The sequence below is a fragment of the Mesoplodon bidens genome, assembly GCF_964165515.1.
Source record: "Mesoplodon bidens genome assembly, chromosome: 11".
In the NCBI taxonomy this organism is placed as follows: domain Eukaryota; kingdom Metazoa; phylum Chordata; class Mammalia; order Artiodactyla; family Ziphiidae; genus Mesoplodon; species Mesoplodon bidens.
In genome coordinates this window covers 21,765,921-21,887,816 of record NC_138167.1, presented here as the reverse complement: position 1 = coordinate 21,887,816, position 121,896 = coordinate 21,765,921, and the positions used below count along the sequence as shown (strand labels likewise).

The window sequence follows — 121,896 nt, the reverse complement described above, 5'->3', positions numbered from 1 at the left end:
CCTCCCAGACCGGGGCACGAACCCACGTCCCCTGCATCGGCAGGCGGACTCTCAACCACTGCGCCACCAGGGAAGCCCCACAAGATGCTTTTGAAAGAAGGTATATGTGGAGAGGAGTCCAAGTTTGCTCCAGTGTCCAAATTTTGATACTCAATGTTTTCACCATTTTGTCTTAACAACAGCAGTACTGAAATAATGTCAGGGAACAGTTGGGAGCACAACTAGGATGAACAGGATTCTGATTGGCTCCCTCTGAGCTCAGCAGAAAGAGTATCATGATCAATGATCAGTGTCTCCCATGGGTCAGATGTGGTGGTACCTGGATACCTGGGGCACTTATATCACTCATTTCCATACTATTTTCAGGCATTTTCAATTTAAATTTGAGGCATTTTAGATTTCACTTCTGCCTGCCAATTGGTTTTGGCCTAGTAGGTGGGGTAGCTGTATATAAACCTGTACAACTATCTTAATTGTTTAAACACAATTGAAACTTAAAATATTTATTTTGTTTTTGATGTAATCTTTAAGTATAAAAGTTGGATACATTTACAAAATAGTCTTTCTTGAGTTTTGGATAATACCTATCTCAAAACTTGAAAATATAACCAAAAAACCTCACCAGCAGAAATATTATAAACATAGTTTTTATTCTTTTCTTACCTTCAAGGAAAAAGGCCTCATGCCACCAAAACACTTCTTTGAAACTCAGTAACTGAAGACAGAACTCGATAGCCTGGTGGTTATTTTTCCAGACAACTGAATAATTTATATTGCTTTAAAAAAATAACTAAGATCTCTTTTTATTATTTCAGACCTTTTTAAAACAGCAATATCTCCCTCACTTTTTTTCATAAAAATCTAAAATATCTCTAGTAGTCCTAAGTGTCTTGTACTTATATTTGTTCCAAGTGTTTGTTTCATTAAAAGTTTCCAGAAATAAGTGCACTTCTATAGAGAAAATAAAATTTAAATAAAGACAAGAGGAAATAATCCTGGTTGTAGCAAAATGGTTATTTTGAATGTTCTCAGTCTTAGCAATTCAAAGAGAGAGTGTGTTTGGTAGGCAGGGACCTACCTCTCTACTGATTAAAATCTCAATTTGTTTATTTGTAGATCATTGATAGATGGATAGCTGTTTCTCCTACCAGTAGATACTGATGGGTTGATTGTCTAAAGGTTTTCTATGATAAAACACCAAAAATAAATGTACTTAAAAATATTTTGAGATTTACAGATTTACACAAACATAACAGGCATTTAAAAAAACAGAAAAAGTATGTTATTATAGAAATAACTGAAATCCTATCTTGAGCCTTAGCAACCAAAGAAAGTTTTGAATATTCCACACTTGTTATTTTCCATTCAACTAATAGCTTATTAAATCATATATATATTCCATTCAGAAGAGGTTGACTTATAAGAAATTCCCTATTCTCAGATTGCAGTATGTTTCAATAAATTTAAAGATTTAAAGCTATGTTAATAAGAAAAGCATAAAAGAAAAATAACATAACTTGCTTTAATACAAAGGTTTTTTTAATAAAAAAAGTCAAAGTCTACATTAAATCAGGAAATCAATAAATCTGAATTATACAAGCTTTCTATATACTTAGAAAAACCAAGAACACAGTTTATAACAAAACTCTTTAATTCAAAATAGAGTCTAATTTAAAGAAAATGTCATTATGCTCAGTTGATTAGATAGGGTTTTGTCATTTAAATTAAATGGTTCACCTGAAATATGGGAAGTATATAACAGAGAAAATTCAATCTCAAGGGTACTTCGCAAATCATCTAGCTAATTTGCATCATGGATCAAATTCTTAGCTTCCAAAGGGCAGACACAGTCTTTAATTGCTTTTAGGTAGGCACTTAAGAAATGCTTTTGATGAGGAGGAAACCCCAAAAATTATGAGTCACTCTATTAACTCCAGGGGAAAATGAGACTCTAAACAAAGTAAATTTTCCCTAACTGCCCTTCCACTGCCAAGAAACCGTAACTATTCCCAAGTTCTTCCTATTAATACGAATGAAGGAGATGGAAACTAAAATGCTCTATTCTTATTCAATTAAAAGGTAAACTCAGCTCCTTTATATCAATCTCTCTAACTTGAATTAATGAATTTTTTTTATACTAGAAGAGTTACCATATTAGAGCCAGAGAATGTTGCAATTTCCCCATATCTTACGCATTCACTATCACACTCGCAAAACATCCTTTTTTAAAATGGGGGGCGGATTTGAGAAAAATCTCATAAAACTAAACATAAGTTAAAGATTTTTTAAAATTAGAGGCAGTTATAATTAGAAAAACCAGAGTTAGTCAGATTGAGATAACCCCAGGATTTTAATAGTTCTCTCTCCTAGATGAGAGATGATCCAAATAAGAAAAATGGAGATGAACTATTAGATGAACACATAATAAGTATCAAACAAATACTAGGAAAGAGTGGGGTGAGGGAAAGGGAAAGGAAGGAAAGGCAAGGAATGGGGAGGAAGGGAAGGGGAGAACAGGGCAGGAAAAAAGCCTAGAATGACCTTATTAAAACACTGTGGAGTTCCCCAGCAAGCAGCGACATTTATAAAATCTTTTGTAGATTTGCATAATGATCCTATGCAATTCTTTCCCACTAAGAAGAACATCCATACAAATAAATTATCATTTTAGATTCTGATCACAGATCATTTGTAATAGTGATAACTGTTGTATCTAAAAAAATCCCACCAGTTAACAGTTAAGATAAACATTAGGCCATTCTTGGATAAAGTATTACTTCTCCACTACTACTGATGAAACCAAAACCTCAGAAAGTCATTTTAAAATTAAAATGTTGAGCTAGAAAAGACTATTCCATTCTTAGGGAAATACCCAAAGAATTTGCTGCTGACATCATCACCCCTATTCTCTAATCACAACCCACCGGCCTTCATTTACTTCCTTAATTCCATTTACATTAGCCACAGTGATGTAGCTAAACATGAACAATATTGCCCTTGAATGAGCTGGCCTCTATCAAAGATCTGCAGACAGCATTCCCACAGGACAGTGAAATTCTCCTCAGTTGTGAACATCCACTCCGTTCAGGATCTTTGGTACATTTGGAGTATAAGATGATAATGGCACAATAATACAGGTACTATCAAAGGAAAAATGTTCATCAAAAGAAAGAAAAGTTAACCAGCCATGATATGTAACAACTTTCTAGAAAACCAAAGTAAATAGCTCTTTGTTCTCTACAAGTCCATTTACATGATCAGAAGTCTGACGTTTAAAAAAATAGTTTAATAAAAATACACTAGTTCTCTACAAGCAGCCCTCATGGTCATTTCTTAAATTCAACTCACCATAATCAAATTAAAATAATGCCATGTCCTCTTGTTAAAAAAGAAGTCCTCTTGTCACAAGAAAAGCAACTTTACATTTTATATAATACAGTACATCTCCCTATGAGTATACAGACTACGTATATAAAGGTCATCAGTATTTCTGAATGCAAAGTAAATATATTAGTGGAGTGCTTGAGTGAAGGTGTTAAAACTTCCTCCTTATTATAAACTTGTCACTCCCTACTGTGGAGTTTGTGCAATAATATGATGATAAATTCTATTTTTTAAATAACCAGTGTATTTCCTTTTTAAAATGTCTTAAAACCATTACAGAAATTGTCTTCATATATATTCTATACATGTCCAAACCAATAGGGCAAGTGTTCTAATGGCTTTTATTGATTATCTAGACCCATAAGGTCTGCAGTAAAACAACAATACTGCAGTGTTACCTACAGGTTAGCCTATGTTGCTTTAAATGACATATGTTGCTCCTGAATTGATTAGAGGTGTTACAGTACAAAGCCACAGCACACACAGGCAGAATGGACCTTAATACGCATGTAGGCAGTGCAGTTAGAAAGGGATGTACATTTCTTTTATTCCAGTACCTTCATATAATAAAGTTAACAAAAATAATAAAATATTAAAAAAAAAAAAAGCCAGCTGGCACTGCCAACCAATTCCTGTAGTAGTCTCAGAAATCCTAATCCTGTAGAATTTCCTCTTGTAGTCGGAAGCACCACCATCTTCGGGAGTATTTCAGTGTACTGTTATCTACGCCAAGCAAGCCTGGTGATGCAGCTACCTGAGTTCTCTTGGTTGTGAGCGAATGTGATCTTCATTCATAATTTCCCAGCTTTCATGTAGGTGGGGATAGAGCCACGCTGAGTCAACCCTTCAAACCTTTTATAGGTATAATTGAGAAAAACCCAGTCTTTGGATTTGTAGTCCGGTTCTGTGGTGTTTGGCACTAGGAAGATAGAAAAATTAACAAAGAGCAAAGGAATTTCATTAATGAAAATGTCATCATCTTCAGAGACTTTTAATAGTGTTAATTGTGTTGTAGATTGTCCTACCTGGTTGTAAAATATCAGATTCAGGAAAGTCATCAAAATTTGATGTATCATCAATGCTTTTGATTTCTATAGGGATTGCTGCTGGCCTTTCCCTGTAAAAAGGTATTGAGTAACCATGGTAAGTTTTCTTGAACTCAGTTTTCCAAAACATAATCCTGCCTGCAAATTCTGCATGCTGTTCTATAGATATTAGAATAGCCAAGGAAATTTATTATGGATTTGAAAATACCTGTAGATAAGTGGATTTCATAGACAAGTATAATTTTAAAATTAAAATATTATCATTTACTTGGAATTTTTATTTCTTTGTACCAAGACTTTCTCATGCTGTCTTTTTAAAGAGGAAAAATAAGAGTTAATGAAAGGGAAAGCAGAAAAGATTTTATTTAAAGAACTTTATCATTATATAAAGTACCCTAGATATTGTGGGGACTGGATCCTACCTAATTAATTCAGGAATAGAATTCTTCTAGTAGAGGATCCGTAAATCAAGTCATTTAGGAAAATAAGGGGCTCAAAGAGTGAAGGGACTACACATTTGTGATGAAATCTGAATCCAAAAACTTCTCAGTCATGTAAATGTTAAGGGAATCAGGGACATTAGGTTAAAAAAATACTAAGTCATGAAAATGCCTTTTTATCATGCTAAAAATAGTTAAAAATTTATCAATTTTTATTGCTTCTAGTTTTTTAACAAGTACTTATTGGATCTATTAGGTGACAAGTTTACAGAATTATGTAAGAGCATGTATATATTTTCCCCAGAATTTTCTAACCTATTTATACTTAATGTACAAACTTAATAAATTTACATTAGTTTAGTGTAAAGAAGCATAGACCCTGGTGCCCTGAGATCTAATCTCTTGTCATTACTTAGCAGGATGACCTTAGGTACTGCGACTGTTCCCTAATATAAAACCAGGAGGGCTTCCCTGGTGGCGCAGTGGTTGAGAGTCCGCCTGCCGATGCAGGGGACACGGGTTTGTGCCCCAGTCCGGGAGGATCGCACATGCCGCGGGGTGGCTGGGCCCGTGAGCCATGGCCGCTGGGCCTGCGCCTCCGGGGCCTGTGCTCCGCAACGGGAGAGGCCACAGCAGTGAGAGGCCCGCGTACCGCAAAAAAAACAAAAAAAACAAAAAAACAGGAGACTGGACTGGTAGTCTCTAAGCATCCTTCCAACTGTAACAGGGGGGAATCATAGTTCGGCTCAATGAGATGATGTATAGACAGTATAATACAGTGTAGCGGGTAAGAGTCAGGACTCTAGAATCAAACTGCCTGGGTCTAGTTCTAGTTAGCAGTTCTAGCTAGATCATTCACTAGCTGAGGCACTGCAGGCAAATTACTTCTCTGTGACAGGTTTATTATGAGGATAAGATAAGAAATGCACATAAAGCACTTAGAACAGTGCTGGACATACAATAAATGATCCCCCCAAATTGACTATAATCAGGTAGAGTGCCTAGCATATCATAGAAGCTCCAGTGAAGGGACACATAGGCTGTCTTGAAAGTGAAAAGGGGCTGGCTAGGCAGGGCAAGGGCAGGGGCAGGGAGATGAAGAGCATTTTTGTCAGAATGAAGAGCAAATGACAAAACCCTGGGGTGGGAGAAGTGGGAAAGACCATACAAGATGCAGCTTGTACAGATGAGGCAAGAGCCACATCCTACAATCCTAAAAAGCAGTGAAGGATCCTTAGTTTTATTCTAAGTGCAAAGAGAAGGAAGAAAACGGCACGATCAGACTTGTTTCTAAACTGTTGCTGTCTGAGGAATACATCACAGCCACTGAAGGTGGTTTGGCCACAGACTGAATAAAGGCCAATGCTCACAACGAACAACTGTAAGCAAATTCTTAAAAGTTACTTGCATTATTTAACTTTTCCCACAATGTTTAAAAGAGGGACTGTATATTCTTACAAATTAATGAAGGAGACACAGTATGGTATATTAATTAGAGGACAAAAATGAGGGGTTATAGAGTCAAATGTAATTATATCTTTGTTGTGCAAACAGTCTTCGTCATGTAACTCTGAATATCAAAATCTAAACAGGGGCACAATATGTGCTTCTTCCTTAAAGTGGACATTAGATAAAATGAGTCATTTAGCTATAGCCACTATAGTCTCACTCATTTATATAATCCAGAGAACACTGATTTATCACATTATCACAGTGCTACTTCTTGTATTTAATCTAGCAGAATCAAAGAAAAATTAATCACCACATCTAGTAAAAAAGTTTTTACTCAGACCTCTCCCACTCAAAGCCTATAAACATACCTGATGTGCCCCCAATCTACACCTTCAAAAAAAGGATGACTTTTTATTTCTTCTACTCCACTATTCCCAATTCTATTTTCAGAATCAATACAAAACCTGGAAAATGGAGACACAGAAATGATCATATGCAGATTACATCTAAAGTAGTCTATTTGCATGATTTCAAACATTTCATCGTTTTTTCTGTTTACAGAAGTTAACTCTATTGTGGGAGACGGAAAAAAATAGAAATCATCTATAATTGCACTACTCAGACATAACTACTATAAACACTGAAGCCATTTCCTTCTAGTCTTTTAATATAATTTTTAAAATATTGTGTTGATAAGTAGTTACCATTTTAGGACTATTTTTTCCACTTAGAACATTTCTCAAAGTCATTAAATATTTTTCTATAACTTCATTTTCTAAAATTTACACATGGAAACACTACAATTCATTTAGCCAGTTCACTATTGTTGAACATTTAGAAGGTTTTCAATTTTTCATTACTAAAAACAATATCAAGATAACATAGTGTACCTAAATCTTTACACACATCTGATTATCTGCATATGCAAAATTCCTAGAAGTAGAATTGCTGGGTCAAAGGTCATAGACAGTTGAAGGTTTTGTATAATATGCTGCCAACTGGCTGTTCCCATGGGTTGCCCAATTTATATCCCTTCCAGCCATTTACAACAGAGCCTAAACACTTCATCTTAGTTGAGAAACAGAATGGAATCTTGTGCTTAGAAAAGGTTTCATATAGAGACTTTTGTGATATGAACTGCTACTAAGAATTTATTTTCCCTTTCTCTTTAGGGGATAGGGATAAGGTCATTGTATTTTAACAGGAGTGACCTTTGAAATAATACAAGGCCTCTTTCCCCTTCTTAACTCTGACTTTTTTTCCTGCATAATTCCTTTTAAGAGTCTACATTTGTAAAAAACACCTTTTCTTCACTGATGCCTTTGACTGTATAGATCAGTGATAGTCTTTTTCCTCCCACAAAGCTGAAATAGGCAATTTAGTCTTTTAGGTCCCTGTGAAGTTTTAAGATACCACAAACTCTTCTAGGGATTTAACTACTAACCTAAGAATTAAGTCCTTGGCTTTTTCAGATATAGGCACCTCTGGAGGAAATACCAGAGTTTCTTTCCAGTTCATCACTTTCCTATATGTTTCTTGAGGTGTTTCAGAGCAGAAAGGTGGATATCCTACGTATCAGAGAAAACAAGTTTCATGAGCTTTTATGATCAAATATGCTACACCTATTATATGTGTGTCACAAAAAACAAAATAGCCCTGGGTGCTCCTCTTAACGATAAAAAATACCACCATTCAGCCATTTATAATAAAATTGCTAATAAAGTCAATAAAATAAAGGATTTAAAGCATGGCCCCTCTTTTACCTAAAAGGCCATGCAGACACAATTTTGATACATGGGAGTTCCAGTTAAATGCCCCCTTCCTGACAGAGGATCCCTGGAGAGCTCACTGATATTTATCAGTGTGTATTTAACATTGGCGGATGTCAGAAATCAGTTTAAAGAGTTCAGATATTTCAGCCCATAATATCTACAATATGTTCATCAGTGGCATTCAAGGAAATTTATATGGTCTGTACATAAATGAATGATAAAACATACCTATTAGCATTTCATACATAATTACTCCCAAAGACCACCAGTCACACAATTTGTTGTACCCAGTCTGCATGAACACTTCTGGAGCAATGTAATCTGGTGTCCCCACTGTGGAATATGCCTGCAAGGGAACAGCTTGTCAAATCAATGTTCTCAATGTTTTTTTTTTTTTAAAGATCCAAGTATGGCTCACTACTGGAAAAACCAATATATACAGAAGTTAATATTTCATTTAATACTTGTTTTGCATGTTTATCATGTATAAGGCTTGGTGATAGGCACTGAGTCAGATAATTTGTTATTTAAGACATGATTTCTGTCCCGCAAAGAGCTCAACAACGTTATTTATGTATTTAGCCCTAAATCCATTCCAAAAAGAATAAAAAGCTTGTGCCCAGTAGGCCTGGCTTCCCCACTCACTAGTAATGTGCTCTCAGGCAAGTTATTCAACCTTTCTGAGCCTCAGCTTCTGCTCACATAAAATTGGAGTAATAATACCTGCCCTAACAGAGTGGATACGAGGATGAAACAAGCAAAGGAATGTGTTTGTAAACTACAGCCTACTATATAAACGTCAGGTATTTTCATTATAAACTCATTTCCAGGGCACTGCTTATCCATTAGAAAGCAATGCAGTTTTTCATTCTTAATTCATGTAAAATCTTACAAAAACTTTCTTTAAGGCAATGATTTTCAACTACAGGTAGTACTCTAAGGGCCACCTGAAAATGTGGAAAATGTGTGACAGAAGATTTTGACATTTCAATGACCTGGGGGAAGACATGATTGGCATAGAGTGGGCAGGGGATACAGGTTCTAAAGGAATTTCCTGCCCCAAATACCAAGAGTCCCTTCTGTTTCTTCACTGGGAAACACTGATGTAAGTCATGATGATGGTCACGAGAATAATAAAACCTGCACATGAGTAATCAGTGTGAATATTCTGTAATCAGGGGGTACAGAATTCCCACCATAGCTTTAGGCAGTATTCATTTTTCCCTTTATAAGTAGGAAATACTACAATTTTTTTCTCAATTGTAAAATCTGATCTAAAAGTGACACGTTTAAAAGTAGAAGGAAGATTCTGTCATTAATGCATAGGTCAAAACATTTTTAAAAAACTTGTAAAAACACCAAAATGTTTTACAAGCACAAAAAGTTTACTTGGGCTAATGAGAGAATGAGCTCAATAATGCAAAGGTCATTTTATTTGCTTTGAGAGGGTATCAGACTCTTGCCTTTCAGTCTATTTACCTTCCTGAGGGACTCCTGAATGAGTTTCTCTTCATCACTTTGTTGAATTTAACAAATATTTACAGAGTGTCGATATGTACCAGGCGTTGTACAAGAAGTTATGAAATTAAAGTCAAAAGGCACATTCCTAACCTTGACAATGTTCATGGACCTAGTTAAGAGGATAAAGGGAAAGAGGAAAAGGGGCAAATGATTCTAATATTTGCTGAGTAATGGAGGAGAAATAGTGTGGGGTTAAAAATAGACAGTGTTGTTCCACATTAAAGCAGTCAGTTTATGTGCAGTAAAGTCTGCTTTCCAATTTTATTTTATCTATTTTATTGTAACACTGCTAACATGCCAGACTTTCTGTTTACTTTGTCTATGAAGTTCTTAGAAGCACACAATAACCTTACTTATGCTGATTGACATTTGTTGCATCAGGACAGGTAGGGAAAGCGGAAACATGAAAATCATACGGCATTTACTACAATTTACACTCATCTCGGTGAGTTTTATAGAAAATGTCAGTACTCGTAAACAGACAGATTAACTAATTATAGATATGCTTGATAAAATATTCTGAAGTGAAATCATAAAGTAAAAATCAGCATTTTCCTTTACAGGGAGGGAAGTGTTACAGAGAAACTAAGAAAACTCTATGATCCTGGAACAAGCTCTATCATTGCTATGAAGTAAGAACTAATCGTTGTGAAGCTCCGAAGTACCAAGCAAATACCAAATGAGATTTTAGGACCAGGGCACAAAATTCCTTCTTCAACTCACCAGTTGTCTCCTGTTCTTCTTCCATGTTTCTGCTTTCCTCTTTGAGTTCATGTTCTGGAATGCTAATTCAACAAGACAGAATTGTAATTACAAGGGAAAAGCTCTTACCAGAAAAATTCACACATATCCATTGAAAATACATTGGTTTAAGGGGTGAGGAGAAGGAGAGAAGCTTCTGTTCTCAACAGTCCTGGATTAAACCAGCTGTACTACTTTAACCCCCCAAAAATCAAACTTACAGAAGTCACTTGGTGGGTTGTGTGTAAGATTTCTGTAGAATTCAGTCCTATGAGCCTTCTTTAATCCCGTGCACAAACCAAAATCAGATAATTTTACATGACCCTAAGGAAAAAAAGAAAGACAAAACCTAGTAAAATCAATAGATTTTATTAACTTAGAGACAAAAGCCTCATTAAAAACTCTTCTAAATGCAATCATAAAAATTCTTAGCTTAGAATTCATACAGGTGAAATGTAAAATTATCAATATTTGATGATGATGATTTTAAGGAGTAGAAAACGGAAGATGATAAAAAGACAGCCAGTTCTCCCTTGATGTCATTTCACTTCACGGCTCTCTCCTACCGTATCAGTCTATGAAATAATGTAGGTTAGCAATAATATAAATTGCAGTTGCCCATTTCCAATCACAAAATCACCTCTATTACTTCATAAAATAATCAGCAACCTAATAATTCACTTTATTCACATGCCTTGGCATCCAATAAAAGGTTGTCTGGTTTAATATCCCGATGGATGAAACCCAACTGGTGGATCGCATCTATTGCCAGAACAGTCTCTGAAATGTAGAACTGTGTTTCCTCTTCCGTCAAAGTATCTTTCTTCATGAGCAATGTCATCATGTCACCTAATTAAATGAGAGTAAGTACCATGTGTTAGAAATGCCTCAAAAAGGGGAATGCCTTATAAAAGATTTCTTTGTAATATACAACATATGCCTGATTTTTGCACTTTATGATCTACCCAGTGTACCTCCTACCATCTCTAGGGGCCGATAAAAAAAGTGTCACTGCATAAGGAAAAGTTTCATGACATTTAATGGTTTTAAGGTAGAAAGTATGTGAAATCAAATCAGAGCAGAGGTGATAAAGAAGTAATATCTACCACTCAACATCCAGAATAAGTGGCTGAGGAAAATATGTCAAAATGTGAGAAAGAATCAGTGTAAGCACACCTGGAAATGGGATCTATTCTTTCAAATTCAGGTTTCAAAAACACTCAGTACTCTCTGGGCCAACAAAAATAAGTCATCATCCCACCAAAAGGGTCACTTCTAGACATTTTTTTGTTTTCAAGAAATTGTGCTCTTTTACAAGGGGCAAAGAATAAACACTGGTGAATTTACAACTCAGAATTGACAACTGTTGGTATTTTTTCATGATGCTTCAAGTCTTAAAAAAAAAACCACCATGCAGATTCTTTGTCCTCCATTCCCATTCTATTCCACTTTCCCTTTTTGCTGAGTAGCCATTATCACGGATTTGGTTTGGTGTGCATTACTCCAGCTTATTTTTGAAGTATGTTTTCATATACATATATATTAATCTATGAATTTACCGTCTTTTGTATGTTTTTAAAAATTACGTAAGTAATATCAACTGTACATAATTCCACAGCTTGCCTTATTATTCTACTTTGTTTCTGAGATCCTACTGTTGAAATAGATAGAGCTCCTGACTTTTCACTACTGTAAAACATTTCATCACACAATTATGCCACATTTTATTTATCCATTCTTCTACTGATGGACATTCATCTTGTGTCTAGTTTTTCACTACTACGACACTGCTGCAATGAGCATCCTTTTACAGGCCTCTTGCGCACGTGCATTTTCAACTTTACTGGTATCTCTGAACTGCTCTCTGTAAGGGTTAGAGATTCCTTCGAACAGATGAGAGGCCCATTTCCCCCAGCCCCATCAGACTTTCAGTGTTTTTACTAATCAGATGAGTGTGAAATGGAATCTCATTCTTGTTTTAATTTGCATTTCCCTGAATATGGGTGAAGTTGAACATTTTCCTATATATTTGTAGACTAACCAGAGTTTTCTTCTGCACACTGCCTACCATTTGCCCACTGGGTTGTTTGTCTTCTTCTTTAGTGACTTGTTCTTAACTCCAGACTTGTAAAGATCTAAATAATTATATACAGTAAACACAGAATGATAATATTTAAAATGTGCCAACTTTATCATTTCTTCAAAATAATCTGATTTGTGGTCCAAATTAGCATTATTATGGGAGGAACTATTAGAAAGTCATGACTGACTGTGTAAAACCTCAGAGCTAGGGATATAAAAGTAAACCTACTCAATAAAATTATAAGTACATATAACAATGTGCTTGTGTCAGTCTGTCATTGCTATTGTTTGCTTTTACCTCCAGGGAGAAATTCCATGATTAGATAAAGGTTCCTCTTATCTTGAAAACTGTAAAACATCTTCACCACCCAGGCACCATCTGCTTCTACTAAAATATCTCTTTCTGCTCGGATATGGGCCACCTGGAAGAATGTATTTTGAAAAAATAATTGTAACACATTATACATCTTCCAAGCTTACTTCTTAACAATGATCATATTCTCAGTAAATTTGGAGAAGCTCAGGAAATAGTTTATTTATTTATTTATTTATTGCAGTACGCAGGCCTCTCACTGTCGTGGCCTCTCCCATTGCGGAGCACAGGCTCCGGATGCGCAGGCTCAGCGGCCATGGCTCACGGGCCTAGCCGCTCCACAGCATGTGGGATCTTCCCAGACCGGGGCACGAACCCACATCCCCTGCATCGGCAGGCGGACTGTCAACCACTGCGCCACCAGGGAAGCCCGGAAAGTTTATTTTAGCTGATATCTTTAGGCCTGAAAAGGTGGGATCACAAGGGGAAGCTGAAGTAGAAAAATGATTAGTCTAAAATTTTTCTAACCAGAATCTCCACCTAGCCAAGGATCTTGGCTTTGTCATGTAAATTTAGGGTCTGACTTTTAAAAGTTAAAAGTAGTAAGCAATGCCCTATAGATGGGTATGACAAAGTCTGGGTCCTTAGCAAACTATTTTTAACTCTTACTAGTCCAAAAAGGGGACTGACTTGGTCTTTAACCATTAGGTTGTTTTTTTAAGAAGGAGAAACATTTATAATAATTTTATATCATTTTGTTATAATGAACTTTTATAATATTTATAAACATCTACAGCAAATTATTATATAACTTTTTGGGATTTTGCTACTTACTTTTGTCACATAATTTTGACACATAATTACTAGAGCTACTATTACATGAACAATAGACTGAAAAATTTTATAAACTGAGTGATTTGTGGGGTTGGTATAATCAACTTTCAGATGCTTTTCCACTGATACAGTTATACATTCTTCAAAGATTAATTAACGATAGGATTTGATTTTATGCGTTTGCTATTTTCATTGTGCATCATTATGAACTCTGACCTAAAGCACACAAGAACACAGATTTTGTAAACCTTTTCATGACAACAAAATATGATCTGCTTAAATTATCTGGGATTATTGTATTATGATCTGATACAGTAAATGCTCTGAGATCAAAATCAAAGCACACGAATAAACGTTAAAAACTAAAAACTTGTTTTCTGGCATCAAAAACCTTAAAATCTCTCTGGACCTGTTTCATAAAGTGAAAAATGATACCAAAATTCTTACCTATTACCTTTTACAAAGCATTTTAAGATGGTAAAGGAAAAACAAACTTTTGGTGTTGCCTCTGTGGTTGTCAGGATAAACTTGGCTTGATTATTTTTAAGTATCTTAAAGCCAGATTACAGGCTATGTTTTCAAAAACGAGCCTATGTTTCTAAAGTATAGCAAGTATCATGCACAGTAATCCAGTACCACAATAGTGGGGAGACAAGTTGCTACTTAACTTTGCAGAGTGGTTAGCATTCAAGTAAATGTGATAAAAACTTAAAATAATGACATATTAGAATTGAGTGGGGAAAAGGTTTTCTAAAATGAAATTCAATGATGACAAAAGCAGATTAATTTATATAGGGGAAAAAACAGCCCCAAAGTGCAAAACAGACTTGATGTTGGACTCCAGCGAGATTCTCCTGCAAAATATTCTAGACCAGGGCCGTCCAATAGAAATAAATGTAAGCCACGTACATCATTTTAAGTTTTCTAGTAGCCACACAAAAAATAAAAAGAAATGGGTGAAATTATTTTTAACAATATAGTTTCTGTAACACCCATATATCCAAAATGTTGTAATTTCAGTATATAATCAATATAAACATTGAGATATTTTATACTTTTTTTTTTTTTTTGCACCAAATCTTCAAAATTTGCTGAGCATTTTCCATTCACAGCACATCTCAATTCAGACTAGTACACTGAAGTGCCCAGTAGCCACACGTGGCCAGTAACTAAAGACTAGAGCTGGAACTAACTGCTGCCTTTTGTTCTTCCTCTAAAACCCGACCCAGGACTAATCCCATATGGCTTGGTTGGAAGATTCCTGTTTATGTCCTCATCTCTGAGGATCAACATCTTGACACAGACATGTATTCCCATGATGGTCTGCAACTCTCTAACACAGCTCAGTATCTCGACCTTCCTTGGCTTCTGAACCGCTTCCCCCTGGAATCAGCCTGTGTTCAGCAGAACCCCTGGCACCTCATCTCTGGATGGCTCCCGTCACCTTCTCATCCTAACTGAAATCGGGCTGTCCACGGAGAGGCCCGTCTTCCTGCACAGTGAGTTGTCAGGAATGCCCTGCTTTCTCTCTCGTGGTTCTTGGTTTCCTGCTCATCCTCAGCTGCTTCTGAACCACTGTGACACCTTCCTCATCCCCAGCTCCTCTGAGGGCATGCTGTCAGGCGCCGTCAGCGGTCATCCTTCCTCCTGGTCAACCCCCCCAAGTCATTCATGACTTCAGCTCATGGCTCACCAGCTTCCTTTCCATCCTTTCGAGTCATGCGTGAATTTCAAGATCCGTAACGACGAACCACCAAATACCCCGTCGGCACAGCTCCTGCATTCTTCCTCACCTCCAGTGATCTTTTCCTCCACTGCGCCTCAGCCAGCCATGGTAATCTTCTTGTCCTTCTCATAACCAATAACTGCCCTCCCTCTAAAATCTCCATTTGAAGGACCTCTGTTTCTGATCCCCACCTTTTATCCTCCCAGGTGTCTTATTCTTGTACTTCAATCTCCACTCCATGGACCCTACACCATTTTTTCTCTGTTACTCTCCTCAGAACCTCATTTCTTTCTCTACCCGGCCTTGGTTCCATCATTACAATCACTCTTTTGCAAACAGCTTCAACTCCCTTGTCCTCTCCCTCTGTTGTATTTGCCTGGCAAAATACCAACCCTAGTTAGGCCTGTACCAGAGCAACTAAGTATTACCAGAGAAAAATCACCCAACCATACCAAGTGGTTTCACTTTACGTTCATGATTGAAAATCTCAAGGGACATTCAACTGCAAGTCTGCTTTCCCACACTTCAAGTCAATAGTTGTGACTGTTCCACAACTTCTCTCTGCTTACACCTCCAGCAAGCTACCTACCCCTCCTTTCCTCCTGATGGCCTTCCTTATTTGCACTCAGGAGGAACCTGGCACTTTACACGCCAGATCACCCACCCTGCGTTTGTTCCTACTTTCTCTGCTTTTCCTCCCTGTCCGAATGTCCCAGCTCCTATCAAAGATCAACTTCTCTGTCTCCTGTGTACTCCTGTAATTATCTGCCTTCTCTCTCCTGCATCTTCAATTTTTCTCTCTCTAATGGACTCTTCCAATCAGCAGTGCCTTAACAACAACAACAAAAAAAACAACATTCTTTACCAAACTGTTCTTTATTCTGCTTTACGTGAAAGACTTATCTATACTCACGTTCTCCACTTCTTGCTTCCCATTTTCTTTCCCACTGTTCCACTTAGGCACTCCAATCCACTGGAGCTGTCCTTCCCAAGTTATTCAGAATCTCCAACAGTGACACCCAGTGGCCTGTCTTCCTCCTGCCCCCTCTCTTAGCAGCATTCAACATACTTGACCATTCACCTTCTCCTTTGAATGCTTTCTTCTGCTGGCTCCCGTAACACCATGTTTTCCTAGCGGTCTCCCTTAGCTGAGCAGATGTTCCCTCTTGGTCTCCTTTCCTGGATTCTCCTCTGCCTAGTGTTCCCTAAGGGCTTGGATCCAGGCCCTCTATTCTTCGCTATATTTGTTCCCTAGGCAATTTTATCTGTCCCATTACTTTAAATACTGTCAATCTATTGATTACTTCTAAATTATATTTCTTTTTTAAAATTTTATTTATTTATTTATTTATTTATTTTTGGCTGTGTTGGGTCTTTGTTGCTGCGCGCGGGCTTTCTCTAGTTGCGGTGAGCGGGGGCTACTCTTCGTTGCAGTGCGCGAGCTTCTCGCTGCGGTGGCTTCTCTTGTTGCGGAGCATGGACTCTAGGTGCACGGGCTTCAGTAGTTGTGGCTCATGGGCTCTAGAGCACAGGCTCAGTAGTTGTGGCGCTCGGGCTTAGTTGCTCCATGGCATGTGGGATTTTCCTGGACCAGGGCTCAAACCCACGTCCCCTGCATTGGCAGGTGGATTCTTAACCACTGTGCCACCGGGGAAGTCCCTAAATTATATTTCTAGTCAAACTTCTCCCCATATTCTAGCCAACTGTCAACATAATTATCTCTACTTGTATATCCAACAGGGAGCTCAAACTTAGTAAGCCACAAAGAGAACACTTCATTCCCGGTGTCACCAAACCTGTTCCTTCCTCAGTCTTTCCTACATTAGAAACTGACACCATCAGGCATCCCACAGTAAAACTCTAGGTATTATCCTTGATTCTTCCCTCCCTTTTCACTACCCTTACCTCTCCTCTCACCCCCCCAACATAGAGTACGTCACAGAAAATCCTGCTGGCTCTTCCATGGAAACATATACTTAATCTGTTTGACTTTTTTCCTCTTTGCTGTTGTGTAAGCCACAGTCACATCCTGGCTGGAATCGCTACACAGTCTCTCAAGTGTTCTCCCTGCTTCAACTCTTGTTTGTCCTTCCAGCAAGCAAAGGGACTGATTCATCTTTGTAAAACGTCCATCAGACATGACGCTTCTCTGTTTAAGCAAAACATGTCTTCCCACTGCATTTGGAGTAAGACCCACACGGCCTGCAAAGCTCTGTGGGATCTGGTCCCTGCCGCCCTCTCCCCCTTCACCTCCAACCACTCTTCCCCTCACTGAATTCAGCCACCGTGGCTTCTTGCCGTCTCTGAGCAGGCCAAGATTATTCCTGCCTCAGGGCCTCTGCATTTGCTCCCTGGATCTTTGTTCTACCAGATCGTTAGATCTCATACTTTTTTTTTTTTTTTTTTTTCTGTACGCGGGCCTCTCACTGTTGTGGCTTCTCCCACTGCGGAGAACAGGCTCCGGACACACAGGCTCAGCGGCCATGGCTCATGGGCCCAGCCGCTCCACGGCATGTGGGATCTTCCCGGACCAGGGCACGAACCCGTGTCCCCTGCATCGGCAGGCAGACTCTCAACCACTGCGCCACCAGGGAAGCCCTTAGATCTCATACTTTCTAATTATTCAGTCTCTCATCAATATTCCCTTCTCAGAGAACCTCCCCTCATCTCATTCTTCCTCCTAAAGCCAGGTCACCTGCATCACTTTATCCTTTTGTAAAATCTGTCTTCATACTACTCATCAGAAATGACTATTTCAAATAGCTGTCTGCCCATTTTCCCCACGACTGTCAGCGAACAAGAATCAGGTTTCTCCTGTTAATCACTGTACTCCCAGAACATAGAATAGTATTTGACACATCATAGGCACGTAATAAATACTTGTTGAATAAATGGAATAGAAATAAAGTGAAACAGTGCAGTAAAAATTAAAGTGGGCCATATTTAAATAAAAATCAACATCATACGGCTATAATAACAAAGTAAGCTTTAGGTGGGACTAAAGACTGAAATCAAGCATTAGGTATAGAGGGGTGCCATCTCCCTCTGCACCCTTGTTGAGCCCTTCACTAGCATATATATTCACTTAGGGTTCTACCCAGACTGGAGATACACGTGAATGCATAAAATAATACTATTGATGTTTTCAGATTTATGGCCGCCCCATAAACTGCATCAAGTCACAGGAAACATGGAGAGAGCCCAGGAGTACAAAACTGGAGTGGCTACAGATTTTGGAAATATGTAAAATCAGCAAATTCTCAGGAGACTGGTTTGCTTATTTGATAGGTGACAGGGACTGAGAGAGCTGAGAACTGTCCTTTATTTTCACTGAATTCAGAGAAGAAGGTATTCTGTTATAGACGGAATGTTTTTGTTCCTCCTGAAAATTCCTACGGTGATGTGCTAACTCCCAGTGTGCCTGGGTTTGGAGACGGGCCTCTAAGAAGGTACTGAAAGTTAGTGAGGTCGTAAGGGGCAGGGCTAGTGTTCTCGTATGAAGAGAGCCCAGGGAGTCACTCTCCCCTCTCTGTGCACACACCAAGGAGAGGCTACGTGGGGACCTGGTGAGAAGGTGGCCGTCTGCAAGCCAGGAAGAGCGCTCTCACCGGCAACCAAACCCTGCCTGCTCTTGGGCTTCCAGCCTCCAGAACTGTGAGAAAAGAAACTTCTGTTGTTTAAGCCACCCAGTCCGTGGTATCTTGTTAGACATGTAAATCAGATTATGAATTTGGAAGAAATCTGAACTATAAGAATTGAGAAACAACGAAGCAGGCTACCAAAAGTCTACAGATTATATAGTAAGATGTGTAGGTTTCTTTCTACAAGTCCCAGTTTTAGCACTTGCTCTAACACCTAGTCAGTGGACACCCCTTTGGCTACGTGTGTTAAAGAGCTCATACCTGCTCTTTTTCAAGCATGTCAGCTTTTCTCAGTATCTTCATTGCATAGATATGGCCTGTATCTTTCTTCTGGACCAGCCGCACCTAGAATGTAAAAATTCATATCACAAATGTCAAACAATCACTACTATTTGTTTAGGAGTGAAAGGTAGGTTCCTTTAAAGAAAGCAGTGTTGTAGTTTGCTGTTGCTGGTGTTTTAGAAATTCTATTAAAATTAAGCTATTTTAATATACATTTCAATATATTACACTACTTTAATACATATTAAGCTATTTTAATATATATTCTGAACTATCTTAAGATACATATGTTCAACAGCAGTGACTTAAAAAAGAAGCACACCTCTCCGAATGCTCCTCTTCCTATAACTTTCAGAGACTCAAAGTCATCTAAGCCAAGTCTGGTCCGCTTGAGCCGTAAGAACTCTGTTTCCTTGCGAGCATGTTGTGATCGGCGTAACTTTTTCTATTAAAAAAGGACAGTTTAAAAGGATGATTTTAAAATCAGATTATTTCAAAGGAAGCCTATGGTATTAAAAGATGAGATACATTATAATAAAGGTAATGTATCTAGATATTATATACTGGTACTATAACTTATTTACCAAAGTTGAATATTTATTAAGCATGGAAAAAATAAAGTCATCTGAAAAAAACATTTAAAAAATTTTAACAATTGATAAATCTTTATTCTTGAGGCAGACTCCATTAAATGTTTCATCTTAACTAGTTCACATATGCTTTCATTTTTATGCTAAATTAATTCAAAAACAAAAATTATACTTTAGGAAATGCTAATAGTATTCTGATATTGATTTTTTACTGTCAAGAACTCTACTTTGCTTCGATTCCCTAATTTCCAAGGTTGCTCTGTCACAACTCCTGAGACTTCTGACACCGAAATAACACAACAGCAGTATTTCCATACAGATTTATTTATGGTAGAATTTATTCTTGGGCAGATTTTTAATAAAGTGCTTGAGACTTGTCACACAACTTCTTGAAAATATGAAATTGCAACAACAACAAAAATTACGCAACGTATCCTTTAAAATATCCGAGTCAAGAATTTCATAATTCATTCTCCAAAGATTACAAAAAATACTATTAATAAGAAACATTATGAAATACCTGAAGGTTACACTTGGAATGGGCATTTATTTAACTGTTCTAAACCTCATTTTTCCCCTCACCAAACAAAATTCTCTTTTTTTGACATAGAATTATGTCAAATTACCTCTCCTAGTAGAGGTCACATAGAATGGGTAACGAACAAAATCAGGGAAAAAATTAAACCCTGGTTCATCTTCAACTGAACCCTATCAAGCTTTCAGTGGTTCAGGTCTGAGGAGAAAATAAGTCAAAATGACTGAAACTGTTTGGAAACATTGCTCCTAAATGCAGTGCAAGATAAAACCACTGAGTAGTCCCTTCCTACCCCTGTGTACATCTGTTTCCAAAAGGGTAAGGTGAACTATTAATTAGAAATATGCAAGCATGGGCTTCCCTGATGGCACAGTGGTTAAGAATCCGCCTTACAATGCAGGGGACGCGGGTTCGAGCCCTGGTTCGGGAAGATCCCACATGCCGCGGAGCAGCTAAGCCCGTGCGCCACAACTACTGAGCCTAAGCTCTAGAGCCCGTGAGGCACAACCACTGAGCCCACGTGCCACAACTACTGGAGCCCGCGCGCCTAGAGCCCGTGCTCCGCAACAAGAGAAGCCATTGCAATGAGAAGCCTGCGCACCACAACAAAGAGTAGCTCCCGCTTGCTGCAACTAGAGAAAGTCCGTGCACAGCAACGAAGACCCAACGCAGCCAAAAATAAATTAATTTATTAACAAAAGAAGAAAGAAATATGCAAGTATGTATCATTAATGCAACGGAATTCTGATACTTCTAACAAAGTTAATCTAAGAGGATAAAATTAGGAAATATGTCTTCCATCTAAATATCTTTAAACAGCTAAGTAAAGTCACATCAATGGTGGGAACAGTGAAGACCTTCTTTGTTTAAAAATGCCTTTTGAATAATAATGTTGAAAAATGAATTATTAGTAAAACAAAAGAACTCAAAAGTAGCTTTTCAACTATGTAGCTAATTAAAAAAAGGCCACATGGTGGCACTATACCACCATCTTTCAAAACAGCAAAGACCTTTTTAAAATTACATAAATGAACAAATATAAGAATTTTGAAAAGGCATTCTGGATTTATGACTTTATGGATTATAAAACAGTGTGTAGTTGGATGTAGTTCAGAAACTTGTCTAATCTGAACGGAAAAGATGACCTCATCACACAGTTTCATAAATTATGCTCAAAATCGACAGACAAGAGAGACAGCCAAAGAAAATAATGCTTATTAGTATTTGATAGGTTGTGTAGTGCAGTAAGTAAATGATGTTTATGTAGTTTTGAGGACAGCTATTAAATGGCAAAAAGGGAGATCACAGTGTATGGAATATATAATCCTACAAAAAAGGGAAATCACCTACAACATTGTTATAGTACTTTAAAAAAAAAAACTATCCATGATATTAGAGTCAGTGTTGTAGTCCAGAGAGAGCTGAAACAAGTTCACATTAAACTACAAAAAAAAAAAAAAAATCGATGAAAAATCATTGATACATCTGCTCACAACCTGTGTAGATTAAGTCACCTTGAAAAACAAATAACATTTTTGTGGTAATCACATTCTTTCCTCTCCAAAGACAACAACAAAAATCTGTGGACAAACTTAATATCTCATGGCTCTCTTGCAGCTTAAACTTGCCCAGTTTGGTTTTCCATTAGAGTAAATAATATTCCATGTTCGATGGGATTTTAAGTGAGATGAAACTAGAAATACGCCATTTTCTTTTTTTTCTCCATTCCTTTTCAAATTGGCATTCTCCAAACTCTCAATCTGTAGGGTGCTCAGTTTTTGTAGAAGACAGTGTACACAGAAGTTTTAAGATAAGAAAGGGGTCAGCTAACAACTTCATCTCAGTATAAATGCTTTTTAAGGCCACGTTATATATGGTTGAGTTTTCACAAATAACTTTCACAAATTATTTCACAAATAACTTTCTATTACAGAATGAATTAAGGATGAATTTATTTTTATAAAACAATTTTACTTTGAAAAGACCCATCCCACACAAAGAGAGTTCAAAAATACTGTACATTAGATTGAGAGACCATGTCTATTTTATAGAATGTGACAGCCTGGGACCTAGTATGGGGCCTAACAAGAAGCATTTGTGGAATTCAAATACCTTTACCAAAAATTTTAGATGTTTTATAAATGGTTATAATGGGCCAATGAGCATTTTTAGGGGTAAAATCACCTCACATTTTCTACAAGTTATTTAAGGAGAAACAAAGAAAACAGCTCTAGATGTACTTAGTACTTCCTGGTGTGAACCAGAGATTATAAGCCAGAAGCTACAAGCTGTACTCAACTCACAGATGCATTTGATTTGGGCCCCCAAGTTCTTTTTAAATCACTCTAATGACTTGCCAATATTTTAAAAAGCGAGTGTTTTCATGAAAGTCCAGATTTCCAGCTTCTATTGAAAAATAGGAACTTGGCCTCACTGGGCCAACGGTACAGCCCCCTTGGGTGGGCAGCAAGCAGCTCTGGGACCGGTCAGTCCCTACCTATCAAGGCGCCAGTCACCAGGTGACAGGTATAATCGGGCTGGTGCTCTTGTTCTTTCAGTAAAGTGAAAAGTGGTATGTCTTTATCAAAAGATAAACTGTGAGGAGGGAATCTTTTAGAACAAGGCAAAAAAAGAATCTATTTCTTTGTGTAAATGAAAAAAAAAAAAGAGTTGAATATGCAAAGTCTGTTAGATCAAAAGAATATAACCTAAGACGTCACTATGAAACAAGCGTGGCCAGCTTTTCTCATTTATGTTTACCTGCTTGGCCCTTGGACATCTGCTTTCATACAGTTCATTATTAAAGTTCAATAGTCTTCAGATATTCATTATTTTGTACAGACCTCTTAACGATCATGTAAATTCTACCTATTTCTTTAAGATTCAAATCAATTGTTACTTCTTCCATGAAACATTTTCTGATCTCCTGAATTAGGGGGAAAAAATCTCCATATTTTCCAAGTTTGCCACATTCTATCATGTGTACATATTTTTACACACACACGTAATCTTTCCTTCCCATCTGTAAACTCTTCAGGGAGAGATCCATTGTCCATTTGTTCATTTATTCACCAAACATTTGTTCATTTATTCACCAAATATTTATTCTCGCCCTCTGACAGCCCTGGAGATGTAAGAAGTTTCTACTCTGGGCAGATGGTATTTTAAGGCTGCCACAGGGACAGGAACAGAGTTCTGTCCCAGTGGACATGATGCCTAAAGTGGGATGGAAGGAGTCTTGAAGAATAATGAGACTCAGGCAGGAGGAAGGAAGAGTTCCAAGCAGCAAAAAAAAAGCACGGGAAAAGGTCCACGGGCAAGAGCGTGGAAATGAAAGTAATCTGACGTTGTTGGTCAGCCTGGCGGTAGAGTGACAAGAGATGAGGCTAGAGAGAGGGAAGCAGAGGCCAAATCATAAAGGGCCTTGTACACCCATGTTAAAGAGTTAGCCTTGGGGCTTCCCTGGTGGCGCAGTGGTTGAGAGTTCGCCTGCCGATGCAGGGGACACGGGTTCGTGCCCCGGTCCGGGAGGATCCCACATGCCACGGAGCAGCTGGGCCCGTGAGCCATGGCCGCTGAGCCTGCGCGTCCGGAGCCTGTGCTCTGCAACGGGAGAGGCCACAACAGTGAGAGGCCCGCGTATGGCAAAAAAAAAGTTAGCTTTATCCCAAGAGTACTTGGGAGCCAGTGAAGGGTATTAAGCAAAAGAGTGACATGGTCAGATCTGGTTTTTGACAGATAACGCTGGTTGAAGTGTGTAGAAAAACTGGGAGTGGGAATGTGGCTGAGAATGGAGGAAGAGAGACCAGTTGGAGGCAGTGATTCTTCAGGTGAAATACATGGTAGTTTAAACCACCGGGTTCATGGCACCAGACTAGTGAACTAGGTGGTTTTAAGAAATACTTAGGAAAAATTTAAGGAAATTTGGCAACCAATCAATTATTCTTGAAGCCCTCTTTTCTTATTCCTCACACTAGATACTATTCACTGAATATATATATGTTCTTGGAATTAAAAAAAAAAAAGCTACCCCCCCCTTTCAAAGATTTCCATCACAGCAGCAAAGTAAGAAGCCCACGTGCAAATAGGAAACGCACATTATCTAAGTTATAAAATCATCTGATATCATTACAAGAAGAAGTCACTGGGGTTGCTTTCATACAGTAGTTTTTCCCCCTTTTATTGAGATATAATTGTCATGTAACATTGTGTAAGTTTAAGATATACAATGTGATGATTTTGTTTTTTTCTTTTTTGGCCATGCCACTCGGCTTGGGCTTGCGGGATTTAAGTTTCCCCTGACCAGGGATCGAACAAGACCCCCTGCAGTGGAAGCGTGGTGTCCTAACCACTGGACCACCAGGGAAGTCCCTACAATGTGATGATTTGATACAGGTAAATACTGTACATTGTGAAATGATGACCACAATAAAGTTAGTTAACACATCCATTACCTCACATAACTATTTTTTTTTTTGTAGTGAGAGCATTTAAGATTTAGCAACTTGCAATTATATGACAGTATTGTTAACTAGAGAGAGGGAAGCAGAGGCCAAATCATAAAGGGCCTTGTACACCCATGTTAAAGAGTTAGCCTTGGGGCTTCCCTGGTGGCGCAGTGGTTGAGAGTCCGCCTGCCGATGCAGGGGACATGGGTTCGTGCCCCGGTCCTTTTTTTTGTAGTGAGAGCATTTAAGATTTAGCAACTTGCAATTATATGACAATATAATTATATGACAGTATCGTTAACTAGAGTCATAGTAATTACAGCTTACATTACCTCTTCATCTGCTAATCCTTCTTCTTCCATAGCCACTTCTAATTTCTTCTGCCTTTTCAAAAAAAATTATTTAAATTTTAATATGTACCTAAGTATTCCCATTTAAGAAATGTACATTTATTTTTTCAAGTTTACACTCAGTTTGCCATGCTAAAAAAATCTTTCAAGTTGAATCAAAATAATCACTAAGAATAGCGACTAATATATATAAATATATATGCACATATAAATATTTCTTTCTCAAAATATAAATACAGTCCAGAATTAGCTGCCTCATACTAGCCAAATGAATAATTTACTTCTAAAGCTGCCTAAATGAATCGTTAGCAAAGGTGACTCATGTTCTGATACAGAAAACTCTGTTATCTAATGTTCAAATCTCCAAAATCATTAACATTTATCAGAGTTTATACTAGATGTATAAAAAGGTAACTACAGTGACTAAAAGTAAAAATTTTTAAGGTGGATATCCCTGTGCTCGAACCTTGGTTTTAACGCTTATTAGCTAAAGGAGCTTGTCTAAGTGCTTCACTTAAACACTAAACTTGATTTTCCTAATTAATCACAGAAAGATGTTCAGTGCAATTAAGTATATTTTATTCTAATTCTTGGAAAATTGGAAAGTCATATACGTACATTAAAAAATAACCCATTAACTACCAGAACATTTGCTTTTCTAGGTATAGCCAAGTTCAGTTCTTCAATATTTTAAAATGCACTCTTAAAGTTACTTAAGCTACGGGTGAGGGGGGTGATAGATGAAATAACTAGTAACCAGAGAGATAGCTGTGGTACACATTTTGCAACTCATTTCCAAGTGACTATTAGTATTTTATTTCTATGGTATTGCTCTTTTTCCTAAAGATAAACCTGGGAGAGCTCGTCCTAATTAGTTTTGGAGCGTCCCAGATAAAGACTAACTTTCAAGGATTTATCCAAATGGGTATAAGGGCTGAGGATTGAAACCATCATACAAATCTTTTGGCATTTGTTGTTTATGACAATATGCCCAAAGATAAGCTCTTTCCTAAACCACTGTTAAGATCCTTTTTATTTCTTATGGAAAATTCATAACAAAAATACCTGAAGCCTGTTCATAAATCAGCACCTAAAAGTATATCTTCCACTGACTTTCTCAATTCTAGTAATAAGCACCTAGGCTGATGCTAATCACACTGATTTTTATCTTTTTTACACATTATTCACCCAAGCCCAACCCTTCCAATGGACTAAGTTCCTAATGCTGGATTCTGTGCCTGCCATCAGGCACCTCCGGGCGCCACAGAGCTGCTTGTTGACTGATTTGAGTTTTCTTCTCTGCAGGAAGAATCCAAAGAGTAAGAGGACCATTAACCCAGGAGGACTATCAATATACGAGCAACTTTATTCTTCTGGCAAATTCCTACTGTTCCCTTTCCTCAATCCTTGCTAAAGCTAATATTTCAGTAAAGTATCCCTCCTTCTAGGGAGACATGCAATAACTTTTATCCATTTCCATACCTAAACGAGAAGATCCATGGACTTCTCTTGTACCTTTCTAAAAAACAGCTTTCCTTCTAAAATGATCTTATGCTTTGTTCTGATTGGTACTTTTTTTGTCTTATGCATTTATCCAGTTAATTAAGCCTTAAAAATTCATCACATGTTTCTTAAAGTATAAGCTTCTAGAAAACAGCTGACTATTTAATTTGACTTCCATGGCACCATCATGCTTTTTTTTTTTTTTTTAAAATAACAGTAGATACTTTTATTCTTATTTTCCTTTGTTTGGGAACAGAGGGCAAAACTGAATTATTTTAAGGTTTCAGCAATAAAAGACAATGAACCTTTAAAATTCTGATGAATAACTTGAGTACTGTCAAAAAAATATAGGTCTTTCCTTCCTTGGTTCTCTTTTACTTTATTCAGTCTCCCTTGATGATCTGCTCACTTCCAGAGACTTCCATTACATTTACAATTAGTATAATTTCTTACATGTTTGGATTTATTTCTAATTTATGGTGTGGTTTCTACTTGTGCCTGCCTTCTGGTATTTCCGTTTTTCTTTTTCCCTTGGCTTCTTCTGAACTTATTTTTCCCCTATTCGTTTTTTTTCCTTCTGTTAGTTTGAAAGTTACAAACTCTATTTTTACTCTTTTAGTGGTTACCCTAGAAATTAAATGTACACTTAATTTGTCAAAGCCTTAAATTAACCAATCTTTACCCCCTTCTGTGTTATATCCCTATCCTTAGAGACACATCGATCTCTAAGAACAATTTAATTCCACTTACTTCCCTCTTGACTGACAGTCTACTGCAGGAAAATATATTTTTTAAATACATATGACATTATCATTATTGTTGATTTTTCTTACACAGTCAATTTTGGCTGACATTTAGCCACATATTTACATTTAGATCTTCTGAATGCGATCACTTTCCTTCTGCCTAAGTTGAATCTTTTGGAATTTCTGCTGATGGCAAACTCTTAGTTCTCTTTCCTCTCTTCCTTTGGGAACTTTGATCAAAGATACGTTTGCTCTCCTCACTATTCTCCACGTTTCTTAGCTCTCTTTTATATTTCCTTACTCTAAGTTGACTTCCGAATAGTTACTTACGTTTCATTTTCTAGTTCTAATTCTCTCCCCAGTCACGTCTAATCTGTAGTTGGACCTGCCCAAAATTATGTTCAAAACCAGATTCTTCCCCTCGAGTTCTGTTTCACTAAGTTGTACCACCTTTCCAGTTGCCCAGGTGTGAAATTTCAGAGCCAGCGTGGACTACTTTCTCTCACGTTCCATATCTGGGTAGTTGCCGTGTTTTTTCTGTCTTTCTCACTCAGTTCTTCCCTGTCGTTGTTGTCATAATCCTAAAGCAAGCCTCCTTTCCACTGGCCTGGACTACAGCGCTAGCCTTTCCGGTTTCTAATCCCTCCTCCCACAAGCCACTCTGTACATCACAACTAAAGTAATCTTCCAGAGAAACACCTGTGATCATTTAAATCTTCTGTTCAAAAGTTTTCAAGGCTGTTTACTACCATGAAAATAGCTCTGTTACAAAGCATCCAAGGCTCTCAGGAAACGGTAAGAACCCAGCTTGAGTTAAACTGGACAGTGCCTGACCTGGCAGTAAAGGTGCTTTCTTGTGTCTCTGATAGCCCTCCTCCTGCTCTTTAACCTCTTTCTTCTCCCTTTTATGTATATATAAATAATAGTCTTCCTTAGGAGCTCTGTTTAAATGCCACCACCATTTATGAAGCCTTCCCAGTTGCCTTAGTCAAAAACAACCTCCCCCTTCTTTGCCCTTCTCAAAGGGCATACTTTTCACCCTTTCATGTAATATTCATGTGCATTATCTCCCTTACTATAAGTTTCCTGAAGGCAAAATAACGTCATTCATTCTTTTTATAATTCTCCCATTTCCACGGATATACACACAACACTACAAATGTTTCTGGATTAAAGGCAGTCATTAAGTAGCCCTCTAAAAGAAAGTATAAAAAAAAGAAAGTATAAAGATATACCATAATTTCATGGTTAGAAACGTTTTGTTTAAAACATCAATTGACATGTGATATAAGTATATGGGTGCCCAGGACAGGACACTATTCTGTGAAAATAAAACAAGGAACCAGGTATACTGTCAGCAGACAGGGACCCACAATATTTATATTATTCATGGACAACATGCTTACATCCCACTTGCAGTATAACAGCTTATTTAACTACACAGAAAATTTTGACCAGCCTTTACTATACCTGGTTTCTCTCTCTTCATGCTGTAAAATTAGGTTGCTGTAAAAATTCTCCAGCGTGAGCTTGGCCACAGTCACTCTTTCCCGGGTATGGTTGCTCATAGGAAAGGTGGTTGTGGTCCCTGCCGTCATTGCCATAGTAACAGAAACTAGAACAACACAGAGACACAAATTACTCAATAGAAAGAAAACTTTCTATCCCTTTTAACAAACTCTAGAAATGGTTTAATTTCTACTAGGCAACAACATTTTACCCTAACAGTTAAGACATTCAAATGAAACTCAAATGCCTGTAGGAACCAGGCAGGAAACAAAAATGTATGAATCAAGCCAGGTGACAGCATGGAAGTTTTATGGCTTTTCCTGAACAATGTTTGTCTACTTAAAGCCAACTTTTAAAAACCACTGAGCCAGCCAAACAAAGTGCTGGTTTAAAGAAGATAATGTGGGGACTTCCCTGGCAGTCCAGTGGTTAAGACTCCGCACTTCCACTGTAGGGGGCACGGGTTCGATCCCTGGTCGGGGAACTAAGATCCCACATGCCACGCGGTGTGGCCAAAAAATGAAAAAAAGAAGATAATGTGGACAATTAGACAAAATAAGGAATGTAAGACTGAACTCTGGTGGCTGCTATAGGTGGGCACTGACCCTAAGAGACTTGCCTACCATAGTCCACATCTAGACCAAAAAAAAAAAAAAAAAAAACCCCACAAAACACAAACAAACAAAAAACCTAGAATGGTTCCATACATTAAAGAAGTTTTTGCTTATCTGGATGGGAATCATAACAGACTATCCTAGAGGAGATCTAGATTGCCAGGGTGACCACCCAACGTTGCCTTCTTAGCTGAAAAGTATTCTTCCAAATTTGCCACCTATTCCCCAACACCTACCTCTCCTTAACTACATAAAGACACAGAGTCCTGGATATCGGCCTCAACTGGGCTATACTCCAGGGATAATGGAATGAACCAAAGACCTTCCTTGTTCTTCATGTGAAACAAGTCAAATACAGGTTGAAAGTAAACCATTTAACTCTGGCAAACTCCCAGTTCCACTGTTGTCTTAGTGGGTTTATACCTCAATTTACTGCTTGGGCCTCATTATGTCTAAAATGGTATCTATTATTTCAACATCATAAACTTGTTCCTCTGCTGACACTATAAATCTTTTTATAACAAGAAGCTGATGGATGACACTACTTGTTTAAATTGTTCATGGCATGTACAGCAAGTCAAATTAGCTTAGCAAGATAAACAAAGACAACTCACAAACGCGGAGTGCTGGTGTCTAACAGAAACTTGATAAGACTTTATTCATTAATTTCCCCCTTTTCTTGCCTGAGGATTTAAGGCAGTGGCACTCCTAGGCATGACTGCATTTCTTCCTCACAGCAGCCTGGTAAAGAAAGGAAGTGAAGCTTGGACAAGTCACACAGCTGGTGAGCTGCAGAGTCCAACCCCACCCAAGTGCTATCTCCAACTTGCCTTTCTGGCCTTACCTGCTGTCCTTCCTCACCACTCACTCTTCTCCCAACATACTTGGCCCTTTCATGCCTCCAAGCCCTCACATGACCTATTCCTGAACCAGTTACGTCCTACACGCTATTTGCAGGCATCCTGCTGATCCTTTACAGCCCAGTTTGTCTGAAGCCTTATTGCGGTGACTTCTCTAAGGTTCCCTGCCAGAAGAGACATCGATGGACCAGAAGGGGCCAAATGGCATTCTTTCAAGTGTGCTCTCTACCATTTGTAACAAATACTCCCAGGACTGGTGCTGGTCACTTCACCTGCCTATCCCCCTAAACTAGGAACACCTCTGGGCAAGAACTTTTTCTGCATCATTTTTGAGCGTTCACCTTGACAGCACCGTATTGGACACACAGTAGGCATTAATGAGTGAAGGAGTCCACCTATCAAATGGCGGGGGGAGGGGGCGGTGTGGGAGAAGAGTTGAAAAAATGAGCAAAAACTGCCTATAAAGGTGGGCAACTGTGGAAAACGAAACTTACTGAACCTTGGAGTCAGATATTTAGAGATCTAATCCAGGTCCTGCTGCTAACTGATCACATGGTCTTATTCAAATCACCAGAACGCTCTGAACTCACGTCACTTTCCGGGCCAGACAGGAATGACGGTGCTTGCTCTGCCTTGTTCACAGGCCTGCTCTAAGGCCATCTGAGAGAATATAACATAGACATTATACAAATGTAAGACATTAGTTTAGGCATCTAGTTTAATCTTTTAATGTGTTTTAATAATAGTGAGCATTATTTTTTAAACAGTAATAAAAATAAGCTCAAGAATTATTCTGGCCAAGTGATTTTCAAGCACTAAGCTTGGAATGCTACCTAAGGCAATGCTGCCATACCATCTTCGGAAATCTCAACTGGGTTCGTGTTTTACGTTTCAGGATCAGATGCAGAAAAGTCAAAGAAAGGAAAAGAGGGAATGGGACTGTATATAGCAAACATCCCAAATCATGTTTGCTAATTGGTATTTGCGGATTTGGTGAGGAGGGGGGAGCTGGGAGGATGGACTAGAAGTGGAGGAATTCAAATAAATTTAGGAAATCCAGATTATACAAAGTTTCTTACTGCGAGACTTCCCGGCATCGTTAATATGTTAATACGTATCCTGAATCCTCAAAAGAAGGTTAGGTATACATTTGCAATAGTATTCTAGGGAGCCTCTTTAGGCATATAAAATTTAAATTTATAGATAGTTATCTTTAAACACTGGTAAAAAAGTGCCTGCTACTCTTTTTCAATATCTGGGGGAGGGGGACTTAGAAACTCCAACAAAGAGTAATTAATACCTAGAAATTTTAGAGTGCTTTCTGATTTGTCCAGAGTATCTATAGCTGATAGAGAATTTTTAGATTGGTTTGCCAATTTGCAGGAGGAAAAAAGGTCAAGACCCAACTATAGTTGTCTATAGTTTCCTTTCAAAAAGTGAATGGTGAAAAGAATAACAAACAAAACCAAGCCCCTTGGAAAAGAGCACAAAGAAATAACACATCAGTAATATTTGTAGAAGTTGGAAAGAAAGATGTATGATGAACTCAGGGTGTGGCCTTGGAAGGCAGCTGACACGCTACTCTGCTCTGTCTGGCAAGAAGCAAGGTCTGGCCTTCAGCTGCCAGCGTCCCAGGACAAGGGAATTCTAGAAGCTCCTTTATCCTCGCAAAGTTCACAAGAGACTGATACACAAGACATAATGGCAATCTGCTGATTCACACAATAAGAAACTGAGGAACACGAAACAGATACTTGTATCTCTGGGCAAATGTGCTCCGTCCTTGTAGACAAGCCAGATGTACAGACTGAAGAAGACTGCTTGGTAAGCATGGCATCAAAACAGAGAACTGTTATGCAATTTAACTGCTTAATGGCATAAGGATAAGGTGGAATCTTAAAAAAAAAAAAAAAAAAAGATCGACTGCTATCCTGCCCAGGACACCTCTGCCCACTTAAAAGTGGCTAGAGGAGATGGCCAATATTAAGCCCTGCTACTGACTGGGCTTTCCCAGATGATGCAAAACTTGGGGGGGGGGCGGGTGCGGTGGCTAGCAGTGGGCAGAAATACTACTGAGAAAAACTTTGGGGGAAATTTTTGTGAAACATAAAAAAAAAGTTAGGAAATTGAAAACAATTCCAAACTACAGAAATTGTTTGCCTTAACAGTACAGAAATAAATATGAAATTGTTTTAGATAAAGATTTTTGAACCTGAGGTCTTTATAAAAGAGGGGTAAAGAGAAGATCAGGTTTCTCCCATATAAAGACGTAATGAGTTTATAACTCCAAGATTCAGAAGTGGATATCGAGTAATGAAAAACAACTTCCAAACACTATATAATTTAACCATCATCGTTATGGTCTTTCCATTCTAGTTATACATACACGCAAGTGTGCAAGCCTTGTTTAAAAACCAAATCAGAGCAAAACCTATGTCTATTCATCTTTGTAACCAAAGTATTACAGCACCTGGCAAAGTGCTGAGCACACAGTCGGCATTCTGTAAATGACGGTGAGTAACTGAACTCAAATTTAATGGATATTAAATTATATATGTCCCATATCTAATAATTTCCTTTGGATTAAAAACTACAGAATCACTTACTGTTATGTTAACCTTCATAGAGACAAATCCTACTTGAGAGATACAACTACAGAAAAAGCCAAAAATCCCACCCTTAGTCTTGACTGAATAACATCTTTTAGAGATTAGCTTAAAAAAACAAGAAAAAACTATTACTCTCTAACCAGACACAAATAGGCTTTATAAAATTCAAATTGAACATAACTAAGAACAGAAGTGACGAAATTATTAAAAAGAATGATTTGGATGACTGGCACTTATTATACTGCAGATTTATTCCTCTAATGGATTTCACACTGTTCTTTGTCTTTTACTAAAGCCCTTTCTTTAGCCAGAAAAAGAACAGGATACAATTTGCAAGTCTAGAATTCCTGGACTGATAAAAACAACACTAGGTGCCCCTGGATTTCCTGTTCATGTGTTTTCTCCAGACTCCCCTATTCATTAATGGAGACTCTACCAATCGTTGAGTCCAGCATTCTTTCGTGTTTATCAAGCCTGGGGAAAGGAGATAACAAATCTGGCACTCAGGCCATCTATAAATACATGTAGTGTCTCTGAGCATTTGCCATCACACTTCTAAAATAGGAAAACAGAGCTGCTTTACCTGACTGGTAAAACACTATTTCACCGATGATTTCACCTTAGTTTCCTCATACTGTATTTCAGAGTATCATTAATGCCTTAGAGTATAAAAATTTTCCTAGATTCATCATTAGTTGCCACCATAGTGGCAACTAGGCTGCAACAGGTCCTCAGGTTGGACACTGTGTCCGCTGGGTCCCTAATGGTAACAGAGCAGCCACAGCTTCTTTCCTCTATGAGGTACAATCTGAAGAGCAAGAAATTCACAGTCAGGTGAGAGAGAGTTCAAGTCCCAGCACTAACTTGTACTAGTTGTATTATTTCCAACCAACATTTATTGCAGATATACACTACCTTCCAGCACTGCACAAAGTACTAAGACTGATAAAATACAGTCCTTGCCCTTAGGGAGTTCACAATCCTACAGGGACACAAGGGAAACTCTAGGAAAAGAGTAGTCAGAGGTTTAAGAGAGGAGGAGACGCCTGAATTGAATTTTGTTGGTGGGTTGGGAAGGATAAGAGTTCACAAGTCAGATGGCCAGGGCAGAAGAGGAAGAGGTGAAAGGGCAAGAAATCAACGGACACACTTGAGTGTAGAGAAGGGCTTGAGTATACATTTGGTGAAACAGCCAAAGATGAATGAAGGTGGAAAGTCAGTTAGGAATCATGATAAAATACCTTTTATGCCATGTTAAAAAATTATCCTGAGTATAAATGGGAGTCATTTAAGGCTTTTAATTAAGTGAAGAACTAACAGCCAATAAAGAACATTCATTGAGTGCGTACCCCAGTACAAGAACTTATCTAAAAATGTTACATGTTTTAATACTTTTAATCCGCCTAACCACCCCTAAAATTCTATCTGATTGGCACTTCGGATAGATTACGCCAGCACAGGGAAGATGGCAAGAAGGCTGGGAGGAGACTAGACTGGAGGAGTGTAAGTCAGGTGAGAGGACTCTGTAGTAAACACTCAGGGGTTACAAACTGGTGGTCTGCAGCCATATTTCGTGTGACTTGCACTAAGATTCAGAAATTAGAAGATTTCACGTAAAAATCCAGATTTCCGGTTCCTCTCCAAAAATCAAGTCTGTCAAATTTGAACCCATATTCCTGCCTGCACATAGGCAGCAAAGACAGAAGCAGCAGGCCCCTTGCAAGCCCGCCTCCTGCCAGAGTCCACCAACCTCCGTCCCTCAGGCCCAGCCTCCTTCGCTCCTTGCGTTACCTGCCTGCTTCCGTAAGCATGTGAGATTCCAATCCTGGTTTAGTGCAGAATAATAAGGGCCCAATTTCACATAGTAGCAGAAGAGATTAAAAGAAGGGCTCAGATACTCAACTGAAAACACTGAAATCTATCATTCAATTTCAGATCTGGATGACTGGGTAAATGTTGATATCATTAGTAAGAATAGGAAGTATAAGAAGAGCTAACGGTGGGGAAAGAACATAAGTTCAAGGCTGATCCTGAGTTATCTCACCAGACACAGGATCCATGTCCCTAAAATGGACATAAACCACGCCAGCCTTAGAGAGTTGATGTGATGCTCCAATGATGGCAGAGCCCAGTGATGAAGGCCCAGATTGCTAGGTCTGAAGTTTGGCTCAGACACTCACTGGCTGTGTCAGTTTAGGCAAACTACTTAAACGTTCTGTGCTTCAGTTTCCTGTTGACTAAAATAAAGAGAATGATGGCCAACTTGTGTACATGCTTATTATGTTAATGCAAGACTTACAAGAATTATGGAAGTTAATATTTATAAAGGACTTAGAACGGTGCCTAGCACAGAGAAATGTCATGTGTTTGATAAATCAATATATAAATGAGAAAATATTTTCAACACATCTGGCTCATATTAAATGCACAAAAATGATGAATTTTCTTCCCTTCCTTACCCAATCCTCCTGCACATTCTTCCTTCCTTGAGCTGCTATCCTAGTAAGTTAGTTTGTAAATTTATTCTCTAGTGGATATTCTCTATCTTTTCTAGTCTTAAAACTTACTTGATTTGAAAATTTAGAGTGCTTTTAGTGGAGAAAGAAATGTACCAAAAAGTACTTATCAGTTTTCTAAATAGAAAGACTTGAAGTACAAAAAAACAAAAAACAACAACAAAAGCTTTCAGTAGAAGTCTTACTAGAAGTTAGTAGTGATTTGGGGCTATGACTAGGACAGCAGAAGGTGCTCCAGAGAAAAACTAATCACTCCTCTTACAAGATGGAGTAATTCTCCTGAGACAACAGACATCCACTCTACTTATAATCTATTTACTGTGTTTAGTGCCAAGAGCTTTTGTTTTTGTTTTTCATTAGTTAATGTGACTCTCTCCATTTGCTGTGTGTCCTGTTCACTAGTCCAGAGGAGCGATTATACAGACGGTTGTCCTTGCCTTCTATGTGTCATAAGCCTGGTGGTGATGGCACAGTGGTGCTGAAATCAACATTATCATTTTTATTTTCAAACCTGTTTTACAAAGAGGCATTTTTCCCTGCTGACCAAAATACAGTTCAAAGGTTGAGCTCCCAAAAGCTTAGCTACAGTAATACTGCTAATAGTAGACTATTTAAGTATGTTAATACGAATAATTACTAAAAATCCCTCTGCACATTGTTTTTTTTTAACTTGAGAAGGGAAAGTGTTTATGAAATGTAAACAATTAAGCTAAATTAAACTGAATTAAATTTGCCAAACAAAGTAGTAGTAATTTTATCTAAAAACTGGCCTGTTTACAGATCTTAATGTTTAGGTAAGGTAGTACCCCATTTTTCTCAAAAATATTCAGAAAGAAGCCATCTATTCTTAAATATATTTACAAAATTAAATTTTCTATCGCTCTAGCTGTCTAGTAATGCATTAGATCTTGCCTGCAGAAGATGCTCAGCTCAATCTACCAAGTCATAGTGAACTTAAAAAAATAAACTGGGGCTTCCCTGGTGGCGCAGTGGCTGAGAATCTGCCTGCCAATGCAGGGGACATGGGTTCGAGCCCTGGTCCAGGAAGATCCCACATGCCGCGGAGCAAGTAAGCCCGTGCACCACAACTACTGAGCCTGCGCTCTAGAGCCCAGGAGCCACAGCTACTGAAGCCCGTGTGCCTAGAGCCCGTGCTCCGCAACAAGAGAAGCCACCGCAATGAGAAGCCCGTGCAGTGCAACGAAGAGTAGCCCCCACTCGCCGCAACTAGAGAAAGATCGTGCACAGCAACGAAGACCCAACACAGCCCAAAATAAATAAATAAATAAATTTATTTATTTAAAAAAAATTTTTAATAAATAAATAAAAACTAAACTACCTCAGCTGAGATGCCGAACAACTTAGATGCTGATAATTTAGCACCAGAATGGCAAAACAAACAAACAAAACTTTTAGATAATAGAGGCATCCCTAAAAGAATTTTAGATCAAGTTCTATTAATTGGTACCCTCATAAACACACACAGGAACATACTTGCCTTCTTTAGACTAAAAGAGGGAAAAAAAATCACAATTTGCAAGGCAAGAAGTGGGGGGCATGGGGGGAAGGGGGGAGGGGGAGAGTAAGGGAGGACCAGAGTGAGGACTTCAAAGCTATTTGTAATGGAGAATTATGCAGAAGCAAAACAACAAAAATAACATGGGAAGAAAACAAGGATTAATAGATTATAACTATAAAAATATATCCTTATTTATTAGTATTTTATTTACATATAGAATTCATATAGGTAGAAATTATAGAATTTACAAACATGAAGTTAGTAGCCTAGAGAAGTTCTTGGAGAGCGAGAGAGCGTGAGAGGGAGTGAGGGGTTACGAGTGATCTGGAGCCTTCTGGGCTCCCAGACTTAAGCTGTGGCTCTCAGTTGGGAGGTGGAGGAGTAAGATGAACAAAGACATTGAATGCGCCAAGAGAACTACCCCTCCCTGCGCCTTGTCAGATGGTCATGCTCCCATCTACTTCCAATACCCAACAACATGAGTTTTCTGTTTTTCGCCTCTGTTATAAAGAATATGGGTCACTGAAAGTAAGACAATGATTTTCTAAATAAAGTGTTCAATTTGAAGGTTAAAATTTATGCTTTAAAAGGTTAGTTTTAAAGACAGACATTTAGAACTGGAAAAATAATCCTGTTCACAGAAGTAGCAACGAGGAGGAGACGGAGAACAACATTCATAAAATCCCTGGAATAACCTCGATCCAAAACAAAACAAAACAAAACAAACAAACAAAAAAAACTGGTGGCCTTTTAATGAAGAAATCTCATCATAGATCGTGGAAGGAAGGGAAGAATTATTCAATTAATGTGTTGGGACAACTGGTTATCTATTTGGGAAAAAAAGCAAGTCAGATGTTCATGTCACTCCAAAGATCAAAATAAATTTCAAGTGGTTCAAAAGGGTGAACATAAAAACTAAAGGAAAAAACAGAAAGGAAGGAAAAAGAAAGGGAAGGGAAAGAAAAGGATGGAAAAGAAAGGCAAATAAAAGTAAAAGGAAAAATTAAACTTCAAGAAAATAAGATGAATAACTGATCTTTTAAAGGAAAAGAACTGTCTTAAAAGGAAATCATCACAATGAAAATACTGCTAGGAATCATTACAGAAAAATTTGGAATATACATATATGTATGTCAAACAAGATTAAAGGATAGTATTTTAAGCGAAATTGCAAAGTAACAGTATATATTAAACGCTTATGTTAAAAATACCTTATACCCATGTTAAAATAACAAAGTATATTTCTTAAAACATAAAGTTTGTAACAGCTTTTATAACATTCAAGTTGTAAAGAGACAATAAAAACCTTACTAGTAAGTGGCTAATACTGATTGACAAATATATATAAGTAAAAGTAGCTAACAAACATGTGAAAAATATTCAATTTTACCAATAAATCACAGACATGGAAACTTTAAAATAATGCAATATATTCTCTACCTGAAAGTAGCCACAATTTTGGGGAAAACCTTCTTGGTGGGGTCCAGTCTATCATCAGACATCTTTCTACACATCATCTGTGTTCAAGTATATGTTTTTCTAGCTTTATTGAGATATAATTTATATATAAGATTGTGTAACTTTGAGATGTACAATGTAATGATTTCATATGTGTATATATTCAGAAGCAATTATCATAATAAGGTTAGTTAACACATCCATCACCTCATATAGTTACAATTTTTTGTGTCTAGTGAGAACTTTTAAAATCCACTCTCCTAGCAACTTTCAAATATACAATACTTACAAATACTTTCAACTTTCAAGTAACAGTATAATATTGTTAACTATAGCCACCATGTTGTACATTATATCTCCAGAACTTATTCATCTTAAAACTGGAAGTTTGTAAGTGAAGTCAGACAGAGAAAGAGAAATATCATATGATATCGCTTATATGCAGAATCTTAATGTGGAATCTTAAAAAAATGATATAAATGAACTTACAAAACAGAAACAGACTCACAGACTTAGAGAAGTACTTATGGTTACCGGGGGGGGGGGTAAGGGGGAGGGGGAGGGATAGATTGGGAGTTTGGGATTGACATGTACACACTGCTATAATTAAAATAAAATGCCTTTCCATGAAGAAAAAACAAAACAAAACTGGAAGTTTGTACACTTTGACCACCTTCACCTACTCCCCCTCTCCACCCCATCCTCACCTCTGGCACACTGCAACCACCAAGCTGCTCTCTGTTTCTATGAGTTTCATTTTTTTATATTCCACATCTAAGTGAGATCATACAGTATTTGTCTTTCTCTGTTTGACTTATTTCACTTAGCATAATGCCCCCAAGGTCCATGCGTGTTGTCACAAATGGCTAGATTTCCATTTTCATGGTTGAATAATATTCCAGTGAGGAGTGTGTGTGTGCGTGCGTGTGTGTGTGTGTACCATTTTCTTTATCCATTCATCCGTTAATGGGCAGTTAGATTGTTTCCATGTCTTGGCTATTGTAACATGAGGGTGCAGCAGTGTCTCTGAAAGTAACTTTATTTCCTTTGGATAGATATCAGAAGTAGAATTGCCAGACAATATGGTAGTTGTATTTTTAATTTTTTAAAGAACCTCCATACTGTTTTCCATAGTGGCTGTACCAATTTACATTCCCACCAGTAGTGTACAAGAGTTCCCATTTGTCCACATCCTCAATAACACTTATCTCTTGTCTTTTTGATAATACCCTTTATAACCAGTATAGAGTGATATCTCATTTTGATTTGCATTTCTCTGATGATTTGTGATGTTGAGCACCTTTTCATGTAACTGTTGGCCATCTGAATATCTTCTTTGGAAAAATGTTTTTTCAGATCTTTTGCCCATTTTTTTTATTGGATTGTTAAATTTGCTACTGAGTTGTATGAGTCCCTTGTGTATTTTGGATATTAATTTGGGAGATTTTTGATTACTGATTCAATCTCCTTGCTCATTACTGGTTTGTTCAGATTTTCTGTTTCTTCAGGATTCATTCTTGGTAGGTTGTATGTTTCTAGGAATTGATTTCTTCTAGGTTGCCTAATTTGTTGGCATGTAATTGTTCATAGTAGTCTCTTATGATCCTTTGTATTTCTGTGGTATCAGGGTAATATCTCCTCTTTCATTTATAATTTTATTTATTTGGGTCCTCTTTTTTTCTCGGTTAGTCTAGCTAAAGGTTTCTCAATTTTGTTTTTTCAAAGAATCAATTCTTAGTTTTATTCATCTTTTCTATTGTTTTCCTATTCTCTATTTCACTCATTTCTGCTTTGATCTTTATTATTTGCTTCCTTCTACTAACTTTGGGCTTAGCTTGTTCTTTTTCTAGTTCCTTGAGGTGTAAAGTTACGTTGCTTATTTGAGAGCTTTCCTTTTTCTTAATGTATGCTTTACATTTATCACTATAAACTTCCCTCTTAGAAGCTTTTGCTACATCCTACAAGTTTTGGTTTGCTGTGTTTTCATTTTCAATTGTTTCACATTTTTAAAATTTCTCTTTTGATTTCTTCTTTGATTCATTAGTTGTTCATGGCTGTGTTATTTAATTTCATGTATTTGTAAATTTTCCAGCTTTCCTCCTGTTATTATTTCTAGTTTCATACTGTTGTGGTCAGAAAAGATACTTGATGTAATCTTTATCTTCTTGAATTTGTTGAGACTTGTCTTGTAGCCTAACACATGATCTCTCCTAGAAAATGTTCCATGTTCACTTAAGAAAAATATATGCATTCTGCCGCAATGGGATGGAATGTTCTGATTTTGCCTGTTAGATCTATTTGGTCTAATTCAAATCTGCTGTTTCCTTATTGATTCTCTGTCTGAATGATCTATCCATTATTGAGGGGGGTATTCAAGTTCTCAATTATTATTGTATGGCTGTCTATTTCCCCTTTTCATTGTTAGTATTTGCTTTATATATTTTGGTGCTCTGATGTTGGATGCACAATTATTTACAGTTGTTCTATCTTCTTGATGAATTGACCCCTTTATCATTATATAATGACCTTCTTGTCTCTCTTGACCATTTTAAGCTTAAAGTCTATTTTGTCTGATATAACTATAGCTCCCCCTGCTTTCTTTTCGTTACCATTTGCTTGAAATAACTTTTTCCATCCCTTCACTCTCAGTCTATGTGTGTTCTTAAAGTGAGTGCCTTGTAGGCAGCACATTATTGGATCTTCTTTTTTTATCCATTCAGCCTTTCTATGCCTTCTGATTAAGAATTTAATCCAGTTATACTTAAAGTAATTATTGATACGTTAAGACTTACTATTGCCTTTTTGTTTTCTGACCGTTTTGTAGATCCTTTGTTCTTTGCTTCCTTGTTTTGTGAATGATGACTTTTCGTGGCAGTATGCTTTGACTCCTTTAGTCTTTCGTGAACCTACCACAGAAAGTTTTTCCTTTGTGGTTACCATAAGGCTTACATAAAACATCTTATTTTGAGCTGATAACAACTTAACTTCAATGGCATATAGAAACTTTATACATTTAATCCTCTGCCCCTCACATTTTAGGTTATTGCTGTTACAATTTACATCTTTTCAATAGTGTGTATCCAAGAACAAACTATTGTAGTTATGGCTATATTTAATACGTCTGTTTTTTAACTTTTAAACTAAGTTTTAAACTTTTAAACTATGGTCACAATTTCAAAGAACCAGATTTTGACCATATATTTACCATTACCAGTAAGTTTTACACATTCAGATGTTTTTATTTAACATTTAATTAACATCTTTCAATTTCTGCTTGAAAAACACCCTTTAGCATTTCTTGTAAGTTAGGTCTAGGGGTGATGAAATCCCTCACCTTTTGTTTGTTCAGGAAATCTTTTTCTTTCCTTCATTTGTGAAAAACAGCTTTACTGGGTATAGTATTCTTGGCTGACAACTTTTTTCTTTCAATATTTTGAAAATCATCCTTCTACTCTATCCTGAACTGCAAAGTTTCTATTAAGAAATCGACTTACAATCCTCTGAGGGCTCCCTTGTATGCAGGCTAACACAGATGCTAGCTGAGGCCACTGCCCATATTCTGCGGTATGTGGCGGTGCTGCTGGCTGGGCTCTGTGGTTGGGTGAGACTGCTGACTGGACTCTACATCCAAGCAGAGCTGCTGGGAGGGCCCCCTCACACGGTGGGACTGCTGGCTGTACCCGTGGTCAGATGGGGCCCCCAGCTGGATTCCACAACCACCTCTGGCGGGGTGAGGTGGCAGGCTGTGTCCCCTGGCAACACGGTGCTGCAGGTTGGACTCCATGAATGGGAAGGGCTGTGGCCTGGGCTCTGTGGTTGCTCCTGGTTGGGTGGGGTCTCAGGTTGTGCCTCCTAACCAGATGGTGCTCCTGGCTGGACTCCATGTTAAGGGGGGCGGGGGCAGGCTGGGCTTCGCAATTGGGCAGGTTATTGGCTGTGCCCTACTGTTGGACAAGGTCACCGGCCAGGTTCACTGGTTGGGAGAGGCTGTATCCTGCAGCTGGATGAGCTACAGACTGTGCTTTTCAGATGGTCAGGGTCACTATCCGGGCTCCCTTAACAGGTGGGGCTGCAGGCTATGCTCTGAAACTGGGCAGGGTCAGTAGTTGGACTCCCTGCCTAGGCAATGCCACAGGTTGTGTTCAACAGTTGGGCAGGGCCCTAGGCTGGGCTCTGCTGCAGACCAGAGCAGTAGGGTGGCTCCACAGCTGTCACCATGGTTTCCTGGTCAGACAGGACTAGAGGCTATGCTCAGCAGTTAGGCAGGACTGTGAACGTGCTTCTCTGACTGGGTAGGACTGTGGAATAGGCTCCACGCCCAGTTTGCTCATTGGCTGGAGACCTAAATCAGGCCGAGTTGCTAACTGAGCTCCCTGGCCAGACAGGGCCACCAAACTGCCTCTGCAGATGGACAGAGCCACTGACTGGGATCTCTGCTCAGGCATCACTGTAAGCAGGAATGTGGCCCACCAAGATCTGAGCACTGGTTGCTGTGAACCCCACCTACCTTCTCTGTCTCTAGTGTCTCCCAGTGGTTGAGTCCTACAGATTTCCCCAGTGATTCCTGTGAGGTGAAACCCAAGTGGGCTTCCCAGGAAGTGTCCCGCATCACTGGGGGAGCTGGATGTCCAGCTTGGGCTCTTTTTCTCACTGGAAAAACCACAGTCTCAGGGGGACCCTCTTGGTGTGGCACTGTGCTGGCCCGGGGGAGCAGCAATGCGTTCAGAGGGTGGCTGCTCCTTTCCCCCTTTTAATGTGGTTGTTCTCAGTCTCTGCAGTCCCGAGGGGTACGTCAACCTCACCCCTGGGTTCTGGGATTTTTACAATGGTGTCTGGTCCATAGATAATCAATAACTGGTCCTCTTGTGAGGGGGACTGAAGTTGGCAATGACTTATGTCACCATCTTGATGATAACATTCCCTCTGCTTATGTTAACTGGTAGGGATTAATCCTTTCTGGCAGGGAATGTGGCAATTTATACCAAGAACCTTAAAGTTGTTTCTTTATCTTTTGACATAAATAATTTCACCTTCAGGAATCTATGCTAAGAAAAGAATCAAAATTGCAGCAAAGATTCGAAGTTTTTTTTTTTTAATCAAAGCATTATTTAAAACAGCAAATAAAACAAATGTTTAAAAGTAAGTGAAATGACTGATGGAATGGTGATAGCATGAAATATCATAGAAATAATACTGAAGAAAACTTTCCCAAAAAATTTAACAACATGAAAAATAATGTTAAGTAAACAGGATACAATGTTCTATCTTCAGGTAAAATGTGAACTCAACTATATGGGGGGAAAGGAGGGTAAATTAGGGTGAAATATGTGAAATTATGGATGATTTAAATTTTGTCCTTTATCTTTTTTTGAATTTTTTAATTTTTCCATAATGGGAAAACAACCATTTTTATAAGAAAAAAATATTTAAGAGTGTGTGAGGGTGCAGGTAGGAACAGTAAAAGGGAATCAACTTGCACTTTTCAGCCCACAGAGGTGGTTTTCCAGGTACCACTGTACTTGAATTTTTTCTCTATGAACCAAATTCTTAGTTTTGGTTTAGTGGAGGATTGTGAAGAATAGTAAAAAGAGTCTGAGGTCACAGAATAAAACTAAAGGCAAATAAGAAGACTAATGGGAATTCTGCAAAGTTTTTCAGTCATATCTTACACTTCTTTTTAGGGAAACATTTTTTTTAGTGGCTTATACCTGTGCATATTTACAAGGGCTCAAACTGTCACTCTCTTCTCAGATAGCTTTCCTACTGGTGACTCAAAAGGCCCATACCGAAATCAAAAAGCAAGGCAGCACAAATCTCAGCTAAATTAACTTCAAGTCTTACTTAAGGTAAGGGAATTACTTCTCCAAAATCATAGAGACAAAATGATTGCTCTAGCTTTAAAGAAGATCCCCAGTCCCCTTTACTCCTTCTTCGCCTGTTTTAAAGGAGATAATAATGCCTGTTCAAAGCACCAGTACAACCAAAATTGCCTATTTTGTGCTAAAAGGTGAAGGTTTGGTGTGACAGAGAACAACCAATGAATGGGCAAGGCAGGAAAATGGTGAGTTGTGAGAGGTGGTGTGACTTGCTGGTAAAGGAACGGGGAGGAGCTTTGGGAAGCAGCCTGAACGCACAAATCCCTCAGCAGCCCAGTTATAAAAAGTTTGGTCACCTCTGCACTATTGCCTTTCACTTTCCTAAAAGTAAGCTTCTAAGAGGAGAGACAGAGAGAAAGAGAGAGAAACAGACCAACATTCACACACACAATTAAACTTGAAAACAGACCTGAGTTTAAGTGAGGCTGTAAAATATAAATTTCATTAAGTGACTTTAATTAAAAATATAAACTCCTATTTTAATTTCCCCATTCACTCAAAATATTCAAAGCTTCTACATCACTAAATAGCTTCAGGAGAGACTTAGGTAGATTCCTCCATTATATCAATTTCTTTTATATTTCTTAGTTTTAAAATTACTGGGTTGCTTTTTGTTTGTTGTTTCTTTTTAAATGAAAACCAGTCACTGAAAGAGATCAGACTAATTTAACAACATAAGAGCCAGAAGCAGAAGTCCTTTTTGAGGGCAAAGATTGGATTAGACTAAAATTAAAACATGATATCACCACACTTAAAATTTTAAGATATAAGTAGCTATGAGTTACCTTTAGTTATTGTGAGTGATTTAAACTCTCCCAAGAGACTTTTGACCATTACAACTGACCAACGAAAACTTCTCCCAGATAAAAGCAGACACACCATATGACTCATCAGACTCAGATATTGTGTTTAACCCACAGATTACTTGACTTCTGCAATCATGAGAAAATCCAGGAGGTATCCACCTCAGTCAGACACCAGAGAACAGAAAACTTTAAGGCAGAAAAAAATATTTTTAGTGCTAGTGACCTTTATAATTAATACCTGAACAGCTTATTATCTAAGTATCAAACAGGGCCATACCACTTTATTGAACACAATTCTGGTTTATTTGGAAAACAAATATAGGAGAAAAAATGCCTAAAATGGAATAAAAAGTAACTAATACAGTTTTTTGTCATCAGGGATAGCCTCCAATTCAAGTAAACATTCTGGCAAACCCTTCCATAAATCACTTTATGAGCTCAATTTTGTTCAGCATTTTTCTAGACTCCACTAAAGGTCTCGGGTCACAAATTTAGCTCGCCACCAGGCAAGACTGTTAGAATCACAGAACTCGAAAACAGAAACTCTATTATCTAGTCCATCTCCCTCATCTTACAGACATGAGGCCCACAGTCACTTGGCTATCTGGGGCAAAAGCCTGGACTAGAACAGGCCACTCAACCTTTAGGGGGAGCCCCCAGTCCAGCTGGAGAGTCCACCGTGCACTGACAGCTAGGTCAGCCCTGGACCACAAGGGTGCCTACCAGCTCTGTCATTGATGTCCCTGTCTGACACTGACACTGCTTCCTATCTTAGGATTACGGGTCTGTGGATCAAATAACTGGTTTCTGCCTGCTTTTCAGATGACCGAAGAATGACATTTTTACCCCAAACTTCCTGGAAACCAAAGCATTGTGACTAAAGTCTTCTTAAAGGCTATTAGTACCACGATTACAGAAGTTAGTCACCATTAAGCGATCTAGATTTAGCTTGGGACTCTACCTCTATCTATAATTATTTCCTTATAAAAGTATGCCCCAAAGTGAGGTTCTCAAAATCGTATATACTGTAACAGGGTCCTGTGTACTCCTTGTCTAAGACACATGGGCACAAGGGCAAACCTAAATGTACAAATATTCAGGTCTCTGGAATTTGCCATAGGTATTCTATAACAGATGAAATAAGGTTTCTAAAATATAAAAATACATTTTTTTCCAAACTGGAAATATCTTCTTTTCTGTTTATGAAAGTAAAATATCTGTCATATAAAAATGTGAAAATATCCAGAAGTATATAAACTGCCAAGTGAAAGTGACTTCACCATCCTACCACCCATAATATCCAGTTTTAACTGTTGGGTGACAGACTGGAGTTAGACCGCCTGGATTAAATTCTGGGCCTGCCACTTATGAACTGTAAGACCTCTCAGGGTGTCAGTGTCCTTATCTACAAAACAGAGATAACGACAGCATGTGAGAATTATTAACTAGTGTTGATTAAGTACTTTACAAAGTGTAGGTATTGTTCTAAGCACTGAAAACATATTAACCAATTTTAATAAGGTAGTTGATTGATCCAATTAACTTTAAATGGTTAAAGCACTTAGAATAGTGCCTGAGATTTAGTCGAGGGCTCATTAAGTGCTAACTGTTGTTATATCCTTCCAAAACTTTAATGCCCATATAAACACACACACATATAGTTTTAACATAAATGAGTTTATATAAACTGTTCTGTATCTTGCTTTTTCCCTTAGTATCTCGCAGACATCCTTCAATGTTAATACCAACAGATCCACTTTATCCTTGGTAAGCAACACACAGTAATAATATTTTCTAACGTATAATGAATTGTTTTGTGTTAGACCCTGTACTTCGTGTATCATCTCAATTAATCCTCATAAGACCCCTAAAAAGGGCACGTGCCATTATTATTCCTCTTAGAGAAGAGGGAGGTGAGACTTAGCTGGATTAAGTAATTTGCCCAAGATCATACAGCTAAACATGGTGGAACCAAGATGTGAACCTGGGTTCCTCTGCAACTGAGGGACCGTGCGCACTCCATTTTCTACAGTGCTGTACTTTGTAACTAATGTCCCCTGACAGATGTTTGGATGGTTTCCATTGTGTGGGGGTGTGTGTGAGATTTTTAGCAATGTTGCTGTGAACATATTAGATCACAGGTTGTGAATTCTTTCTCCTATTTCCTTACTATATTCTTCCAGATGTGCAATTGCTGAGTCAAAAAAAAAATTCACATTTAAAATTCTGATACACACTGCAAGATTGCTTTCCAGAGATACAGAACCAATTGATCCATCACAGTTAAATGAGAGAGACAACACTGGTCACTGTCCATCTTTTTTTTTTTTTTTGCGGTACATGGGCCTCTCACTGTTGTGGCCTCTCCCGTAGCGGAGCACAGGCTCCGGACGTGCAGGCTCAGCGGCCATGGCTCACGGGCCCAGCCGCTCTGCGGCATGTGGGATCTTCCCGGACCGGGGCACGAACCCGTGTCCCCTGCATCGGCAGGCGGACTCTCAACCACTGCGCCACCAGGGAAGCCCACTGTCCATCTTTTTAATCTTTGCCAGTCCAATAGGTTAAACAGGACATCTTAGTTTTGCTTATGCATTTCTTTGACTGTAATGAGTTAAGCATATTTTCATATATTTTAAATAATTATTTCTTCTTCTATAAGCTGCCTGATTGAAGTCCTTTGCCCAGCTTAAATCATACCATAATGCCAATATTTAAATAATTTCCATTTATACAATTTAAGAGAAGAATCAGAGCATGCTTTAGTTCCTGCGGGAACTCTAGTTATGACACTAGCAGCCGGGCACTTTCCTGTAAATCAATAGGATCAAGTCAAAACTCCTGTCACAAAATGCACTGGTTAAGTATATATGTAGACTACGACTTTCCAAACTAAGGACAATTTTCTGTGATACAGATGTGACATTAAGACCCTGTTGCTTAGACCCTATTTATTTGGACTAGCATATACAAATTTTTTTAATAATGCCAATTTATTCTTCAGCAGAAAACTTCCCAGCTTAGACCACAAATCTGTGGAAAGCAACTAATCAATGTCCTTACCATTATCATGATCATCACTGCCATCGTCACAGCCATCGTGACGGGCCAGACAGTACTGTGTGCCTCATCTCACTTAATCTGCCCAGTGGCCACGTGAGGTACTATTTACGCATTTTCCAAATGAGAAACTGAGGCTCAGAGAGGTTAAGTGACTTACCAGAGGCCTCTTAACTAGAAAGTAGCAGAGCTGGGATTTCAACCCTGTAGGACTCCAGACCCTGTTCTATTGTTCGAGTAAGGTGCCTACCCTTTATGACCAGACCCAAGCAGTTAAAGCTAAAGCCAAAAATAAATCTGTAAGTTCCAAAAAGCAACTCCAAAGAATGACTGGTCTTTTCTTACATGATCACCTTACTTATTCTTGACAAATCTTAAGTTGCTGTATAATTCCTAGTTTTAAAGAAACTTAAAAGGATGGACTTGCCCATCCTTCTACCAGAAACAAGGCTGTGCTAACCTTCCCACTCAACCTGCCTTCTCACCCAAGCAGCTCTATAAGCTGTTTAAAAGAGATTTATAATCTTTGTCGTCCTCATTTACTTGTCTAAATAGGGAAAAAGTATCAGAATGCTTTGCTGTATGAGCACGAGGATTAACCAACATTGAGAGGCAGCCAGAATCTTGGCAAAGATACCATCATTCAGGTTGAAGTCCAGGTTTAAGCTGTATCTAGATGGGTTTGCAGGAGCCCTGAAATAACCTCAGGGGACAGAAAGGTCTCCTGTGGTGACAAAGGAGTCCTTCTTATTTGCTTGGCAGCCTTACAGTCAGAGAGTTCTTACATCTAACCTAAATCTCTCCCACTGAAATTCAAACCTATTTCTTTTTCTCAAATTCTCCATAAAAAGAAAGAACTTTACTGCAGCAATTAACTTGCTCAAATTCTCACAGCAAATTTTAAAAAAAGGTAGCTTGAATCAGCATTGATTTTCTTTGATTCTCTTCATTGCATAATCAAAAGTTCTTAATTTTCAGTCCTTTTTGCTAAGGGAAGAATGGCTTGTCTCTCTCAAGAAAACTGTGAAATTGGTTTGAAAATAAAAGTTGCTTTATTTATAAATCTTCATGACTACTACCTAACTGAGAATTTCAAAAACAAAAGCCCTTCACAGCGCTTTTACAGTCTTTACTAACAAAAATCAAACCACAGGTAACTTTTATCAAAGGCTTCTGTGTCAAGTACAGCGCTAAACACTTAACATGTATGACGTTCTTTCATCTTCACAGTAATTCCATGAAGTAGATGTTTCCCACGTTTAAAAATAAGGAAACTGAGGCTTAGTTAAGTCGCCATCCCAAAGACATACAACTAGTAAATGGAACCGGGTCTGCCTCATACCAGAGGCTAAGCTTATAACCCATTCGGCTGCATCGTCTCTCACCTGACCTTTACTTTTAAATGGGTAAAAGCCTCTGTTTATAGAGCACTTTGTTCCTAAGAGCACCAAGTTCTTTGTAAGTAATTTTATTTTCCTCATCTCTTTCCAACACAAAATTTGTGCAATATAACAACCCCAAGGTTTGACAAAACTAAAGAGAGTCATACTTAAGAATGCAGCAAATATCTTAAAAAACTAAGAAAAAAAATACGTGTGCCAAGATTTAGGAGCCTGAGTTTCAGCAAGCATAGAACTTTTGCACTAGATAACCATCTGGTAACAGTCCACTTTGAAATTCTACTCTGTTCCATCCATCTACTTATTTATTTATTCTCATACTTAAACTAAGCTATTTCCAGAGCTGTAAAATACATTTTGACATCTGGTTGGATAAGCCTCTCCCCTTTTTGCTTTGTTTTCCCCCACCCCCAGATTTTTACACTCTTTCACCTGAACATCAGACTCTGCTTGTAAAGTTCAATTAAAAATACTGATCGTGTATCAGTTTTTTAAAAGAGGGAAAAAAGCATGGTTCAAGCAAATCCAGCCTCAGCCCCAGGATTAAAATTACCAATTTGACTTTGGTTCCTTTGCCAAGGTATTTCTGCCACCTGGGAGACAAACATCCAAACTGAAGGTTAAGGTTTTAAAATCCCTTTTAAAAAGCTGCATCCAAATTTACAGTGTCTGTTACTGATTATAGAAAAAAAATTAAATATTCAATAAACCTATCAGGTGGTGTTTGCAAGGCAGGCCTTCAGGATGCCTAAAAATGGAGAAATAGAAGCAAGCAGCTGATCAAATAATTGGCATCAAAAGCACCCATTACAGAACAGACACTTTGCTAGCAGGAAGAGACCCAAACAGTAAGAGAGATGACACGAACACTTAAAATCCCGTAATCTGTTGAAAGAAGCAAGACTAACCCACAAAAACAGTCAATGCATATGACATATATGCCTGCGTGGGCCTTTCTGATATAAGCAGGGTTTCAGAACAGGGAAAGATCAGTGTGGGCTGCAGTGCCCAATAAAGACTAATAAATTGGGTACACTCAGCCTAGCTTACCCAAATGTGGTAACCAAAAGTTAATGACAGCTATTTAGAAGCCCATGTGAAGAAAAACAGTGATGAGCTCAACTTGGTTTATAAATCATGACTGAGCCAAACTTCCAGCACCCTGATAAAAGGGCAGAGAGCCTATAAGCAAGCATGTCTCATTGTTCTTGCAGCAGCTACTCCAGATGACATGCAGAAACTGTGGCCAGAACGGGATTAACACAATGGGAAATCCCCAAATACTCTGTGGCCTGAGGGCATTCAATACCAGAACCTGATCCTACTCCCCTATACTCAACCTGAAAAGTCCCTGTTCCAGAGGACTTGCATCCACAAAAACTCCACCCAGTTTCCTGACATCATGGAAATTCACTAGTTCACTCAGAAGACCTAGTATGTGGGCTCATCTATTCGTGGAAAGAGGTAGCTCTTTCCAAAAGTACTGAGTCAGAAATTTTTACCAGCACTAGATTAGTTCAAAAAAAAAAAAAAAAAAGGAAAAAAGAATTTTTTGAGTTGAATAAACAGGATGAGCACTGTATCTCCTTCCAAGGAACAAAAAAATAGTGCTAAACATAGCTGGGAAAACTGGATGGGAGGAATTGGGGTGGAACTTCTCAAAACCTGAAATCATATGAAAACTCTATAGTTATTACTTTTAAAACATTAATAGATAATGCAAAGCAAGACGTCTCAGTGACTTCTTTACCAACCTGACATGTCAGTAAGCATTACTTAGGGAGGGTATTTGCTTTGAAAATGAGTAGAAAACTTACCTGTGAGTTAGTTTTAAGACAGGTTCACTAAAATGAGGAAGTTAAGACTATTTAATCTTCTGAGGTTCCTTCCCAATCCCATGACACTGTTTATACTTTTTAAAGGTAATCATTAGTACTTTAAGCAGAGAACCTAGCAGGCTGTGAAGAGCTTTCACACACAAGCCTCAGAACTCAATTTCTAATGAGATACACTGTAAATCATAAAACATCGCCTCATATCCTATAGCTTTTATTAAGTGAAACTGGGTTAATTTGGTGGGTTGTACATTTTTAGAAGTGAAATAAACAATCTATATAGTTCCATACATACTTCAGGAGTTGTGAAAATCAAGTGGGAGAGGTAAAATTGCTTTCCAAAGGGCAAAACACTACTCAACGTATGGTTATACACGCACTAGACAATAAAACTTTTGCATCAGGATAATGGTTATTTTCAAGGAGAGAAGGAAGGGAAGGACTGCAAAGGCATCTCAAACTCTATCTGTAATGTTTTGCTACTTCAGTAAAATTCGAGACAAACAGAGCAAAAAGTTAAGCTTTGTGCAGCAGGTACACGAATGTTCCTTACATTTTTCTCTATAACTTTATAATAATTCATAATAAAAAGTCAACTCTAAGTTTCTAATGTAATCTTGAGAAAATAAAAATGACAAACATTCCAAGGACTTTTCAAAGGTTTCTTGCAGATAAACCTTTTTAAAGCTATTTAACCTTATACTGTATATAAATAGAGTAGCTTGTTTCCTACTAACAACTATCTATTTTCCTTATTAATATCTTCACCATTTCTATTCTTCCTGACACCTCCATCTAACAGAGTCTGAATAAAAAAAGCACAACTCTCTCTAGGGCATGTGGACAAAGGAAGCTCAGGGAGATGGGCTCAGTGGGGGTGATAGTCCTGGAACAGCTGGGGAGGGGGAGGGGAGAGCACAGGGACAAAGACCACCACCCAGTGGGAGAGGCCGCAGATTTCTGAAGCCGTGTCTTCAGTGAGGCTGCATTATTTTGTCTGAAGTATCATGACTTCCCAGAACACCAGAGGGATCTATATTTAAAAGATTAAAAACGTATCCCATACATACTAAAATATTCCCAGATGAAATAATGTAACATCATCAAGAATCTGCTGCAAAATAATATGGAAGGAATGGGTGTGGGTATAGATGAAATAAGACTTATCATGATTTGGTAACTGTGGAAGCTGGTGATGGTACATGGGAATATATTACACTCTCCTGTGTACTTCTGTGTATATTAAAATTATCCCGCAATAAAGTGTTCAAAAAATATCCCCAAGCTAAAATAAACTGTTTAACTATTATCACATTAAAAGCCTTGCCCCCTTCCCATTTATTAGACCTATTCATGACAAGGAGATCAGCAGTCAGACCAGAGTTAATTCTGACGCTATCGCTCCTCAGCTGGGCGCTCTGGCCTTAGATACTCAGTCTTTTTGGTTTTGAGTTGATCCATCTGAAAAAATGAAAAGGGCTGGATGAGATGATGTCTTAAGTTCCCTTTTAGCTATACATGATTACTGGATTTATAAAACTGACTTAGTTACTGCATAATACAGTTAAGAACTGCACATGTTATTAATAATATACTATGGTCACACAGGAGCATCTTTAATCCCTCACTTATTTATTTATGTGACCAACATTTAGGGAATGTGCACTATGTGCCTGGCAGTATCACATGTGGGTAGAATACAAAGTTAAATGATGCAGAATCTCTGCCTTCAAGATCCAATCTAAAGGTGGAAGACAGATGTATAAACAATACGATATAAGTATATGGTAATAGCGGTGATGGACGTGAAAATACTAGAAGGCCTTCCTAGCGTGAGAAAGCAAGGAACTGTAAATAATTTCATATGCAGAGGGAAAGAGAAAGAAAGTGGCAGAAGATGAGACTGGACAAGAAAGTAGGGACCAGACTGAGAAGAGCCCTGTACGTTATGCCAAAGGATTTGGACAGTATGTTGAAAAGCGATAAAGAAGGTATTATAAAGATTTCTAAGCCAGAAATGATGTGGTCCAATTTACATTTTAGATGAATTGCTGGAACAGGAATATAGATCTGGTGGTGACTGGTGGTGTTTGAGGAACAGAGGAGAGTAAAAGGAAGGAAGTTAAACCTAGTATTTAAGAGATAACTAAAATGGTCCAGCAGGATATGATGAGGCCTTGAATTGAGGTAGTATTACTGGAGATTACTGAGATACTGTTCTAGCAGCATCTTGAGACTTGGAGTAGGGAATAGAAAGCATACTAAATTATATAAGGAGTTGTTAATGCACAGTAAAGGTAATCAGTTCCTTCTCCAAAGTAAAGGTAAGCAAAGATCTTAGGAATGCACATTTTAGGTACTCTGCTATATTTCTACCCCCGTCTTTCAAGATACCAGAGAAACTACAGCATGAGACAACAGTTATCTCTTCACCATCAGTGGGGGACCAGCTTCAAGCACAGTGCCACACATAGTAGGCGCTTAATAAATATGGGTTAGGTGTTGAACGTGACGAGTTTTAATAACTAGTGAAACAGTGCCACGTGGTACCAGTGGTTAACTCCCTGCTCACCGGCCATATTAGCAATGATTTGATCAAGAGCACAAGTAAGGAAAGATGAAAATTCTTTTTCAGGTGACTTTTACGCCCCTCTGAAACCCTTCCCATAACCCCTCATCCCCTTCAGATTTTTAGACCATATCAGCAATAATCCTCACACAATGGAGTGGACAGCTAAGTTCTTGTTATTTGAGTTAGACTACACCCCACATGTAGAGCATTATAGAAGATATTTTTTTCCTTATAAATTACATTGTACCTTTTACCTGAGCCCCCAAAGGGGCACTTCTGAGAGAAGAATCAGAAGTGCTCTGTTTCAACTTTTATAAAACAAAAGCAATATTTTTTCCCTCAAAAGCCATTATCTTTATTTGAATAAAGATAAAAAGTAAAGCACAGGAAGGTAGGTCATCTAGACAATGTCTTGCTGTTAATGGCTATTAGTCTGAAATTAGAAAATTCTGCCCATCTGTTAAGTACTACTTTCTTATACTTTAAGATTTTCTCAGCAGTAAGTCTGTGGTACCAAACAATGAAACTTAGAAATCTGATCACTCTATTCCAAACTCATAACTTTATAAAATGTTAATATCACCCCAAATGTTATTGACGTAATTGTCAATATGTTGATGTTGTTGACATGTTGACAATAATGACAATATATAATTAATAATAATTAACTGAACATTAATTATGCGCCAGGTAATAAAGCTTAACACTTTATATACACTGTCTCATTTGATTTTGATCCTCACATTAACCCTAAGAAGTAGTATATAAAGTTACTGCCGTTTTGCAATAGGAAAAAATGGGGCCCGGAGATCTGTATCATATCTGATTTTAAATAACCAAAACAAGCCTGTCAGACTCAGTAGCCCAGAACTCTTCATCACTCTGCAGTACTGTCTCTCCCAAACCATGTCAGGTAGGGCAGGTAATATCCCTATTTAAGGATAAAAAACCTGAGGCTCAGGAAGTTGGCAAGACTTGTTGAAGGTCACACATTTAGAAATCGAGCCAGCGTTAGGCTCCTGGTTCAGGGTCTCTACCACTCTACCTCTAATACTGGATCTGTTCCATGAAAAAATCATAACCACCCCACAGGAATCAGCAAAGTATAAAATCCCCACCCTGTTTCAAAAAAAGAAAATCAAACACAAATGGCTTTGTCAACATAGCATAAAGGTCATGAGGTTCTTAAAAAAAAAAAAAAGCCAGTAAGATTTATTTTTGATGCATCAAAGTCCCTTTTAACTCAGATCATAAAAGGAGCTAATTTAGAAAATAATGCTTTTCAGATTTCTTACTGGGCATTTATTTTTGCTTTCCCAATATTTATTTATGTGTTTCTTTTACAGTCCACATTCAATTGTCAAAAAGTTTTCAGTACTTATCAAGGACTTGGGAAAAGGTTAAAGAGCAATTTTCCATCCCCAGCCCACAGCGAAAACAATGTATACAATTAATGCTCATAGAACCTACTGCCAAGTAACAAGCAGGTGCAATATTTCTCCAATGCACTGGGCGGGGCATGGGGCAGGGGGAGCAGAAGGACAGGAGGGGTGAAAGAGGGCAGAGAGAAACACTGAAAACAAACCACACTTGGTGGGGTTCATTTCTTTTAAGTGACTTCCATCTCATAAGGCATTTGGCTGTTGACAAGATGATCCCGCCCTTGAATACAAGGAAGTTGCACCCAGTCTCACAAAGCACAGATTGAATCACCCCAAACAGAAGTCTGGACTTCCCTCCAAGACAAATATGGAATTCAATCTGTGTGATGCTTTGAACGCAGCTAATTAATTTGCAATCCTTCATTATGACCATACAAGGGAGGGAAACGAGCTACCTTCCTAGTCCTTCCGTGAGGGGGAAGCAATAGAGGAAAAAGCATAATATTTAAATCCCACAGCAAAGTTTTAGAAGTTTTCCATGAAGATACACACCCTAGCTGAGTCATCAGCATAATACCCTCCAGTGGCTCACCTCAGTGCTAACTACCCTTCCTATACATGGTTCTTCCAACTCTGCTAACTGACTCAAAACAGAATGGGTAAGAAGCTGTAACTTGTTTCATTCTTTTCACTTAGTCATTTAACCCTATAATTTTTAGAGTAAATGTACTGACCTTAATCCACTTAAGTACTTAATCTATAGCTAAGTGAATAAAGAAACCACAACTCAGTGAAAATTATATCTGAAAATGGCCAATAGCCAAAGCAGTAATAGCAAAATAAAAAAATTGCCTCATGAACCAATGAGAATGTTTTAAATCCAAAACAAAGACTATGAGGGGGGGAATTCTCTTAACCTGAGGTTAATGAGCGGACCCTTTTCAAATATGTTTACTCCCAAATAGTTGTATAAGATTCCCCTACTAAATCTTTTAGAAGGCTTCCAACCAAGCTCTAAAATCAGTGGGAGACCTCTGGGGTATTTCTAAAGCCATTTTCCCACTTTTCCCTTTCCATATAGTTGAAAATGGCATATGGGGAACTGAATTAAAGGTTATGGATTTCCTGACATCTTTCACAGGCCATCGTCCACTCACATAGATCCAAAGTGTTCATAATGGAAGCCTGACACATCAGGCAACTCCAGCTCCAAGCTTTGCCCCTACCTTAAAAGTACTTGATCCCATCTACCATGCTGAAAATGTGTTTTTCACTCTTTCACCATCACATTAAAAAAAAATACAGAATTTTAAGTAAATTCTTCTTTTAAAACTAAATCAAGTAATACTTCGTCAGATACCAAGTTGATAACTATCTTAGGAATCTACTTCTGAGACTGCAACTAGACTCCCCAGATTTGAATCCCTGATTCCACTCTTGCTAGTTTTGTGATTTTAGAGAAGTTAATTCACCTGTCTGAGCCTTGGTTTTCTCACTGATCAAAGAAATTCTTGCCAGTTACTACATGTAATGCCTTTAGGACAGTACCTAGCACATGGTAAGTGGTCTGAAGAAACTATCAATACTGTCTATCATCACTGTTGTTAACTTGACAATCTGTTAACATGTCCCTTTTACCACCCTTCCAGTAAATGGAAGAATCTATCAAGAGATAATTAGATCTCTGAACTACCACTAAGCTAAAGAAAATAATACATTAACAGCTTGGTCAGCAAGTTACATATTCCAAAGAACTTAAGTCTGTGATTTAACACCATAAGGACTCAACGACTCAACTATAATAATCGTTTAGGATTCATCTGAATCTCTTATGGGCAACTGTTAGACTTCAGGCAGGCCCTAAGTTATGAGTATTTTCAACTTTTGAAATCATGAAGCCAAAAATGTTTCGTCTTCAGAACAATCACAATACATTTGGAGAGATGGATGTATCTATAAGTAGGCTACAATATAGAGAATTAAACTACAGTAATTTGAACAGGAAATTAAATAGGTTAAATTTTCCTGGGGTTAGGAAAAAAACAGCAGCAGCAGCAACAAAAAAAATGGTACTGCAGATTGAAAAGTTATAGGTTATGAACTATAACATTTGCACCATGAATTTGCCATGGTGATAAATATGTAATTCAAGATTTTATATAAAACTTAGTTTATACATATGAAAATACTATGGTAGAAAAAACACATTAGCATCACAGAATGAAAAATAAGCCATAAACTAGCATAAGATATTTGCAACACATAAAAACAAAGAACTAAATACAATGGTAATACAGTATTAATAGCTATTCTTATATAGTTCTTACTATGTATCAGGCACTGTTCTAAACAATATACGTGTATCTTAAATACATGAAGAATTCCTATGAATCAATAAGAAAAACACAAACAACAAAAGTTTTAAATGAGCAAAAATCCCAAATAGGAATTTCACAGAAGAGAAAACACAAATGGCCCATACACATAATGAAAGATGCTCAACTACAATTCTAATCAGGGAAATGAAAATTAAAGCCCTGATGAGGTATCAGTTCATACCCTAGATTTGCAAACACTGAAAAAGCTGTCAGCATCTAGTCCTACTGAGGAAGTAGAACAATGAGAACTCTTATCCACTGCTGGTAAAGGTCTAAATTGGTATAACCGCTGTGGAGAAGAGTTGGATATTACTCAGTAAAAAAGAACAGCCAATGACCAAGCAATCCCATTCCTAGGTATACACAGTAAAGATACTCCTGCACATGGGCAGTACCTAACAACGTTCACTGGACATTGTTACCACGGACAAAAAAAAGTACAAAACAAATGACCATCAACAGAAGTGGAATTATGAAAAACAGTCTGGTATATTCATCTAACTGAAAACTACACAGCAGTGAAAATGAACAAAGGACCACTACATGGATAAATCTCAGATTCATGAAGTTCAAAAAAAGGAAGTGAGTGATAGAATATGCACTGTATGTTTCCATTTATATAACGTTCAAAAAGAAGCAAACCTAAAAAATTATACTGACTCAGTGGGATGTATTCCTAGGTGATGAAACTATAAGTAAAAGCAAGGAAGTGCTTACCATAAAATTAAAGACAGCAGTTACCACCAGGAGGAGGAAGGGCATATGGGGAGCTTCGGGGACACTGGTAACGTTCTATTTCTTAAGCTCCCTGGAAGATTCTTTGTTGTCTGTTTCATTATTTTTTCTTACTCTGTACAGATACATTTTATATTCTAATATGTGACACACTTCAAAAATCTTAAAAAACAATTTAACATGTATTCATTCCTTTGTAGGCAAGTCTACATAAAGAATCCATCATTGAAACAATGTATACACTGCAGAGTAGAAAAGTAACTATTTTAAGATAAAGAAAACCTTAAAATCTGCAACAGAAACAAAATCCTAAAACTTTAAGATTGAACCAAACTAATTCGCAAGCAGAAAAACAACACAGTAATGACCCAAAGCATCATTTGTCCAAGCGTGTTCTACAAAACACTTTTTTCTTAGATGTCTGAGGGAAAATGGGTACCAGGAGTGAAATAAATTTGATGACGAATGGGTTAAACAAGTAAATCTCCTAAGGAGGAAACAGAATTTCCCAAACTCCTTAACGCTGGAATCTTTTAACATGGTGAATTACATAGTGATTCTTTTAGGCTTCATGTTTCCTATAACACAAATTGGGGAACATTTTATGACACAGAGGCCATACTGGAAAGAGAGCAGGAGATACTCTGATAAAAGGTACTCAGATATCTAAGTCTTCAGTAGCTGATCAGTCCAAGCCAAACCCTGGCAGTTGGGATCAAAAGCCATAACCAAATACAATACTTTAGTAACTAAGGGAACAGTCATTTGAGGTGTTGCATGAACATGGAGACAGCTTTATGTGCCTCCCTTGGGGGCAAAACATGATATAAGCAGAAGGTGCAACAGAAAAGATCTGGATAAACATTACTACAGCTTTTAGGGTCATGGTAGACTAACAGAGTGTCTTATTTGGCTTAGGTAGAGTTCAACAGAAGCCTCCAGCACAAAAATCTGTTTCAAATTATATCTCTCAGTTAAAAGGTTTTTCCACTAGGCTTCTCCTAATACAATTAGAAATTCCCTAGTTTTCTACTGAAGTTTTCCCTAGGTACAAAGAATCTGTGAACTGGATCTGCCAATTCTTCCTAATGTGCTTTTATTACCATAGGAAAATAAGATGATAATGCTCTTCAAAAGAAAATATAAACTCTGCACATTTATTTTTAAAACTTCTTTATGATTAGACCACTAACATATACTTTTGCAAACACTTATTTCCCTTGGAAACTAACTTCGGTATTTTTAAGGAAAAAGTTGTCAGACACAATGTCTTTGTATCTCAAATATGTTAAAATATTATTTGAAGAGAATCAAGCATCTGTCTTTCCAGAGTAGCAAAGGGATTCAAACTGGAAAATGTGGTCCTGCCACAGGTTTCTGTAAAGATGGCAGACGGGCTTCTTCAGAGGGCTCTTGACAGATGGCATCGTTACATGACGATTTACTGCAACCCAGGCCCAATCTACAGCCTCACAAATTCAGAAATTTGTTTTTACCAGCATCAGGTATCTCGCATTCTTAGGAGTAAACAAAAATTAATCAAGCTTCAACAGGAATCAGAATACAAACCTATTAACATAGAATGACAGATATGACTGTGACAGAAGGAAGAATGCCTGTTTGTGGCCGTACGTGGCCAATTATTTCACTACAGCCAGATTGATACTGACAGCCAAATCACAATCAGAGGGTTCCTGAGTACGCATGGAATCAGAATTAAGAAAATAAGAGGAATTGAGTATTTAATGGTCTTCTGTCATCCTGGCAATAACTGTTGTTGTTTTTTTTATTGTTGAGGTTGTTCTGTTTTGTTTTTAATCAAGCAACTTCTATGTCCAGGCATTCTTCCAGGTCCTAGGGATACAGAGGTCTCTGCTTTCAGAGAGCTCAAATTTAAGTAACAGCTGAAGAGTATATATTTCACCAAAGTTTACTGTAATATTATTAATAAGAGCAAAAAAACCATGGAAGCAATCTAAACGTTCAACAATAAAGTTGCAATTGAATAATGGTAAATCTAAATGATGAAAAAAAAGCAGTTTTTAAAGAATAGTACTTTTAAGCAGTAATTCATGACATGGAAAAATGATCATGGTGCAACATTACATGAAAAAAGCAAGCTATGAGAGTATAGGTACAGGAAACCTGCACAACCCTCTTAGATACCCTCATCCACCAGAGGACAGACAGCAGAAGCAAGAAGAACTACAATCCTGCAGACTGTGGAACAAAAACCACATTCACAGAAAGATAGACAACATGAAAGGCAGAGGGCTATGTACCAGATGAAGGAACAAGATAAAACTGCAGAAAAACAACTAAATGAAGTGGAGATAGGCAAACTTCCAGAAAAAGAATTCAGAATAATGATAGTGACGATGATCCAGGACCTCGGAAAAACAATGGAGGCAAAGATCGAGAAGATGCAACAAATGTTTAATAAAGACCTATAAGAATTAAACAACAAACAAACAGAGATGAACAATACAATAACTGAAAGTGACCTGGAAGATAGAATGGTAGAATTCACTGCTGAGGAAAAGAATAAAGAAAAAAGAATAAAAAGAAATGAAGCCAGCCTAAGAGACCACTGGGACAACATTAAACGCAACAACATTCGCATTATAGGGGTCCCAGAAGGAGAAGAAGGAGACAAAGGACCCAAGAAAATATTTGAGGAGATTACAGTTGAAAACTTCCCTAACATGGGAAAGGAAATAGCCACCCAAGTCCAAGAAGTGCAGCGAGTCCCAGGCAGGATAAACCAAAGGAGAAACACACCGAGACACAAAGTAATCAAATTGGCAAAAATTAAAGACAAAGAAAAATTATTGAAAGCAGCAAGGGAAAAACGACAAATAACCAAAGGAGAAACACACCGAGACACACAGTAATCAAATTGGCAAAAATTAAAGACAAAGAAAAATTACTGAAAGCAGCATGGGAAAAACGACAAATAACATACAAGGGAACTCCCATAAGGTTAACAGCTGATTTCTCAGCAGAAACTCTACAAGCCAGAAGGGAGTGGCATGATATACTTAAAGTGATGAAAGGGAAGAACCTACAACCAAGATTACTCTACCTGGCAAGGATCTCATTCAGATTCGCTGTAGAAATCAAAAGCTTTACAGACAAGCAAAAGCTAAGAGAATTCAGCACCACCAAACCAGCTCTACAGCAAATGCTAAAGGAACTTCTCTAAGTGGGAAACACAAGAGAAGAAAAGGACCTACAAAAACAAACCCAAAACAATTAAGAAAATGCTCATAGGAACATACATATCAATAATTACCTTAAATGTGAGTGGATTAAATGCTCCAACCAAAAGACACACGCTTGCTGAATGGATACAAAAACAAGACCCATATATATGCTGTCCACAACAGATCCACTTCAGACCTATGGACACATACAGACTGAAAGTGAGGGGATGGAAAAAGATATTCCATGCAAATGGAAATCAAAAGAAAGCTGGAGTAGCAATACTCATATCAGATAAAATAGACTTTAAAATAAAGAATGTTACAAGAGACAAGGAAGGACACGACATAATGATCAAGGGATCAATCCAAGAAGAAGATATAACAATTATAAATATATATGCACCCAACATAGGAGCACCTCAATACATAAAGCAACTGCTAACATCTGTAAAAGAGGAAATCGACAGTAACACAATGATAGTGGGAGACTTTAATACCTCACTTACACCAATGGACAAATCATCCAAAATGAAAATAAATAAGGAAACAGAAGCTTTAAATGACACAATAGACCATATAGATTTAATTGATATTTATAGGACATTCCATCCCAAAACAGCACATTACACTTTCCTCTCAAGTGTGCACAGAACATTCTCCAGGATAGACTGCACCTTGCGTCACAAATCAAGCCTCAGTAAATTTAAGAAAACTGAAATCATATCAAGCATCTTTTCTGACCACAACGCTATGAAATTAGAAATGAATTACAGGGGAAACAACGCAAAAAACACAAACATATGGAGGTTAAACACTACGTTACTAAATAACCAAGAGATCACTGAAGACATCAAAGAGGAAATCAAAAAATACCTAGAGACAAATGACAATGAAAACACGACAATCCAAAACCTATGGGATGCAGCAAAAGCAGTTCTAAGAGTAAAATTTATAGCTATACAAGCCTACCTCAAGAAACAAGAAAAATCTGAAATAAATAATCTAACCTTGCACCTAAAGGAACTACAGAAAGAAGAGCAAACAAAACCCAAAGTTAGCAGAAGGAAAGAAATCATAAAGATCAGAGCAGAAATAAATGAAATAGAAACAAAGAAAACAATAGCAAAGATCAATAAAACTAAAAGCTGGTTGTTTGAGAAGATAAACAAAATTGATTAACAATTAGCCAGACTCATCAAGAAAAAGAGGGGGAGGACTCATCAATAAAATTAGAAATGAAAAAGGAGAAGTTACAACAGACACCGCAGAAATACAAAGCATCCTAAGAGACTACTACAAGCAACTCTATGGCAATAAAATGGACAACCTGGAAGAAATGGACAAATTCTTAGAAAGGTATAACCATCCAAGACTGAACCAGGAAGAAATAGAAAATATGAACAGACCAATCACAAGTAATGAAATTGAAACTGTGATTAAAAACTTCCAAGAAACAAAAGTTCAGGACCAGATGGCTTCACAGGTGAAGTCTATCAAACATTTAGAGAAGAGCTAACACCCATACTTCTCAAACTCTTCCAAAAAATCGCAGAGGAAAGAACACTCCCAAACTCATTGTATGAGGCCACCATCACCCTGATACCAAAACCAAAGATACTACAAAAAAAGAAAATTACAGACTAATATCACTGATGAATATAGACGCAAAAATCCTCAACAAAATAATAGCAAACAGAATCCAACAACACATTAAAAGGATCATACACCATGATCAAATGGGATTTATCCCACGGATGCAAGGATTCTTCAATATATGCAAATCAATCAATGTGATACATCATATTAACAAACTGAAGAGTAAAAACCATATGATCATCTCAATAGATGCAGAAAAAGCTTCTGACAAACTTCAACACCCATTTATGATAAAAACTCTCCAGAAAGTGGGCACAGAGGGAACCTACCGCAACATAATAAAGGCCATATATGACAAACCCACAGCAAACATCATTCTCAATGATGAAAAACTGAAAGCATTTCCTCTAAGATCAGGAACAAGACAAGGATGTCCACTCTCACCGCTGTTATTCAAGATAGTTTTGGAAGTCCTAGCTTCCGCAACCAAAGAAGAAAAAGAAATAAAAGGAATACAAATTGGAAGAGAAGTAAAACTCTCACTGTTTGCAGATGACATGATACTATACATAGAGAATCCTAAAGATGCCACCAGAAAACTACTAGAGCTAATCAATGAATTTGATAAAGTTGCAGAATACAAAATTAATGCACAGAAATCTCTTGCATTCCTACACACTAATGATGAAAAATCTGAAAGTGAAATTAAGGAAACACTCCCATTTACCATTGCAACAAAAAGAATAAAATATCTAGGAATAAACCTACCTAAGGAGACAAAAGACCTGTATGCAGAAAATTATAAGACACTGATGAAAGAAATTAAAGATGATACCAACAGATGGAGAGATATACCATGTTCTTTGATTGGAAGAATCAATATTGTGAAAATGACTATACTACCCAAAGCAATCTACAGATTCAATGCAATCCCTATCAAATTACCAATGGCAGTTTTTATGGAACTAGAACAAAAAATCTTAAAATTTGTATGGAGACACAGAAGACCCCGAATAGCCAAAGCAGTCTTGAGGGAAAAAAACGGAGCTGGAGGAATCAGCCTCCCAGACTTCAGACCATACTACAAAGCTACAGTAATCGAGACAATATGGTACTGGCACAAAAACAGAAACATAGATCAATGGAACAAGGTAGAAAGCCCACAGATAAACCCACGCACCTATGGTCAACTAATCTATGACAAAGGAGGCAAGGATATACAATGGAGAAAAGACAGTCTCTTCAATAAGTGGTGCTAGGAAAACTGGACAGCTACATATAAAAGAATGAAATTAGAATACTCCACAATACCATACACAAAAATAAACTCAAAATGGATTCGAGACCTAAATATAACACCGGACACTATAAAACTCTTAGAGCAAAACATAGGAAGAACACTCTTTGACATAAATCACAGCAAGATCTTTTTTGATCCACCTGCTAGAGTAATGGAAATAAAAACAAAAATAAACAAATGGGACCTAATGAAACTTCAAAGCTTTTGCACAGCAAAGGAAACCATACACAAGACGAGAAGACAACCCTCAGAATGGGAGAAAATATCTGTAAACGAATCAACGGACAAAGGATTAATCTCTGAAATACATAAACAGCTCATGCAGCTCAATATTAGAAAAACAAACAACCCAGTCGAAAAATGGGCAGAAGACCTAAACAGACATTTCTCCAAAGAAGACATACAGATGGCCAAGAAGCACATGAAAGGCTGCTCAACACCACTAATTATTAGAGAAATGCAAATCAAAACTACAATGAGGTATCACCTCACACCGGTTAGAATGGGCATCATCAGAAAATCTACGAACAACAAATGCTAGAGAGGGTGTGGAGGAAAGGGAACCCTCTTGCGCTGTTGGTGGGAATGTAAACTGATACAGCCACTATGGAGAACAGTATGGAGGTTCCTTAAAAAACTAAAAGTAGAATTACCATATGATCCAGCAATCCCACTACTGGGCATATACTCAGAGAAAACCACAATTCAAAAAGACACATGCACCCCAATGTTCACTGCAGCACTATTTACAATAGCCAGGTCATGGAAGCAACCTAAATGCCCATCGACAAATAAACGGATAAAGAAGATGCGGTACATATATATAATGGAATATTACTCAGCCATAAAAAGGAACTAAACTGGGTCATTTGTTGAGACGTGGATGGATCCAGAGACTGTCATACAGAGTGAAGTAAGTCAGAAAGAGAAAAACAAATATTGTATATTAACGCATATATGGGGAATCTAGAAAAATGGTACAGATGAACCAGTTTTCAGGGCAGAAATTGAGACACGGATGTAGAGAACGAACATATGGACACCAAGAGGGGAAAGCCGTGGGGAGGGGTGATGGTGGTGGTGTGATGAATTGGGAGATTGGGGTTGACATGTATGCACTGATGTGTATAAAATTAATGACTAGTAAGAACCTGCTGTTTAAAAAAAAATAAAAACTGAGCCTAGGGGGTTAGGGGAGGGATGGAGTGGGAGGTTGGGGTTAGCAGATGTAGCTTTTATATATAGAATGGATAAACCACAAAGTCCTACTGTATAGCACACGGAACTATATTCAGTATCCTATGATAAGCCATAATGGTAAAGAATATTACAAAAAGAATGTATAAAAAAAGTTTTTAATAAAAAATAATAAAAATTTAAAAAGAAAGTATATGTAGTGTATGATATGTACATATATGTATCACATGTATACATACATAGATGTATATATTTCCTATTCCTTTATATGCATAAGAAAAAGACCAGAAAGAAAGTCACCAAAGTACTGTTAACAATTATATTTTTTTCCTTGATACCTTTTCTAATTTCCTGAAGTATCACTACATGCCTTTCATCACCAAGGGGAAAAAAATTACTTTTCAAGTAATTTCAATCAATACAAATACTAGAATCTCTTCAGATTTATCTGTAAGAAGCTATCCATGAATGCCAGCCCTTGACTTTGTCTTTGAACTCTCAGGGAGAGGAGTCACCCTTCCCCATGCCTTTAAGCCATACTCTACAAGGATGAGCAATACACCTGAGTAACACACCCTCTTATGTCTTCATCCTACTGGCAGTCTCATATTTCTTGCTGTCATTTCAATGTAAACACCTTACAGATAACTCATATTTAATTATGTCTGAAAGTAAATACATAACTCTTCCCCCACAGCCCATCTTCTAACAACACCATTTCTAGCCATGGCACTAACCTTTCTCCCAGTCAGACAGCTTAGAAAGCAGCCTTAATTCATCTCTCCCTTTCCCATTTCAGGTTCATTAATAAAACCTGTCAAAATCTCTCTCCCATCCCATCTTACTCGTCATTTTTACTTCCATCACCATGCAGTCTAGGCCCTGACTGCACTCACTGTCACTATTGTGACTGTACCAGTATTCAAGTGGGTCTTCCTGATGCCATTCTCTCCCTTTGCTAAATCACAGCTCCTTATACAGAATTTGGATGATGTCATTCCTAGGCTCAAAAACTTTTAAAGCCACCCCCTTTTTTCCATGCCAATCTAAACTTCTTTGCCTGGCTTTTATTAAACCCCATAATTTGGCTCCACCCTTACTACTTAACTTTATTTTCCATTACTTTCCGGTCTCATCCCTCATCAACCAACAGACATGCCATAATCAATCTGACCACCAAGCCCTGATATATCTAAACATAAAAATGGCCCTTCCTTTCCCCTCTGCTTACATTTAAAGAACCTAATGAATATTCCCTCTTCTACAAAGCTTTTCTTGATTTCTCCAACCTCATTTATGTTTCACTTTTCAGAACTTGTCTAGTGTGTGGTGTGTGTGTGTGTGTGTGTGTGTGTGTGTGTGTATAAGTTCTTCACCTATTCATCCACTGATGGACACTTAGGTCATATCCACATCTTGGCTAGTGTATATAATGCCGCTTGAACATGGAGGTGCAGATATCTTTTCCAGTTAGTGTTTTTGTTTCATTTGAATATATTCCCAGAAGTTACTATGTAATTTTGACTCACTGATCAAGTGGACTTTAAGCTTAAAATGGAAGCAGCGGTAGAAAAAGTCCAGATATTACCGTAACTACGAAAGAAGCTGGTCATGCTCTTAAGAAAAAATGACAATAATGAGTAGGATCTAACAAATTATTTACTGCAGAAAAAGAAATGGGAAGGGTGTGAGCAACAGTGTGGTCTTAGGTCCCTGCAAACCTATGTCAAGAATATGGTATTAAATAAAGAAAAAAAACGGACATTTTAAAAACAAGTTAATATAATACCACTAAGCATCGCTGAGATTTGATGGTATGGGACTCTGAACTGGAATAAAGCGATGGTGGAAAAGTAGAAGCATAAAGAACTGCTGGTTTGCTCTTGCACTGTAGGTGGGAATGTAAACTGATATAGCCACTTTGGAGAACAGTATGGAGGTTCCTTAAAAAACTAAAAGTAAAACCACCATATGACCCAGCAATCCCACTACTGGGCATATACCCTGAGAAAACCATAATTCAAAAAGAGTCATGTACCACAATGTTCATTGCAGCTCTATTTACAATAGCCGGGACATGGAAGCAACCTAAGTGTCCATCGACAGAGGAATGGATAAAGAAGATGTGGTACATATATACAGTGGAATATTACTCAGCCATAAAAAGAAATGAAATTGAGTTATTTGTAGTGAGGTGGATGGACCCAGAGTCTGTCATACAGAGTGAAGTAAGTCAGAAAGAGAAAAACAAATACCATATGCTAACACATATACATGAAATCTTAAAAAAAAAAAAGTGGTTATTAAGAACCTAGGGGCAGGAAGGGAATAAAGATGCAGACCTACTAGAGAATGGACTTGAGGACACGGGGAGGGGGAAGGGTAAGCTGGGACAAAGAGACAGAGTGACATGGACATATATACACTACCAAACGTAAAATAGATAGCTAGTGGGAAGCAGCCACATCACACAGGGAGATCAGCTCGGTGCTTTGTGACCACCTAGAGGGGTGGGATAGGGAGGGTGGGAGGGAGGGAGACGCAAGAGGGAAGAGATATGGGAACATATGTATATGTATAACTGATTCACTTTGTAATAAAGCAGAAACTAACAGACCATTGTAAAGCAATTTTACTCCAATAAAGATGTTAAAAAAAAAAAAAGAACTGCTGGTTTGGAATATGTTAGAGACTGAAGCTGACATAGAGATAAACTGAGCTGTAACGGGGACTTCAACATTTGGGATATCTGCTAGAATTCTCCCACAGCTAAAAATCAAGGCATCTGATAAATGCCTCGCTTAGCCTTCCATCTCTCACATAGGGAAAGAAACATTCTGGATATGCATGCAACCACTGGGCAGGAATTAGCCGATTAAATGGCAACGATTAATTGGCAAACCTCAGAGTAATTCTGAAGTTGGTTACAATGGCTGGGGATGGGAATGTGGGACATAACTAGGGAACAAAAATTACAAAAAGTTCAGAGAAAAGTAAATCCTGCTTGAGACTATAAAAGGTAAGATGTGTCATATGTTTCAGCAAGTTCTCAAGAACAGAATTCTAGTTAAACTAGACTTGATTAATTTTTTTAACATCTCTATTGGAGTATAATTGCTTTACAATGTTGTGTTAGTTTCTAAAGTGAATCAGCTATAGGTATACATATATCCCCATATCCCCTCCCTCTGGAGCCTCCCTCCCACTCGCCCTATCCCACCCCTCTAGGTGGTCACACAGCACAGACAAAAGTGGGTGATCACTAAAAATCAGCACGGACTCAGGAGGAACAAGTCTTGCCCAGTAACTTTATTTCTTTTCTTGGCAAATCTACAAGGCAAACAATCTATGTGACTCTCTGAAAGGTACTTAACAAGCTCCACTCTCCAATTCTTTTTAGGGGGGTAAGGGAGAAAGATGAAGAAAAATGGGCTGAGTAATAGATGTGTTGATAACTGATTAAGCAACAAAACCCAGAATGCTCATAAGAAAGTTCTGCAAGACTCACTGGGCTTAGACAGTTATATTACCAATGAACCAGATAAAGCTTTTGACGGCATCCTTATCAAAACATGAGGATGAATAGATCCTAGAGAATAATCAAAAGTGGGACAGCAGAGTCAGAATCCAAACTAATTTTTATAGAAGGTTAACTTTAACAAATGAAATTTAAGAGAGAGAAGGTAAAAATTATATTTGGATTCAAAAGCAATCAAATGCTAAGTATAAATTGTGATAAACTGTTATATACATAAAGAACAGCTAAAGTTTTTGTTGAATAAAGCTTGCCACAAATTAAAAGTGTGGAATGACTGCCCCCAAAACTTACATGATCTTAATCTTAGGCTGAGTTAATAGACATAGGTTAGGAAGAAGCAAGGTGAATGCCATACTCTTTGCTGTATTGTTGGGCTCATACCTGGAGAAGCTTTCAATAGTCGGCAATGCCCTATAGACAGTATGAAGGGACAAAGTAAAATGTTCTCGAAATTTGAAAATTAAGTCACCCTCTGGGAGTAGTAACAGCATGAAACAAATGAATTAGATAGTAATTCCAAGAAAATGTGTAATTGAAAATATCTGAGAATATCCCAATGCAATCAAAAGTGATCAGGGTGTACTTTCTGGGAGGCAGGATTAGAATGTGAATTAAGAAAGCTGAAACCTTGTCAATTGCTTTTCTTCTGGCTAAAGGAAAGACTGTGTTAATAGAAGAGTTACATTAATTAAGAGTTACATTAAGAGTTACATTAATCTAGGGGGGAAAAAGCAGGAGTTTAACAAGCAAGGTTTTGCCTGCATTCCCCTAACATTGTCAGAGGTGGAGATGGCTGACCATATCCAGAGCAGTGCTGGGCAGGTGCATCCTTATAAAAAAGAGGCTCCATCAGCTATTCTGACTTAGTGACACTCCTCATGAGGATGACCCATTTTGATTAGAATGACCACTTCCTATGTAGATTGTTCTACTGAGGTGACATGTGCTGACCAAATGATGCAAGTTTCCATTCTACTCACAGTGATATTAACAAATTCATTAGTTGACATTTTTGTTTCTATGTCAGTCTCCTGGTCACTTGCTAAATGTAAGTAAATTCTACAATCCTGAGTATTTCTGGACACACACACACACACGAACACACAAATTCACATCTATGCACCTGGAAAAGTGAGATCTGTATCTTAAATATGACAATCTATATCCAGATACTACACACCTGTGAAGTTCTGCTTCTCTTTATGACAACTGTAATTTATCTAAAACTGAACCACACATTTTAAGAGAGAAAACTAACGAAATATAACACATATGGAGGAGAGTGGCCAGGAAGGTAAAAAGTCTGGAATCCATGTTATCTGAACAAATTAAATGAGCACGCTTAGCCTGAAACACAGAAGACATAAGATAGCTGTCCTCAAACATCACTCTTACAGTGATACAAAATTATCTCTAATTCTGTGATGACAACCAGTTGAAAGCTGCATAAGGAAGAAATTTCCAATTTACACTGTTCCGTGCCTGGCACGTAGAAAAAGCTCAGTAAGTTTTGGCACACGATAAATGTTCACAATGTTAGCTATGACTGGGTTTTAAGATATAAAAAGTATCATGAGAGAGATATGCACAAGATGCTGTGGGAAAGCAAAGGAGGAGCACCTAACCCTGAACAAGAGGTGAGAGGTCAAGGCAGGCATCCCTGAAAGTGGAGATGCCTAAGCAGAGTACTAAAGAAAGCACAGGAGTTACCCAGAGGAGTATGGGAGAGGGCATTCCAGAAAGTAGCTTGTAAGACCCAAGGTCAGAGAAAGCGAGAGGTTCAGTACAGCTGCAGAGGTGTGTAGAGGGAGTAATGAAAGATAAGGCTAGAAAAGCACAAGGGCACCACTTCTTAAAGGGACTCAGGCTCGCATGCCATGTTAAGGAATCTGGAGGAGGCGGTGGGGAATCATTGGAAATTTTAACTGTTGGAGTTATATAATCAGATTTACATTTTAGGAGAACCCTTTTGGCAGCCACATAGAAAACGGAAGACAGCAAGACTGGTAGCAGAGAGATGGCTATTTTAGTAATTTGGAGTCCACTGTGACGATACTGACACTGAAAAAGAGCCGAGATGGATAGAATTCAAGAGGTAGTAAGGAGGACTTAATAAGTAACTGGATGTGAGGGATAAACAAGAAGAGGAGTCAAGGGTGATTTCCAGGTTTATGGCTGGGGCAACCAAAGAGAGAATAACATCATGCATTGGAGGAGGTAAGAAGCATGAGACAGATTCTGGGAAAGGAGAAGATAACATTGACTCTTGCAGAAAACACCCAGGTGGTGATACCTAGGAAAGAGATGGACCATGGAGTCTCAAGCTCAGAAAAGGGTCTGATTGGGAAGTCGTCATCACAGAGTTGTCACTGAAGAAGATATCGGAGCATATGAGATCATCCAGACCCCAGAGTGTGTGGAGTGAGAAGAGGATTGGAGACAGAAGGCTGGAGAACACCAACCACTGAAGAGAATGAAAGTCAGCGATCTTGTCATCTGTTAAGTTTCTTATCTTTAGGCGAGGAACTGAAATCTTTAGGCAAAGACTAAACACCCACTTACCAGGGATCAGAGGGAATTCACAGGAGAGAATTGGACTATTTGACCTCTACAGCATCTTTCAACTCTGAAAATGAGTCAGAGACTTTAATTCAATCCAGTATTTCTTACAATCTGAGAAAACTTTTCATCACTGTTACAGAAAAACTAAAATCATACCTATTTTTATGCTTTGGCTTCGTTTGTCCAATGATGAGAAAACATTTTGAAGAACAAGTTTCTTATTTGATAATGTTTTCATAAAGGGAAGGAGGACCTGTGTTGACCTAGAAAGGAAAACACAGGCTCTAGAGCTAATTTCTTATCCTGCTTCCCCCTCTATACGTCCAGTTATGTGGCTGCTATCAGGATGCAGTTTTACCCAAACACACGTGCCGACTTACTCTTCCTTTCCCTTTCTGTCACCTTGTACCTGACTGGGACTATACATAATCTATGGTTTTAAGTCTTAACATTTCAGACAGGTAGCTGTAACTCTCACTAATATTTAAAGTGTGTTGGTTTCTGTTTCCATTTCTGCTCAATTCTAAAAACAGAGAGACACAGGTACATGAACAAGTTTTTAAACTTAAATCCAGAAATGTTTGATGAAAACAAACGGTCATTTTCGGCACAATACACCCAGGGTATTTTTAGACAGGACCACTTGCGGCTCAACGTAACCTTAAAATATGGCACTGGCCCCACCGAGTGGCACCTGGAACAGGTGTTAGAGGTGCTTGACCTTCTTCAACCATAGGCCCCTTTTCTCCCACCCCCGGCCGATGCCTCTCCGGCCCCTCGGCAAGCCTTCGTTTTCTTCCCCTGTCCTGCCTTTCGCTTTCCTCCTGGTAGTGGCCATAGATTTTATGACCACTAATGGCACTAAAGCTAACACAGCTGTCAACACCGCCGCCCCCCGCCCCCGCCAGAAACGCAACTGATATACACCTAACTGGGGTCTACAATGAACTTTTCAGTTGTCCTTAGAAAACAATTTAACTATATTCTGTGTCAGTGGCCCAAATCACAGGACAGAAAAAACAAATGGCTGCAGAAAGTAAACCTTTGGGAAGAGAAACCTTGAGTGCTTTTTAGCTCTGGCAGTCTAACGTCGAGGCTCAGAATCATGACTTGCAGATGCAGGTTTCTAAATGACCAAAAAAGGTGGAAGCAGGGCCAACTAGAGACAATGGCTGATACCATTTGAAGTTTAGAGTCATGCTGAGTAATCACAATATAATAAGCGCTAGCATAATGAAGATGAAAAAAAAAAGCTATATCCAGAATAAAAGGACTTTAGCACTAGAGTTTACAATTCTGGGAAACTTTTAGGGCGCCATAAAACTTGATGGGAAAGGTAAATAATTATGTTCCTACCACAGTCCCCTCCCCCTCAAGTCAAGTGCTCCTGAAGCCATGCTCTGATGCCGCATTCTCCTTATACGCCCTCCTTGCTCCGGGCACTCATCAAAGAAAAAGGTTTTAGTGGATTTCTTCTCCTCTATGTCTCTGGCTAATGGTGTCATTACCTTTTCTATTTAATTTCACAAAATGGAAGCAAGAGACATTTATCCCTGGCAGCAGGCTGAGTGCGAAACACAGCAGAGGTGCCGCCACGAGGCTGTGAGAGGCAACAGAAACACTTCCTTGCAAAAGCTCAGAGTGTTAAAGCTGAATAAAATAAATATGGAAAAACACGGCAAAAATAAAGTTATTTTATTAGGACAAGTTCGTTTATCTTAACCAGCCTCTTGCCCCAACGCTAAAATAATCCCTCAACAGCCTCTTACATTCTATGCTATAATGTTTTCCTGCTGCTTTTTGGCCTGAAAAACTCCCACTCACCCTTCAAGTCTAAGCTCAAACACTACCACCTCCCTGGAAACCTCCTTTGATTCTCCCAGGTAGGTGCTCCCTTTCCTTAGGTGCTCCCCTGAGTGCTCCTTCATTACAGCAGCTACATGACATTGCAATTATTTCTTAACCTCTAAGCAGCCCTGCAGGTGCCTGCCTGCTTTCTGAGTGCGCACCATGTCTTTTCATCACTGCATTTCCTGGTACTCGACACGTACCTCATAGGTAATTCACAGAGTCAAAGAACTCCCTAGGTCTCAACATGAAGGGGCATCACTCATCCATCCAAGTCTCTCCTTTCCAATCCCACATGGTTTAGGACTTCATTATCTATCTCCTAGATTATTTAAATTAGTCTCTGCATTGGTCTTCCCATTTCCGGTCCCTCTTCCCTTGAATCCGTTCTGTATACTCTTGCCTCTGTAACATTACTAAAGTATTGATAATACTTTAATTAAATATACCAGGTTAAGCTGTTGATGCAGAGAATGCAAAGCTGAAAAACACCTGTTCCCTAAACTGAATGGGCTCAAGTCCAATAGGGCAGAGAAGTAAATAATTAACATATAATTTATCAGGTGTTATAGAGATGTTACCAACTCATGCTAATCCCCCTGCCTAGCATGTCCTTCACTCATAAATGGTCAATTCCTATTTCACTTTATATAAGAAGCCTTCCTAATCTCTCCAGCCAGAAGCAATCTCTCCTTCCTCTGCTCCCACAGTGCCCTGTTACTTGCTTATCACTTTCTGCTTGAATTAACAGTTGTTTGTACCCATACATTTTGTCTCTTACTGGATTGAAGCTTTCTAAATAGAAGGGCAATACATTTTACTTGTCTCTATTTTGCCATGGTACCTAATACAGTGCCCAGAAAATAGCTGATAAATGTTGAACCGTGATGATTAACCTCACTAAAATATTATGTGTCTGTGATTCCTTTAGGATTTGCCAGTATTAAAACTATCAGTGGGTCAAATACGTACAATTCAAGACTGAAATTTTTCCACTCTAGCCACAAAAATAGAAAGTCTATTCTGTTTGGCGAGATAATAGTGGACATATGGAGAATATTCTCAAACAGATTTGAAAGATGTGTCCAAATGAAATGGATCTCTATTGTAAAAAGACAACAAAAGGCAACTCCCTAGTCTTAAAAACGAGACAACTAGCCCCTGCTGACAAATACAGAAAAATTAAGAAGGACAAACATGGTGTGGTATTTCCATAATGGGGGCAAGTCAATGCACAAATGCTCAGCTAAGTAAAAATGTCCACAGCTCAATAAAAACTAAATTTAATAAAACAAGATACTGGCACAAGATAATATTTCAAAAATGGTTCATTAAATAAGCTCTCTGATCTCTCAAATAGCACAACTTTCCAGAGGTGAATACTTGCAGCTTATCCATTCTTTAAAATTTATAACCAATTTCTTACAACAGTGCTACTGTAAGATACCTCATCAAGCCCTTGTTAGGATCCCCAATTCTTTAATTTCATTTTTTTAAGCTAACATTTTATTGTATTGTATTGTATTGTACTGTATTGTACTGTATTGTATTGTATTTTTTGGCTGCCTTGGGTTTCGTTGCTGCACGTGGGCTTTCTCTAGTTGCGGTGAGCGGGGTCTACTCTTCGTTGCGGTGCGCGGGCCTCATTGTGGTGGCTTCTCTTTGCAGTGGCTTCTCTTGTTGCGGAGCACAGGCACTAGGCACAAGGGCCTCAGTAGTTGCAGCTTGCGGGCTCCAGTAGCTGTGGCTTGCGGGCTCTAGAGCGGAAGCTCAGTAGTTGTGGCACACGGGCTTAGCTGCTCCGCAGCATGTGGGATCTTCCCGGACCAGGGCTCGAACCCCTGTGCCCTGCATTGGCAGGCGGATTCTTAACCACTGCGCCACCAGGGAAGTCCTAATTTCACTTTTGAAAAAATATCTGTCCTCCCTCCACCCCATTCCTTCATCATAATTATTCTAGTTAAGTCCAACAGTTGTGTGCAGGATGAGGTAGACAGCAATTTAACTATCATTCACCTGAATCACAAGAATTGAGAACTTAAAACATTTTCTGATTTAAAATGCAGAACTAAAGCTCCAACTTCTCAATTTTGACCAAAAAAGAAGTTCAAGGCTCAAAACTATAAGACCTTTTAAGAAAACGCTGAGCTACAATGATATATATCTGCTCCCGTTTGGCTTGAATGGAGTCAGAACATTTGATCATATCATTTGTTTCAACATTAAAACTGCTTAGGGCAAGAACTGTCCCATCAACTAACTTTATAGAAGCCTTAGCAAACTACCTGTAGCAGCTTTTAATCTAAAGACCCGAATTTAAGTTTGCTTTGAGGATTAAGCGAGAAAATGTGCAAAAATGCTTTATAAAACTCTAAAGAACAATACAAATGTAAGGTGTTACTAGTATTATTCTTACAATAAGCTCTCTCCAAGAGCAAATCCCCCTCTATAGGAAATCAGAATAGAGCTGAAATATTTCTGTATACTCTGCGCAAGAGAATTTATGCTCTATATCAAAAATGTAAATAACTCCTAAAAAAGGAGGGAGGACAGGGAAGAAAGAAAATTCAGGTGGGACTAGAAGAAGGAGGTAAATTAAATAGCAAAGGGGAAGTTTTTGTAATAAAATAAAGCAATATAAGAGAAAGCAAACCTGGATCTTAGGAATCAGTTTCTAACTCTGCCACTTAACTATCTACTCACCTACTCAGGAGGCCCTGGTCCCTTCACCCCACTAGGCTCCAGTTTCCTTGTTTGTAAGTAGAGATAATAACTCAGAGGGTTGCTGTGGGGATTAAATGGGATAATATTCATATAGAGTATTTAGCACTATATCTGGTGCATAGTAAGTGTTAAGTAAATGATTACCGTTGTTGATAAAATTATTACTAGGGGCTTCCCTGGTGGTGCAGTGGTTGGGAGTCCACCTGCTGATGCAGGGGACACGGGTTCGTGCCCCGGTGCGGGAAGATCCCACATGCCGCGGAGCGGCTGGGCCCGTGAGCCATGGCCGCTGAGCCTGAGCGTCCAGAGCCTGTGCTCCATGACGGGAGAGGCCACAACACTGAGAGGCCCGCGTACCCAAAAAAAAAAAAAATTATTACTAGACCTGCACCCCAACTGGTGACATTCAGAAAGAAAAAGGAGCCAAGAACATATCAATGGGGAAGATGATATACAGAGAGCTAAATCTACATACCACTGTTAGGAGACAGTGTTCAAGAAATACAGATTACACAGAGCATTTTTCATATTAAATGCACAAATTACTTCCTGTGCCTCCAGGACGGCAGAAGGATCTAGAGAAGTATAGCCAAAATCTCCAAGTCATAAAAGCTGAAGAGTAATGACTGTACAGAAGAACAAGACCAAGAAAAAACAAAGGTGCTTATTGATGTGTACAGAGGCGTCTGTGATTCTGAACTTTCGATTTTCTATATATTCATAGACAGAATGAAAGCGAAGCTCCATAGCAAAGACACAGCAACTCTGCTTACCCAAAATAGATGGTATTAGCATCATGCAGAGTCATTTAAGTTTCTGCCATCTTGTTCTTTATTCTGGGGAAGTGGTTGTATCTGCAGTTGATTTTGAGGTGTTAACCATTATTAACTCCATCATATTCGGTAATTGCAAAAGCAGTAAAAAGTGCCCCAAAATTAGGAAGAAGAGGAATAGAATCCCCTCCTGAGGCAGATGTAGAGATAGCAAATAACTGTAAAAAGTGAAAGAGCAATGGATGCTGCCTTTGCACATGGGCTCAGTGACTTACACACCCGTGGAATCAATAAGAATCAGCAAAAGACAAGGAAAACAGGAAACCTTCCATATGTGTGCCCAGAGAATCAGCACCAATTTGGGTTGTCAGCTGGTCTGGTGTTAATTCAGGGGAAGACAAGGAGCTTGTTTAAGAATTTAAAAGCTGAGCACAGTACAAGTACTACTATCATAAGCCACAGACAAATTGCCAAAGTTCGAGGCCTTTCTGAATTTACACAACATCAACCTGAATGGTCACCTCACTATCTGACCTATAACTGCTAAGGTCTTAGGGAGGCTACCTGTCTCAGTGGACTTTCAATGGAGGCAAAACTAGCCTATGGGGCTTCCCTGGTGGCGCAGTGGTTGAGAGTCCAACTGCCGATGCACGGTACACGGGTTCGTGCCCCGGTCCGGGAAGATCCCACATGCCGCGGAGCGGCTGGGCCCGTGAGCCATGGCCGCTGAGCCTGCGCATCCGGAGCCTGTGCTCTGCAACGGGAGAGGCCACAACAGTGAGAGGCCGCGTACTGTGTACCGCGTACCGTGTACCACAAAAAAAAAAAAAAAAAAAAAAAAACTAGCCTATGATGGGATAAGATGCCCCCAAAATTTCTATCAACAAGGAAGTGAGAGTATGTCTGATTTCTCTTTGAGTTTGCCCAACTCACACCCCTTTTTACTGAGAATAACCTTTCAAAACAAAACCCGTACTTAAAGGAACGTAGAACTTTTTACAACAAAGCATAGTGGACTTAAAAGCATCTCCCTGAAATTATGGGCTGAAGATCCTGGAAACATTATCAATCAGGGGGTGGTAAATGGAAATAATAGGCCAGCACTGCTAATTCAAGCTGTGTGGAAAAAACTTCTTAAATTTGTTTTGCCATTTTCCTCTTATTGTAATAATATAAATACATGCGCTTTAAATCCTGGCTATTGTTCTGCCACTTTTCCCATTAGGTTTTACGGTCATCAGGGTTTTCTAGAATCTACCACACTCACACAAGGAGAGAACACTTATATTAATTCACAGAGACTGTGCCTCTGGAGCTCTACTTAAAACTATGAGTATGGTCGATCAGTGCACTGACAAAGGTCTCCATCTTGCTAGACGGGTAAGGACAGGTAAGTACCCCTACCACTGCCTAGACATACTTTTTTTCCCTAACCTTTAAATCCAATTGAGTTTATTGTGATTTCAATACCTAGATAACCAATAACAAATGCGAACCATTCCTGAAACTTCATAAATAAAATCAGTTGGACCATTCATTCAACAAAGAAGCATTTACCGTGTAGGCCTAAACTGGGCCCAGTGCAATTCTATAGCATCTTTTATTTCACAATCCCAGAGAGCTTTCAAAGTTGCCCTAACATAAAGTATCAGTGATTGAACTTCCCTCATTTTAAGCATGTACAACACTCTATTCAAAACAGATTCAGGCAGTATAAATTTAGCTGTTTGTGGAAATAAAAACTGAAAGGGCTGAGAATGACATTCAATCATTAACTAAATTCCAACTTCACAATTCAATCCAAAAAATACCCAGTACCAAGTGGTTTAAAAAAATCACAAGCCAAATATACAATGATTCAAACGTTCCACTAGGCAAAGCTAATATAGTTATAACTTCTCACTTCTAAATCCTTATGGGTATTGCTTCTAGGTAATAAGTCAAATTTATCAAAAGTCCCACTCAATGATTACATTTAATCTGCACCAAGAGCAACTTCTAAAAAGAGATTAAATATCTAACATGCCAAAAATAAGTTATTTACCTCGGTTTTTGCTGTCTTGGAGCTCTTTCTAGAAAATAGATCCCTAAATTTAGGTGCCAGAGGAATGTATTTTTCCAAATCAAGTCTTTGAAACTACAGACCTGAGAAAGGCCATCAAAAGCGGGAGATAAAATAAGGAGAGTGGTTAAGCACAGGGATGCAAGTATAAGCCAGAATGCCTGGGTTGGAATCCTTGTTTTACCATTTTCTAGGTACCTCAGTTACCCTGTCTGCAAAATGGGAATAAAAACACCTACTCCATACAGTTGCTGTAAGGATTAAACCCAGGTAGATTAGTACTGTAAGGGTTTAGAGGCAAGCAGCATTATATAAAGTGTTTGCTTATGACTATCATATGACTAGCTCATCCAAATCATCTACACAAATGCCTTTCTCTACTGAAAGCCTTCCTTAATTGGTCTAGTAGAATTTAACCCCTCCCTCCTTGGCTTCTCCACAAAATGCATTGTGTACTATAGTTATTGGGTATATTTCCCTCCCATGAGGTTGGAGACAGAGACCACAGTTCATGTGAGTGTACAGGACAGCAAATACTGTTCATTGTTGCCCTTCAGTTTCCTCTCTCTAAAGGTTCTGAACAACAATATCCTGTCAATTAGCAAACCTTTACCTGGAGAAAGGAGCTTTTTGTAATCAGCACACTTAAGTACTGGGCATACCTTGCTAAATGTTCTCTTAAGACTTAAACAAACATTTGAGGGGTTGGAGTGGGGAGAAAGAAGGATTCACTTAATATTTTTATAACTAATGACCATGGTTATCTTTTTAAATTAATTTTTTAAAATTTCTTATGCTTTAAAAGCTTATTCTCATTTTTTCATTCAAAAAGTCTGTGGTGCTTTTAATATAAAAATACAGTAGCATAATTTCTGCATATGTCAAGTCTACCTAATCATAACTTGACCATCTGCTGATTTTAACATTACTTTGAGATGCCAATCTTTCTGGCTTTGATTTGCCCTCTTTTCTCTCACAAAAAAGTTCCACGCACATACAAAAAAGCTTCCAACTTATGCCAGATCGCTGGGAAAACACTTTCTAAGTGTTATCCTACTTCGCTAACATAATGATGTTGCCCTTACTTCGAGAGGACAGAACTTTCCTGAAAACAAATGGCTGAATTGAGTCCATTGGTTTGTTACCGCTTTCTACAAAGTACAGTTCTTCCTTTGTTTTTATAGCATCTTACCTATTGAAATTAATTTTTTTCTGGCATAAAAACTGCTGAGGACATCTTCTTAGTTGCACAAATATTCCTGGCCTCTACTCTTTGATTTATTTTAAAACAAACTCAAAAACAAAAGGCTAAAGAAGAATTGCACTCATTTAATGTGGTTTTTCTAAGTCTAATTTTTTCATTCCCCAGTGGCACGGCCTTTCAAAGGATTACACAAACTACACCGAATTTGTTTCTCATTCTAAACATAACCCAACCAAATGGGGAATGTTATCAGCCATCTTAACAAGGAAAACACCACAAAGCTAAAACCAAACCAAAAAAAAATATTTTTATCCATTGTACCTCCTTTGAGATCAGGACTTTTTTACATCAAGGTACTTTGACGTACCTATGCAATGAACAAATGTCATCATAATTTAACATCCTATTTTGGACTAATTTCTCTCCCCTCAAATAGTCACAAGAATGGCCAATTCACATACAATACCTCTCAGCTACTGGGTAGAGAGTATAATAAACTTAATTGTTTTATATATCCTGAGGCATACAAAGAAAGACCAAACAAACCCAAAGAGGTTTCCAGTATCTTATATACATTTATGATCGAAACAAAGAACTTTCAAAAACCTGCCCTCAGTAAGCAAAACTGGGCTTAAACCACAATAAACCCTGCCTTTAAGTAGGGAGACCTGACAAGTTTAAACCCCCAACCCACTCACACACCCTCAAAAGACTAAGTCTCACTCCCTTCTTACAGCTAGGAGGCATAATTAAAACACTTAAAGTTGTTTCCTCAGACTTTAGTAGTAATAAAGCTAATACTCAGGCCACCTTCTCCGAGCAATCGGCTTCTATCAAAACTTATCACAAGCTGCAGGAAATAGACAGGAGCGTTGGTTTTGCATTTTATCAAGCGAAGAACAACAGCATCACACTTTTTGGAGAAGCCACTACTCCCAGCACCACCAGCTCTCCCCGCCCCCCTCCCCATTTTTTTTTTTTCTTTTCTTGTTTTATGTCTTTCCTCCAAATTTAGTCTGAAAAGCGGTCCCACGAAACAAAAGTAGTATCAGTAACGGGAGTCCACTGGTTTTGAAAATAAAGTTTGTTCTTTTGCTATCAACCTGACAACTTTTTAAAGGTGAAATGTCTCCTCCTCAATCGGGCACAACCTCCCCTATTCCCATACCAAACAACCACTCATTTGCCCCCGACAGTAAATGTGAAAAAAGGGAGTGGGAGAAAATGATGTTGAAAAGAAGGGTCTAGGGTTCCAGTGGTAGGTACGGATTTTGAGACCGGTTTCTAACACTCCGTGTCTTCTGGGAGCTGGGCAGCTTTACTGTGTCTATCTGAGAAATGTTTAGCAATCTGACGCATCAGTTTTTAGGAATGGTACACAAACAGCCCCCACAATCTAAGAGCCATGCCCAGAATCCTTCCCCTCGGTGGCATCGGCTGAGGGCAAGGGACGGGAGAGCGGGGGATACAGAAGAGGATCCGCGACATTTGTTATTGTTTATAAAGCCCAGGCAGGGACCGGGAGCGTGGTGCTCGGGGGCCGAGGAGTGGAAGGCGAAAGGAGCAGGGAAGGACAAAGATGCCTCCCGGGGCTCGAGGCCACCTCTCCGGGCACCCGGTGCCAGTACCACCCCGGGAAACAAGAGGGCCAAGGCCGTCGGCGGAGCTTCACCGGAGACATTTCCAGCCCCGAAATTAGCCCGGCTTTCCCTGGACACCCAAAGACACCTAATATCGTCTCCCGCTCCCGCTCTCAGAGTTGGGGCCGGCGCGGCGAGCCGAGCGCCCCAGCCCCCTCCGCCGCGGAGCGCCGCATCCGCGCACTCACCTGCCTCCGGTCGCTCCCGCGGCCGGCTCAGCCTCCACACGGGCCGCAACCGACCGGCGCCAGTCCGCTCCCTTCTGCCCGCTCCGCCCTCGCCCCGCCCCCGGGAGGTGGGACCCGCCGCCGCGCCGGAATCTCGGGGCGGCCTCCCTGAACTCTCGCGAGGCCTCCCTGCTCCGCTTCTAGGTGGCTGGGCCGGTCTGACTCGCCCTGACGTCATACGCACCACAGCCGGAAGTAGCCTTCTGTCGTCAACGCAGCCAGCACCCCTACCGCCCCACCCTCCTGCACCTAGTGAATTCGTGACTCACCCTGGAGGGGTTGTTTGAAGAGTCACCGTCTCCCTCCCTCATCAACCTCACCTCACTTCCCTCTTCTCTGCTCAAAGCTAGTTCAGGCCACTCTTGAGAGTGGCCCAGTGTGTTGCCACATTAGTCACGTGTCCTAAATGTCGCCAGAGTTTTTCTTGATGCTTCACAATGCCATGTGAATGTTAGAGGAGGAAAGGGGCTTAGAGATCATTTCAATTATTTTTTTGGAACATAACTGTAGAGCAGAGTAGGAAAATGTGATCAACAAAAATGGATTGACTGACCTAGTTCCCTAGGTAGTATCTGTGGAGTCTAGAAGCCACCCAGCTTCCTTGATCCTTTTCCTTTTCATCATGACTCAACTGTAGAGATTTGAAAGGGATTCACATTTGGAAAAGCTACCAAAATAACTCTGCGGTATTCATGAAAAACTTGCTTGGGTTATCTTGGAAAATCTAAAATAACTGACAATACCGGGCTGCTTATTTAGGATCAGAGAACGATGAGGAAAATCACCTGCCTGTAGCATGACTCAGAAAGGATGGTTTTGGGAAAATGATGCGTTTGAGTTTTTATTGGGCAAGCCAAACGAGAATCGTTCCCAATTATTGTTGACAAATTATCTTCTATCTAAAATAGTGGAGATTTTATAAAATACCATTTACTTTTAGTCTTTTAAGACAGTATACAAAGCTAGTACTGTGCTTGCAGAAAATATAATTCAGAGATGCCAATCATTATCTTTAAGTTTCACCAAGAGCAGGTGACACATATGAAAGACTTAGGGAAGAATCTTAACATCACTTCTATTTTTTTTACACTCTGTGCTTTTTCATGCATAGCTTGATAGCAGAAAAAGCACTATGTAGTCTGGTAATTAGTGTATTCTTGGGGAAATCAGTTCATTCTATATCATATGGTCGTTTTGAGGCTCAAATGACAATTGCCATATGCGAGCATAAGAGGTTTAATTGTGATCAAACATGCTCGACAGAGGCCTGTACACCTCTCTCCCTCCACCACGCACATACTACTTCAAGTGGGTAGGATTAAGAACAGCTTATGGAGTATTATACAGCAAATTTATGTTTTCAAATGTGCCATGCTATTTTCATGGAGCTAGAGTAATAGGGACTTGTCTAGGGTGTCAGACTAGGATAACATGAGGCAGGCTAAAGCTTCGACTTTTAGTTTCTTAATTGAGGCCATTCCAAATAAATTCCCCCTGTTTGTTGAAGGTACCTGACCTGAATCAAATTAGAGCCAACTGCTCTTTTGGAAGTTTGGTGAAATCTATGGACCCTTTTTCAGAACAGTGTTTTTAAAGGCATAAAATAAACTACCTAGGGCTATAAAGGAAATTGATTATATTAATATACAATTATTAAAATAGTAAAAAATGAGGTTTTGATATAGTTCTGTAGTAGGCAGCTTCTAAGATGATTCCCAATAATCCTCACCTTCTGGTATTTCTGTCTTGCACAATCCTCTCCTCGAGTGTGGGCTGAACCTAGTGACTTGGTTTGGGTTTTTTTGTTTGTTTGTTTTTAAGTTTTTTTGTTGTGGACCATTTTTAAAGTCTTTATTGAATTTGTTACAATATTGCTTCTGTTTTATGTTTTGGTTTTTTGGCTGCGAGGCATGTGGGATCTTTGCTGCCCAACCAGGGATCGAACCTGCATCCCCTGCAATGGAAGGCGAAGTGTTCACCACTGGACCACCAGGGAAGTCCCTGTGACTTGGTTTTGAAAAAGAGAATCTGGCAAAAATGATGGGGTGTTACTTCCATGATGAAGTTACAAAAGACTCTGGCTTCCATCTTGTTCATCTTCTCTTGCTCCACTTCTTACTCACTCTGATGAAAGCCAGCTGTCAGGCTGTGCCCTGTCTTATGGAGAGGCCCATGTGGTACAGAACAGAGCAAGGTCTCCAGTCAACCGCCACTGAGGAATTGAGGCACCCAGTCCAGCAACCCATGAGGAACTGAATCCTGCCCACAACTACATGAGTGAGCCTGGAAGCAGACTCCGTCTCAGTGGAACCTCGAGATGACTGCAGCCCCAGCTGACACCTTGACTGAGCCTGGTGAAGGACCCTGAGCCAACAGACCCAGCTAAGCCTTGCCAGATTCCTGGCCCCCAGACACTGTGAAATAATACGTATTTATTTTTTAAGCCACGAATTTGGGGGGACAGTTAATTTATTACATAGCCATAGATAACTAATAGTTATATATTTGCTTCTTTATTAATGCATTAAACTACAAGATCAGTACCTACAGTAATTTTGCAGTAATGATGCACATAAACAATATTTTGAGAAGTCTGCACCAACTTTAATGTGGTAGAAAATATGTGTGAGTTCTATTGGGAGCAAAGTCACAGGTTGCTAATATTACTGTGGTTTGCTGACTACCTTCATAATGGAAGAAATGCTAATTTTCAATTAGGTAGGGCTTAGTAAAAATACATTTATGCATATATATTATTATTTATGCCTAAGTTATATATATATATATATATATATATATATATATATATAATGTGTATATTTATTTTTTCCTCAAAGTTCACAGACCCAGATTAAGAACACTTAGTCTAAATAATAGATTTTTTGGTAGGGCTTTCCAAAACTCTTATTATCAACTCTCTTATTATCAGTTGGAATTAAATAAACCCAGGTAACCATGGCCATTGCAAACTGTATTAACCTACAGTTGAATATGAATTTTTATCCCCTTTCCCTTGTTCCCTCTTCTCCAAATCTATGCTAAGTGTAGGTAGACAAGCTAAAATTGTAGGCCAGAGAGAGAGAAAAATCATGATGAAAATCTTTTCAGCACCCAGAATTCATCTGATTTTTGTTTTCAGTGTGTGCAATTTAGTATTACTTTTACTCCCCTAGACGTACCACATAGTAAATAACCAAAGAATGCCAAATGATGGTAGTAAATGATAACAGAAGGAAACTATCAATAAAACTCTTCCATATAGAAAACACAGAAACATAGAAAAGTTGCTTTCCTATATATGCAGCTTTGCAACTGTGGGATATGGTCAAAGCAGCTTTTAGAGAACAACTTACTGCTTTAAATGCATTTAACAGAAAACACAAAAATGTAAAAACAAATGAACCAAGCTCTCAATTCAGGAAACCTGAAAAAGAAACAAAATAAATCCAAAGAAAATAGAAGGATGTAAAGATTAGAGCAGGATCCCTTCCAGATGTCCTGGCCCTTATGTGTACCAAGTATTATAGATCAAATACATAATCACTCCCATATATAACTCTATTTTTCAAATGGACCTAAATTATGTTATGATTAACAAGTTCAAATACAGTTCTGAAATATAAAGGCAGAAATTAATGTAACAGGGAGTTAAAATCAAGTCTGAAATTGACAAATAAGATGATTCTTTGAAAAGTCAAGGAAATAGGAAAAACTTTGGCAAGACTAATTGGGGGTGAGTGGTGGCCGGGGGGAAGGGGGCAGGGGGAGACACAACTAGCAAGAATGATAATAGAGATGTAACTGCAGATATGGAGTTTCTTTAAGCCTTACAAAATTATGATTAAAAAGAGAGGCTATCAAGACAAACTGGCTGAACACTCCCCTCGGTGTGAGTATGAGCAATGCTAATTCCTGATTAGCTCCATGGGTAGACCAAGAAGAGGAGCTAATATTTACTGAGTTCTTTCTGTGTGCCAAGCATTGTGCTCTTCGCTTGTACTGTCTCATTTAATCTTTACAATAAGCCAGTGAGTTAGGTATTATTGTCACCAGTTTATAGATGATGAAACGGAGGCTCAAAGAGCTGTAGTGACTCACCTAAGATTACCCAATAGCAAGTGGCAAAGCCTAACAGTAGATAAAAGCAGTACTACTGAGCAAAAGTAAAAAACGGAATTTGGAGACAGGGAAACTAGTTTGAAGTGCTTACCTGTTTACAATATGCTCCATGAATGTTAGCCTCGAGTACTATTATTATGATAATCCCCATCCTTTAAATGGGATTAAGAAGACTACAACTGCAAACATGCAGAGATATGGACAGAAAGTCACATTCAAAGATGTTTATCTCAGCATTATTTATCCATAACTGTAAAAAGTTGGAACTAATCTAAATATCTAAAGATAGGGATTGGTGTAATAAATTATAGTGGATCCATACAGTGTAATAGCATATGTGTGTTAAAAATCATATGTAGAAAAATGGTTAATGACATAGAAAGATGTTCAGAATATACTGTTAGGTTTGGGAGTTCTTCTAAAGCACGTTACCAACAGTGTAATAGCTTTGGTATAAAAATTATTTGAAAAATAATATATCTATGCACTCATAATATACACATTCCACATCTATATTTAAAGACTAAAAAGAAAAGCAGTAAAATAAAAACGTTCAATGTTGTGATTATGGAAAAAAAGTTAATGATCTATGATGTTATGCCAGTTAATTTTTTTTTGAGGAGAGAGAGAATAGGTGCTTTTCAGTTCTCTTGGAAGACTGTCCAATGGAAAACCATTAATTTTTTTATTGTGGACAAATAGAAAGTTGATGGGATACAAAGAAAGTTGAATGGACCTTTCCAGTTTGACGTAAAGAGAGCTTGACCCCTGGCTCCTTTTCTCATAGCCAAGACTTTCAAAGGGGCTCTTGCCCAGACAGGCTAAATGCAATTGAGTTTGTTTGTTTGAAAATAAAGGCTCTTTTCTACAAGCTTCAGGGGACTTTCATTGGACCATTTAATCAAACACATGACAATCCATTCAGAACTCTCACCAGACTGCCTTCTGCAGAGCATTTTATAAGCCTGGAAACAATGACTTCTAATTGATTCATGTTTTAATTTTTAACTGGCTTGACTAAAGTGCAAACTATTTATCACCTAGGGTGTAAAGCATTCCAGATTTAGGCTATTAATCCTCCAAAGTTAAAAGCACCTTTGTAAACCAGAAACCTGAAGAAAAGCATGAAGGAAAGGTGAAAATATATTATGTCTAACTATCTCTTTGCATTATATTTATTGCTCTGCAAAGTGTAACAAAGAACCACACGGGATTTGTATTCCAAAGACCTGGTTCTTTTACTACTGTACGACCTTGCACAGATCAAAAAAGTTCTGTGGAGTCTTATTTCCTCATTTGTAAGATGGGAGAATATCAACATGATAGTTGCTGCAAAGATGAAATATTTTTTGATGAAAGCACTTTGTGAACCATACAACATCACTGCCATAATGGAAAGAACGCTGAAGATAGAGAGATCTCAGTTTGAAAAATAGCTACCTCTTAGGATTAAATGAAATTAAATGAGATAATATAAATAAACACCTAGTATAGGACTCAGGATATATTCACACTCAATTCAAGGTAGCTATTATTATTATTATCATCACTAATACTAATAATTAGTGATATAACAAAAACGCATGTTTCAAAATGAAACCCTTTTACTTTTGCCAGCTGCAAATAAAATGGATTCTCTGCATCTGCAGATGTTTGGTGCTGTTTACATCCATGAAGAGAGAAAGTCCCTGTCAGACCTTTCTTGCTTTGATTCTTGTCTACTCTATTAATTTTTACAGATTCCTGATACTAACAGAGATACAGTGGATTTTCTATCTGTGAAATAGGAAATACAGTGCATAAGTAAGATGAGGATAAGTGATGCTGTGGTAACAATCACAGAATTTTAGTGGCTTAAAATGTTGAGGGGCTTCCCTTGTGTCGCGGTGGTTGAGAGTCCACCTGCCGATGCAGGGGACACGGGCTCGTGCCCCGGTCCGGGAGGATCCCACATGCCGCGGAGCAGCGGGGCCCGTGAGCCACGGCCGCTGAGCCTGCGCATCCGGAGCCTGTACTCCACGGTGGGAGAGGCCACAGCAGTGAGAGGTCCACGTACAGGAAAAAAAAAAAAAATGTTGAGGACTTATTTATTGCTAGTGTTTTATGTCCTTTGCAGGTCAGCAATAATGCTTGCTCATCAGGGTCACTCAGGGTCCCAGACCAACGGAGCAGCTATCATCTTGCACACTGCTGATCTTCATGCCAGAAGGCAAAGACAAGATTGGAGGGTCTCAAGTAGAGACTTTTGCTCACAACCCATTGATTGGCCAGAAGTAGTTGGATGGCCCCATACAAATAAAAGAAAGCCAGGAGGTACAATCTTTTAATATTCCAGGAAGGAGCAAAAACCAGGAATATTTGGCAATAGTACTAATGACCACCACATGTTGTATATGTGAAAAACACTGTCCAAATGCTAGATGTTACATTATTCCCTTTCTCCACTTCTTAAAGAAAAACTGATAGTTAAGCTCTTTACAAAAGAAAAATGCAAGACACTATATAATATTTTGTGATAATATATGCTATATTTGAATGGTTTAAAATTTTAGAATAGCAAATTAAAACAGAAAAAAATAAATTTCTGCTTGGTGTTTTTAGTCTCCTAAAAGTGACGTTCATTGACATTAGAAATTCACTAACATTGCATAATATTAAGTTTTAAAAAGACTTCCTTTTTAAAACTAAAAGGTGGGTTTTTTTCCCTTAAATCTCACTGCCTTTCTCATTCCTTATTTTAGGATTGAGTCCTAAAAATTTTATTTTCTCAAGTAAGAAAAAGAATACCCCACCCCAAAGACTGTTTTTCATCACAATAGTAGAATTCAACTTATTAAAAAAATTCACGTTTAATGTAGGCAGCTGAAGAAAGCTAAAATAATTTGAAAACATTCTAGGAAATTATTATAGTCACTTTGTTGTAGAGTGTCTATTCATATTCTGTGATTCTAGTACTTAAAATTATTATACCTTTAAGAAGCAACTACTCTCCAGTTTTGTATTCATTTATTTTAAATATTATTATTTAATTATCATGAAAATATTTATTATAAATAAATAAATAACCTATTTGGGTTTTGAATCTGCACCAGAGTTCCTATACTTTATTTGGTTCTTCTTCTATAACTTAGTAGCTCATTTATATAGAATATATTTTTTTAAGTTGATCTCTTTAGAAGTGATTATGACTCTGCTTCAAAATCTATTTAAGCTGTTATAATGAACTCTTTAGAGATGATGTCAGGTCTCAGAAAATCTATAAAAAAGAGGGTTTAGAGGGGGTTTCTTTTTTACGACTCCCATCTGCTGGGGTGGGGACTCTTTCCTTTTCTTACAGCTACATTATTCAGTGACTCTAAGTGCAGGTGCTACTCCTCAACTACTACATTCTACTTTCAATCTACTTTCTTTATTTTTTATTTTTATTTTCTAGATGTTGAAATTCCTGGGAATGCAGGAACAGGCCAGATGGAGAATGTCTCTAACTCATACCTCCATAGTTGCCCGAGTGCTAGTAGATGTTTCTATAGTTCTATAGTCTGAGCCTGGAGGGACAGTCGGACATAGGGGCAACAATCAGATCTATTTTCCTCGGTTTGAAGTAAATGGCCTGTGCTCAGAGATGGAGGACAGGACTGATCAAATAGTCAAGCAGGACAGAGGGTCCCAAATGTGTCACACTGTGCAATGGAAGGAGGACCACATCTGAGGACCACATTTGGACTAAGGGCTGAGTCCTTAGTCTTTGTGGTCTTGGGCACTTAAACTCTCTAAACCTCAATCTACTCATCCATAATATGGAAAATGTAGGATGTTCTGATTATCAGAGGATAATTGTTGCCAGCAAAAAAAAAAATAAAAAGTAAATATCAGAGGGAGGGCCAGTATTTTTTTTTTTTCTTTTGGTTGCATTGGGTCTTCGTTGCTGTGCGCGGGCTTTCTCTAGTTGCATCGAGTGGGGAGCTACTCTTCGTTGCGGTGCACGGGCTTCTCATTGCGGTGGCTTCTCTTGTTGCGGAGCATGGGCTCTAGGCACGCGGGCTTCTGTAGTTGTGGCACGCGGGCTCAGCAGTTGTGGTTGGCGGGCTCTAGAGCACAGGCTCAGTAGTTGTGGCACACAGGCTTAGTTGCTCCATGGCATGTGGCATCTTCCCGGACCAGGGATCGAACCGGTGTCCCCTGCATTGGCAGGCGGATTCCCAACCACTGTGCCACCAGGGAAGTCCGATGGCCAGTATTTTATAGAAACTATGGAAGAAAATTTATGTTATATGTATTTTACCAAAATAAAAATAATTGGAAAGAAATTTCAGGTTGCAGTTGTAGCCATGCAGTACTTAGACTGAACAAAGGCTGAATCACGTCAGGGATTTTTTTTTTAACGAAATTTTTCAGACATTGGATGATATTATTGATTGACATTCCTCAGTTTGCGTCTGACATAACGTCACAATCATATAGTGGACTGCTCTTAAAAAAATGTTTTCTGAGATCTTTTGATGTTCACATTTTTCTATTTTAAACCATTGTTTGTAACAGTTTCCACTTTGTGAAAACAGTTAAAACAATTGAACTTCCTTCTCAGTTATCTCTTCCTACTAGAGAGTGTCGACTTTAGGGTGAATTCCTAGAAGTGGGTCAAAGAGAATGCACATTTTATTTTTCCCACACCGATTGCCAAACTACCATGCAGAGGTTGCACTAATTTCCACCGTTACTGGCAAGCAGTACAAGAAAATTCCTGTTTCCCCACATGCTGTTCACAGTAGGCTTTGTCCAGACTTTTCATCTTAACAGAGAAAGAGAGACTTACAGTCATAGAAAACAAACTTATGGTTACCAAAGGGGATAGCGGGGGGAGGGAAGAGGTAAATTAGGAGTTTAGGATTAGCAGATACACACTACTATACATAAACTAGATAAACAACAAGGACCTACTGTATAGCACAGGGAACTATATTCAATATCTTGTAATAACCTATTATGGAAAATAATCTGAAAAAGAATATATACATATATATGAATATATACATATATATTATATATCTCTCTCTCTGAATCACTTCACTGTACACCTGAAACTAACACAACATGTAAATTAACTATACTTCAATTTTTTTAAATGGTTAAAAAAAAAAGAGAGAGACTAAGACCTTGGCATGATATTAGAGATAAACCTTAGTGTTAAGCAGAAGGGAAATTTGTATGGAGACTCATTTTGTAATTGGTGAGTTGGTTAGTAATTATTTTCATGTTTTGATGATTCCCTCAAACAATTTTATAACAGTGGAGACTCAGAGAATGACTAAGGGGGACCCCCTCCCTCCATCTAATAGAACTGTGAAAACTAAGTTAGATAAGGTACATATACTGACCACCACCACACAGGAACTCCATCAGAGTACCTCTTCTTCCTTTCAGCTCTGAAGCTAAGGTTGGGAACAAGACAGTGTAAGGAAGTAAGTGACAAAACCTGTGGCTTGTGTAAACAAAGAGGATTCAAGTACGGTCTGGGGTAGTGTTGGTTGTTGCTGTGTTGATAATTTCTCTTTGCCAGATAATTTTATAAATCTGAAGACAGGGATTGTAGGGGAGAAGTTACTGGACCTGCCTCTCATTCTGCTATGCTTTCCAACCCTTCTGTGAGTCAGGTTTTCAGAGGGTTGGCCTCATGCATTTTATGCTGATTTGGTTTCCTGGAGGAAGTAACGCAAATAGGGCTTTCAAAAAATTGATCTTTTTTCTCATTAGGCCACACAGAGCCTTGTGGACAAGGTTAAGGAGATTTATCTTCACTTAATAGCAACTGGAAGCTATTCAAGGGTTTTAGGCAGAGGGGTGATGTGTCAAATAGGCATTTGAAAAGTACTCTGATGCTCGTATAGAGAACTGGTCTCATAAGTATCAATATTAAATTGTATATTGTAAACTGTTTGGGGCAAGAATGCCACGGTAAGCAGAAATAAATGGCTGGTCTAGTTGTAGGTGTGTCCCACTAGGGCTGAAGAGTGCAAATATGATCAGATATGATAAATCAGATAAATGAACATCAGATAAATCATCTTAGTCATCACGTAAATTCCTGACTTGGCTTCTCATTTAGATTTTCTTATAAATTAAGGGTGTGCCAATTAACCAATAGAAGTTTTTGGTTTGCTAGGCAATTACATTTCTCATTATAAATTGCTACATGTTCTTTTCTGAGCTAGATTACCATTACTCTGCATTAGTTTCTCTGAGTTTTATCGCCTCTGACAAAGTTAAATTTCTGGCCATGCAAAGCTAAGGATCAAGCTCTATCCTGAGCAACAGAGTCTCTTGTTGACTTCTTGGCGAGCATGTTCTCTGACTACAACAGTCTATGGTAGGATATCACTGGAGTAAAATTCTTGTTAAGAGGATTAATATGCAGACTATTTTAATGGTTTTAATATGTTTAAAATGAGCCTGTTTTAATGTTTGAAATGATTATGAAAAGACTCACTCACATATGTAAAATGGCCCAGACGTAGGTCAGGTTTCCTGGGGAAAAGACCCTAAAACTCTCAGATTAACATGCAAGAGATTTGCTGGGGAGTGATCTCTGGAACAACTCAGGTGAGTGAGAGAAGACAGTAGGATGAGGCAGAGGAAGAAGTTGAACTCAGATGCAGGTGAAAAGGAGGCCTCAGCCTAACCTGCAGGGAGCTCTGGAGTGGTGATGACGTTTCCGAGTTGTCCCAGTTGAGACAAGTAGCCAGGCCTCTGTATCCCAACTGCAGCCAGCTGTTGAATGTGGGAGAGGCAGCCTCTTGGCTGAGGGAATAACTGAAGAGGGACATGTCTCTGGGCTGTCAGAAGCCAAGGTTCCCAGCAGCTGTGGGTTTGATGGTACCCCACAGCATCCACTACCAGCCCCCTGAAGTCCTGGCCTTCATCCTTGGTCCTAGGCCTGTTTCCTGCATGTACCAGTAAAATACTGCTCTTTAAAAATGCTCTACTTTGCCTTCTGATATGATTTACTTAGGTCACATCACTTCTGTCTTACCCTGCTTACCCTCAAATTAATCATGAAGAACATCAAACAAACAAAAAGTCAGAGATATTATACAAAATAAATGGCCTATGCTCTTCAAAGTATAAATGTCATACAAAAAGGCAGCCTGAATTGTTCCAGATTTTTAAAAACTAAAGAAATAAGACAGCTAAATGCAACATTTAATCCCCAATTAGATCCTTGACCAGAATTGCATTATTTGCTGTAAAGGACATTATTGGGACAGCTGACGAAAATATGATTAAGATCGGTAAATTAGGTAAAGTCAATGTAAATTTCTGATTTTGATAATCATTCTGTAGTTATATAAGAGAATATCTTTCTCCTAAGAAATACACACAGGAATATTTAAGCATAAAATGGTAAAATGTTCCATTTGAACAGTACCATTTATTTTTATCCCAAATAGTCCCAATTTTGCCCTGGGAAAAACTACAGTATCTGTCAATGGAGAACATGACATTTTCACTAGGACTAATTACATCTCACAGAAATACATTTACCTAGAATGCATATAAGAAGAATAGATCCTATTTTCTAAAAGGGCCCTTTCTTATGTTTTTTTTTTACAAAAGCCCGGTGGCTTTATTTATTTTAGATTTGTGCAACTACCTCCTTCCTGCCTATGTTCCTTAGGTCCAAAGGCCCTGTATCATTTACCTTCCTTCTTTGATATTTTTTAAAAGAACAATTTGTTGTGAACTAGTTCCATATTATGTAAATATTGTTAGTGAACCTCCACGGGAATTATAGTATCTAAATAATGGTAAAAGAATCCCTCTCAGCTCAACCAGTAAGGAGCTTTGAATCCTGCTGAGTCTCTCTGAATAAAATAAGAATAATATTGTTACAAAGCTTTACAGTTACTTAGTGCTTTCATCAAAGGATCCCAAAGCAATTTACAGGTATTACTTAAGCAATCAAACACTCCTGTGAGCACACTGCATATTATTCTCCTCACTTCAAAGCTTATTCAACTAAAGAAAAATTAAAAGGTGGTAGAGAGATAGGTGCATATATACATATAAATGTATATGTATATATATTTAAGTGCCTATATGGGATATAAAATTAATGGAAAACAATGTTTATCACATAGACCTAATGCCCTTTATTTTATATCTATATAAATATGATAACCAACTCATCCCAGTTTGCCAGGGACTTTCTTGGTTCCAGCAGTGAAAATGTTGTGTCCGAGGAACTCCCTCAATATTAGGCAAAGCAGAACCATTGGTCACTCTAAGTAAAACTTTTGCTTTTTTTCAAGGTAAATGAATGAAAATTGACTATAAAAGTCAGAGACCCCACTAGTTAATAAATTATGGACTGGCCTTGTGGTCCCATAAATTTAAACTCTCATTTTTTTCTATTAAAGAAGTGAGACCTGGGTCAACTTACATGGGTTTTTGCATTCTCCACCAAATATTTTATATTGACATTTTTTTGAGGAACTGACTATATAAATAGTGGTATAAAACAGAATTGCATATTGCTTCTTGCCTCTTGTGAGCCCAATCTTAAAATTCATAGCACTGAGAAACAGAAGTTATTAAAGTTTTAAGGGGCTTGAAGTTTCATAATAGGAAGGTTGACTAGGAAAAACATAAAATCAAAAAACGCATCAATAGAACTCTCAGAGATGTTGTGAGGAATAACAGACTTTGGCAAAATAGAACCAAGAAGTATGTTAATGAATGGCTTCCTACAGTAACACTGGATCTTGACCCTAGCTAGCATCATCATCATCATCATCAATACCATCATCATCATCATTGTCATCATCATCAACATCATCCCACTATAAATTGGTACTGTATAGACTTTCAAATTATTCATATTTTATATATAAGGAAAGATGAGGTTAAAAAGGTGACTAAAATGAGTAAAACAGCCATTGTGTATAGCCATGTGTATGGCTACTGTGTATAGCAATTAAATTACCTGTAATTAATTCGTGTAACTATCCCTTAAAAATGAAAAATAAATGGAACAAAAAGAAAGCATACTAAGAAGAAAACATTCCCTCATTTACACTGTTTGTATCCTGTGCACATTTTACCACAGCATTTGCAACATTCCAAGCATCTACAGTGATTATTGATATATAATGAATATTCAATAAATATTTCTTGAAGAAAAGACTTGGAGAAAGAAAAGCATTCAGGCAAGGGTAAAATAGTCTACTGAAAATTGGTTCTTCTAAACACACAGGTGCTAACTAGACAATGGGTAAGACATTGTTCTTAACTGGGAGGAAGGGTATGAGGACAAAGACATGTAAGATTAGCCTTCTGTCATTAAGAAGATTGACCTTATATTAGGGAGCTATGATTAAAAGTTTAAAAATGCCTTGTGTTCAGTACGATAGTACAAAGCTCCACATAAATAAAAGTCATATGAATGATAAGGACAGTAAACTTGGAGAAGACTGCACAATCACTGTGACCTAGACTAGAGTAGGTGAGGTCTTAGCTTCACCTTCTCCAGGAACCCTGGCCTGATGACCTAAGATTGGGTTATATGTTCCTTTTATGGTATCACTCTCATAGTATGGAGGTTTTGAAATTGCCTTTTCTTCTCTTTTTCTGCCACTAGGCAACAATGTCCTTAAAGGTAGAAACTCTATTTCATTCACCATCACATCTCCACTAGCTGTCATGATGCTTGGTAAATAAAAGGCCAAAAAGAAATGGTTTTTGAAAGGCTGACTGAGTACGTCAGTGAATAAAAAAATCTTCTGGCTGAATCTTAAAGGATTTGGAGAAAGTAAAGGATTTGACATTCAGAGACAGGGAAGACAATGTGGACAAAGGTGCGGAAGCAGGAACAATGTGTTTACAGAATAGTGACTGGACTAGAAGTTCCAGGAAGAAGAATTTAGAATATAAACCTAGAAAAGTAAGTTTTAAGGGTCTGAACATCACAGTAAGGATTTTTAACTAGGTGTTCTAGGCAAAAGGAAGGCAATAAAGGTTTGAATTGGGAGATGATAAAAATCAAAGAAATTCTTCTGGGAGATTAGTCTAGTGGCAAGGAATGGATGCATTAGTTGAATGAGGGAAGGGAAGACACAGAGATTAGTTAAAAGGCCAGGGCACTGGTCCAAGTCAAAAAGGCAAGAACATGAGGGTGGCCTTGAAAAAAGAAAAGCAAGGACAGACAAGAGAGATATTTTATTTGTTTGTGATCCTACCATAAAACAGATATATTCAGGAGAGATTTTGAAGAAAAGATCTTTATAGTAGACTGGCTATGGGCAAGGTCAGGGAAAGAAGTAAAGAATTAAGCTCTTGCACCTGGATGAATTAGTGAATGACAGTTTTAGCTATGTATACTTAAAAACCAAACAAACAAACAGAATAGGGGGATGAATTTGGTTTTGGAATGTTGCTGTGGTAGCTGGTCTGAAGATGCTTCCAAACAATTGCACCATTCCCTATATACTCAAGCTGCTTCTCCCATCAAGAGGTAGAGCTTCTGACCTCTTCCCTTGAATCTGACTGGGCCTAGACTGCTTTCATCAATAGAATGCAGAGGAAGTGATGTTCTGGGACTTCTGAATTCAGGCTTTAGGAAGGCTCAGCAACTTCTGCTTCCTGCCTCTTGGAGCTCTGAGCCCTCAGGGAAGAGGTCTAGGATACCCTGCTGAAGAGAGTAGGCCATGGGGATCAGATGACACATGGAAAATCATCAAGCCACCAGACATCCAGCCCCAGCTGCAGCCCTAGATGCAATCTGACTGCAACTGCATACGAGAATTCAAGTGAGAAACACGCAACTACCCAGCTAAGCCATCCAGGTCAAACTATTTTTTGTTTTTGTTAAATCTGGCAATCTTACCATTAGCCACAATATGGAGGATTCTTTCCTAAAAGAAAACCACGTGCAGCCAGTGTGGGCATTAGGCTTCCCCAGTGTCTCCCTTTGCATTCAGGAATTTGAGGGATCCGTGTAAAGTCTGGCTCCTGAGGTGAAGTCAGCCCGCCAGCAAGTCCCACCCAGATGCACAGTTCAACTTTCTGTTGTCTCATTCTTACATCTGAAGAGATAACTAAGCATTTGATGAAAGCCTACAACATTAAAGGGAAAGATCAAGACAAGTAAATAGAAAGAGTGGCCCTGGACAAAACAGCAAATGCAGGGAGTAGGATAGAACTTTTAAAAAATGCAGATAGAATCCTCAGAGAAATAGAAGTGACGTATTCCTAAAATATGAACAAGATGCCATAGAAAAGGAAAAGTAAGAGAACAAACCTCATTCTTGGGATTTGAAAATACAACTGCCAAAAACATTTAAAAACTTGGAAGATAAAACAAGGAAATTTGGCAAATACATTTAGAATATAGAATAAAAAAGACATTAAGGTAAAAAATAGAGAGAAAGTTAAGAAATGAGAGATCATTCCAGAAAGTCTCAACTGACTACAAAGCATTTCAGAAGGAAAGAACCACGACATAATAGAAAAGCTAAAGGGAGAAACAAAATGTCTTCACATTGCAAAAGCCCATTGATTGCAGAGCAGGATGAGTAGGAAAAAAACAAAAAGAAAAAGTAAAAACCCAGATACATCACTGGGAATGTATAAAGATAAAATCTTAAAAGCTTCTAGAAAGAAATTTCACACACACACACACACACACACACACACACACCTGTCATCAAAGGCATGCCTCAGACTTCTCAACAGAGGTAGTGCTGTCAAAGTTCTAAGAGAAAATGAGTTTCCACCTAGAATTCTATGTCCAGCCTAACTATCAGTTAGGTTGAAGACCAAATACAGACTTTACAAATATGTAAGAGTTTGGAAATTTTACTCCCAATGCATCCTTTCTTAGGAAGTATTTGAATACTGTCTCCAGCAAAATGGAAACAGAGATCCATAGGACCAATCAAGGAAAGTGATGAAGGCAAGTACCAGCATGGCATCTATTTAGCAGGTTTAAGAGAGAAAATCCTTCATTTATCCAGTCAATACTGACTATGCACCTACTATCTCCTAGGCACTCTTCTAGGTGCTGGGAATTCATCTGTGATCAACAAAGTCATCATAATGCTTCCATTCTGACACGGGAGACAAAAAAGGTAAACAAAAATGTATATAAGCTAATTGTAGGAAGTGATCAATGCTATGATGAAAAAGAAAGCAGGGAAAGAAGAGGTATTGCTCATTCAGGCAAGGCGGACAAGGAAAACCCCTCTGAGGAGTGGCACTTAAGGGGAGGCTTGAAAGAAATGAAGAAATGGGTCATAGGAAAAGCTGGGGGAAAATTACTTCCGGAAGAAGAAACAGGAAGTGCAAGGCCCCAGAGGTAGAAATGAGCTTTGTGTGTTTGAAGAGTGGTAAGAAGGTAACTGTAGCCAGAATGGTGGGAGTGACACAAGGTGTGGTAGATGATGTGAGAGAGATAAGCAGGGGTCAGATCACAAGGACCTTCTCTGCCCTGTTAACTGTGCCCATAAGTCACTGAAGGGTTTAGAGCAAGAGAATGAACTGAGCAGGACAACGGAGGAATATAGGAAAAGGAGGATTTCATGGGCTTGATGGTGTGATTGAAATAATGGAAAATGTTAAGGATCAAGCCAAAAAATGAGAGAAAAAAAATGGAAGGTAATTTGAAACTATAGGGGGAAAAGGTGGTAGAAGAAAATAAAGGTACTCATAGCACATTATGTGCCTTTTCACTGAAAGATATTTAACTCAACACAAAAATAGAAATAGGGCTTCCCTGGTGGCGCAGTGGTTGAGAGTCCGCCTGCTGATGCAGGGGACACGGGTTCATGCCCCCGTCTGGGAAGGTCCCACATGCCGTGGAGCGGCTGCGCCCTTGAGCCATGGCTGCTGAGCCTGCACGTCCGGAGCCTATGCTCCGCAATGGGAGAGGCCACAACAGTGAGAGGCCCACGTACAGGAAAAAAAAAAAAAAAAAAAGAAAGAATTTTCATTGACTTTCAGATTTTAGGATGGATTGGGGGAAGTGTGAAACAGAGGAAGCAGAATAGCACAGTAGTTATAAGCATGGCTTCTAGAAGCAGACTGCCTGAATTTGAATCCCAGCTTTGCCATTTATCAACTGTGTGACCTTTGGAAAATTATATTACCTGTGTTCCTCAGTTTCCTTACCAAGAAAATGGGGATAATAAAAGTACCTACCTCATATGGCTGTAAGGAGTAACTGAGTTGACATTTGTAATGTAGATAGAACAGTATCTGCACATAGTTGGCATTAAATTAGTGTTTCCTTAAATTATAAACAGAGTATGTTTAGAGGGCAATAGAAAAGTGCTCCACCCAAATTTCTCCCTCCTACAGGTATGAAATTCCATTATCAGAAATCTTGTCCAAGGCTTTACCATCTTTTAGAGTCCCCTGTTCAGTAAAATTTCTCTTGAGAGGAATGACATCTTAAATTCTCATTTGCTGCAAACGTGTTTGAATCAATCAAATCCTTTCCAACCTTGGTTGCTGTCTGAGCACAAAGGCAGTATGGTGGGTTGCTAAGATGGCCAGAGGGCTCCACCTGCCAGGAGAGTAAAGAGCTTCAGAAAGGGAGGTGAGGGGATAGTTTAAAAGGCAACTAACGTGGAGAACTCCAAGACAAACAACCTCCCCATGTGGCCAAGAGCCAGACTTCAACCAACAGAGTCCTGGCTCCTGTTTCCCCATGGCCAGTCCTGGCTGTGTCACATTGACATGTTAGAACCAAGATAGACCTGGGCATGAGTTCCAGGTTTGGCACGAGTTCCAGGTTTGGCACAGGTACAGGTTATTTATCAACAGACTGAAAAACCACATTATTTCTGGGTCTGCCATGGAGTCAAACCCAGGGACCACTTTCTTCACACTTACTTTTGCCCAAGGCCCACTGGCTGCTATAGTGGACTTGATCCCAAATGGTAGTCCCTGAACCAGCTCAGCCTCAAGGGCTTGGGAGGGGCTGTTTGTTCAGGCAGGAAACGGTTCCCAGAAACTCAAATTGCCTTTGGGAGTGGTTGCCTCGGGAGACCTTTCAATCCCCGTGGACTGGGGCCTCTGGCTGGCCAAATTTCCCTACTGTTTCCACAAAAACAGTGTCTGCATTTGAGTGGAAAGAACATGTGGACAAGTTAGGACCTTCCCCTTTTCAAGATGAGAACTTCTGATCCATAGACAATTTACTTTGGGAGTTGATGAATTCTGAAATGTGGCCATTTACAGGAAACTTTTTCAGTCTTTTAGGTTTCACTTGGAGAGAAATATGATACAGGAGAAAACCGTGCTGGCTTAAACTGTCACCATCTGTATTTGTATTTAAAGTACAGAAATCATAAAATTTTAAAGCTGGAAGAGACTTGACATCATCTAGTCCCCCTCCTTTCTTTTCATATACGAGGAAGCTAAGGTATGAAGTAACTGAGAGTGACTGAGATTAAACTCAAGTGTGTTGACTTCCAGGCTAGGAATTCAACTCATCAGACACCATCCGTAAACTGGAGGGGATTGGAAATATACTGTATGAGGCTTGGTGAAAACACTATATTTTCTTTGTCTGATACTATTATTATCTACAAAAATGCAAAAATAATTTCAAATGCTGTAAAATTTTTAATACTTAAATGGTTTAAAAATTTTAAAGACTATAAAAATTTAAAACCACCAACATCTCACAGACACCTGTAACCTGTGGCATGTCCACTGGGAAACTCTACAGATCAGCTCATCTAAGGAGTCAGTAAAGCCCTCTGAAGTGCAAGTAGTTAGTGGGAAAAAAAAAGTATTAGATATCTCCCTTGCAGCCCCACTCCTACCCAAATGGCCAAGCTTAGATGTCTGGGTGTTTGTGAAAGCAAAAGAAACTCAGAAGCTGGAGGCTGGCAATGGCCAGACCAGGCCAGTCTAGACCAGCATGTCTGCTGTACTGTGGGCCCAAGGGGTCTGGGTCCAGAGCACCAGGGAGCTAGAGATAGAAGCAAGGATGGGAGGGAACAGGAAAGTTTGGGAACAAACAGGTAGGAATCAGACACATAGGACTGTGCTCAGGTAAGGATGAGCCCATCATTCTGAGACTTAGCAAAGTCTATCTATGGCCTAGGCTGTAAAGTGTATCCACCCTGAAATATAGAAATACTAATATTCGATCAGGCTGATAAAATGGGCACATGGAGGAAAGACAAAGTGACTGAATCCTTAAAAGGGTGAAGGTAGGGATGGAGTGGGGAATACAGGATGTCAGGGAAGAGAGCAAACTCTCCTCAGCAGTGTCAGAGAAAACTAGCCTCTGCTACTCAACACTTTTATCCCTCTCTCACTGACTCATCACTTATACTCTTTCAAAAATGAACTTTATTTTTTAGAGCAGTTTTAGGGTCACAGCAAAACTGAGTGGAGATACAAAGAGTTCCCCTCACAGACACAACCCCCATCACTTTCAACATCCAGCATCAGAGTGGTACATTTGTTACAACTGATGAACTTAATTGACACATCATTATTACCCAGGTCTCTAGTTTACACTAGAGTTCGCTCTTGGTATTGTATATTCTTTGGGTTTTAAAACAGTGAATGATGAACGTAATCCACCATTACACTATCACACAAAGTAGTTTCACGGCCCTAAAATTCGTCTATACTCTGCCTATTCATCTATCCTTACCCTGTAACCCCTGGCAACCACTGATCTTTGTATATGTCCAGAATGTCATATTGTAGGAATCATACAGTTTGTAGTCTTTTCAGATTGGCTTCTTAGTAATATGCATTTGAGGTTTCTCCACATCTTTTTTGGCTTAATAGATCATTTCTTTTTAGCAACAAATAACATTCATTGTCTGGATGTACCACAGTTTATTTATCTATTCACTGACTGAAGAACATCTTGGTTGCTTCCTTTCTTAATGACATATGATGTTGAGCATTCTTTCATATGCTTATTTGCCATCTGTATATCTTCTTTGGTAAAGTGTCTGTTCAAGTCTTTCACTGATTTTTTTTTTTTTTTTTTTGCGGTACGTGGGCCTCACTGTTGTGGCCTCTCCCGTTGCGGAGCACAGGCTCCAGATGCGCAGGCTCAGCGGCCATGGCTCATGGGTCCAGCCACTCCGCGGCATGTGGGATCTTCCCGGACCGGGGCACAAACACGTGTCCCCTGCATCGGCAGGCAGACTCTCAACCACTGCGCCACCAGGGAAGCCCTTTTCACTGATTTTTTAATTCAGATTGTTTATTTTTTACTGTTGAGTTTTTCTTATTGTTGAGTTCTTTGTATATTTTGTACAAGTCCTTTCTCAGATATGTCTTTTGCAAATATTTTCTCCCATCTTATGTCTTCTCATTATCTTAAAAAAATTTTTTTAACACCATGTATTTCCTTTTTTAAAAAATTTATTTTATTTTATTTATTTTTGGCTGTGTTGGGTCTTCATTGCGGTGCATGGGCTTCTCATTGCGGTGGCTTCTCTTGTTGCAGAGCGCGGGCTCTAGGTGTGTGGGCTTCAGTAGTTGTGGCGTGCAGGCTCAGTAGTTGTGGCTCGTGGGCTCTAGAGCGCAGGCTCAGTTGTTGTGGTGCACAGACTTAGTTGCTCTGTGGCATGTGGGATCTTCCCGGACCAGGGCTCGAACCTGTGTTCCCTGCATTGGCAGGCAGATTCTTAACCACTGCGCCACCAGGAAAGCCCTGTCTTCTCACTATCTTGACAGTGTCTTTCACAGAGCAGAGGTTTTTAATTTTAATGAAGTCTAGCTTATCAATTATTTCTTTCATGGATAATGCCTTTGGTATTGTATTTAAAAAGTCATTTCCATACCCAAGGTCATCTCAATTTCTCCTCCTACGTTATCTTCTAGGAGTTTTATAGTTTTGCATTTTACAATTATCTGTGAACCACTTTGAGTTAATTTTTGAGGGTGTAAGGTCTGTGTCTAGATTCATTGTTTGCATCTGAATGTCCAGTTGTTCCAGTACCATCTCTTGAAAAAGCTATCTTTTCTCCATCACACTGCCTTTGCTTTTTTGTCAAAGTAACTTGCTGGGATTTTTATTGAGATTGCCTTGAATATATAGATCAAGTTGGGAAGAACTGACATCTTGACCAGATTTGGTCTTCCTATCCATGAACATAGAATACCTCCCCCTTTATTTATTTCTTCTTTGATTTATTTCATCAGAGTTTTGTAGTTTTCCTCAAATAGATATTATATATATGTTGTTAGATTTATACCCAAGAATTTCTTTAGTATTTCTTTTGGGGAGTACTAATGGAAATAGTATTGTGTATTTTATTTCAATTTTTACTTGTTCATTCCTGGGATAGGAAATTGACTGACTTTTTTATATTAACCTTATATCCAACAACCTTGCTATAATAGCTTATTAGTTCCAGAAGATTTTTTCTCTATTCTTTTAGACTTTCTACATAGACCACTTATGCTCTTTTAAGTTTTGTTACACCTGTGTTTTGTTTCAGTTACTTCCAGTGGAGCAGCAGAGTTGGGGGAAAGGGTTTGTGGGCAGACACAGTTTTCCCTGATTCCCCAGACTGGACTGAGCAGAGCTGCAATTCAGATGAAGCTTGTGTTTAGGTCAAGTCACTCGGAAGGATAGTGAAGGGATGAGATAGTGGGTGAATAAGATACTTCCTTCACCAATTTTTCAGATATTTTCTCTGATTTTTGGCTATTGTTTCCCCTAAGTGCTTTCTTTGCCCAAACAGCCATGGATGGCTGGAGATACCATCTTGTTCTCAGGACCTTGTACAATGCTTCTAAAATTTCTAATGTGGAACTGTCTGGTCCTCAGCTTTGCTCTTTTGCAAACCTGGATACCCAGCTAGTCTCCAGAGAGACAGCTCCTTGTGGAGCAACCTCAGAACTTAAAAAATATATATATATACCTTTGCTGTTTTATCTTACTCCTCTCTCCCAACCTCCTGGAAGTCCTGGTCCAAGTCAAGTAGCCCCTACAAGCAAATATTTACAAACATTTGTTCAACATTGATTTGGTCAGGATATGGATAAACTTTTTTTAATCAGTAAAAAAAATGTATTTAGAAACGTATTTACTACTAATTCACTTCCACTTCCTGAAGAACAGGAAAAGTTCTAAAAAAAATTTTAACAGTCACTTCCCATTCTTCTGAAGCTCTCTTCTCTCTTGAGTTTTGTTTGTTTGTAATTCTATGAACCAGAAAACATTTTGAGAGGCATATGAAAGGATTAGTAAAACAAACCACTCACTTTCAAGAAATAGCCCTAGGTCGTACATTAACTGATTCAGGAATTTCAGCTGACCACTAGTGCACACATGCATCTCAAAAATATCCAAATTGGATGGACTGCTACCAATAAAGAGTGCTGTTTTCATCTCCTTTTGAGGGGAGTGTCTACCTCAGTGAGACTGGAACCAATTTTCATTTTCTTAGCTATATAAGGAGTTGATAGATAAACCAGCATTAAAGGATACTGCTTTCCAGTTCATTCCAGTGAAATGTTGGAGTTGATTTGTTTTTGCCAATGTTATTTTAACATCCTTTTTTTTTTTTTTTTTTGGTGGTACGCGGGCCTCTCACTGTTGTGGCCTCTCCCATTGTGGAGCACAGGCTCCGGACGTGCAGGCTCAGCGGCCATGGCTCACGGGCCCAGCCGCTCCGCGGCATGTGGGATCTTCCCGGACTGGGGCACAAATCCGTGTCCCCTGCATCGGCAGGCAGACTCTCAACCATTGCGCCACCAGGGAAGCCCTTAACATCCTTTTAAAATCACCCTTCCCCACCCACCTCCTTCCACAGCTGCCCACTGGCCTACCTCTTTAATCTGGCTCTGAAACTCTGTGACCTAGTCCAGTCACATAGTTGCTCCTTAAAATACTCTTCCTTGACTTGCTGACTTGAAGTTGAGCTTCTGAATAATTTAACTCCTTTCTTGGAACGGCCACATTTTAAGACCTCTCTTCACTTTCACTTCTGAGGGTGGAAAGAAAGTTAAAGTGTTAGAGACTCACTATGTACTTGGCTAAGGAGTACATGGACCTGACAGTAAGAATTTTTACTCAGTCTGATGTATGGGCATCATATAACCCTAGCTTGATCTGTATTCACCACAGTGCCCACCTTTACTCATACAAGTGTGATGGTTTGACTGGTATGCTCTCCTTTAGTCAGGAGGGGGTGGGGGTATGAAAAGAAGAGACAAGACTGTTTCATACTATAATTCTACCCTGACCCACTGTAGCAATATCAACTAGAATTCAATTCAAAATTCCACATACTCCACAAGTATATTTGGCAATACCGTTCTGGGAGGTATTTTGGAAACATGCACCGAAACCTTAGACTGTCTATATTAGGCAAAAGTCTTGGTTGCCTAAAGACAGAAAGCTCAAACTATTTTAAGAAAAAAGAGGAAGTTATTAGGTCAAGTAATTGGAAAAGTCTCAGGCAGCATCTTGCTTCTGGCATGGCTGGAACCAGGAACTCAAATGATATCATCAGGAATCTCCCTTCTCTCTCTACCTCTCAGCTCTGCTTTCTTCTGTGCTGACATCATTGTGGCAAAGTTGACTTTTGTCAGTTCCAATCTTAAACAGTCCTTGGTGCCCATAATTTCAGAAGAAAAGAGATGTTTTTATCCAAGTATCATTAGCAGGCTTAGAAAAATTCCCCCTAATTGACCCCGCTTAGATCTTTTATACCACTCCTGGACCAGTCACTGTGTCTGGAGTGGTCGGAAACAGGACACTCTGATTAATCCCAGCCATGTGACAGAAAGTTCCACCAGGTCGGGCAGAAGCAACTCCTGAAAGGCAGTTCATAAGTAGAGTGTGAGATCAGTTCTATCATCTGAAAAAGGGAAAGAATTCTGGACAGGCAGAAATAAGGGACATCTATACCCAAAGTTCTTATTCTTCTATGTATTTACCCTTAGGAAATAATCAGGGGTGTGAGAGAGTTACAAGGTTATTCATGACAGAATTATTTATAATAATGTGAAACCGGAAAGAATGGAAATATTCAATAATAAGGGATTAGTTGAATAAATTATGATACATGTATCCAAAGGAACACTATGCAGCCTTTGAAAAGTGTGTTGTTGAAGAAAATGACATGACAAAGTGTTCATGGTGTGTTGTTAAGCATAACAACAGTGCACAGTGTCCCAATTTATACACATTTTTACACATGTACACATTTTATCTAAAAAAAACATATTGTGTAAATGTTTTGAAAGATTGAAAAAAATAGATAATGTTGATTACTTCTAGTTGGTGATATTAGGAGTAATTTTAATCATTCCCATACTTTTCTCTATTTTCTACAGTCAACATGCATTTTTTAAATTAAAAGCATTATTGAAAAACTTTTAATTCCTCACTACCAATTTAAAACTGATCATGCTATTTCTCTCTGGGAAAGAAGGAGATGAAATGGAGATTCTAATTACTGGTAAATAGCAAACTATATGGAAAGGAAACTAATTAGGAGAATAAATTCTTCACAAGTTTTCTAAGATTAGCTAAGACCCAAATGTATTCTCCATTATGTCACATTTCCACGTTTTGAGGCTTTATTTGTATGCACACCACGAAGTCTTTCAGAATTAATCAACCAGCCAGCTCCATACTCAAAGCACAGGCCCAGATATCTACACAGAGAGAGACTCAGGGTTCCTTTCTAAACTTTACAATTACTCCTGAATGTATCTGAAGAAAGTGAGATGTATTTCCTACTGCTAGAGACCAGGACTTTTTCTTGATCGTATTAGAAATATTCAGATAAGAGGAAACTACTTCAGTAAAACAGAGAGCAATAAACATCCTAAATGAACAAACCTTAGCTCCTGAAACTCACTTACACACTTGTATCAGTTTCTCCTGGAGAACTCCCTTTATGAATGAGACTTGGCATCATCCAAAGAGCCTCTACATTACCCAACCCCTGGAGAGAGGATCAAGGAATTGGTCTCTCCCCAGTTTACTAACGAAATATCAATGAGCCAAATTTTTATAAGCCTAAAGGGAAAATTTTAATTATGCCAGTGACTTTTAGAAAAGCACAAAATTAGGAGTAAGGACAAAAAGCAACGCTCATGTTCGCTGATTTCTACCATTACCCGAGTCCATTATTTCACCTGGAAGCTAATCCCATTTCCTTTTGAATTACCAAGCCAGAGGCAGCTTGATGCCATTGGAAGATGGCCTACAGGGTGCTCCCTATTAAGATGACATTTCTGTTCCTTGGTACCTTCCACTATGGAATACACTTACTCGTAGAAGTTTGTTCAACATAGAGTCCGCTTTATCTGGCAAAGTTGTTCTTGTCACTCGAGAAGGAAACTTAACAAAGTATATCTGATACAACAATGGCCTATAAAATATCCTTTCTTCTTTCTTATTAACAGAACTCCAAATTTCTTTGGGAGGGCAACATGTCCAGCTGGAAACCTCCATTTTCCAGAGTGGCATACGTGGGGATGTACCCGTCAAATCCCCTTGCTTCTGGAAAGGATTTGCTACCCATGTCAGAGTGTGGTTAGCTGACTGTCTCCAGTTATTAGCTCCTGTCAACTTTCAAGCTGAGATCCTGCTCTCCTCAAGGCAGCCCCCAGCCAATGACTAAGCAAGCTGGTAATACAAAGACCTAGCCATTTCCACCCAACACAGGATTCCCCTAGAGGGCAATCCTTACTCTCACTGGGCTGGCAGAGACTGTCAGGTTTGCATCAGTGAATGCTGGCTCCCCCTGCCCAGTTTGGCTTCCTGCTTCTTTCACAGTGTCACTCCCCATTAAACCTTTCTCACTCCTCACTATCTCAGCATCTATTGATACTTCCTGAAGAACATAACTGGTGACCGCCAGCTTCCTTTGTGGCTTTGGGCAGACACATGACACAGTTCTGACCAGTGAGAGGTAAGTGGAAGTGGCTAGGTGGGAGTCTAGAAAAGTACTGTCATCAGAAGCAGTTTCAACTGACACACACCTTTTGCTCTTTGCTTTTTCTCTTTGCCTGGGTTACAGATGCGTTTTAAAGGGTGGAGCAGTGATCTTGTGACAATGAGGTAACAAGTCCAAGGTCTAAAACCACATACTAAGGATGGCAGAGTAGAAACCTGGAAAGAGCCTGGGTCTTAGAAGGCATTGTGAAGGAATCATACCAGCCTTGGACTGTGTATCTCTAGGTTTCTTTTCTTTCTTTTTTTTTTTTTTTTTTTGAGGTACATGGGCCTCTCACTGTTGTGGCCTCTCCCGTTGCGGAGCACAGGCTCTGGACGCACAGGCTCAGTGGCCATGGCTCACGGGCCCAGCCGCTCCACGGCATGTGGGATCTTCCCGCACCGGGGCACGAACCCGCGTCCCCTGCATCGGCAGGCGGACTCTCAACCACTGCACCACCAGGGAAGCCCTCTAGGTTTCTTATTTTGTGTAACAAATAAGCCCCATTACTTTTTTAAGACTTGATATGCAGGCTTTACAGTGGAATGCAAATCTAGCTAATTCACAGGACATAGGAAATGGTCCTGATATTAAGCATGTTGTTAAGCAACACCAGTAGGCTACAGAGCATGTATGGAGCGTGGTCCTCATTATCTGTGTGTGTGTACATACATGCAAATGTGCAGATATCCTTTATATACACATTTTTTTTTTTTTTTTTGCAGTACGCAGGCCTCTCACTGTTGTGGCCTCTCCCATTGCGGAGCACAGGCTCCGGATGCGCAGGCTCAGCGGCCATGGCTCACGGGCCCAGCCGCTCCGCCGCATGTGGGATCCTCCCGGACCGGGGCACGAACCCACATCCCCTGCATCGGCAGGCGGACTCTCAAGCACTGCGCCACCAGGGAAGCCCTATATACACATTTTTAACATGCACACATGCAGATATCTTTTATACACACATTTTACACATATTACACACATTTTATCTATATAAATCTAAAATATGTGCTTAAGAAGAGGAGGGGCATGGTGATACCCACCTATCCAGCCAAATGAGCTAAATCAGCCTCCTTCAGTGAGGGGATCAGGAGTGACATAGGTTTACCCTCACCTTCTCCTGTAACAGTTTAAGTCATGAGGAATAAAACAATCAGCAGGGCTTCCCTGGTGGCACAGTGCTTAAGAGTCTGCCTGCCGATGCAGGGGACACGGGTTCGTGCCCTGGTCTGGGAAGATCCCACATGCCGCGGAGCGGCTGGGCCCGTGAGCCATGGCCGCTGAGTCTGCACGTCCGGAGCCTGTGCTCCGCAGCGGGAGAGGCCACAACAGTGGGAGGCCCTCGTACCGCAAAAATAAACCCCCCCAAAAACAATCAGCATATGAAATATTTTGTGTGCAAGACTGAAAGCAAATGTTTATCAATTGTGTAATACCCGTATTGATTTACCCAGGAAACTGCAAAGCCAAATGCTGCACATAATTTGAGCCAAACAACTCTTTTCCTAGTGGAGTAGGAGAATTCCAAAGTTCTACCTTGTCATCATCTGACAGTTCCCAATGACAAGGCAAGATATGCAACCTTTAAATTTCTGAATAAGGAAAACCAGGCAGCCACCTGTGCTTTGGTAGTAGAAAATCTGAATTGCAGACCTCGTGTACTGAATAACTTCATCGGCAAAGGTGGTAATATGGCTTGTCTTAACCTTTTTCACAGGGTGTTGTGAAAATCACATGAGATAATGACTGTAATATGATATAAAACATAAATTAGTAGTAATAATAATAACAACAACTACTGCTGTCTCTATGTCAGGCACTGTTTACAAACTTTATACATTTTAACTCATTCAATCCTTGTACCAACCCAACGGTATTTTGTGATGTGACTATGGGACCCAGAAAACCGAGACCCAGAATACGCTGAGGGCCATGCACCCATTTTGTGGGTGGCCACATTTATGTACTTATTATGAAGGAAACATGCTTCACTGGTATTTTCACATTTCAGGAAATGTGTTTAATTATGATCGAATTGAACACTGAGACACTTGTAGATCTTAGTGCTTCTAATTATTTCTAAGAATAGAAGACACACAGGTAAGGAAAACTGTTGAAGAGGGAGGGACCTCCTTTCACCTCCTGTGTTTGCCTTATCCCAGAGGAGAAGAAAACTCACTACATTTCTGTCCTCTCTCGCTTCACTCTTTTCTTTGTTTCTCCTCATGGGAGGGACTGAGATGATTGGTCAGAGTTGGGAACATTCGTTGGGCTAGTTTCACTGGTGGGGGGCCTGTTTTCAAGGCTAAGGGTCCGTGCTCATGACTGTCCTGTCCTTTCATTTGCTTCTGAGCCCAGATCTGACTTGACTTCCTGTCGGAGTGGCAAGCCCACGTGGGCAGGGCCTGGAGCCTACCTCTTAAAAAGGAACCTGTGGTCCTTGCTGTTTGCCTGCCATTTGGGTAAGTGACCTTACCAAGGTCACTTACCTGTTCTGAAGGCCCTGCCTGTGTTTCCCAGCCACGTGCCTGAATACTCAGGTAGCAAGTCTGCTAGTCAGTGTGCAAAGGAGGAAACCCCAGTACAGCTTCAGCCAGACTCAAAATTCAGTCTCTGACACTGCAGTTTATCACAGCCTTGCATCTGGGGGCATGTGTGGCTACTGCCTGGATTAAGAGAATGGTCTATCCTTTTCATTTGCCTAGTGGTCTTTTCACTTGTGTTCCTAGAAGAGAAGAGGGTTAGTGGCACCCTAATCCCCTAAAAGAAATCCAAACCCAAAAGAGTATATATATATAGACATATATATATCTGAATCACTTTGCTGTATACCAGAAACTAATGCAACATTGTAAATCAACTATATTTCAATAAAAAAAGAAATAAAGAAATCCCAACTGCAACTTAAGAAACTTCATCTCTTCTGCTAGATGGAACCAGATACCCTTCTTCTATGTCTCCAGGTTGTAGCATAAGATTGGACCTATAGTAGGGGCTTTAAAAGTGCTTCCTGGATGAATTAATAAATTATGTCTTTTTTAAAGTAGAGTTTGAAAAAAAAATTGAATAGAACAGGTTTCCAGAAAGATGAGAAGGTAAACTTAGCTTTGACAGAGCAAAGAAGTATATAGTCTTTCACAGAACCAAGGCAACGTACTCAGAACTGAAGAAATACTGGACTTTGGAGCTAACAGAAGTATCCAAACTGAAAGGCTAGAGTCAGAACACAAGGGCAAACATCCTCAGGCAGTTGCAGAAATTAAACTTAGCTCTCGACGGGTGGGCTTCTCTACTGCAGAGCCCTCCACAGGTAGGTCTTGAAATATTTACTATCTGACTCCCCACAGCTGAAACATCTTTAGATGTTCAATCAAGGTATCTGTCAATATCATGTATTTTACATGTCAAAGGGGAGCAAACCAGTATAGGATAGCTGTAACTTCTCAAAACGTAAATAAAAGATGTAGAAGAAATAGTATGGGCAGTCCTCTAAAAAAATCTGTTTAATGAATTAATTAAATCTTATCAAAACAACACAGGTGCAGTTAAAACAAATAGTGAAAAAAAGGCTTACAATGAAAACAGCAGTTCCTGCTTCACCATTCACCAGTCCCCAGTACCTGTCATAACAGGCCACTCTTCACTTTTTATCTATTTCTTTCGGTGTGTTTCTAAATAATATGCTTATATTATAATATTATTATTATATTTCTTGACTAATTTCAGAAATCTACTAACTTCTTTTGATGGAGGATAAAACTTTAACTCAACTTTCCCTACTCTCATTCACTCTATAGAGTTAGGTCACAATTTCAGGATAACTCGATAGTATTATAACTATGTAATTGCTGACTATTGAAATAAGCAATGTACTTTTGCGGGGGGTTCTATCTTTTTATTTTTCCTACAGTTAACCACTGCCTCATTTGTTCATATGCTTAATTTCCAATATTTATAATCCTTAATTTTTTCTATCAATCTGTTGTACTTGTAGCAATGATAATTTTCCAGATGCCAGACACATCAGTTTATTCAGTCAAATCCATTTTTCCCTAAAGCCCTCCCCTAATCTCAGCTCCAATTCTGACTGGTTTTTGGGCACAGGATGACATCCATGAGCTTTATTTTGTTATTTCCTTATGTTAGATCTCTATTTCCTAGATCTCATTTCTCAATTATATTAAGTTGATGGCTTTATACTTTTTACAAGTTATCAGCACTAATTTTTCTGCTTTCTACTCACTGTTATCAAATGTTAAGGACAAGATGCCATTAAACTATCCTAAAAATTACACACACTACTGTTTAACAGAAATAACAATGCCATCAAACTCAGTACCACCAATAAAATCCTCGACGTATTTAGTGCACAACTGTTACAGAGAAATGTACAAGAAGTACTGCCTGGGTTGTATTAAGGTTTCTGTGGGCTCAAGAGAAGCTTCTCATTTGGTGTCTCTTCAAACCAATCTCTTAAAAATATTTCCTTAACTTCTGTGTGTGTGTGATTAAAAGGATAAGCTGATTTTCGGCAAACTGAAATTGTATGCTTTTTCTTCACGTCTCTAAGCCTTATGCCAACAGTATACTCATCCTCTTCTTTGTTTCCCCTAAACAAGACTCCATTTAACAATAATGTTAATGACTCAATTTTTTCTGAAAATTCCACTGCGGAATAGTGCACAGCTTTTCACAAAAAGAAAAACAAAAGGAAGGAAAGAAGGAAGAAAGGGAGGGAGGGAGGGAGGGAGAGAGTCCACTAGCTATATCTCTTCTTCCAAATCTCTGTATTTGGCTTGAAACCACTTTCTCCCTCTAGCGTTAAGCTGGAGCTATCCCTGGGGTCTTGGATCTTCCCCGACCCCCAAACTCTCTCTTTCGCCAAACACTTAAGCTCTGCCCAGCCTCTTGTTCCAAACTTGCACAACAACCATTTGTTACTACTACTCCCGCCTTCTAGTATGTCAGAAGCTCTTAGATTGATCCTCTAGTTAATGCGGATCCATTTTCATTAGGAGTCAGTGAAGGATTATTAAAAATAAATTTTCCTCTTACATGTTCAAAATCAGACTAATGGATTATTTTATGCATTAAAATAAGAGTTGGACTGGGGCTTCCCTAGTGGTCCAGTGGCTAAGACTCTGTGCTCCCAATGCAGGGGACCCAGGTTCAATCCCTGGTCAGGGAACTAGATCCCACATGCCGCACCTAAGAGTTCACATGTCACAAATAAAGATCCCTCATACCGCAGCTAAAAAGATTCCTCATGCTGCAATGAAGATCCCACATGCCACAACTAAGACCCAGCACAGCCAAATAAATAAATTTTAAAAAAACAAGAAAAAAGAGTTGGACTAACTTCAATTTCTCCACTTATATAGGGAGATGCATGTAAAAATCTAGGTTTACCAGCACCAAATTTCCAGGTGGGGTAGCGGGGGTTCATGTTTTGTTCCACTTGCAGATTCTTACCTGGGTAGCTGGCTGACTGACACTGAGAGTGGGTTAGTTGAAAGTGGAATAACTGAAATCAAGGACCACCATGGAGTTTTCCAGAGAAAGGTAAGTCAAAAAGAGCACCTGGGGCAGGGGGGATTTGGGGGTATAAGGCAGCATAGTATCCAGTGTTTGGTTCTCTGAACTGTGATGGAACACTGTTGGACTTTCAGTTATAAATGAATTCTTACAATTAAAGTGCTTTCTTCATAGCACTGTTATGACAGCTACGTAATCCAAGACACAAAAGACATTTAGAACACTGCCTGTCATATCATAAGCCCTCATTAGCTAATAGAAACATTGGCTGCAACAAAATTACTGAGAGTCCTATGTTTTTAATTTCTTAGGCTGGCAAACTTAACGTTTTTACTTGACAGGACACATTGTCATACCCAACAACATGGGCACCTAATAGGAAGCAGAGCAGTCTATTAGCAGTCGCTGCCATGTTGAGCCTTCTGTTGCTTAATCCTCCAGTTTTTAACCCATGTTTCCTCTCCCTGTTCCCTAGAGTAATTAGCCAGTTTTAGTTTGCCTAGGGTTCCTCATCTACTACAATTCTAATATTAACATGATTTTATTTTTAGCAGTACAATAAATTCCATTGTGTATTTGAAGTTTCCCTTGAGAGGTGAATAGAAAGAGAGGCATTTAGCTCAAACTGGATGTTAACGATAAATGAATGCTAATATAATTTGTCACATTACTTTTATAGCCTAAATCTTTGGGTCCACCTCCCTATGTAAAATGTCTTCTACCTCACCGCTTTTATAGTACATAACTCTGGGGTTTAATAATTAATATTAAGGTAACAAGTATAGGAACAAAAATGGTGATGTAATTATATTAAAAGGAAAGCAGAGCGGAAATAGAGGAAGGTATGGGGAAGTGAGCTGTTTCATCATCCATTGTAATAGGATTTCAACCTACCATGTTTAACATTGATAAATTATAAATAGTTAAATATATGTATATATTATTTTAAAAGGTTCCTTTTGGGTTTTGGTGGAGTGGGGCAGGGAGCTATTGCCTTTCAATATAAACCATTATTATTTGTTTTTTTTAATCCTGTGATTGAATTATTTCACTGAAAATTGAAATGTGAAGAGGAGATTGCTCACTGATTACACATGGGATTTTATCTTCTTGGAATAAACAAGATGGCTTAGCAAGAGAGCCGTTACAATTAATCAGCAACAGTGACCAACAGAGTGGGCCCTAGTAATCAATGAACTAGGCAAAGGTTATGTTTGTTGCCCACCAACTGCCACATTTTTCTTTTTACAGACTTCCTTCCTTTCTGTCCACCTGAAAGCTAATATTTTCATTCTTTAGAAACGTCTCACCTGCAAGGATCAGAAATCCATCTACTCCACTATAAACTACCAAGAAGCTTAAAGAGTTACTTTCTTCGTGGCTATTTTGATTAAAAAGATAGGAAGTGAGAGAGTGGCATGGACATATATATACACTACCAAACATAAAATAGATAGCTAGTGGGAAGCAGCTGATAGCACAGGGAGATCAGCTCAGTGCTTTGTGACCACCTAGAGGGGTGGGATAGGGAGGGTGGGAGGGAGGGAGACGCAAGAGGGAAGGGATATGGGGATATATGTATATGTATAACTGATTCACTTTGTTACAAAGCAGAAACTAACATGCCATTGTAAAGCAATTATACTCCAATAAAGATGTTAAAAAAAAAGATAGGAAGCTTTTAAGGTCAAGGAACAAAACTGGGCAGAACTCTGGGTCCAAGTTGTTAGAGAAAAACTCTCTGGAGCAGCAGGTTTCCCTAGAATGCCTGAAATCAGGCAAAGGAAGTGATTAGATAAGGTTTGCTTTTTGGCGAGGCTGTCACACTAGGAACCATTTATTTGCTTTAGAATTTTGAGTGATATGATTATTCTAAGGAATTAAATCATTTCTCCAACTTAACTTTGCAGTTAAAAAACTAAAAACTAAAACAGTCTCGAGCAGAGTAAATAAGCCCCTAATTCAGAGCCATATTTTAAATTAAGCCATTGTAACACAAATGTAACTTTAATAAGGGCTGCTTTGAAATAGATCACTTTATAATAACTACAAGGTATATTATTGCCACTACTTCCAATAGGGTTGCTCCAACTTAAACATGCTACTACAGTATACGCAGGATGTAATGTGATTTTTTTAATGTCTTTTATTGAAGTATGGTTGATTTACAATGTTGTGTTAATTTCTACTGTACATCAAAGTGAATGAGTTATACATATAGAGACATTCTTTTCCATTATGGTTTAAGGATGTAATGTGATTTTTAAACCTTTTTATGTTGGTAGAATAGAAGTAATACTTTATTCTTTTTTAGTTTTACAGATTTAAAAATTGAAGTAATTTTACAGTGTTTTTGCTCATTCCAAAATAATACACACTGACCTGTAAAAATTAAAACAATGCAAAAGTATACATGATGTGCTGTGGCAGATTGTATTTTCCAAAGGAGGTTGCACCAATACACAGTGCATCCCACACACTCTTCTTACAATGAGATGCTGATGCTTTTCTATCAAGAGGTGGAGTCTAGAACCCATAGAAGCAGAGAACAGGTTGGAGGGTTTTGCTGGGGGCTGGCGGTGGGGGAAACAGGTGAAAGTGGTCAAAAGGCACAAACTTCCAGTTGTTGAGATGAATAAGTTCTTGGGATGTAATGTACAACATGTTGACTGGAGTTGATAATACTGTGTTGTATATTTGAAAGTTGCTAACAGAGGCTTTCAAAGTTCTTGCCACACACACATAATTGTAACTATGTGAGGTGATGGATGTGTTAGTCTTATGTGTAAGTGTTAGTTAATCATTTTGCAATATATACACATACAAAATTACTACATCATATACCTTAAACTAATACAATGCTGTATGTCAATTATATCTCATTAAAGCTGGGGAGAAAGGAGAGGTGGGGGTCTAGGTTCCTCACCTTGGACCTGGGCAGACCTCTGTAACTGCCTTTGACTAGTAGAATGTGGCAGAAGCAACTTCCAAGGCTAGGATCATAAAAGGTGGTATGGTTTCTGCCTGCTTCTTGCTCTCTTTTGACATGTATCTTTGGAGCCCTGAAAAGCCATGTAGGAATTCCACCTGCCTTGAAGCTGCCACTCTGGAGAAACTACATGGAAAAACCACAAAGGGAAAGAGAGAGACTGCTAGAAGTCTCAGCTGTGCAAACCTTCCCAGCCCAGGCACCAGAAGAATGAATGAACAAGCCTTCAAAATGACCCCAACCCCAGCTACGGTCTGACTATAATCTGATTATAATAGAACCACCCAGCTGAGCAGCTTCCAAATTCCAGATCCACATAAACCAGGAGAGTTAATAAATAAATATTGTTGCTTTAGGCCAGGGGTCCCCAACCCCCAGGCCACAGGCTGGTACCGGTCCGTGGCCTCTTAGGAACTGGGCCGCACAGCAGGAGGTGAGTGGCGGGGGAGCGAGCGAAGCTTCATCTGTATTTACAGCCGCTCCCCATCGCTCGCATTACCACCTGAGCTCCGCCTCCTGTCAGATCAGTGGCTGCATTAGATTCTCATAGGAGCGCAAACCCTACTGTGAACTGCATATGCGAGGGATCTAGGTTGCGCGCTCCTTATGAGAATCTAAAGCCTGATGATCTGAGGGGGAGCTGAGGCGGTGATGCTAGCGCTGGGGAGCGGCTGCAAATACAGGTTATCATTAGCAGAGAGGTTTGCCTGCATGGAGACCATAATAAATCAACTGATTGCAGACTCATATCAGAACCCTATCAGAGGGCTTCCCTGGTGGCGCAGTGGTTGAGAGTCCGCCTGCCGATGCAGGGGACACGGGTTCGTGCCCCGGTCCGGGAAGATCCCACATGCCACGGAGCGGCTGGGCCCGTGAGCCATGGCCGCTGAGCCTGCACGTCCAGAGCCTGTGCTCAGCAAAGGGAGAGGCCACAACAGTGAGAGGCCCATGTACCGCAAAAAAACCCCAAAAACAAACAAACAAACAAAAAACCCTATCGGAGTGGCTTCCCTGGTGGTGCAGTGGTTGAGAATCCCCCTGCCAATGCAGAGGACACGGGTTTGAGCTCTGGTCCGGGAAGACCCCACATGCCGTGGAGCAACTAAGCCCATGCGCCACAACAAGAGAAGCCACCGCAACGAGAAGCCCGCACACTGCAACTAAGAGCAGCCCCCACTCACCACAACTAGAGAAAGCCTGTGCCCAGCAAAAAGACCCAATGCCGCCAAAAATAAATAAATAAATAAATAAATATTTAAAAAACCCTACCAGGGGCTTCCCTGGTGGTGCAGTGGTTAAGAAATTGCCTATCAATGCAGGGGACACGGGTTTGAGCCCTGCTCCAGGAAGATCCCACATGCCGCATAGCAACTAAGCCCGTGTGCCACAACTACTGAGCCTGCGCTCTAGAGCTCGTGAGCCACAACTACTGAGCCCATATGTTACAACTACTGAAGCCCGCGCACCTAGAGCCCGTGCTCCGTAACAAGAGAAGTCATCGAAATGAGAAGCCCGCGCACCACAACGAAAAGTAGCCCCCGCTCGCTGCAACTAGAGAAAGCGTGCGCGCAGCAACGAAGACCCAACACAGCCAAAAAAATAATAATAATAATAAAATAAAATAAAAATTTTTTTAAAGTGTTCTTAAAAAAAAGACCCTATCAGTGAGTGGCAACTGAAAACAAGCTCAGGGCTCCCACTGATTCTGCATTATGGTGAGTTGTATAATTATTTCATTATATATTACAATGTAATAATAATAGAAATAAAGTGCAAAATAAATGTAATGCACTTGAATCATCCTGAAACCATCCCCCCACCCCACCCCCATTCTGGGTCAGTGGAAAAATTTTCTTCCATGAAACCAGTCCTTGGTGCCAAAAAGGTTGGGGACCACTGCCCTGGACCATCCTATGGACTGTGGCCTCACTCAGTGATGACTGGGTTTTTCACATTGTACCCCTTTGCTTTGGCGTTTTTGAGATTTCAAGGTACTCATCTAAGCAAGGATACTTATGAGAGGTAGGTGACATTGGGAGAATATCAATACAGAGCCTTTCAGGCTGGTTATGCTAGGCTACAAAAGGCATTTAGGCCCACCTGGAATAAAAGTGCTAAGAGGGGAAGATTAATCTTGTTATTAGAATTGGTCTTCCTAGACTATATTTCAAGATGATCTCAACCGATAATCCCCGGGACCTTCTGCAGGCTCTCAGGAGGTAAATACTCTTATGGTCTGGCTGAGGTGCTCGTGATTCACACAGAGGTCCTGAGACCACACAGTGGATGCTGCCAGTGCTCCCTGAGGCCCTGCTGCAGCATCTTGCCCCTCTCCCAACATACGCAACTCAGGGTACCACCCTCTTGGTCTGGATCAGGGATGCAAGTATGTGGCATGCATGCCCTTATTCTCCTCATCCTTCCTCCCGGCCCATGGCAGACATTGCTAATCCATCATGGTGGCCGTTTCTGAAAAGTCTGAATGTGGTCTCTAAATGCTCCAAAACACAGTACTCCAAATATCCGCCATCTGCCAAATATCTAGCAGAGCAGGTAGATGGTGGGTATTTGGAGTGGGCAAGAGCATGACAGTGGATGGGATCCAAGTGAACAGAGATGGGTATCTTCCTCTTCATCTAGGAACATCTCTCAGGTATCCATACCTGTTGCCATCCTTCCACGAGATCTGGTGACAAAGGTCTTAAAGCAGAGGCTGACAACCCTATAGTTTCTCGCCAGGTAGTTCTTCGATGGGGACCGGATCTCAGGTAGGTAAACTGGATTTATTGCTAATTAATCATGTTACTTCATCTCATCAAGGCCAAATGCATCCCCACAGTCCTTCTCAAAACAGCTCCAGAAGGCCTCTACCAATAACTGTAGATAAAATCTGCTTGCATCCCATCAATGGAGACTTTTTTTTTTTTTTTTTTTTTTTTGTGGTACACGGGCCTCTCACTGTTGTGGCCTCTCCCGTTGCGGAGCACAGGCTCTGGACGCGCAGGCTCAGCGGCCATGGCTCACGGGCCTAGCCGCTCCGCGGCATGTGGGATCTTCCCGGACCGGGGCACGAACCCGTGTCCCCTGCATCGGCAGGTGGACTCTCAACCACTGAGCCACCAGGGAAGCCCCAGTGGAGACTTTTTTAACTGGACAAATGGGAATCTTCACTGTGGACTGGCAACAAGGGAATCAAAGGATGGCTCAAAAGCTGCCCTTGTCTCAGCACGGCCCATTTCAAGCTGAGGCTTGTGACAGTGCACTAGCTCAGGAGGGCTCAGGCACAGGGTAAGGGAAGTCCCTGCAACAGAAGGCCCACAAGAAAACAGAATAAGCCAGAACGGATGAAGACTGGCTTCTTTGGCCTGGACAGAGGCCAGGGAGAGACTTGGCTAAAGAAAAGAGCAGTTAGGTGGTCCAAAGTTCAATATTCAGTGGGCAAACCCAGCTTGGATATGATGACCTTATGAGCAGAGACTGGGCTAGTATAACTGGGAAGTCAGATGGGACACTGGTCAATTATCTGGATATCTGCCCTGATACAGCAGACTTAACAGCTGTGAGCAGAGTTTGGGGAGCGAGATCCAGCTCCTGGAAGGAAAGGCTCGGAGGTACTTGTCTGTGTGCCAAGGTCCTAGTCCTAAAGAGGCACTTGGGTACCAGTCACGGAGACTCAGGAGGAGAAACTAGACAAAACTGAAGGTCTATGAAAGAAAAAGAAAACACAAGGCATGGAAAATGCTGTGGTGAAGGAATCTCAGAGGGCACGACTGCAGGAGACCAGTGCTGATACCACCAGACGCTGGGTCCCAGGAGCATGGCTGTATTCCAAGCCACCTTGGTAAGGCTACAGTTGCTATGTCCTGAGGGAGACTAATCCTGGAGTAGGCACCCAGCTGTGCAGCTCTGAGAAAGGCAAAGACAGAAAACGAGGTGAGGCCCACAACTACGTATCAGACTTGACTTCTCGGTGTCCCCTCTTCCCCCCGAGTGCTCCCTGTCCCTGTTCATTTTCTCACATGGCTCCAGCGTCCTACAATCCCTTTCCCTCTTTCCAGATGAACTGATCCCATACCTTCTGGCCTTTCTAAGCCAGAAATATTTGGTCCTCACTTAGGACACCACATTTCACATCGTATTCTGTTTATCTGCTTACAGATTCCCTCCACTGTACTGAACTTGAGACTGTACATTTTGCATTTTCATATTTCTCCACAATGCACAACACAGTGTTAGTAGATTCTTTTTTATTAAATGCTCATAACCTTTCCTCTTTCTTTTGGTTCAAATGTCAGCAAACTACAGCCTGTGAGCTAAATTCAGCCCTCTACCTGTTTTTGTAAATAAAGTTTTATTGGGACACAGTCATGTTCGCCATTTACGTACTGTCTGTGTCTGCTTTCACTCTAAAACAACAGTGTTAGGTAGTTGTGACAGATATATAAAGCCTGCAAAGCCGAAAATATTTATCATCTGGCCCTTTACTAAAACAGTCTTGCTAATCCTTGTCCATTTTTAGTAAGAAAAGAGATGTGCCCTTTGGACTTAATCCATTAAACCACTCACTGTTTTCCCTCTCACCTTATAAAATCTGCAAGCATTAGAATTGTGAAGAGGAATATTCATCATAAAATAGAATCTCAGTTCGGGAAGTGTCAGGTGTCAGCTAAGGGCTCTGTAGGAAATTCATCTACAGCCAAAATGTCTAGAAAGTGTCTAATTATCACTGAAAAATAATGACCTGACATTTTAGATTCATAGATAATTTTCTCTGAACTTGGATTATAGGAACCTGCCATTTGTGTCCACCCCAGCTGGAGTTAGTCTCTCCTCCCCCAAAACCTCCAGAATACTTCATTCTCTCTGTTACAACATCTGTTTCAATTGCCCTTGCGTTAATTTC

At 39.1% G+C, this 121,896-nt stretch overlaps 1 protein-coding gene across 5 annotated transcripts; it reads right to left on the bottom strand.

The window, feature by feature from the left end:
• Nucleotides 1-1,521: 1,521 nt before the first annotated feature.
• STK38L (serine/threonine kinase 38 like) lies at nt 1,522-82,453 on the bottom strand. 5 transcript variants are annotated; one of them, XM_081248539.1, is made up of 15 exons: nt 72,088-72,171; nt 71,932-71,995; nt 28,877-29,021; nt 25,140-25,191; nt 19,557-19,679; nt 19,214-19,297; nt 12,737-12,860; nt 11,051-11,205; nt 10,578-10,680; nt 10,339-10,400; nt 8,323-8,440; nt 7,767-7,890; nt 6,691-6,786; nt 4,410-4,501; nt 1,522-4,303 (listed from the first exon to the last, which is right to left on the bottom strand). In XM_081248539.1, exons 3-15 carry the CDS (start codon nt 29,008-29,010, stop codon nt 4,176-4,178), a joined length of 1,395 nt encoding a protein of 464 aa, XP_081104665.1. In that variant the 5' UTR covers nt 29,011-29,021; nt 71,932-71,995; nt 72,088-72,171; the 3' UTR covers nt 1,522-4,175. The 5 variants fall into 5 exon arrangements, with proteins under 5 accessions (XP_081104665.1, XP_081104664.1, XP_081104666.1 ...); XM_081248538.1 differs by lacking the exons at nt 71,932-71,995; nt 72,088-72,171 and adding an exon at nt 82,371-82,453; XM_081248540.1 differs by lacking the exons at nt 71,932-71,995; nt 72,088-72,171 and adding an exon at nt 30,884-30,904.
• Nucleotides 82,454-121,896: the final 39,443 nt, after the last annotated feature.

Excerpts from the sequence above, each read along its gene's own strand:
- STK38L (XM_081248538.1), bottom strand. The coding sequence starts at position 29,010 with ATGGCAATGACGGCAGGGACCACAACCACCTTTCCTATGAGCAACCAT. Across the intron at positions 25,192-28,876 it reads CATGAAGAGAGAGAAACCAG|GCAGAAGAAATTAGAAGTGG; the intron begins GTATAGTAAAGG and ends TTTTTTGAAAAG. Across the intron at positions 10,681-11,050 it reads ACCTTTTATTGGATGCCAAG|GGTCATGTAAAATTATCTGA; the intron begins GCATGTGAATAA and ends TTTTTTCCTTAG.